General features: G+C 43.5%; 1 protein-coding gene and 1 non-coding gene across 8 annotated transcripts; one reads left to right on the top strand and one right to left on the bottom strand.

Annotated features, from left to right (window-relative positions):
• Nucleotides 1-4882: 4882 nt before the first annotated feature.
• Nucleotides 4883-4957, bottom strand: Trnas-cga (transfer RNA serine (anticodon CGA)). Its single transcript has one exon. It is a non-coding gene; the product is annotated as a tRNA-Ser (tRNA).
• Nucleotides 4958-16534: 11577 nt separating this feature from the next.
• Nucleotides 16535-122129, top strand: LOC126267392 (synaptic vesicle membrane protein VAT-1 homolog). 7 transcript variants are annotated; one of them, XM_049972583.1, is made up of 8 exons: nucleotides 16535-16690; nucleotides 111612-111666; nucleotides 113154-113228; nucleotides 114088-114279; nucleotides 114355-114565; nucleotides 115925-116182; nucleotides 119752-119996; nucleotides 120070-120517. In XM_049972583.1, the coding sequence occupies exons 2-8, from the start codon at nucleotides 111628-111630 to the stop codon at nucleotides 120343-120345; spliced, it is 1296 nt and encodes a 431-aa protein (XP_049828540.1). In that variant the 5' UTR covers nucleotides 16535-16690; nucleotides 111612-111627; the 3' UTR covers nucleotides 120346-120517. The 7 variants fall into 7 exon arrangements, with proteins under 7 accessions (XP_049828540.1, XP_049828545.1, XP_049828547.1 ...); XM_049972588.1 differs by lacking the exons at nucleotides 111612-111666; nucleotides 113154-113228; nucleotides 114088-114279; ... (2 more) ...; nucleotides 119752-119996; nucleotides 120070-120517 and adding exons at nucleotides 18116-18170; nucleotides 18792-18866; nucleotides 19685-19876; ... (2 more) ...; nucleotides 32804-33048; nucleotides 33122-33687 and having other exon boundaries at nucleotides 16562-16690; XM_049972585.1 differs by lacking the exons at nucleotides 16535-16690; nucleotides 111612-111666 and adding exons at nucleotides 65089-65251; nucleotides 66677-66731.
• Nucleotides 122130-133563: the final 11434 nt, after the last annotated feature.

Genomic DNA, 133563 nt, shown 5'->3' with positions numbered 1-133563 from the left:
GTGTCGCAATGAGAATATTCTTTATTTGAATAAAAGATCGTGTTCGATTTCTGTCTGCCGAATGATGGTATGTGATCTGTTAGCCAAATGTAGTTGTTAGTTAAACGAGGTACCTTAAAGGTAGCCATACAGCTCATATCTTCCTTCAGCGTATATTTATGAAGTTCAAGTCAGAAACTTGGGACGTAGACTGTCAAGATTAGGAAAAAATAGAAACGGCTTTTGATTCTCTATATAAAAACACATCGATGTATCAGATAATTCGAATGTGCATAGATGGGGTGGCGTACTGCCTATTGCATCTGCCTAGTGAGCAGGGGACCCGGGATCGAATCCCAGACTTGGTGCGAATTCTCATTCATCCCTTCAGTCTGCATATACACATCGTAGATGTTGGAGACTTGAACGTTTCTGGAACCATATATTTTCATTTGAGTATGGCTAATAGCTTCGTAGACCAAGTACTGTTTATTTCCCGCTTCCGGATATTTCGAGTCTACTGCAATCAGCGACTTGCTAATGGAAAGTATTTTTTCTGAGCTATTTTGTTGAAGTTGCCTGTCGCACTTTATAAATTACAGGTGTGCTGCATTTGCTTACTGGTCTATTATTTCACTGGCGGTACCCGTTCCATTACAATCTAGTGCAAGTAACAGGTTTCATATGCATAAAAATCACCTCTCCAGAAGAATGGGTTGTAGCGAAATTAGCGATACTAAGATCTACCTCTTCAGGTGACGTCACTGTGCACACCGCTCTAATAATTCTGTGGAGACTAGGGTTTTTCAGATTCCATCAAAGTATCGATGCCTACTCATATGAGTAGTAAGTATACCAGAAGTATACAGCTACCTGTGTATGGGACCTTGGGCTAAGATAAGTTTTAGCTGCTGGAAAAAATTTTACTTCGTTTGGATTTTACGTGCAAAAGAAAAAAAAGAGAGTACCACATTTTTGTGGGAGGTTTTCAAACGTGCCACTCTTATATCTCAGACTCGTACGAATCGGTTCAGACTTAGCACGAAGGTAGATAAAAGAGAGCCAAAAGGAATTTTTTTATTCAGTTATGTGTGTCTGATGTCAAGATCCGTTGGTTTAAGGTCAAGCGGAATGTAGCACGTAAAACTCCTTGCGTGAACTGAATGCGTGTAAACGGTTCAAAATAAGTCAAATAAATAAAAAGTGCATACTTAGGATAAAACTGCTATCTCGCTTTCAAAAATATAGTTTCATTAGGGTTTCACGTGCCAATGAATGGCATTTTATTATGTTTTTACTCGTGTCACCCTTGTGTTTCAAACTCGTGTGAATCGGTTCATATTTTGTAAGAAGGTAGACAAATACATGTAATTAATGGTCGTCCTCTTGTTTTGTGAAAGCTTTACCCGTTGCCACGATATAAGCAACATGACACTAAATAAACATATAACGAGTTAGTCGTCACACGAGTCAACAAAAATCTGCATCGGTTGCAAGACTATGACAATTTAATGTCAAAATTATGCTAGAGTATAAGGTTGGCAACCAGAATTAATACTGCTTCCACCAAACACACAAAAGGCAAATATGTATGGGATAGAAGTAAGGAAGTAACAGATAGGAAATAGCTATTCAACCTAACTGGCAGCTTCAAAGACATTTACATCAAAACGTCCTGATACACTCGTGCTTTTTTACGAGTTAACCCACCTCCCTCGTGCAGTGAGCCTCTTAGCTGAATGGTGTTGGCACAGCTGCATCTTCAAATTTACAGATCCACGATTCTGATACTCAGCACAAAATCCGGAAGATTCGCCAGCCATAGTAAACATGCCATGATGGCATGTGTCATATTATAAATGACATCGTGTATCATATGATTTTTCAATTTCTCCAGGCATATGAGGAAATAAATCTCATGTGGACAGCCTGCTGTGAGTGTACAATGAACACAATATTTCGGCAGTCGACGTTGTTGCCGTCATCAGGTGTGCTAATGTACTGCCAAGGGACGGTAGGCATATGCGGTATATATCAGATTTCCACCCCCCCCCCCCCTCCCCTCCCTTCCTCCCTCGGGCGCTCCACCGGCCGTTCGCGCCACGGGCAAACTCTCTGCCATCCGCGGCGTGGTTCGACCCCCGGATTGCGGCCCAGTGTATGGGTGTTCCCTCGTAGGTCCGCACCCAGGGAGGTTTGCCGTCGGCGCTTCAGAGTTTCCTCCCTCTGCCCTAGAAGGCAGTACATTCTGGGATATTTCTGGTTTAGAGCACGCTCCACCTCGCTAAAGTTTCAGGTTTCTAGAGAAATAATCTCCATTCTGTATCTTCAGAACTAAACTGTACGAATGATACTGCTATGCAAGTTGTATTGCTAAGTGGTTGATAACGAGAAGTATCGCGAAAATGGTATAATATTCTGGCAAACCATGTGAAAGTACAAGTGTTCTTGTAATCCCAGAGTCTGGAGATAGGTGTGAAACGGAAGCAAGCAAGCAGGTATGGGCCAAAAAGGCAAGGTATCCCGGCGGGATGCTGTTCCTCATCCGCCATTGTGGCATTGGGATATATCCAGTAGCTGTAGTACACTGAAAATTCCAGACACAGTTCTCTTCTGCAGGGCAGTGCTTCGAATTCTGTTTGAGTAATTGTTACGATTTTCCCGTCTTTGCTTAGACAGTGATCTCTTTCCCAACAACAAGAATTCTTTTATGATAAACGACGTTTTCCCAAGCATGCACATACGTGATGAAGGCTTTTAGCGGTGAGAACGTTTACCATTTCTGAGACTATGTAGAGAGCAGGTCCTCTTGTTTCCAGGAAGAGCATGGGGTGCTTCGGCCCAATCATCACGCATAATGCACGTGTTGTTATCCTGGACTATTTTCGTAAACTGGTCCTGTTAGGGGGAGAATTTCCTTGCAGACTAGCTTAGACATCACGAAAGCTCCTACAAAAGCGACCGTTAACTATTTCTGTGACACTTTACGATTTCCAGTGGTAGACTTGGCTCTTATTTACGTAGTCATTTGATCTCAGCACAACACTGATAGCCTTTTAGCTGTCCCTGCGATGGTGAGCCGCTATTCAAACATCTCTCCCTGGACCGCAGGTACAAAAGCTATGCATCATCGTGCTAGCCATGGTAAGCACTTACGTCACTAGACACATTTTGCATGTGGGGCTGGATCTCCTGTTAGGATCGCTGGGGGGAATGCACCCAATATTATTCTGGGAAGTATGCAACAGATCTGTAAAGCACGTCCAAGGGGGAATTGGCTGTTATTTACATAGACTTGTGAAGTATGTATAACACTTGGAGAAGTCTAATTGTGTACAGGGAAATAGACGTGACTTTCACCTGCTGGTTGTAGGTGGCAGCGGTGTCTGGCTCGCGTCCGGCTGGCCCTGCAAAGTGCACGTGCAGAATCGGCAGCATTGGCATGCACGCCTAGGAGCTCTGTAGCAAACAGTTTGTTGATACGTTGCGGTTGACGATAGTTCGAAAGCGGTTTTTATGTGCGATTAGTGTTTGTACACTGCCATATTTTCGGCTGTTAAAGCGTTGTGAGCGTGTTTGCAGAGCGTTACACATGCACCATTTTTTGACTGACAAGAGTACTGTACGGGTCTGTTGCATTAGTTTGTAAACATGTCTGCTGGCTGTGCAATGCATTATTTCGACAATTTATAATTAGTGAGTGTGTTTGCAAAGCGTTTTACAAGCGTTATTTTGTCAATTTACGAGTTGTTTGCGTAGCTGTAGACTGTGCAATGCATTATTTCGTTGATTTACGAGTAGTTTGCAAGCATGTGGGCTGTGCAATGCATTATTTCGATAGTTTACAAATAGTGAGCTTGTTTTCAGAGCATTATACATGAATAATTTTTACAATTTACAAGTTGTTTTCATGTCCGCACCTCAGTTTAACCATTATTTCGGAGATTTACAAGTTGATTGCGGGTATGTAGGCTATTTACTGTGACCCCAAGCACGTCAGGGCAAAGGTTTTGAATCCGTGTAATAAATACACTATGTGAAATCCATCCATAAACAAACTGTTCCAAAATAAATAAAGTACACTCCTTCCTCCATCCAGTACCTGGATGCAGATTGACTCCTTTTCGGTCCATTTTTCCCCACGCCACAATGGGATGACAGTGCCCTCTGGTGGCAGTACTGTGTACTACGTCAGTTGGTCTCCAGACCTCATGGTGAACACACTTGATAGAGCTACTGCATGTGACAACTCAGATTGTTTAAACAAACAATGCATGCTAGTTAAAGTAAAAGTAAATCCATTATATCCAGCATCCCAGCAGAGGCTGACTCCATTTCCCACTAATTCCAAGGAAGAGTTGGCGGTTGGATGACTTAGGTTAGTGGAGGTAGCCCAATTACCTAGCAGAAATAATGGGAGGACTGTGAGTCCTCTCGCAGTATACACTCACAATCCAATTACCACCACAAGAGGAAGAGCCCGTACATACAGACATAGTGTAAGTGGATTTTCTCGATATTTTGAACTTAATGGTAGCTGGTGTGGAGGGGTGATACACTTGTGCTTTTCGTACGAGTTAATCCACCTCCTTAGTGCAGTGAGCCTCTTAGCTGAATGGTGTTGGCACACGTGCATATTGCAATTTACAGATCCAGGATCGTGATCCCGCGCATAAACTCTGGAAGATTAGCTAGCCATAGTAAACATGCCACGATGGCATGTGTCATGTTATACATGACATCATGTATCATGTGGTTCTTCAGTTTCTCCAGGCGTATTTCATGGCGAAATAAATCTTGGGTGAACAGCCTGGTGTCAGTGAACAAAGGACACATTAGAATGAGATTTTCACTCTGCAGCGGAGTGTGCGCTGATATGAAACTTCCTGGCAGATTAAAACTGTGCGCCCGACCGAGACTCGAACTCGGGACCTTTGCCTTTCGAGGGCAAGTGCTCTACCAACTGAGCTACCGAAGCACGACTCACGTCCGGTACTCACAGCTCTACTTCTGCCAGTATCCGTCTCCTACCTTCCAAACTTTACAGAAGCTTTTCTGCGAACCTTGCAGAACTAGCACTCCTGAAAGAAAGGATATTGCGGAGACATGGCTTAGCCACAACCTGGGGGATGTTTCCAGAATGAGATTTTCACTCTGCAGCGGAGTGTGCGCTGATATGAAAATTCCTGGCAGATTAAAACTGTGTGCCCGACGGAGACTCGAACTCGGGACCTTTGCCTTTCGCGGGCAAGTGCTCTACCAACTGAGCTACCGAAGCACGACTCACGTCCGGTACTCACAGCTCTACTTCTGCCAGTATCCGTCTCCTACCTTCCAATCTTTACAGAAGCTCTTCTGCAAACCTTGCAGAACTAGCACTCCTGAAAGAATGGATATTGCGGAGACATGGCTTAGCCACAGTCTGGGGGATGTTTCCAGAATGAGATTTTCACTCTGCAGCGGAGTGTGCGCTGATATGAAACTTCCTGGCAGATTAAAACTGTGTGCCCGACCGAGACTCGAAGTCGGGACCTTTGCCTTTCGCGGGCAAGTGCTCTACCAACTTTTTTTTTTTTTTACTTTACTTTGCCTTTCGCGGGCAAGTGCTCTACCAACTTTTTTTTTCGCCTTTTTTTTTTAATTTAGGCAGTGGCGGGATCGAGTGCTCTCCCAACTTTTTTTTTCTACCAACTTTTTTTGTGTTTTGTTTTTACTATTTTTCAGTATTTTTATAATTTTTTTTGTTATTTATAAAAAAACCTCTTGAACATGAAAATAAGAGACGACGTTCTTCATAAAATAACACAATACCCTTTGAAAATGGAAAACATAAGAGGTAGCTATATTTCCGCAAAGGCCTTCTATTTTTATTCTTTTTTTTTAACATAAAGGAGTATACAGTCTCACCATCAGCAGGAAACTCTTTTTTTTAGTCTTTTTTTGTTTTTGTTTTGGGGGAGCACAGGAGAAAGAAAAACAAATAGGCTGTAGATAGAGAGCTATGTGTGAAAGGGATAAACATGTATAAGGAGAAAAAAACGTAGAAGAGGAGGAGAAAAGAGAAGTGAAATAAAATAGGAATACTTTCCGCGCCATGCTCCACTTTGGCGCGCCATCAGAACAAAATGTATTCTATCATTGACCATTGAAGGGGAACGTGGGATCGTCCAGTCTTGGTTGGCAATGTTCGTTGAGATTCCAGCTTTGAGGCGGGTTGGTGAAAATACTCTGTAAATAGTTCGCGAAAGTGGCCCGATAGTGTCGATGTCGGCGAAGGGTGTGGTGACGTACTTGGAGGCGTGTCCAGAAGTCCGCCGGATCGACGATGTCGTCCCGGAAGAGGTAGTTGACAGCCATGCCACTGATCCATGTGACGGCGTGCCACTTAGCCGGTGGAAAGTAGGTCGTGTCGGGATATATCATTATAGTAGGAGAAACATGATGTGGTGGTACTCGGAGGTAGAAAGCCACAATCTTCTGTACGAGGGTCCCGACAGCTGCTGCTGGCCCACACTCAAAACGATGTAAATCTGTATCTTCGACATTGCATTTGAGTCACAGGTGTGAGTCCACCAGTGCAATACGATGCAGTTTCTGTCTTGTAGTATACTTGCCGTTGACGAGAAGGTACCACATAGAGGTGGTGTCAGTGGTGTGATATGGTTGGTGGATCGTTTTCCAAACTGTAGGCCATGAAACCTGAGGTTGACGTTTTTCGGCGGGGCTGCGTGGTGGAGACTTTCGGAGAAGGCGGTAGATGTCGCGGGTGGTCGTCTTCCTGGTCCTGGGGAGCTCGGTGCATATGTAGCTGTACTCCAAAAAGAAACGGCCGATATGTGACATCGGAGGTGGGATGTGCGCCAAAGACGTCGGTGGGCGTCTCGAAACAGGTGCGAGCTCGGTGGTCAACATTCCAATAAAACTAGCATTTTGGCTTTTCCATAACCGGAGAATAGTATTGGTGTAAAGTGCCGTAGTCCTGGCTCTCACATTAACCAGGTCGAGGCCACCATCCCGCTTCGGTAAGGTGAGAGCTTCATACTGGACTTTGAATATGTGTCCAGAACAAATGAAATAGCCGAAAGCCGCCTGTAATCTGGCCGCCATTGTCGCAGTGATGGGCAGAATCTGCGCTATATGGGGTATACGGGTTGCCAGATGGTTATTGACGAAGGTGACTCTCTGGCACATATTCAGCGGGCGTAGAATGTGATTTTGTATGTTGGCCCGGATGCGTTGCAGCAGCGCCCGATAATTGATCGCCGAGGTGCGGCGAATGTCTCGCGTGTACACCAACCCGAGACAGCGAAGAGTGTCCACCAGTTGAAATGGGACGACGCTGTCTGCGGGAAGGCCGCGGCCGATCTTCATGGCGCATGATTTTGCCACGTTCATAGCGCTCCCTGCCCCTTCACTGTAACGGGTAATCCACTGCATCGCAGCTTGTACGTCGGCCGCTGAACGTACGACGAGGGCCAAGTCGTCCGCGTAAGCTCGGCAGCGGAACATATGATCCCGGAGTAGAATACCTGTCAAACGTCGCCGTAATCCGCAAATGAGTGGTTCCATCGCAATGGCATAAAGCACCGTCGACAAGGGGCAACCCTGCCGTACTGAGCGTTCAATCCGTATAGGTTCTGTAAGTCTGCCGTTGACGAGAAGTCTGGACGTTGCTCCACGAAGGAGCCGCATAACCACTTGCGTGAACGTCGGGGGAATTGCCATTCGGTTCATCACTGCGTTCAGGAATGCATGATTGACGCGGTCAAACGCTTGTTTGAAGTCGATGGAGATTAAAGCGCCTGGCAGCCTCGAGTGTGTTGCCACAGCGATCACATCTCGATATTCACTGAGGGCTGTCTGTATATTACGATCTCCGCCTAAAGATGTTTGTTCGTGGGAAACAATTTCTCGTAAGACAAGTTTGAGTCGCACTGCTAGAAGGCGTGTGAAAATCTTGAAGTCGGAATTGAGTAACGTGATCGGCCGATAACTGTCGAGTCGTGTTCCTCCTGCGGGTTTCGGGACTGGTACAAGTAAGCCTTCCATGAACATTGGTGGCGAGTTCGCCGCGCCGGACAAAAGTTCCCAGTACATGTCCCTCCATCGTGACATCATCAAATCTTGGAAGGTTCTGTAAAATTCGAGAGGTAAACCATCCGGGCCGGGAGATCGATTCAGAGACCCTTTAGCCACAGCGCCTTGGACGTCGTCGTTGGTCACTTCAGAAGTCAGGAGGGTAGCCGCTGCTGCGTTTAGAGTACCAAGTGTCTCCTGGGTAACCTCAGCAATGGCTTCCGCACCGGCAGGTACCTCTTGATATAAAAGTCTATAGTGCGTTGTGAATGCATCCGCAATGGTAGCTTGCGAAGTCAGCCGGCGTCCATCAGGTAAGTCTAAAGTTGTCATTAAAGCCTGTCGGCGTCGACGAACATTTTGAATAATATGATGCATAGAAGGTTCTTCACCGTTAATCCTATCTTGGCTGCGTGCTCGTACAATAGCTCCCTCTAGACGACATCTGGTCAAGGTTAAAATCTTCGCCTTAATGCGTTGAGCTTCTTTTAGACGATCCGGGGATGGAGGTTGATCCATGAGTTCACGTAGAGCGCTGTAGTAGAAATCAGTTGTATGGTGATTCCACCTGGCTTTGGCTCTGCCATAGTGTGTCAGTGTGCGTCGGATGGCCGGTTTGGCGCACAGCAACCACCACTGCAGTGTGGTCTCGTAACGCGTAATTCGTTGAACACAGGTGTGCCACGTGTCGGTGACCTGTTGTCGACATTCAGGGTCCCGCAGTAGTGCTACATTGAGTTTCCAAGGTCCTGCACTGCGCCATATAGATTGTCGACGTAGGTTCATGGTACAGATGTAGATGTCATGATCCGAGAAGGCAGACGGCCAACGTTCCGCGTCGAGGAGAACTGATTTTAGAGCGTTAGAGATGTATATTCTGTCAAGTCGGCTGGCGGAGTGGCTCGTAATGTGTGTATACCCCGGGCGGTCGCCGTGTACCACTCGCCAAGTGTCGAGGAGACGAAGGCGGCGGACGAGGAAGCGAAGTTCCGGACATGTGGTGAAATGGGGGTATTGGTCTGTGCGCTCGAGAACGCCGTTGAAATCTCCACCTACGATGAGATGATCGTATCGGCCGAGGAATAAAGGTGTGATATCTTCTGCGTAGAACTGGGAGCGATCCCTCCGTTTATCAGTGCCCGATGGGGCGTACAGATTAATGATTTTGAGTCCGTCAACTGTGATGGCCACCCCTCGCGCTGTTGGGAGGTATGCGACATCGGAAACTGCAATCCCGTCTCGGAGGAGGATGGCTGCGCCTGTGTGTTCCATAGCTGCAGGGGCGGCGTACGTCTCATATCCATAACACCCAGCCCAAGTTGCTGTCCTCAGTTCTTGTAACAGGGCGATGTCGATGTCCGCTGCTCTTAGCGTGTCACGGAGCAGTTGAAGTTTAGCGTGGGAGCCGATATTATTAGTATTGATAGTAGCTATTCGGTACGCCTGATGGGAGATTCGTGCTGCCGATAGGGTCGTAGCTGGTGAAGATTGTTGTGGTGGATGCTGGAAGTCCATAGAAGTCGCAGTAGTCGCCGTAGAAACTTCCCCCATTTTAGTGTTGGTCTAACGGAGGAACAGATCTCATTTCCGCATCAGATGGAGGTGGGAAATCCGTGTCATCCGCCCATTAAAATGTCCGACAGGTTTGGCATCGGCGAGAGGTGGCAGCGCCGGCCGAGTCGGCTCAGTTGCGTCGGTGACAACAGGCGTGCTATGTTCCATGGCTTCAGGGCGCGGGGCTTGCGCATGCTCTCTGTTGGACGGTTCACCGTCTTTTGGATGACGCATCTCCGTGGCAGAGGAGAAAGTGTTATCGTGTTCTCCGTCAGAGTGATGTGCCATCTCTTCGTCCTGCGGAGGGGGCTCAATGGTTGATTCTGATGTCTTGCGGCGTTTTTTTCGTCGTTTGGGCGACTTCTGCTTTCGGCAATGAGTTTCGGTGTCTGAGGAAGGAAGAGATTCACGTCGTTCGGGTACAAAAGCCGCGGGTGCTATGATGCGGTCGTCATTCCCCAGAACACTCTCACTGGCATCCTTGTGATCTTCTAGCGTGGGTGTGTCCGGCTGTTGGACATGTTCACGGGCGGCATCGTCGGTGTCAAGGTGCTGGGACGCCTCCGAGTGTATCGGACCAGAGAGATGCTCATGAACGGCGTCATGTGTGGGCTGGACGTGCAGTGTCGCCGCATAGGTGACTGGAAGTGTGGTCGTGGTTCTGTCGGTGTTCGTATCGTCGGGCCTTAGTTGTGTGATGCGGCGTTGCAGGCATTCATTACGGACGTGGCCTTCTTTGCCACAACCGGAACATGTTCGAGGTTGTCCGTCGTAAATGACCACCGCGCGGCAGCCGCCGATAGAAATGTACGATGGAACGTGCCGTTTGAGATCGATTCGGACTTGTCTCACACCATTAAGCACCGGATACGTCGTAAACTGTGCCCATGTCTCGGCTAAGTGGCTCTGGACTTTTCCGAACGGGCTTAGCGCCGCGATGACTTCATCTTCTTTTACCTCGAAAGGCAGTTCGAATACACGGATCGTCCGAAGGCCAAGTCCTGCATGGTCGACATCCACAGGCCCGACGTTTCCGTCGGAGTGCCGAAATTTTAGTCCATGTCGCGTCCTTTGAATAATCTCATTGCAGGCAGCGTCAGAAGTCATCTTAACATAAACGACGCTGCTAATGATCGATAGGTGTATGCCGATGAGTTCGTCACGGGGGATCTTCACGTCTTCGCGTAGGAAGCGTTCGACGGCCAGTGCTTTGGGTCGTGCGTATTCATTTGAGAAGGTGAACTTAAGAGTGTTCTTCCTGTAAGAGTTGGCCATTAGAGCGTGGTCGACTGAGAATCGCTGTGACGACGATGTAAACAAAACACTCCGCGGGCGCAGCGGCGTGGACGGCCGAGCGCGGTGCGCACTGCTGCCCTGCCGAACGCAGACTACAAAAAATCTCATTTTGTTCGCTTGTGTTCGTTTCATCTGCTCGGGGCGGACGTCGTAAGATATCCGGTAAGTTCGTAGTTGATCGATGAACTCAGTTTTTTTATTACAGAGAGAAGCTAACCCTCTGACCGAACACGCTGAGCTACCGTGCCGGCTAGACCAACTGAGCTACCGAAGCACGACTCACGTCCGGTACTCACAGCTTTACTTCTGCCAGTATCCGTCTCCTACCTTCCAAACTTTACAGAAGCTCTTCTGCGAACCTTGCAGAACTAGCACTCCTGAAAGAAAGGATATTGCGGAGACATGGCTTAGCCACAGCCTGGGGGATGTTTCCAGAATGAGATTTTCACTCTGCAGCGGAGTGTGCGCTGATATGAAACTTCCTGGCAGATTAAAACTGTGTGCCCGACCGAGACTCGAACTCGAGACCTTTGCATTTCGCGGGCAAGTGCTCTACCAACTGAGCTTCCGAAGCACGACTCACGTCCGGTACTCACAGCTTTACTTCTGCCAGTATCCGTCTCCTACCTTCCAAACTTTACAGAAGCTCTTCTGCGAAACTTGCAGAACTAGCACTCCTGAAAGAAAGGATATTGCGGAGACATGGCTTAGCCACAGCCTGGGGGATGTTTCCAGAATGAGATTTTCACTCTGCAGCGGAGTGTGCGCTGATATGAAACTTCCTGGCAGATTAAAACTGTGTGCCCGACCGAGACTCGAACTCAAGACCTTTGCCTTTCGCCAGGACGTTTCATATCAGCGCACAACTCTTCCTTGGAATTGGTGGGAAAAAGAATCAGCCTCTGCTGGGATGCTGGATATAATGGATTTACTTTTACTGTAACTAGCATGCATTGTTTGTTTAAACAATCTGAGTTGTCACATGCAGTAGCTCTATCAAGTGTGTTCACCATGAGGGTTGGAGTACAACTGACGTAGTACACAGTACTGCCACCAGAGGGCACTGTCATCCCATTGTGGCGTGGGGAAAAATGGACCGAAAAGGAGTCAATCTGAATCCAGGTACTGGATGGAGGAAGGAGTGTACTTTATTTATTTTGGAACAGTTTGTTTATGGATGGATTTCACATAGTGTATTTATTACACTGATACAAAACCTTTGCCCTGACGTGCTTGGGGTCACAGTAAATAGCCTACATACCCGCAATCAACTTGTAAATCTCCGAAATAATCGTTAAACTGAGGTGCGGACATGAAAACAACTTGTAAATTGTAAAAATTATTCATGTATAATGCTCTGAAAACAAGCTCACTATTTGTAAACTATCGAAATAATGCATTGCACAGTCTACAGATACGCAAACAACTCGTAAATTGACAAAATAACGCTTGTAAAACGCTTTGCAAAAACACTCACTAAGTATAAATTGTCGAAATAATGCATTGCACAGCCAGCAGACATGTTTACAAACTAATTCAACAGACCCGTACAGTACTCTTGTAAGTCAAAAAATGGTGCATGTGTAACGCTCTGCCAACACGCTCACAACGCTTTAACAGCCGAAAATATGGCAGTGTACAAACACTAATCGCACATAAAAACCGCTTTCGAACTATCGTCAGCCGCAACGTATCAACAAACTGTTTTCTACAGAGCTCCAAGGCGTGCATGCCAATGCTGCCGATTCTGCACATGCACTTTGCAGGGCCAGCCGGACGCGAGCCAGACACCGCTGCCACCTACAACCAGCAGGTGAAAGTCACGTCTATTTCCCTGTACACAATTAGACTTCTCCAAGTGCTATACATACTTCACAAGTCTATGTAAATAACAGCCAATTCCCCCTTGGACGTGCTTTACAGATCTGTTGCATACTTCCCAGAATAATATTGGGTGCATTCCCCCCAGCGATCCTAACAGGAGAGCCAGCCCCACATGCAAAATGTGTCTAGTGACGTAAGTGCTTACCATGGCTAGCACGATGATGCATAGCTTTTGTACCTGCGGTCCAGGGAGAGATGTTTGAATAGCGGCTCACCATCGCAGGGACAGCTAAAAGGCTGTCAGAGTTGTACTGAGATCAAATGACTACGTAAATAAGAGCCAAGTCTGTCACTGGAAATCGTAAAGTGTCACAGAAATAGTTAACGGTCGCTTTTGTAGGAACTTTCGTGATGTCTAAGCTAGTCTGCAAGGAAATTCTCCCCCTAACAGGACCAGTTTGCAAAAATAGTCCAGGATAACAACACGTGCATTATGCGTGATGATTGAGCCGAAGCATCCCATGCTCTTCCTGGAAACAAGAGGGCCTGTTCTCTACATAGTCTCAGAAATGGTAAACGTTCTCACCGCTAAAAGCCTTCATCACGTATGTGCATGCTTGGAAAACCTCGCTAATCATTAAAGAATTCTTGTTGTTTGGAAAGAGATCACTGTCTAAGCAAAGACGGGAAAATCGTAACAATTACTCAAACAGAACTCGAAGCACTGCCCTGCAGAAGATAAATGTGTCTGGAATTTTCAGTGTACTACAGCTACTGGATATATCCCAATGCCACAATGGCGGATTAGGAACAGCATCCCGCCGGGGATACCTTGCCTTTTTGGCCCATACCTGCTTGCTTGCTTGCGTTTTACACCTATCTCCAGACTCTGGGATTACAAGAACACATGTACTTTCACATGGTTTGCCAGAATATTATACCATTTTCGCGATACTTCTCGTTATCAACCACTTAGCAATACAACTTGCATAGCAGTATCATTCGTACAGTTTAGTTCTGAAGATACAGAATGGAGATTATTTCTCTAGAAACCTGAAACTTTAGCGAGGTGGAGCGTGCTCTAAAACAGAAATATCCCAGAATGTACTGCCTACTAGGGCAGAGGGAGGAAACTCTGAAGCGCCGACGGCAAACCTCCCTGGGTGCGGACCTACGAGGGAACACCCATACACTGGGCCGCAATCCGGGGGTCGAACCACGCCGCGGATGGCAGAGAGTTTGCCCGTGGCGCGAACGGCCGGTGGAGCGCCCGAGGGAGGAAGGGAGGGGAGGGGGGGTGGAAATCTGATATATACCGCACGCCTACCGTTCCTTGGCAGTACATTAGCACACCTGATGACGGCAACAACGTCGACTGCCGAAATATTGTGTCCATTGTACACTCACAGCAGGCTGTTCACATGAGATTTATTTCCTCATTTGCCTGGAGAAATTGAAGAATCACATGATACACGATGTCATTTATAACATGACACATGCCATCATGGCATGTTTACTATGGCTGGCGAATCTTCCGGATTTTGTGCTGAGTATCAGAATCGTGGATCTGTAAATTTGAAGATGCAGCTGTGCCAACACCATTCAGCTAAGAGGCTCACTGCACGATGGAGGTGGGTTAACTCGTAAAAAAGCACGAGTGTATCAGGACGTTTTGATGTAAATGTCTTTGAAGCTGCCAGTTAGGTTGAATAGCTATTTCCTATCTGCTACATCCTTACTTCTGTCCCATACATATTCGCCTTTTGTGTGTGTGATGGAAGCAGTTTTAATTCTGGTTGCCAACCTTATACTCTAGCATAATTTTGACATTAAATTGTCATAGTCTGGCAACCGATGCAGATTTTTGTTGACTCGTGTAACGACTAACTCGTTATATGTCTATTTAGTGTCATGTTGCTTATATCGTGGCAACGGGTAAAGCTTTCACAAAACAAGAGGACGACCATTAATTACATGTATTTGTCTACCTTCTTACAAAATATGAACCGATTCACACGAGTTTGAAACACAAGGGTGACGCGAGTAAAAACATAATAAAATGCCATTCATTGGCACTTGAAACCCGAATGAAACTATATTTTTCAAAGCGGGATAGCAGTTTTATCCTAAGTATGCACTTTTTATTTATTTGACTTATTTTGAACCGCTTACAAGCATTCAGTTCACGCAAGGAGTTTTACGTGCTACATTCCGCTTGACCTTAAACCAACGGATCTTGACAACACACACACATAACTGAATAAAAAAATTCCTTTTGGCTCTCTTTTATCTACCTTCGTGCTAAGTCTGAACCGATTCGTACGAGTCTGAGATATAAGAGTGGCGCGTTTCAAAACCTCCCACAAAAATGTGGTTCTCTCTTTTTTTTCTTTTGCACGTAAAATCCAAACGAAGCAAAATTTTTTCCAGCAGCTAAAACTTATCGTAGCCCAAGGTCCCATACACAGGTAGCTGTATACTTCTGGTATACTTACTACTCATATGAGTAAGCATCGATACTTTGATGGAATCTGAAAAACCCTAGTCTCCACAGAATTATTAGAGCGGTGTGCACAGTGACGTCACCTGAAGAGGTAGATCTTAGTATCGCTAACTTCGCTACAACCCATTCTTCTGGAGGGGTGATTTTTATGCATATGAAACCTGTTACTTGCACTAGATTGTAATGGAACGGGTACCGCCAGTGAAATAATAGACCAGTAAGCAAATGCAGCACACCTGTAATTTATAAAATGCGACAGGCAACTTCAACAAAATAGCTCAGAAAAAATACTTTCCCTTAGCAAGTCGCTGATTGCAGTAGACTCGAAATATCCCGAAGCGGGAAATAAACAGTACTTGGTATACGAAACTATTAGCCGTACTCAAATGAAAATATATGGTTCCAGAAACGTTCAAGTCTCCAACATCTACGATGTGTATATGCAGACTGAAGGGATGAATGAGAATTCGCACCAAGTCTGGGATTCGATCCCGGGTGCCCTGCTCACTAGGCAGATGCAATAGGCAGTACGCCACCCCATCTATGCATATTCGAATTATCTGATACATCGATGTGTTTTTATATAGAGAATCAAAAGCCTTTTCTATTTTTTCCTAATCTTGACAGTCTACGTCCCAAGTTTCTGACTTGAACTTCGTAAATATACGCTGAAGGAAGATATGAGCTGTATGGCTACCTTTAAGCTACCTCGTTTAACTAAGAACTACATTTGGCTAACAGATCACATACCATCATTCGGCAGATAGAAATCGAACAGGATCTTTTATTCAAATAAAGAATATTCTCATTGCGACACAGTTCCTATCACACAGTGCACTACACAAGTACGTAAAATTCTCTCATATGGCTTTGTATGATGCACTGTACGGTAGCAACAAAGTCTCAATACACTGTTTTAGTAAACTAAAAAGTGTTGTATTAGATCTGTGTGGCCAAAAGATGATTATTTACTGAAACTAACTAACAGCTTAATGTCGAATTCAGGGTAACGTTAATTATCAGTATCAAAACTGAGCATTATAGCCCGCCATTACTCGTAGAAATTTCACCCTATTCGGCAACCCTAAAAGCACAAACATATTCATTACAGGATTGCACATGTTATCCGTTTTTGATGATTACTGCTCTTTAAAGCAACAGATACATCCCAGTACACTCTGGAAGGTGGATGCAAAAATACAGTAAGAATTCCGTGCTCAGTCACAGCAGAATCGGTCATCTTCTACGCGACCGTTGGCAGCACATACCCGGCTGTACCCTGGGTCGCTTCCTCTGCGCTAGAGGGCAGTTGCCTTGTTTTGACAGGAAACTCAGTTTTCCGTCACATGACTGCCCGTCGTCGAATCATCGTAGCCCGGACACGCCCAGTTTGCACGATATATAAAGTTACACACGGAAACATTTTTCTGCAGTTGCGTCTTAGTGCACAGTTCCACTGTAAGTATTGTTTTCGATGTACCGTAATGTTTCGGTTTTAATACGATGGGCGCTTATGATGCAGTGTATAGGCTAGTCGTTGAAATTTTAAGGTCACTTAAGCAATTGGATTAGTGGTATTTTGGGTTGGAAGTGCGTAAAATGACCAAGTATGGCTGTGTTTTACTGTAAGCTTAATGTAGCAGTAAGAAGTTAGTGAAAGCGTTCACTCGTGGTTAATCGTAAAAGTACTCTAAAATAGTAGGCGTTGGGGTGTAACGGTAAAGGTTCAGGGTCATCATTAAAATTGTTCAGATTCTCATCATTTTTCAATTGATGCGGAGATAAATTTTTTCTGGTAAATTCTTCACATGCTACGATAGTTAAATGCAAGGGGCTGGGTTTGAGTTCAGGTTTAGCTCGCAGTGTTCTGTTAGGTAGCTTCCTGATACCATAGCTGTGTAGTGAAAGATTCCGAGATTTGGTTATCTCAGTGACGGAAAAATATCTGGTTGTATTCATATAACGGAATTTTGCCACACTATTAGCGTCATCTTTTTCCTGATAATTACCGAAGCTCAATTTCTTCTAACGGAGGAAACTATTTCTTCTCCCTAGGCTGCTTCGTTCTTTAATAGGACTAAATTGCTACGATCATGTGGACATGTTAAAGTGGTACAGAAAATCTTTACAGGATATAAAAGTCCTACGTTCGTACATCATACAAAAGGCCGAAGCATCATTGCAACTTGTGTGCTGACATGTGTTTTATAATACGATGGCAAAGAATGTTTCACAGGCACCACTTTAAAATTACTGACACTCGCAATAGCAAGTCTTGACGAAATAAGAATGACAGACGAAGAAAAGAAATGGCAGCGTTTCGCATTGCTACGCCATCGCTATCTTGTTTACGCTTAGTATTAGTGGAAAATCACATTTTACCGAAATCCTGAAACGGAGAGATGGAAAACTAGTATATAGGAATAAAGTAGGTATTTCTGTAACTGAAAGAATAACCCAGTTAACCAGATACACACTGTGTGTGACTTGTGTATTGGATCATAGTACTAAAATATAGGAAACTGTTTTAGTCACGGACGACGATCTTCAGCCACAAGTGTATTTTTTTAAAATCGTTTCGTTCATTTTCAGTTGTAGACGTACGGTTCTGGAGAGTATTTATGTACAAATACACAATGCAAACGTTCTGTGCCTTCGGCGGGTAATGCTCTGGCTATTAAGGGACTCTTCAAAGCCGGCCTTAACGGCTGTGGGTAGCTAAAATTCAACCCGCTATCAGGGACAGGGTACATGGTTCTTTCTAAAACCGTAATTGGTGGAACACACAGCATTTATGCCCACAAACCATGAGGCTGCAAAGCTCATACGCAGTATGTAATAGATTCTTCACCATTAATTACGCTGTCTGGTTTGTTTTTCTAGGTGGTTACCGGCAGCCATGGATCTGCTTCCTCTGCAGTTTACCGCGCCTAGTGTGGTAAGGCACCGTGGCTGTAACACTACAGAATGTTCTGTTTTCACTTAAAATACTATGCCAGAGAAGTTTAATATCGGTTATTTATTGATAGTATGTTTCCACAACGGAATGTTGTGGAATAATTTAGCAGCTCCACATGTCTTAAACGGCTTAACGTTGTGTAATGCTGACGTACTAGTCAAAAATCTTAATGTAGAATCTAGACCTCGTGTCTAGACAATCTAAACGGCCATTCAACTGCTGTTAAGGTGTTACATGCTTCTCGACGCGCCTGCAACACGTTTGTGTGCTACTGTCGTAGGTAGTTCACTGCTTCAAACTTTCATAATAGATTTAATGTAGAAATAGGCTACGGTGAAGATTCTGTGTTGAAGGTGACATACATTTCTGGAATGTTTATGGACCTCCGACTGCATGTTTGCACCAAATAATCACTGAGGTATACAGACGCATTTTGCGTGTTACTGTTCATCAGTGGCTGCGTAGAACATACGACCTTAATAAATGGAAGCGAAACGTCTGATAAACAAATACCGCCTTCGTTCAGTTGCAGGCGGTTCGAATTAAATAATGTATTTAAATAGTTGTTTGCAAATAGTGACGTAAGAAAAATGTTTGCAGATTCCTTCAACTGACCTCACACGTCCGGTACAGTCAGTCACACTAACAGCGCATGGCAGTATCAGCGGAATAAAGGTAAGCGAACGTATCGTATTTCATTTAAATGGTAAAATGTTTCTTCTGCCCCGTACGAGTTGATGTAATTAGGTGCCTTTCAAGAACCATAGATCCTAAATTGACTCGCAACTCGGCTTCTGAACGAGTTACTGTCTCCTTAAAACGAATATGAAAAAGCGAGAATCAGCGCTGTAGCAAAATGGTTTGTCCTCGGACGCAATACTTCAGTTGTGGCAGGGACTTACCACTCGGATAGTATACAGCTTCCCTTCTCAACGAGCTGGCATGCTGCTAACCCCAGCTTTATTCAAATGCTGCCTATTCAGACATCACTGTAGCCTCACTAACCTTCAGAATGAGAACCCTCCTGTATCGAAATGAAATTCGGGCAACAGCGTGAGTTTTCAAACTTTACAACTGCAGAGTAAGAATGAGATAGCGATAATTGTCTTTAGCGATGAATGAGCCGTGGCTTAATCTGCTTGAAGCACAAACCCAGTAACTTCCATCGCCACTTGCCCGTAATCGCCTTGTCTTCAGGCACAGTAAATTACTGTATATTGCCGAGTGTCTTCATGGAAAATGACTCCCAGGAGCTAAGCACGAAACTTTGTCCGCCCACTAAACACGGAGTAACAGTATTAACCCTTTTGCCTGCGTATTCTCTTCAGTGATTCTTCCACAAACATATTTGATGCCTCCTCATAGATGAGGTAGTACGAAGCTTGTCCACTTCTGCTAATAACCTGAATTTGGGACCTTGTTACCCTGCAAAATGTTTCAACGAATGTCCAGTCGTGACAGGCTCGAAATACAGTCGCATATTCGTGTCGCAGGTAACAGAGGCGGCACTGCAGAAAGATGTTTGCGACGACCACGTCGAGGTTGAAGTCCATTACTGCGGCCTAAACCTCACGGACCACTACTTGCGCTTGGGTATAATAAGGAACAAACTGTTCCCGGTTATCATGGGCAGCGAATGTTCCGGCATCGTGACACGTGTGGGCAGTGCAGTCACCGATCTGCAGGTAAGGCACGCTTTCTTTTTCCCATCAATGCTGTAGTTTTCGAGAGTAAAGCTAATGTTCTAATATTCTGTTACAGGAGGGCCAGAAGGTGCTGTGTCTGCAAATGCAAGGTGGTCTGTTTAGGCATGTTGTCCACGTCCAACGCAAGTACTGCTTTCCGCTGCCGGAAGATATTAGCCTAAAAGATGCCGTCAGTCTTGGTCTAAACTTCGTTGTGGCCCACTTCTGCCTGTATAAATTCGGATGCCTTGCGAAGGCGGAAAAAGTATTTATGCAGTCGGTCGCAGGTAAACTTTAATTATGTGATGCAGTTTTCACTAAGCTCATCCTCTTATACTAGTGCATACTTTTATTCCATTTTCGATAACGTAATAATGTAGAAAGTGTCACATCCGTATAGCATTTGCTATGGTGTGGCTACGTTTCGGGTTCCGCTAGATGTCAGGTGTCCACTACACACAGGAAGCGACTACACGTGTAGCAAGATCTGTGTGGCGTGGAGTAGGCGGTTCTTTAGGTTACAGTCTAGTTTCGACGACGATCAACCTAGCAATAGTGTGTGTAGTTGTGAATTGTCGCAGCTGTTTTGGAAAGCGTGTCAGAACTTTAAGCGCTGATGGCAAGCACTGAAGCTGAAATAGTTACAGGAACAGAAAGCTGGCTAAAGCTGGAGGTAAATTTTGCTGAAATTTTGAGGCGCCACAGTCGTCAGAAAGGGTGGATGAAATAAAGTAGGTGGTGGTGTTTGTCTCAGATACACAGTAGCTGAACAGTTAAAAGGAAACTGGATTCTCGTTACAAATAAGTACTCCACTCAAGCAGCTATAATTGCTGGAGACTCCAATCTGCCCTCGATTTGTTGGCGAAAATGTTCGAAGCCGGTGGTAAACGGGAACTATTTTCCGAAACCGTACTAAATGCCTTCTCTCAGAATTTCTTGGAACAATTAGTTCATTAGCCCACACGAATTGTAAACGGTTGCAAAAAACACGCTTGACCTCTTAGCCACAAATAATCCTGATCAAATAGAGAACGTCATGACGGATACAGGCATTAGTGAAGTCAAGGTCACTGTAGCGAGGCTTAAAGCCATATCAACCAAAACCACTAAAAACGCAAAATATATCCATTTAAAACGGCAGATAAAAATTCGCATGATGCCTTACAAAGAGTGACTCTAGATTCCTTCTAAGCTAGGTACATAACCGTAGCCCAGATATGGCTGAAATTCGAAGGTCTAGTATCAACAGCAATAGATATTGACATGGCATAAGTTAATAAGCGACGGGACTGTTACACCGTGGTACTGGAAACATCAGAACACTGTTGCAGAAGCAACGAAAAAAGCATACCAAATCCAGAAAAACGCAAACCCCAAGACTAGCTGAGTTTCACGGAAGCTCGAAATGCAGAGCGGGCGTCAATGCGAGATGCTTTCAATAGTTTCCACAACGAAAGTCTAGAAATATTGTAGGAAACCTAGAGATTCTGGTCATATGTAAAGTACACCAGTGGCAAAAGTCGCTACCGTCACCGCGCGATAGCGATGGAAATGTTTGGGATAATGGTGCCGCTAAAACGGAGTTAAATCGTTTCCCTAGTCTTCACGAGAGAAGATGAAGTAAATATTCCAGAACAAGTTATGTGTTGCGAAACAACTGAAATCAATTAAGGCAAGTCTTCCGGTCCAGATGGTATACCAGTCGGGTTCCTTTCTGAGTATGCAGACAGAATAGCGCCTTTCTCAGCGATCATATACAACCGCTCACTTGGCGAAAGGTCTCTTCCTGAAGACTGGAAAGTAGAACGGGTTGCACCAAAGTTCAAGAATGGAAATAAGAGTAACCCATTGAATTACAGACCCAGATCACTGACATAAATGTAATCGAACATGATGAATGACCTTGAAGAAAATCTCTTGATACATAACAAACCCGGATTCAGAAAACACCGTTCTTGTGCAGCACAACTAGTTCTTAATCCCCATGAAGTAACGACTGCTGTCGACAAGGATATCACATTGATTCCATCCATATTCCTAGATTTCCAGAATACTTTTGATACCGTTCCCCCGAGGTATTCCTGCCTGTCGTGCGAGTGTTTGAACCGTTTCGGCCTTCCATGTGATGGTCCCCCTTGGGGATTTGACCTCCATTTTTCAAAATTCTACAGAAGTAAGAGCCTTTTGGGGAAGGGATCGTACTGCCGAGCTGCACCCTCCCCACGTCAGCCAAGGAGTAGATGCCCGTCTCCTTGGGGCATCAGGACTCCCCGCAACGGTCATCCTGCTAGGTGGCCCTTGCTGAGGCTGGGTGGCACCCGTGAAGAGAGCCCCTGGTCGGAGTGGGTGGTATTGGAGCGGACGCTTTGCAGATGAAACGTCAACATGTATCAGGTCGATCTGTGGCAGTTTTTTAAAAAGAAAAGTACTGTCTCTGGTTCTGGTTCTCCTGCCCTTTCCCCTTGGCCACTCCCTGGGAGGAAGGACAGGCCCGCCGGCTTGGGGCGAAGTACTTCCCCCCACTATTTAGTCTGTTCTTGGACCGATGGGGGACGTTGGCCACCTCCAAGCCCATGTTCTTTGTCCAGCGTATCGAGGACATCTTTGGGGACATTGAGGCTCTCAGTAAAATGCGTTCGGGGTCCGTTCTTATAAAGACCACCTCCGCCACACAGTCGGCGGTATCGAGGCGTGCGACCGACTAGGGGACATGTTTCATTGGGACCTCTTGCTGCAATTTGATGAGCTCAGGGCCAACCTGGAGCGCCGAGGCGTGCATCTCGTCTGGCGATTCCAGCTCGGCCCCAACGACCGTCGCATCGACACTGGGGCCTTTATCCTCGCCTTTGAGGGGGGACGTTCTCCCAGAGAAGGTAAAGGTGATGTGCTACCGGTGCGACCTTACGTCCCTCCTCCTATGAGCTCCGTTTGGTGTTTGCACTTCGGGCACATGTCGTCACAGTGTGAGGCTGGGCCCCTTTGCGGCGATTGTGGACGTCCTCTTCGTGAGGAACATACATGCACTCCACCACCTCGGTGTGTCAATTGTCCTGGCCTCCACTCACCTAGATATTTAGACTGCCTTGCGTATCAGAAGAAGATTCAAGAATTAAAATCTTTGGACTGTCTCTCTTATTCTGAGGCCAGGACGAAGTATGACCGCCTCCATCCCGTGGCGTTGACAACTTCGTTTGCCTCAGTCATGTCCACTCCTTTCACAGTATCCTCACCCCTATCCTGCCCCCCTCCACCTCCTCAACCCATCTGGGGTCTATGCCTTCGCCTCCCAAATCCCTCGCGGCCCCTTTCCCCTCTGCTCCAGGGCCACCCTTCCTCCTCCCCCTCCGCCGCCTGAGAAGCGATCCTCTTCTCAGGCATCCATCAGGGAAACGTTCCGGACCCCAGCTTCCGAGGTCCAGCATTCCAATACAGACCCCGCACGTGAGGACACTCTTAGGGTCCGGCCCACCATCCCCATCCCCGTGCCTCGTCGGACTTCCAATAAGGCCTCCAAGAAGTCTTTATCCCCTCCCCCCCCCCCCACCCCCGGCGCGTTTCGTCTGACGCTCCGTCCGTGAGTCGCTGCTCCCGGCCGTCCTCAGTTTCGCCGGGATGCTCTGCTGCCAGGCGCTCAGCTGGCCTGTCGTCGGCGAATGATGCTGCCCCTCCTACGCAACCCAGGAATGCGGCCGCGGCTGGCCTCGAAACCTGGCCCTCAGCGGCCGTCGAGGTGGCCAGCTCTTCACCCGTTTCGTTCCCCCCCTTTTTTCTGACTAGTGATGGCTTTGTTACGTTGGAACATAAGAGGTATTCGATCTAATTGGGAGGAATAACAACTGCTCCTCCGCCTGCAGTGTCCGCTCGTCCTTGGTCTCCAGGAAACCAAGTTGTGCCCAACTGACCGTATTGCTTTTACCCACTATACCTTGGAGCAGTCTGACCTCACCCCTATGGACGGTATTCCAGCTCATGGTGGGGTCATGTTGCTCGTTCGGGACGATGTCTATTACCATCCCATCCCATTGACCACCCCACTCCAAGCAATAGCTGTCCGTATTACTCTTTCTGCCTTCACTTATTCTGTTTGTACTGTCTACACTCCATCGTCATCTGCAGTTAGTCGGGCTGACATGATGCACCTGATTGTTCAGCTTCCTCCGCCGTTTTTGTTCGGCGACTTCAGTGCCCATTATCCCCTTTGGAGCTCTCCTGCATCTTGTCAGAGAGGCTCCCTCTTGGCGGATGTCTTCAACCATCTCAATCTGGTCTGCCTGAATACTGGAGCCCCAACTTTCCTCTGACTCTACTCATACCTACTCCCACTTGGACCTCTCGATCTGTTCTACCACTCTTGCCCATCGGTTCGAGTGGTATGTCTTTCCTGACACCTATTCGAGCGACCATTTCCCCTGTGTCGTTTGTCTCCTGCACCACACCCCATCCCCACGTCCTTGGAGCTGGAACATACCGAAAGCTGGCTGGGGACTTAACTCCTCCCTCGCGACCTTTCCGGACCACGATTTTCTCAGTTGTGACAGTCAGGTCGAATACCTCACGGCTGCTACCATCAATGCTGCCAAACGTTTCATTCCTCGTTCTACCTCTTCACGTCGCGTTTCCGTCCCCTGGTGGAATGAGGCTTGTAGAGACGCTATCCGGGCTTTAAGCACCTTTCGCCGCCATCCTACGTTGGCGAATTGTATTGGATACAAACGACTCCGAGCGCAATGACGTAGTCATCAGAGACAGCAAAAAAGCTTGTTGGGCCTCTTTCACCAGCTCCTTTAACAGTTTTACTACCTCTTCTGTCGTCTGGGATGGCCTGCGCCGGTTGTCGGGCATTGAGGCCCACTCCTCGGTACCTGGCCTGACTTCAGGTAATGAGGTACTTGTTGATCCTATGGATGTCTCCAGCGCCTTCGGCCGCTTTTTCGCGGAGGTTTCAAGCTCCGCCCATTACCATCCTGCCTTCCTTCCCAGGAAAGAGACAGAAGCAGCTCGGCGACCTTCCTTCCACTCGCTGAATCTGGAAAATTGTAATGCTCCCTTTACTATGCGGGAACTCGAATGTGCCCTTGCACTGTCCCGGTCCTCTGCTACGGGGCCAGATGCCATTCACGTTCAAATGCTGATGCCTTTCTCCGGCAGGCAAGGCTTTCTTCTTCGTACCTACAATCGCGTCTGGACCGAAGGTCAAGTCCCCCATGTGTTGGCGTGACGCCGTCGTTGTTTCTATACCCAAACCCGGAAAGGATCGACACCTTCCTTCTAGTTACCGCCCCATTTCTTACAAGCTGTGTCTGTAAGGTGGAGCGCATGGTTAACGCTCGGGTAGTTAGGATTTTTGAATCTCGACGGCAACTTACCAATGTTCAATGCGGATTTCGTCCACGCCGCTCCGCTGTTGACCACCTTGTGACCTTGCCGACATTCATTACCAACTTTTTGCGATAGCGCCAAACGGTAGCCGTGTTCTTCGACTTGGAGAAGGCTTATGATACCTGTTGGAGAGGACGTATCCTCCGCACTATGCACAGGTGGAGTCTACGCGGTCGCCTGCCCCTTTTTATTGATGACTCTTTAACAGATCGAAAGTTCAAGGTACGTGTGGGTTCCGTATTATCCGACATCTTCCTCCAGGAGAAAGGAGTGCCTCAGGGCTCCGTCTTGAGCGTAGCCCTTTTTGCCATGGCGATCAATCCAATTATGGATTGCATTCCACCTAATGTCTCAGGCTCTCTTTCTGTCGATGACTTCGCGATCTACTGCAGTGCCCAGAGAACGTTCCTCCTGGGGCGCAGCCTTCAGCGTTGTCTTGACAGCCTATACTCATGGAGTGTGGCTAATGGCTTCCGGTTCTCTGAAGACAAGACAGTTTGCATAAACTTCTGGCGATATAAAGCGTTCCTTCCGCCATCCTTACATCTCGGTCCCGTTGTTCTCCCATTCGTGGAAACAACTAAGTTTCTAGGGCTCACACGGGACAGGAAACTTTGTCTCCGCACGTCTCTTACTTGGCTGCCCGTTGTACACGTTCCCTTAATGTCCTCAGAGTTCTTAGTGGTTCATCTTGGGGAGCGGATCGAACTATCCTGCTCCGCTTGTATCGGTCCATAGTCCGATCAAAGCTGGATTATGGGAGCCTCATCTGCTCGGCCATCCCTCTTACGCCGTCTCAACTCCATCCACCATCAAGGGTTACGTCTTGCGACAGGAACGTTCTACCCTAGTCCCGTCGAAACTTTATTAAGAAACTGCCGAATTACCATTGACCTACCGGCGCGGCATACTGCTTTGTTGGTATGCCTGCCGGCTGTTGTCAATGCCCGACCACCCCTCTTATCAGTCCTCCTTCGCAGATTTCTCTCGACCGTCAGTATGGGTTGTACGTGTCTGCCCTGCTGCCCCCTGGAGTCCGCTTTCGTCGCCTGCTTAGACAATTGGACTTTTCACCTCCCTACCACATTCAGAGAGGGTGAGAGCCCGACATCACCTTGGCTCCAGGCTCCGGTTCATATTCATCTCGACCTGAGCTCGCTCCCGAAGGAGAGTACTCCGGCTGCAGTGTATTGCTCATGGTTTGTCGAACTTCGTGCGCGACTTGCCAGTCACACCTTTATTTACACTGATGGTTCCAAAACTGACGATGGTGTCGGCTGTGCGGTGGTCGTCGGGGCAGTCACCTTTGAATACTGACTCCTCGACCAGTGTTCCAGCTTTACGGCAGAGCTTCTTGCTCTCCATCAGGCCGTTCAGTATGCCCGCCGCCACCGCCATTCATCGTATGTACTCTGCTCTGATTCACTCAGTGCTCTTCAGAGCCTTGGAGCTCCATATCCGGTCCATCCCTTGGTGCAACAGATCTAGCAGTCCCTCCATTCTTTTGCTGATCATGGCTCTCCTGTCAGCTTTCTGTGGGTTCCCGGCCATGTAGGAGTGCCCGGGAATGAGGCTGCTGATGCTGCAGCCAAGGCTGCAGTCCTCCTGCCTCGCCCAGCCTACCATTATATCCCGTCATCTGACATTAGTGGGGTTGCTTGTAAGAGGCTTGTCGTTGTGGTGAGATACTTGGTCATCACTTCAAGGAAACAAGCTCCGGGCCGTAAAACCGTTACCAACTGCTTGGACAACCTCCTCCCGACCCAGAGGTCCTTCTGACCAGGTTGCGGATTTACCATTGCCGGTTTGGCCACCGCTACCTGCTCTCCGGTGACCCAGCCCCTCAGTGCCTTTGTGGTCATGCGTCGACAGTGCGCCGTGTTTTATTGTCGTGTCCCCGTTTTAGTCAATCTCGTGTTGTCCTGTCTCTGCCATCTACTTTACAGGATATTTTAGCTGATGACGCTCGAGCAGCTGCTCGTGTTCTTCGTTTTATTACTTTGACTGGCTTTCTGCGTCTTTGTAAGAACTTTCTGGTGCCCCCCCCCCCTGATTCTAACTAGATTGTATGTGCTCTTGTAATTGTGACTGGGCGCTAATGATCTCAGTAGTGGAGAGCCCTTATACCCCAAACACAAACAAAAAAAAGCGACTACTAATAAAATTGCGTGCATATGGAGTATCGTCTCAGTTGTGACTGGATTCGTGATTTCCTCTCAGATCAGAGTTGGTAGTGGTAGACGGTAAAGCCAGTAGATCAGAAGTGATATCTGGCGTTCTGTAAGGTAGTGTCATAGGCCCTCTGCTGTTCCAGCTTTAAATAAATGATCTAGGTCGTAATCTGAGCAGCCCCTTCTACTTTTAGCTGATGACGCTGTAATTCACCGTCTTGTAAAATCATCAGACGGTAAACTAGAGAGAATCTGTATGGTGCGAAAAGTGACAATTGGCACTGAATAAAGAAAAGTGCGAGGTCGTCCACATGGGTACTAAGAGAAATCAGATATATTTAGGGTATACGATAAATCGCACGAATCTGTCAGTTCTACTAAATACCTAGGAATTACAATTACGAGCAACTTAAATTGGAGAGACCACGTAGATAATGTAGTGGGGAAGACGATACAGACTGCGCTTTGTTGGCAGAACACTTAGAAGATGCCAGACAGTAGACATTAAACTCGCGCATCCGCTCTGTTGGAATAATGCTGCGCAGTGTGGGGTTGGATTCACGGAGGACATACAAAAATTGCACAGAAGGGCACCCCGTTTCTTGTCATCGCGCAACAGGGGTGAATGTCATTGATAGGCGAGTTGGGGTGGGAGTCACTGCAACGAAGGCGGTTTTCTTTGCGACGAGATCTATTTGCGGACTTTCAATTACCAACAACATTTTGACAGCCACCTACATAAGGAGAAATGATCATAAAATAAGAGAAATCGGAGCTCGAGCGGAAAGATTTAGGTGTCCTGTTCACGCGCGCCATTCGAGAGGGGAGTGGTATAATAGTAGAATGAAAACGATCTGGTGAACCCTCTGCCAGGCACGAAGTGTGAATTGCAGAGTAACCGTGTGGATGTAGACACACACCTGCCGTAGCGTAACAGCAGAGCGACATTCTCGTATGACGTCGAACATAAATTAACTGGGACAAAGAGAGGATACAGGTATTCTTTTTCCGTCCTCGTTGACATCACAACAGGAAAGTGCCCTAGCTACGACGATGAAACTGCCAGGGCACAAAATACTTGTCTGTGGGAATTTGACACGTTGTCCAACCTTACGTTAGACTGCCACCGAAATTTTCATTCCATTATAACCGGTAGTGTCATAAACCTACCTCCTGTAGCCACCGAGAATGTCGGCTGTATTTTATACGGACAAAATATTCATTATCTGCAGCAGTCGTAAAGTAAAAGGACTAGAGACGGCGCACTGCAATATTTGCTCCGTCGCAACAATTAGAGCAAACAGGCTCACTTGCGTGTTGAAAACGTATAGGTCCACCAAATTACAGAAACTGAAAGAACAAGAAAAGGAATATGAAATGGAGACAGTGTTTCTGGTGTACTTATCGTTACGTGGTGAATAAAGACTACTGAAAAGTTTTGTAACTACCGTTTCAAGAGCATTTTAGAAAGTGTTAAATTTGAGATTAGGGATAACTCAGTCCTTCGGACAAGGCACAAGTACCATGTGAACACACTGCTCAGAAATTTAGTGGTGTTGTCCTCGTATAGTTATCTAGGATTTTAGCTATTAGCATCCACACACGGGTGCACGGTTACGCGAAAATTGTGGAAGAGCTTTAGTTTCTAAATTTGGGTGAGCTTGAAGTAAAAATAGGTGCACTGGATGTGGGAAACTGGTTGTAATGTGTTTAGGATTTCTGATAAATCAAATAACGTTAATGACACTGAAAATGGTCTTAGGCGCAACATGGGATTGACATTAAGCACATACACTGTTTAATGAACTAAGCGACAGGATGTGCTGAAATAAATGCCTCGAACGTCCAAAGGCAGGTATGCTGGACTCGAACTTCTCCGGTATTGCACCCAAACATCAGCTTAGCGACTTCAGTATGGAATATTCGGATGTAAATAGCAGTAATACAACTAAAATTCCTGCAACCAGCTACAAAACAAAATTGGAACCTCTGGTGCTCTTGGGACCAGGTGTGGCATACTCAGAATTTGCTGCTCAATACTTAGTTGCATTACTTTAGCTCACTGGCGCTGAATCTTCGTTAATTCGATACAAATTCCCGTCTCATTTCAGGTGGTGTCGGCACGGCACTCATCCAGCTTGCTCAGACCGTGGACGATGTGGAAGTTGTAGGGACAGCTTCAGAATCAAAGCACGAAAAGCTCCGTTCTCTTGGCGTGAAGCGGGTATTTCGTCATGACGACTATGAAACCGAAATACTGCAGAATTACCCTGAAGGTGTTGATATCGTGGTAAACACCAATGGTGGAAGCGATCTTGAGAAGTGCCTAAAAATTCTCAGACCTGTCGGGAAGTTGGTACTACTAGGTAAGTACAACAGAGAAACGTTGCAGTAACAATCGTGTTCGCTCTTACTACACTTAGCTTTTATATGACGAGTAGGGCTGTCATTATACGTTGCCTGAATATAATAGCTCACATGCCAGAATGCTTTACTCCATCTCGTGGTATGGTGCGGATCCCGTGTAGAAAAATTTATTTTCGGTATCGGTTGAATACTTCCTTACATTAGTCTCAATTTCATAAATAGGACACGTCGCTAGTCCTTATTATCGTTGAGGCCAGTGAACTGCCACTAGTATGGCGTTGGGTGTGCTGTAATAGCGATAAAGGGCTGTCGATGCAGGCAGAGAGCAGATGAAATTCCATAAATCGGGACGGAAGCTACGGGGACACTCTCCTTAGACTGGTTTGATACTATTTTAGTCTTTCCATCTCTGCGTAACGTACATCAACTATTGCCTTTCCGTATTTCTCTTAAACTGCCCCTGACTTACGAATTCCGTACCTTTCGGCTCTGTCGTAGTCGATAACTCCTTGCCTTTCCTTCTGATAAGGTGTATCCATGGACTTACATCCATGCTGTTAAATGCTTCGTGTTTCCTGTCCACTTGCCAACATTCTCAGGCAGAAACAGATTTCAAACGCCTAAAATTTTATCCCTACTTACGAAGCTCGCATAACTAGATGCACAGCTTTCACAAAACGCTTTGTCTAGGCCAGTCGGCGACTAGTACCTAGTCGGTCATGGTAAACGGGTTTTTAAACTGTAGAAAGTGCTATCAGTTTTGATCTTGGTCGGCCCAGGATGAAATAATTAAAATAAACGTTTGGTTTCAACCCATAGCCTTAGAATAAAACTTGGGTGGAAATTGAAATACCAGAATGAGTCGTTTAGTTACATCCATATTTACGTAAATGATCGTAGACCAAATATGCGAAACATGGAACGTGTCGAGTAGATGGTTTTGCTAAGGGCGCTCGTACTAGATAGGAATGGAAGTCTTACCCTTCTGAGTAGGGCACGTACCACCTTGTGAAGTAGTTCAAATGTGACAATGTTCATTCGAAAATTGGTTTGATTGCGTGTCGTACTACTTCGTCTAGAGAAGGGTGCTGTGTACTCCTCAGTACGACAGTTATAGATAGCGCCGAAAAAGGTTTAAAACAGTGTGACGACGGAAACGTAGCCTCCACGGAGCATGTGATGACTTGCCCAACTGATATTGTTCAAAGGTGGGCTGAGGCGTGATAATTTTACTAAGTTAAACCATAAAACGACTTCAGGTCGAAAGTGTGCTGGTGAATAGCCGAAGGCAACAAAAGTAGTCTGACCAGTATAGAAAGATGGTGGTCCAATGGCGGGGAAAGCAGTGTGAACCTTCGTCAGCCTGTTCTGAACTAATGAAGTACGTGACAGATGCTGCTACCGTGTCCGCTGGCATTCATTTTCCCCTACTGCAGCAATAATACCGTAGAGCCATCGTGCCCAAGATGCGGCACCCACTCCCCAATAATTGGGGAAGAGTTCTGATCCTGATTCACCAGGACGGTGCCAGTACGATGTAGTGTCCAGATCATGCCACAATCCAGGACAAGGCTCATCTACATTTGGCGTGATACGTGGATTCCTTTGCTGAAGAAAAATGCAGAAATGTTCAACTGGCAAGTGCGTTCTTCTGGCCTGATTCTCGAGGAATATATTTTAGCTCCGTTGAGATCCATATGTTTAGGCTCTTCGCAGGATCTAGGTGTTGTGTTCCACACCAAACCGAGTTCAAAGTTGATTTGCAGCAGGAAAAAACTACCTGCAAAGCTAATGTGTAGATACTAATCGCTCAATTATTAGATAGGTTGGGTTGGACTACGTAACTCACTGTAACATATTCAAGGAACACCTATATCCCGCTATCAGTATTACTGTTCGTGGCGGAGACCACTAAATTTATCGTTTGGCTGTCCTAGCCGCGAATGATGGGTGAGACACATAGCTGGTAAGCTTATGTGGACGCAACTATATAATTTTACGTTCATAATTTTCAGCGAGCGATACGCATTAGGAAGCAGTATATTGCAGCTTTTATTTCGGACATAGACATTGCTCCCAAAATTTCCCAACAAGATCTCGGCCCGAAGTGGCGCAGGACGATGGTTCAAACCCCATCCGGCCAACCTGATTGAGGTTCTCCATTTCCCTAAACCCCGTCAGGCAATGCTGTAATGCAAATCTGGGTACGTGCTGTTTCGATTCTGAAAGGAAACTTCTGGAGAAGCAAGCGATTTGGATGAAATACTAACATATTTTAGATCCATTTCTGCTTATTCAGGACTGTGATAGGGTTGAAGCGTATCCACGGCAGTAACGAGATGCACGATTGTGAGCAAAACGCGGATTTGGTTTGAAATACATCCTGTAAAATGCTGGGTGACTGACCACTCAGTGGTTCATCCAAGTGTCTGTCTACGTTTCGCAGTTCATCCTGATACGCGACTTTACCTATACTAAAAGGTACTTAGTGAAAAAATTCTTCTGTATTGTTGAGATCCAAAGGTTAGAGGAAAAATCGTACATACGAGATCAACCTCGTAAACTGGGAAACAAGTAGTAGTTTGGAGCATAAACTGGAATACTGAATAGGATTATACTCCGCAAGTTTCTTTTTCACTACTTGATCGCTAGGACCAAGCGAAATGAACTGTTGGCCTGCCCTTTATCCCTACTCTCCTTCTACGAGTATGCCGAGGATTCTTTCCGTTGCTTCGGCAGCTTGGTGGAACCAGTTATTTGTAGCCCCGTGTTTGACTTACCTGCTTGTTCTCCGGCCTGACAAGTTGCAAGCGTTCGCTGTTACTTAAAAGGTGGGCGTAGTAAGAGTGCAGGTATTCATAAACGGCCCTGATCATGTACTCCACTAGTTGCTAAACACGGTTCTCTTACCGATATTCAGTGGCTTAGAGGGGTTAGTAGTCGAATCCGTTGTATCAGCTCTTTGCCGTATGCTTTCCTAGCATACTTTATTGATGGCATTTTTTTCAGGGTCGAACAGCACAGCTACATACTCAAAATACACATCATGGGGGTTAATGCGACCTAAATGGGATGGCGGATCGCTGTCCTCTGCGGATGTAGTTAGTAAAAACTACTGCATAGCAGGAGTGAACATTGGCATGTGGTTAGACCTTCATCCGGAGGCAGTGCAGCGATCTCTAAATGAAATATTTAAGCTGTATTCCAGTGGCAAAATACAGCCCTGCATTCACGCTGTTCTGCCCTTCGAAGATGTGAGTACCCTGTGCTAAGTATTTATAAACTTCCTAGGAAAAAGTCTCCTCTGTAACATTTGGATACTTGCAGGTGGCTGAAGGCATGACGCAACTATGCAGACGTGAGAACTTGGGAAAAGTGATTCTGGAGGTCAAGCAGAAGGCAGCTGAGACACCAGCTGTGGAAGTTGAAACTGCAGTAGAGCCACAGCCAGGAGCGGTGGAGGAGGCAAAAGAAGCTGACCCAGAAGTGCAGAAGGAAGACTGCGCGCCTCCTGCGGAACCAACGGTGGTCGAACCCCCTCATGTGGAACAAGCAGAAGAGACTGTCGCAGAGGATACGACTGATGTCAGCGCGCCTTGATAAGGCGCTGCTGGGAATTTCAGGCTATATGGTGCCGTCAGTACAAATACTTCAGCTAAAATTTTATGGTTTTAATGGCTCTTCGTAAAACATTCGACAGTAGCAATTGCATATTATCCGGTGCTGTAAATTTATAAAGCCAAATGGCATTTTTAATGAAGTTAAATAATAAACAAAAATCAATCTGCGAGTCACTCAATGTGTGAAACACCCCAACCCACCGCACAAACCTCGTGTACTGAACATGACGTACAGATCTGTACCGGTTCTCCGAAGGTAAAACATGTCAAACTTTAGGCAGAGTAATTTTAACCTGTAAAGCTAGACCAGTGCGTAAACCCAGCTAAGGTACGGTGAGTGTGCAAAACAGGTAAATGGACGACACCATCCGAGTGCTGGGTACTTCATAATTTTCAGATATTGTTCGTGGTGACAGAACCATGTAAATTAACCTACTTTCCTTTGTCCAACTACATCCATTTCCGTGTCTGTTCTCCATCTTGCAGACATTTTTTCTGAGATACTGCAAGATTTTTTCAGATGACTTTCTTGGACTGTACGTTGCACATAACATTGCTTTTAAAAAGATTAGTCTTAAAAATCAAGGAGAATGCTTTACGCCTTGGCATAGCATCCTTCAACCTTTCCTGTAGAATCAAACAGGGGTGCCAAACATACGAGATTAGAGCACCGTTTTGGCAATGACACTAACAACGAGCAAGTACTTCCTGGTAGATTCCGTAAATTATGAGGACAGTTCGAGAATCTGAGCTGAAATGATTATTTTCAAGCGAAAAATATTCACCGTTACTGCTTAAAACAAGTGAAGCTCGTTCTCCCACCTCATATTCTCAATTTTTCACCTTGTTTACTTGTGTGAACAATACCTCAAGTTAAGAGGTATTAATGCGGCTTCATTAGTGTTCGTGAAGCAGTATCAGTAATGCTGTCCCAGTTATTAGTGTGTCTGGCATTTGAACTGAAGGCTCCACGTCGTATCCTATTTTTTGAGCATCTTGCTTGATCTGTTCCTCTTCCAATCATTACATTACAGTTATCTTCTACCTATTCCTCTCATGCCTTCCAGTTTCCCTAGAGAGGTAAGATTGTGTGGACGTCTACCTTGATTCCAGTGTTGCAGATTGACACCATTTTAAGATTGATACTGGCACTATCAAATTTGTACCGGCAGTACAATGCATTCAGGTTTACTTCCGCTTAATTTCACTAAAAAGCGAAGGAAAACAAAACCTCTGGAGTTGAAAAGGAAGACTACATAACGTGTAGCAACGGACTGTAGTGGCCACAAGGTTAGGCCTTAAATTAGCGTTGTGACCCTCTTTCAGAGCAGAACGATAGAGGTCGAAAGACATAATCAAAAACATCCATCGGCAGAACAGTTGACAGCTGACGTCTTTGAAGATGTAACACGTCATTTTATTCTTTTGCTAGGCCAGTCTTTCCCATAAATGTTAGCGTGTCGCATACCTCCATCTTTTAATGACACTGGTTTTGGAAGGGTTATACAGTACAACGTGCTCGAGCAAATTCACTTGGATACACTTCAGAAGTTTTTATTCTTCACGTTCATCATTTGTTGCTGTCTACCTATTCAGCTTTTTTGCATCCTTGAAATTATTTTGAGCCTTAAGGAACTACACAGAAAACGCAGACTGTCGCGTTGCCACAGCAAAGCCCCCACACCCAAAGCAAATATGTGTTAAATCTCTTCATATTATTTTGTACATGATAAACGTCATACGTCCGTTCTGAAGGCTTCGTTTCCCTCTCAGTATCAGTTTTGCAGGAAAAATTCAATGTGCAATGTGTTTGCGAAATAACTGTAGCTTCCTTTTCAAATTTATATACCTGTACGGTTTACCTTATTGGGCTGTCTCATATAAGCATTAAACATATTATACTGTTCCATGAAGATGAGATGCTAGGACAGCTTATCTGCACATGTAATACTCAACCCTAACTTTTGTTCCTCCTGTATTGTTTGAGCCACAAGTCCTTCCTCTAAGGTATTAAGAAAATAGGGTACTGTACCAACATCGTATCTGGAGTCAGAATTCGGTTATTGGTTGCAATTACACTAATAACCCGTTATCGCCACATGACTTCCGTGTCCGTCCAGGCTGCGGTGAGTAACGGCAGCGAAACCAACGAACAGTAAATGCGAGGTGTCCTGCACCGGCCGTCGCATGTGACGCGCCAACTGCCCCCACAGCCACTAACCCGGATCTCAACAAATGTCTGCAGTAACCGTGCATCGATACAGGTGATCTCGTAGCTGGTTTCAAAGGGGTGGGGTGGAACAGGTTTGTCTTGGAGCGCTGTGCGGATACGTGGTAGCGGATCGGTGCTGCTGCAAAGGAAGTCTGATACTTTGATATCAGGTGACCTAGCTGCAATTTGACAAGTCTCAAGCACAATTCTCCACTAGAATAATCAACCATTCTTAAAGTGGAAACCTCGTTACAATTTTACATCTCACCGCTTTTGAATTGTTTTCAATTACGTTCATCTTTGGCAATATTTCATACGCTTGTATGACTAAATAGGTCTGATAAAGTAATACTGCCTTGATGTCAGTGGACAGAGGCACCTGTCAATGAAAATATAAAATGGTACCTGTAAAAGCTGTTCCTGTCTCCCCAAAATGATTGTGTTAAAAAGTTACTTCCCCTGAAGAAGCAGACGGGTAGTAACGCTTATATAACAGAGAATCACAATGGCATTCATATGACTAGTTGAGTTATTTTTCTATTGAATAGATCGTAGTGCACCAATGTAACAATGGGTTTACTCGTGTAAAATTAACAATGTTTTAGCTCCTTTAAACACGATAAACAAATTGGACTCTGTACAGTTCGCTTTTTCAGTTTTTTTTTGTACAAAGTGAGTTGACAGGCAAATAACCAAACAGCCATGAAAATTGGGATTTTTATTTTAGCAACCAGTTTCGGCGATTCCGTGTGCCATCTTCAGGCCGCACATGCACCACATTTATACATCGGTTTCTGGAATTCGTGAAGTTGTATTTCAGGTGCTCTCTACGAAGAATTGTTGTAAAGTCTTCCAAGGAAGCGTTTGAAATATGAAGTCAAGGTTGCTAGAAACTGGTGCATAAATGAGGTACATATGCGGCCTGAAGATGCCACACTGAATTGCCGAAACTTGTTGATATTTTAATAAATTTTCAAATTGCGCTGCTGTCTGGCCGGCCGCGGTGCCCGAGAAATGCTACGCACTTCAGTCCGGAACCACGCGACTGCCACGATCGCAGGTTCGAATCCTGCCTCCGGCATGGATGTGCGGCCAGACGGTTTGCGAGAAATCGGACAAGAATGCGCGACGTTGTTGCGATGACAGAACCCTCGCACGATTCAAATAGACATGGGGCCCCCTCCATGAGCGAACCAACTTGGTGACCAGACGAAAAGTTCAACTGTCACCTCCGTCAACATATTAGTTATCTAGTAAGTGGATCACAGGATGCAGGTCTGTGATGTTATCCGTGCGTCTGGGTAAGACTATGCATTAACACGGTTCATCAGGTGATAGTGGACGAAACTCGAGTGAGAGTAGCAATTTGAAGAGCAGAGGGGAAGAAAAACCTCTGCGACAGTGGGATGGGTAGTAAGAGCAGTAGTGGCTTACTAGCTGCGATAGTGCATGCAAGGTTGGATTTGATAGTATGGGTATCAAGCATCATTACCGTGGCAAGCGAAGGCGATGTATCCCAGTTGCTGCAGCCGCTGCATTCCTGGAACGATCAAGATCGTTATATAGTAGTGGAAGATCGGCCATAGGTCGTCTCAATGTGTGGAGCTTGTCTGCACGCAGTGTACGGTACGGCTTCCCTGCGTGGTGCCATTTATTCGGCAGTGTGTTCCAGCTGGATAACCAGTAATGGCGTTTGATTAACGGGGGCTAACCTGTACCGTTGTTTGTGTGTGTTTGGCCATAGATGTTAGGTCCTTACAAGTGTGTCTTTTGTTCTTTTATGTTTCCATCTATGGTCGTACTCATAGTTGCACAGATTCAGAATAAACGGGTTCTGCGAATGTCTGGAGTTTTTGTATAGTCTTGTGGTGAGTTTGTGGAGTACCTCCGCGAGAGTCTCAAGTCTGTATTCCCAGTGAAGGTCCGCGATGTGTGTGCATCGTGGAGCATTGCTTATGATTTTGAGTTCTTTGTTTTGTATGAGCTGTAGACGGGCCAAGCGTGTAGGCGCAGCGTATCCCCAGGCAGGAGCTGCATACGTCATCAGGGGTCGAATAAGTGTTACGTACCTGGACCCCGACACACTACTGTTCAGTGTGCTACGCCTGTTGAGCATAGGCTAGATCTGTTCGAACCTCACGCTTGCTCGGTTGGTCATGTGTTGTAAGTGGTCTCCCCCCCCCCCCCCACCCCCCCCACCCCCCGCCCCCAAGTAATTTCTGGCACAGCCAGACACCAACGTATCTTTCTCGCGGAAACTTATTGGGCGTGCATGTAGAGTTATTGGTATGCAGTATCTGTGTCTGCGCAGTTGCTTCGGTCTTCTAGTGAACAGAACGGCTTCGCACTTGTCTACGTGTACTCTAACACGCCATTTCTCCAACCAAGTCTCGGCCAATCTGAGTGCTGTCTGTAGGCGTGACGGAATGTTTGATGGTTTCCAATCTTGCGCGAGGACGGCTGTGTCATCCGCGTAGATTGCCATCGTTGTGTTGTGTGTGGTTGGGAGATCGTTTATGTAGAGGTTAAACAGTAGGGGCCCTAGGATGCTTCCCCTGGGTACTCCCGCGTGTTTACCGTGTCGTGCAGATTGTTTTCCCTGCACGTCAGTGTTGAAACTCCTGTCTGTGGGGTATGAGTGTATTAGACGCATCAACGCGTCGGGGAATCCCGCGTCGCTCAGTTTGCGAATGAGGCCGTTGTGCCATAGACGGTCGAAAGCCTTTTCGAAGTCCAGGAACACCGCCCCTGTTGCTTCGTTTATGTGGAAGCAATATGTTATATGTTCAACGACCTGTAAGAGTTGTGTTATGGAGTGGTGATTCCTGGAGCGGAATTGCTCCGGTCTCAGGATGTCATTTGTTATGCAGTGCCTAGTGATGCGTTTGCGAATCACCTTCTCAACAATCTTACTGAGCGAGCTCAGAAGGCTGATGGGTCGTTAATTTTGTGGGAGGCTGTGGTCTTTATCCGGCTTCCTGAACATCAGGACCTTGGCCGCCTTCCAAAAGGCGGGGAAGTGTTGGTGTTTTAGTATGGCATTCGTTATGTGTGTTAGGTACTCAGTTGCTTTATCAGTGAACTTCTGGAGAACACGGTTTTGATTGCCGTCGTGGCCAGGGGCTTTCCTAGCAGCGGAGGAGACTTCGGCTCTGCTAGCAAGTCGTATGTCGTTGCGCGATGGATGGGCTAGAATGCATGTAACCTCTTGGTCAGTAGCAAGTGTGAACACTGGATCTGATGGTACCAGCTTCGGTGTGAATGACGCTGCGAGTGTGCGGGCCATTAGTTCTGCTTTCTCATCCGCTGAGTATGCAGGTCCATCAGGCCCTTGAAGCGTTGGGGCATGTATTTTCCCCCTGGTGAAGTGTCGGGCTAGTTGCCACACGCCAGGTCGCGCGGTGTCCAGCCCTTAGAGTTTTTGGTTTCACTGTTATGTTCTATGTTCTATGTGCTTGTATTTTACTGTGTATGATGCCCTGTAGCCTGTTACTGTGCCGTTTGAAGTACTGACGCCCGGTACGCTGCCATTGTCTCCTGAGGAGATTCGTCATTGAGATTAGGCCCAGGATTTTCTGGGGCAGGGCCGCACTGTGTTGTTGTGAGGTGCGATCAGGTATGGTGCCCGCCATTGCGTCCTGGACGGCGTTAGTGAGGGTTTCTACTTTCTCGTCAATTTTTGCTGTTTCGTCAATTTTTGCTGTTTCGTTAATTTCATGTATGCGTGGGATGTGGCTATCAAGAGTTTCCTCGAACCATGTCCAGTTCGCACGCCCGTAGTCCAGCATCCTGCGTTGTTGCATGTGCTGCAGTGTCTTCTCAATGTATTGTATTACAGGTTGGTGGTTTGACGGCAGATCGTTTTCAACGGCAACGTTGAGTGTCGATGTAATGCCCTTGATGAGGGCCATGTCTAACACGTCTGGCCTGTGTCCCCTCTGATAGGGAATGTGCGTTGGTTCAATCGGCGCAAGTATAATCGACTCTTCATACTTTTAACTCCATAGACATTCTTCAAGAGCCAATGAATATCTGCGATGCTATGATTTTCTGCCAAAATAGTTAGTGACAGTTCTCTGTCTGGAACACACCTCTCTTACAGACGGAGTTTTGAGGGCGGCGTATAGTGACGTCACCTATCGACACTTGACACTGAAGCGGGAACATTTCACTATGTCCTACAACATTCAGCATATTTGGACTGAAAATGGCCGAGGGGGAAAAAGTGTTGCATTCTTTATCGAAAGACAGTCGTATTTTGATCCATTGTTACTGTTCTGATTGATTCGGCTTCAGTGCTCTTTACTGACATTTATCTTTATGTAAAGTCTGCTGCGTAAATTTCTGTTCCAATGTTAACAGGCCCTGATGCTCCGAAAACAACGCGTGCCACCAGAGATGTTAACAGCTTCCTCACCACCTCCAGCTATCGAAGGAGCTGTTGATCAGTTATTCTGTAGTCAACGGGAAGCTGCTAAGATGACGAATAGTCGCGAAAAGGAGCAAATTAATTTTAAGAGCTGTCAATTACCACTGCCTCTCAGGGCGGGAGCCGCCCTGCTGTGTAAACTTTTCTGACGGAACTCTGTGGAACTCTGTGGAACTCTGTGGAACTCTGTGGAATGAAAAAGGTATGGCATATGCCGGGCTGAAATATGGCCACAGCTTCAAGCACAATAATGTGTGCTCACATAACGATGAGCTCCAAATGACTGGCGTCGGGTTATTACTGTTTTACTATCAAATCTAACATACGCTTTGATCCTCGAAGTAATTGCTTTTAATAAATACTCATTCTGTTCAGTCCAAGTCCTCAAACATGGGAGTCCAGTCACTTTTTATAGATACAGCTGTAATTCAATCCGACCTATTTCTCCTTGTCAAAATAATGCGTTTCTTCTATTTCGAATATTCAGTTTATAGTAGAGTTTTGCGATGACTACTGTACTCTTCTAGTGTTTTCGATGTCTCATTTCGTCGCCTTGATATTTCTTCCTCATTGATCTTCTATTTAATCAGCAGTACTTGAATCTCGTCGTTTCTGTCTTCTCTTCTACTTTAATAATTAAAAAATAGATCATCTTAAATACTGGTATTTTAGCACAACAGTGATGCCATAATTGCCGGCCACTTCTTCGTTTCGCCCGTTTATGCAGGCTCAGATAGCTTTCGCTGTCTCAGTATTATATTCTCCACGTTTGACATATCGACTTTACTTCAAAGAAAACTGCTTCTTTTCCGCAAAATTGTCACTGTTTTCCTCGAATGAAACGCCACGCCCCTTCCGCCTGTCATCACACTGCAACGTTTCAGATGCAACTGTTCCTTTACATTTGTCACTTTGCTCTCAACTAAAATTTACAGATTTTTTTTCTCTTCTTCTGGACCCAAATACTCTGTATTACATATAAATTACATAGACTTACACTGAACACGACATACACTCCTGGAAATTAAAATAAGAACACCGTGAATTCATTGTCCCAGGAAGGGGAAACTTTATTGACACATTCCTGGGGTCAGATACATCAGATGATCACACTGACAGAACCACAGGCACATACACAGGCAACAGAGCATGCACAATGTCGGCACTAGTACAGTGTATATCCACCTTTCGCAGCAATGCAGGCTGCTATTCTCCCATGGAGACGATCGTAGAGATGCTGGAAGTAGTCTTGTGGAACGTCTTGCCATGCCATTTCCACCTGGCGCCTCAGTTGGACCAGCGTTCGTGCTGGACGTGCACACCGCGTGAGACGACGCTTCATCCAGTCCCAAACATGCTCAATGGGGGACAGATCCGGAGATCTTGCTGGCCAGGGTAGTTGACTTACACCTTCTAGAGCACGTTGGGTGGCACGGGATACATGCGGACGTGCATTGTCCTGTTGGAACAGCAAGTTCCCTTGCCGGTCTAGGAATGGTAGAACGATGGGTTCGATGACGGTTTGGATGTACCGTCCACTATTTAGTGTCCCCTCGACGATCACCAGAGGTGTAGGGCCAGTGTAGGAGATCGCTCCCCACACCATGATGCTGGGTGTTGGCCCTGTGTGCCTCGGTCGTATGCAATCCTGATTGTGGCGCTCACCTGCACGGCGCCAAACACGCATACGACCATCATTGGCACCAAGACAGAAGCGACTCTCATCGCTGAAGACGACACGTCTCCATTCGTCCCTCCATTCACGCCAGTCGCGACACCACTGGAGGCGGGCTGCACGATGTTGGGGCGTGAGCGGAAGACGGCCTAACGGTGTGCGGGACCGTATCCCAGCTTCATGGAGACGGATGCGAAGGTCCTCGCCGATACCCCAGGAGCAATAGTGTCCCTCATTTGCTGGGAAGTGGCGGTGCGGTCCCCTACGGAACTGCGTAGGATCCTACGGTCTTGGCGTGCATCCGTGCGTCGCTGCGGTCCGGTCCCAGGTCGACGGGCACGTGCACCTTCCGCCGACCACTGGCGACAACATCGATGTACTGTGGAGATCTCACGCCCCACGTGTTGAGCAATTCGGCGGTACGTCCACCCGTCCTCCCGCATGCCCACTATACGCCCTCGCTCAAAGTCCGTCAACTGCACATACGGTTTACGTCCACGCTGTCGCGGCTTGCTACCAGTGTTAAAGACTGCGATGGAGCTCCGTATGCCACGGTAAACTGGCTGACACTGATGACGTCGGTGCACAAATGCTGCGCAGCTAGCGCCATTTGACGGCCAACACCGCGGTTCCTGGTGTGTCCGCTGTGCCGTGCGTGTGATCATTGCTTGTACAGCCCTCTCGCAGTGTCCGGAGCAAGTATGGTGGGTCTGACACACCGGTGTCAATGTGTTCTTTTTTCTATTTCCAGGAGTGTATTTAATGTGTAGAATGAATTCATTTCTATATAAAAAAAATAATGTACAAAAGCATGTTGTTAGTTTGTTAGTTTGTTAGTGGATAAATGTCCGTCACAGACATCAGATAGTGTCATCTCTCGTGCCTTCGTGCCTTCGTGCCTTCGTACCTAATCAGTCATTCAACTTCTGTAATGAATTAAATAATAATAATGGCTGATAACATACACATACACATGCCACATGGTTGCTCATCTAAAGCCAGCTACATCTATCAGTAGCTGTAAAGTAAAGAGACAGTCATTAAAAATACCATATGTGGGTGTCAGTATCTAGACGTGCCATGACACTTTCCTGCCATTCCTTAATATGCATACAAATAATTGTACTGATGTTTTAAATTCAGCTGGATAGTACATAGTGAAATATTGGTTTTCCATGGAGTATTCTGAACACTCTCCGCCATAGATAATAAATGGCTAGTATCTAACATGAACTTTCAGATTGGCAACTAATGCTGCAAAGTAGCCATTAAGCCCTCTTTGTAGCAGTGAGACAAGCCGGCAAAGCAAGTTGTGGACGGCGACTGTACAAACTGTTCCTTCCATCTCGAACGCTATGTTCGCCGCAACCAGTCCAACAGCTCAACCTGTCGCAACGGAAACCCAAGAGAATATGAGTACCGAAACACAGTGGCTAAAACAGACGAGTTTGCGGAAGCCGAAGTCGGGCAAGTTTCACAGGATCCTTTCAGCGGACTGCATCTGACAAAAAGTTGCTCTATAAACCCAACGTGACTACAGGATAACCAGGTCTAATATCCATTGAAAAGATAAACTGATTTATTGCAAAAGGGGTGTTCATGACACAATCATCTTGTTCAGTGGAACAGTAGATGAAATAGAACCATCCGCAAATGCCATGAGTAACATTCATCCCAATATCTAATTTACTGTTGAATATCACACAGAATAGGGAACCAATCTTGATCTTAGAATGAAAAGGTTGACCCAAAAAGCGTACCTTTGAAATTCATGGAAAACGCGCCACTGTAGGTGTAATTATAAATAATTCTTCGTGCCATCCAGCGCAGCACAAAATGGCTTATAGCAGATCCGTGTTAAATCCTGTACATAAAATTTCCCTCAGTTGATCTGCCAAGGTGAAAGAAACCAAATTTATCAGAACTACAGGTAAAAATAATGGCTATAAGCTACACATAATTGACCACCTACATAATAAAATTAAATATACTAAATCACCTGCAGTTAACTCACAATCAGCTGCACAAAAGGAAATGTCGACATGCATTCCCTTCCTAGGAAGTACCTCACACCACATTTCCAGTCATTTCCAAAGCACAAGAGTGTAAATAAGTTTTCACAGCAGTAACACTGTGCAACAATACATTATCCGCAGCAACAAAAACATTGGGCTAGGCCTAGAAAAATCACAAATTTACAAGATTTGTGACAACTGACAAGCTTTTGTCTTTGACAGACGCTTCGTTATAAGATACTGTGAACACATTAACGCATTTAGACTACAAATTTAAATAAATCTGCAAGAGCCACTCACATGGATGGAAAATTTTCTTAACTGTGAATTTTCGGCCTTGCAAGTTTATAGTATACAATGTGGACGCTCATTACTGACGACTTACAGATATTACGTACCACTAACAAAGGCAGGAAACGGATCTCTTAGAGTAACTAGAAACAGTTCACTTCAATACATTCTAAACTAGCAGCTGGAGGTAGCCAATAAAAAATTTCCAAATAATTTGCTTGGGCTGTTCGCAGAAATCAAACACAAATAGGGCCCTTAGTCACAACTCTGAAAAAAAAAACCCTGAAAACAATATCGCCTATTGTCTTTTAATAATAAACTTATACGTAGAATGCAAACATTTTCCTATGGTTAACGTCTTGCGCATCATCTTTCTCTTTTTACATCCTTGATCAGTAGGACATTTGTATTTTTGCTTAATGATAATCTTTGCATCGTAACCAAAACAAGTGCATAGTGACCTGGAAAACCACACGGACCACAACAAAACAAACAGTCATCTCCTGGAACGTATTGTGGAAGCAGTTAACGTGATGGTGATCAAAACCTCCATGAACCTGAAAATATTAGCCGCCTTAATATGGGCGGGTTAGCTCGAAATCGGTTATGGCACTGAAATAAAACGTTTAAAAAATATTTGTGGGTGGTTGCGTCATTCACAAAACACCCAGATGTATGTTTGCATAAGGTCTCGAGTTCGATAACCGGCCGGATCGAATATTTTCTCCACTCCGGAACTGGTGTTATCGTCGTCATCATTTCATCCTCATCAACATGAAAGTCACCTAATGTGCCGTCATCTGGAAAAAACTAGCAACTCGGCGGTCGAAATACCCCACGTGGGATATATGGGCCACCATGCCATACGATCATTTGTTTTTGCGTAGGCAGTTTCACTACAGTTCAGTTATCTTAAAGCTGGGAGCAGCAAAACTAGCAAACCAAACTCGGAGGAAATCGAGAAGAAATTGAGATTATTTTTTTAAAAAAAAAAAAAGAAATTGTAAGTTACACACGCACGACGAGGGAAGAATCGAACCTCCGACGTGAGCCACGCGAACCGCGGCAAAGCGCCCTAGACCACGCGGGTACCACACGCGTCAAGAAAGTAAGTATCTAGAAATATATATTAGTTGCAGAATAGTGCTCAAGTCCAGCATGAAAAAAGTTTCGTGTGTTTATGGGACAGCTTCAAGATAGATCGGTAGGTATCTCGCAATACAAATTCTGTAAAATGTTACTAAGAACCCATTCGGGACCTTGAGTACGTTGACATGTTTGTAAATCTGACCAATAGTTTCCGCACTCCACGAAAGTTCTGAAATAGGACAAAGACTTAGTGGCTGACAACTGCGTGGAAATGTGCGCTAAGAACCTGAAGCCATTTGGCAGTATAGAGAGAGGCAGCTCTCTAAATTTAGGGCGAACATTGAGTGGAACAGAAAAATATGGCTCGGTGGATAATAAAAAGACTTATGCCCGCTCGAGTGACAGTAGCTAGGGAAGTCCAAGGTTAACTAATAAAGTGCACAGGAAAATGCTCTCCGGCATAGTGTGTGCATCGTATCTATGCAAGTACAATTGATTTATGGACAGAAAAAGAAAAACAAAGAGGTGCATTATGTAACTGTCACAGTGCGCTACATAAATTCAGACTGGCGTTCGAATAAATGTATCAAGTACTAGGCGTTTCCCGACTGCCCAAGAACTGTAACAAACATTGTAAATAATTTGGAAGGTCATTAAAAAACTGTAGGTGTTTTTCGTGAAGACGTTGCCGGAATTAAATATGTCGCAGAAAAGAATAGTAATGTTGTTAAGGATCTCAACATATATAAATTTCTGACATACGTGGCTCGTATTATAAACACCGTCCTGAAGCATGTTCTGAGCGAACAGCATTTGGAAGACGATGTGCCACATGTATTAGTCACTCTTAACTCAGTTAGGGCTATGGTTTACCACTTAAAAAGATCTCTTTTCAAGATTCTTAAAGCAGTGTGCTTCAGCTCGTTGTAATAGTTAATCTGACATGCTTCAGTCAGTACATTCTCATACTCAGCAAGTGAAGGGTGTTTTAGGTAACGAAGGCGCCTCTGATAAGCTGTTAGATTAAGATCACTTTATAACAGGCCACCTTACGACATTTTTAAGCCATATTTGATCTAGAGGGTGACGCGGAGCAAGTCTTAAATTTAATTCTACCATGGTTTTATGCTTTAAAAGCACATTGCACTATGCGGGATAACGTAAAAGAGGAGTGTAATTTTATTTCATCTGAACCTTGTAGCAGCTCTTTTGAGGTTTGAATTTTAATATAAATGTATTTTCAGTACCTGAAACCTTTGAAGCAAATTGCCGGCGCTTTTCTAGAGTACAAAATTGATGTCATTCAGTTATATAAAATAGCAGTGTTTGTGGTACCTAACCTGTAAGTACCGCATATTAAAGAAGCTAACCGACTACGAAGAAATGAGTGTTTACCAAGCTGATCGACAGATATGTACAGGAGGTAAGTTTCTAAGGTTATGTAGCTATTATTGCAATTATGTCCTGAATAACAAGTGGTAAGATCGCAACACTATTCTGAAAGTATTAATTTGAGCTTATAATTAGTGCTCAATCACAGCAGCTTAAAGCAAATGCAAGAGATTACAAGAGACGAGATTTGAGTATTGGGCGGAAGAGTCTCCTCTCCTAGAAGATGAAGTCAGTACAAGCTTGCAAGAAAGCTGTATGAGCTACGAAAATACTCTACACTGGTGGAAAAATAACTCCCAACGGCTTTATCGGCTTTCTTGTGTGGCAGGAAAACTATTAAATATACCTGCAACGAGAGCTTCCGGCGAGAGTCTTCAGTTGTGCAGGAAATATAATTTGTGAATAACGATCACGCCTTCATGCAGAAAGACTTAACGTTCTCTTCGTAATTCACTCAAATTCTAGTCAGTACACACATTAAGAATGCAATCAGCCATAATGCCTCAGAAGTATAAACCATACACAACAAATAAGAAAACATGAGTTAAAATTTTGTGTTTAGATTCACAGATTTCTTTGTGGTACTTTATCGGACAGGATTTCTGAGGTAGAAAATTATTTGTATAACAAGATATTATCATGCAATCCATTTTCTTTTGAGATTAACCTTTTCGATTTTAATTCTCTAAAGCGACATTTATTATTCTTTATAAGCCATTTTCAATTATTTAAGTTTGATAAAATGGTGAAATATATATTAGTAGGATTTGCTTTGGTCAAAATAACTCGTGTAGTAGAACTGAAGGATATTTTACAAATATTTACTTCTGTTCTAGAAAATAAAATATTCATTAGCTATCTATTAAGGTAATAAAGAATGCAAGTTGCTTAATTAAACAATATTTTATGTGAATTTCCACATACACAACGGAGTGTAATTTCATTGCTCCGTTTGTGTATCGACGGGAGTCTCACTTTAGGGTTTCGAAGCTGAAGTCCTATCCATTACCTAAAAATCCTTATAAAAATAGCCCAAAACACTCGTATAAGGACCTAAAGCCTGAAAATAGGGCGGCAAATTAAATCAAATTATAACACAAAATTCGGATGGTATGCAGCGTAGTGTGAAGAAAGCATAATACGAACGAAAAGCTTCTTCTTTCAGGCACATATATTTTTTAGATTAACGTAGTATCAAAAACGAAATTCGTGTTTGCTAAAATGGATTTGGTGAATATGGCCACGTGGAATGAATTGAGGGAACCTTCAATACACTTCCTGGAAAAAGTAATTAAAATTGTTATAACTGGGTTCATATTTGTATGAAACACACGTAAGTTACAGGAAGTAGACTTCCAAAACCTTAGTTGGCGTAGCAATATAACAGTCATCTTTAGGTTCTTAGGTGCAGAGGCTCTCGATTTTGAGAGATAGTTCTGCTTATTACAGGAAACATATACTTGAGGTGAGCTATGATGGTTCGAACTGAGGATAGCGAGAACTAGTCGAAAGAAGGCGAAGTTGCAAATAAAGCCATTCATAGCTAAAACAAACAATCCAGAAATAATGCCGAAAAGTAAAAATAAAAAAAAAAACAGATAAAATCCACCATTTTCAGGCCTACAACGACCAAAATGTATACATAGCACTGTGGGCCTCATCTTCTGATGCACGAGTAGAAAAGAAGTATCCATCAATTTCAGAGTCCTGACGAAGGCGTGGAGAACAAACCGCTACGTAGGATAGCTCAGCGGGAAGACGGGCAGGAAAATAACACTCTTGGGTCGGGCATAGTTTGGCTTGGTTGTGCGTAAAGCACCTGATAATTCTGCTGGTATAGTGTTCCAGCTGTTCGGCCTGGCAATCAGCAAGCGTGGGAGGATTAAAAGCGGTGTATGTGCATCCCTGTACGACGCGCTGCTGCGGTACAAAAGTTGGATACGGCCGGTAAGTCGTTGGATGTTGGACTGTGCAGTTCGTACTAACGGTGTGGCGGTGATGCAGTGTGGAGTAACACAATATTGGATGTAGAAGTAGATGTTGATTTCGTAGCTGAATTAAGGTATGCTACTTGTTATTGTTTTCGTTGTAATTGACAGCAAAGATACTGTTTTTCTGATCTTGAATCTAGGTCTAATCACATTCACTGATGCGCAGGGCTGCAAAAACAGTTTCAGTGTATCAGAAAGTTTCTGTTTTGTACAGTTCAGATGAATATGCGATTGCATTTGCGAAATTCCGAATCCCAAACAAAATGAGAAGACAACCCGTCTAGTGCAATGAAAACTTTGACTGCGAATGCCAAAGGCTTGATGAAATGCGTACGAAAGAGAAATAGACACGTGAATAGACGCAGTGTGTCACGTTGGGACGGGTTTGGGAGCTGCAATGCGAAGCGTATCTCCATTGTATACAATTAACTTATTGCGAATAATGTGCAGAAATAATGACTGTCTGTTGATCAGAATTTTTGAGCTGCAGAGCACTGCCATAACTTTATTCACAGGACTTTATTTACAAATGAACAACGTAAATTTAATACATCTACGAGTCAAAAACGTAAATTTAATATGTCTATTAAAATGCAAGTGCACCTATTTATTGGCACACAAGTTTCACAGAAGAATGTTGCATCTCGCTGCATGAATTGCACCTAACTTGAAGTGCTTACAGACGTGTTGCCGGTTTAGCACAGACAGTGTCCTACTTCAAAATAGATAGAAAAGTGACTGGTCCCCTCATTAGCAAATGGTAGTTCTGTATCAGTTGCTCAGTTTATAAGAAAAAATGAAGACATATTTAAAGAAAATTAACTTTTATTCGATCCCTTCGCATCGCTGTTTAATAGAAGGTGAGTCACCAACTACCCTTAATATATGAGGGCTGTCCCTTCGTGGATACCACCACTTTTTCCTCTCATATTCCCACCTTTAACAATTCACCCACTAAAAATTCAACAGTTCATACACAGATGTATAACGCAACAGTAATATCGCCTTTTTTTCTTTGCAATCACATCCTAACATATTTTTTGGATAAACAAAAGGCGGATCTTCTGTTGCTAAATGTCTCTCAATAAAAACCTTCGTATTACCCCAAAATTTCTCATTGCAGTCACTTCGTGACGTAGCAATACGTTTGCTCACAACGCGTAGAAGAAGAGGCATGGAGATCACCTCTCAGCCCCTCTTTTGTCAGAGTCTCGCTTGGCCTCCATATTCTCACCATTCATGTATCCTCCAATCTTGGATATACGGCATTTGAATCTACGTTATTTTGACGAGTAAAGATACATCTAGCTGTCTGCAGTCAAGTCGCAGAGCCCTGCTAATTCTCTCGAAATCGCAACACACTGCCACACGCAGTATTGCATTAGTTAGAACGCTCTCTATCTAGGAGTCTGACACTGTACGTTAATGTGACCATCACGATAGTCCAAATGGCACTGATACACGCGCTTTTTATGAAATCGGTAAAATTAACAACAAAACCTGTATTTACATGTGTCTTATTGACGAATTTCTCTCCTTCTTCGATGAGGAATCTACATTGCATAGGCAACTGTGAATGTTCTAGCAACTGTTAGCCGGGATGCGTCCCCACCACTCAAATGCAGTACACGTTCTATCTACTATTCGTTAATCCCATCTAGTAATGACCCTGTACCACGCAGATATACCAGAGAGGAAGGGCAAACAAGTACGGCCTACGGCCGTCTTATTTGATTTATTTTGTATGGATTTGCTGTGTCTCGGAAGTGTTGTGGGAATATATCACAGTGTTCACCCCACCCATCCATGTGACGCAAACGGTGCTGTAATCACATTATTGCCTCCATTTCAGAGTATTTAGATGACGCGACACGTTAAACAATATCGAAATGTTACTATTAATTCCCAGAGAGAATTATGCTACAATATTTCGAAGAAACGAATCACTTTCGGCGCATTGCAAACGCCATGCAGACACCTCAAGTTTGTCTGTAACGTTTATTTTTTCTCTTTTAAAATATAGTGCGACTATACCAGCAGATGCAGCTTATATTAGTGTCTGCTAGTAAATATCCGGATACTGCCGATCAGATTGCATATCACAAGAAAGGTCCTGGAGTGTCCCATGTAATTTTCCGCTCACTGATCCAGAATTCAACAGCAGATTTAATTCTTGCTGCTGAGGTTTTCTTTGATGTAGCTTGTAAGGAAAGGCTGGTGAAACCAAGTCGTCCTTCAGTGACCGAAACAAAATTTGGTTGAATTTTGTCTGGTAGGATGCCTTCAGCTCCATGCAACATGCCTCGTTCTACAGTGACCTCATGCTTTGTTAGAGGTGACAATTCAATTTCCAAACTGCAAAGGTTTTGCGAGTTAGTGGAACTGTCTACGGAAATGATGAGTAAGCAGGATAAAATATGTGACGCTCACTTTCAGCACCACGCAGCACGAGATGAAGAAGGGAGATTTGTGGTTCGACTACCTGTGAAAGCTGACTGAAAACCCTTAGGTGAACCAAGACAAACCTCTCAGAGAATGGAGCATCTTCATATTTAAAAGGCAACCAAATTTGCAGAAGGAATATGCTTCATTAATGAATTAATATGTCGAACTGGGACACGTGGAGATCTCTAATTCTCAAGGTATTATTGGTCCAAGGTGTTACCTTCCACATCATGCTCCCTTCAAAGACTGCATCTCCACTACTAATTTGAGGGCAATATTTGATGGCTCTGCTACCACTTCTAATGTAGTATCTCTCGATGATATCCCGATGGTTGGTCCCACTGTCCAGCCAGATATATTTTCCATTATTATAAAATTTCGCTCCTTTCATATGGCTCTGTCAGCTGACATAGCAAAAATGTATCGCCAAGCGTCTCTCCATCCTGATGAGAGGAACTTCCAGAGAATTGTGTGGCGGGAATCACTGTCTGAATCGATGCAAGAATATAGACGGTGTACGCTCACTTATGGGACCGCTCCTGCTGCCTTTCTTGCTACCAGCTGTCTTCAACAGTTGGCTTTGGAAAATCAAAACAGGTTTCCAATAGCATCGCAAGCATCGATGTCTAGCTTTTATGTGGACGACTTCTTATGTGGATCAGGTACAGAACCTGAAGCTCAGGAACTTCAATTCAGCTGACTCAGCTACTTGCTTCTGGGGGTTTCCACTGAGGAAATAGTGTTCCAATAGTCACAAGGTCATGGAAAAAATTCCTGTGCAGGACAGAGAAGCGTCTTTGCCTTGTCATCTTACTGGTGAACAAGCCATAAAAACGTTAGGGATATTATAGCATCCTGCTGGTGACACATTCGAGTGCCATGTGCAGCTCAAGAGTCATCGGCTCTCAAACTTTACCCAGCGCATTGTTGAGTCTACAGTAGCATCAATCTATGACCCGCTGGGGCTTCTAGGTCCAGCAGTCATAAGACGTAAATTGTTCTTGTAGTGCTTGTGCCAACTAAGCCTTGATTGGGATGAAATACTTCCATCCAACCTCACTGCGAATGGAATGCTGTTTGTGTGCAACTGCCTTCCCTAAATGGTTTTTTAATTAACAGGAAGATTATTCCTTGCCCCCAGTATGTTAAATTATAAATTCATGGTTTTTGTGATACTTCACAGGTGGCATATGGTGCGTGTGTATACGTCAGATGTGTTTCTCCCAACAACAGTGTGTTGGTCTCATTGGCTGCAGCCAGATGTCGGGTTGTCTCTGTAAAACAACAGTCTCTTCCACGACTGAAATTGTGTGGTGCTCTGCTTCTTGCTCGTCTCATTCACAAGGTGGCCAATGTCTTAAACATCATAGATAGTGACAACACTGAAAGGGTCCTGTAGCTACGTTTCATTAGTCTGGTAGCCCACTTTTACTAGCATTTCTCTTTCTTTTCCTTGTTTCTCTTTATTCATTACTGATTGAATGAATGTGGTTTTGTGTCACGTTGCTAGATGGTGGCGTACTCTGCTGCAGAAAGTCTGCGATAGTTGCACAGATTCAGCAGCAGTTGTACAGAATAGCCACCTCTCAAACTGGTCAAGTAGGCAAAGAGGTTACAGAGGTTTGTGCTGCTTGTGAGAAATCTACCTGCGTTAAGCTGTCGGCACAGGGACCGTGTGCACGCGGGCACGCGAGTGTACTGCGAAACGTGTACCGTTTCACGAGCCATTGCAGTCACTTATCAGGCAACCGCAGTTGTATGTATGACTCACACGAATGATTTTAGGTGTATATTATAGCGGTGAATATATCGATGTTTTTCTTTAATGTTTTAGGAATTAATGTTATCAGGAATTGTGTACATGCCTCTCATCCTTGTCTTGGGAATAAATGAATTTGATCACAATTTTCTCTTTTATTCCGAGGTTACAATTTTGCACCTGAGCTACTCACCTCGTAGCTTTCCCGTTAGCACATCCAACGCGTTTCCTTACGTACAGGTCCGGTGATTAATTCTCCCTTTTATTTTAAAAATAATGCTTTTAGATTGAGTCTTATTTTCAGGTATGTTCCTGGGAGCTGATCTTATGTACCATGTCCATGCATGTTCTGTTTCATTTTAAATGTTTGTTTCTCATGAACAGTGCACGGGTAATACTATTAATAACATCGTATCAACTATTAGCGATATCACAACTTATGCACCTTTATGGTCTGTGATCAAATTAATTTATTATCCGACGCGGCCAAACCTTTGTCTAGTTGTACAGTTAGAGTCGGTGGCGACCCTAATCTTCTCACATTAATTTCACAATGAATAAGCATTTGCATATGCAACTGGTTCATTTAAATATTCGGACACAATTCCGTGCGCGGCGCTTTGTTGACTCAAAGGCTCTTCGTACCAGTTACACAGAACGCAACACGTACACGGCTGCCTTACACGATTTACTCACAGGTTCCACACTACGACTGCCAGCAGCGGCCATTTGCCTATGCTGCAGTTTAATAGAAAGAAGTAACCAAGCGAGTTGCACGGAGTCTGTGCCGACCCAATAATAACGTAATAAGCCGTAGAACGAGGTTAGTGACAACATTCACTTGTGGACGGACTCCAAAATAGTTCTCTGTTGGCTGCAGTGTAGTCCTGGTCGCTGGAAAATCTATGTTGCCAACAGAGGCCCTGAAATCCAGGAACTGAGTTCAGTTGCAAACTGGAGACATGTCAAATCAGAGGATAATGCTGCTGACGACTTATCACGTGGTATTAATGTAGCTGCTTTGAGTTCACTTGTTCTGTGGTGGTCTGGCCAATCATGGCTATCCAGCTGTGACCTCGACAACAACACCTGCACTCCACTGAGTGCAGAAGACGCGCCTGACGGAAGGTGTACACAAGTATACTTGGTATCGGTCATTAGACTTGATGATGAGTAACACACACACTCCGTGTTCAGACCACGAGCAGCCCATCGGGACCATTCGACCGCCGTGTCATCCTCAATTGAGGATGCGGATAGGAGGGCCGTGTGGTCAGCACATCGCTCTCCCAGTCGTTATGATGGTTTTCTTTGACCGGAGCCGCTACTATCCGGTCGAGTAGCTCCTCAGTTGGCATCACGAGGCTGAGTGCATCCCGAAAAATGGCAACAGCACATGGTGGCTGGATGGTCACCCATCCAAGTGCCGGCCACGCCCGACAGAGCTTAACTTCAGTGATCTCGCGGGAACCGGTGTATTCACTGCCGCTGGGCCGTGGCAGACTTGATGATGAACTGCTGTGTAAATATTCATCATTCAATAAAACGTACTAATAATACGAGGCTTCAGCAATCAGACAGGATAACTGGGGTCACTCACTCCACAGGAATGCCAAAATGCTATCAAAAGGGCATTTGGCGCAGCTCAACAAAGCTGATGTAACGGCTGAGGCAGGTAGCTTCAAGACCTCGTAGCGGATGGGCGTGTACGTCTCCCAACTAAGCCAAGGGTCACAGTTGGTGTGCTTCCTATGCACTTTACAAAGTTTATTCTAATCAACACTTATATCAGACAATTTGTCCCGTCCAGTTATTGTGAGTGGAAATAAGGGGAGGACCGGGCGGTGAGTTCTCTCACACAGTACACTCTAACTCCAACCACCATGGGAGGAAGAGAATGTCCCTACAGACATAGTGTAAGTGGACATTCTCGACATTTTGAACTTAATAGTAGCTGGTGTGGAGGAGTGAATGGTTTAAATTGTAAAGTCACAGTGTGTGTGTAAGTTGCTTAAGCATAACACAGTAGACTTGGTGGTGGGGTAGGGTGGGGGGGGGGGCCAAGCTCAGTGAGGAGCAGCGCATACGCTCATGGACGGTGTGGTTGTCAGGGCGGTGTGGTTTTTCTTGGGATGGCGCTGGAGCAGGGTTGTGTGGGGGAGGTATTGGGGCCAGGGCGAGATAGAGATTACAGCCCTTCCCTTCCTGAAAGTGGAGCGATCAAACTTAGTAGAAGCAGTGATCACACACTTCTGAGTGAATAGTAGCCTGAGCGGGAAGATACATGTAAAGTAGGTCAACAGATAGGCCTGAACCTGCACAAACATCCTTTGGCTCTTACGCTATACTGTTTTAACCCTGAATTGTACATTGCTATAAAAATTGAACAGACTGACATGTTCTGGATTGTGACATCATAGACTGTCCTCATTCCAACTCTGGAGCAGTATACAAGGATTCTACACTATTATAAATAACCCGACTTGTCTCAGTTGGACTGTAATGTCATAGGGTCAGTGCCACTGTTCCATGTCTTGGATTCTGATGGCAAAGAGTTTGTCTCAGTATGCCTTTTTCTGCATTGAGATTTTTAAATATCCGAGAGATTAATACATAGGGGAACCCTGCTTCCATAAAACACTTTAATGCAGATAGGATGTTTTTGAATTTCCCACCAAAATTGGAATTTCCGCCAATGACTAATCGATGGCGTTGTTGATGACGTAATCAATGACGTTAACGGTGTCGCAAACTGTGCCAGAATGCCACCTAACGTATCTACTAACCTGGTGAGTTAGTTGGCAGATAATACATGAAGAGCTGATGCATTATTTCTCTGTGGAGCATTCCTCGCGTTGGTATACTCTGCTGACATATATTTTGTCATTTCACTCCACAGCTCTCTTGCGGAGAAGATGACGTTCTTATGATTGGAGGTATGTGGAACATTAGTGGCACAGTCAGATAAACTCCTCGAATAAGCAGGCTGCGAATCCTATCAAACAGGAGTTCACCTCTCCATGATCGAAAGGCGGTTTGCTTATGAACTTGCCAACAAGTTTTTGAAAATGAGTCAATCCCTCTTTGCTAAGATTGGCTCTCACCACCTAGGAATCGCATCACTTCCAGATGATCAGGAGGAGTCCAAATACACTCCACTGGGTTTATCTGGGGTGCTGCATGGAAACCTTAGTGGCAAACCAAAAAAACCCGGAACCATAAGCTTATTAACAACCCAAATGTTAAAGTGCCAGGCTTTCACTGTCCTAGGGAATTGTGGCTACAACTTAACAGATATTTGTATTTTAATAATTTAAAGTACCTCTCGATGCTCCTGAAACATGAGTTCCTTCTTTTCACTCTTCCAAGAGGCGACAGGGGCGAAGTGGTATAAGACGAGATTACATTATTCAAGCAGGTCTCATCATCACTTACCTCCCCGGTTACAAATACCTGTCTCTTGATACTAGCGAATTCCATCTACAATGTGACTGTGGGGAATGGGACAGCCTCATTATTGTCATCGGCGTACTCTCCTTAAAAAGCAGCGAACATAACTCCACTATTTTGCTCCGTATCTAGGACGCCTTTACTCGTGAAGCAGTTTATGATTTCTCCAATCAAATTGAAAGGTATAGCACTAAAAAGCCCCATGCACCTTCGTTTGGCTTGTATAAAAGTTAGTCGGATTGCCACATATAATGATGCTAATCAGTCACGTCATTCAGCAGCTCTCGTTCGTTGACGTTAAATCGTTGCAAATTGACCGTCTTTCCGAAAAGCCCTTGGAGGTGCTACACTATTGCTTGTTGGTTCATCGACATTATGAACACAAATGCCTCATTCATTCCACTGTTCGCTTCCTAGAGACGTTAGGATTCAAGTAAATAGGTGACAGTATTCGATATTTTTCTTTCGGTACTGAGTACTCATAGTAACGAATCATTCTTACCATACTTGGTATGGAAAGAATAGATTTTACGCGCGTATCCTAGTGAGTGAGAATAGCAGTAAGTTGTATCCTAAATACTCATAGCAATCGTTCTATTTGGGAAACATTTCAAAAGGTGACTTTTCTGTTTAAGGATCATCATTAATAAAGAGACAAAAGAATATAAAATGTTTTACTAGGCTACGTAAAATAAGCAAATAAGAAATAGTCGTACGTAGCCAGCACCAGAATGAATAACATTCCTGTAATAAGACAGAACAAAACGTGAATATGTCCTGAGAAAGACTGAGTTATCTGGCAGCTTCTGTGACACTTAAATCAAAACATGTTGACATATTCGCGCTTGTGCGATATGATGTAATATAACGCATCGTGTCAAGCTAAGTAGCATAATACACGATGACGAAATAAATTTCGGGTGAACAGCCTAGTGTGAGTGTACAAAGGATACAATATTTCGACAATCGACCATGTTTCCATCATCAGGTGTGCTGTTGAAGACCGATGCCGTGAACACCATCGGCACACGAGATTGCAACAGCATAATAAGTCTGCAATCATGAAGCATTGCCTATCAGAACATTGCGGTATGGATTATGACAAACCAAGTTCGCTTATTACAGGAAACATATACTTGAGGTGAGCTACGATGGTTCGAACTGAGGATAGCCAGAACTAGTCGAAAGAAGGCGAAGTTTCAAATAAAGCCATTCATAGCTAAAATAAACAATCCAGAAATAATGCCGAAAAGTAAAAATAAAAAAACAGATAAAATCCACCATTTTCAGGCCTACGTATCCTAGTGAGTGAGTGATTACTTGTCTGCTGTAGAGATGGAAAGTATCAACCGACTCACAGCTTTACTAAAGCCTTTTGGATATGTCACAGGAGAAACTCCAGGAATTGATTGTTTGTTAACAGAACATATTAGTATCACGCCAGTTTCACCAATTCTCGGAAAAAGCAAGAACACTTCACAGCGAGAGCTGAAGAACAGGTATGGGTTAATTGAAATAAATGACCATGAAGCCATTGCTACTCTATTGTATCCAAAGTTTAAAAACTCTCATTATTAAGTTCCAGCAGAATGCAGACGAGGCATACAAGTTTCGAAAGTTTATTTTATGAGCAACATAGGAGACCGAGTGAACTGGAGAAAGATACCGCATCTTCTGCTGTAACAAAAGAAAACATCGACTTTTGGAAACATCATTAGCAGCTAGCGCACAGCCGCAAAAAAAGTTATATATCAAGGTGACGAAGTATTTCTTTGTCAAAACATTTAGTAGCTTTCAAATAAACTCATTTGCAGAATGGGTTGACATAAAATTTATTATTCCGTATTTGTGCAAATATGTTCAACGGTATGATCTTGTTGCAACATCTGTGTCTACAGAGTGTATGTCCCAGAAAGCTGGAGCATCTACGACTAAGAATAGCAGTAAGTTGTATCCTAAATACTCATAGCAATCGTTCTATTTGGGAAACATTTCAAAAGGTGACTTTTCTGTTTACGGATCATCATTAATAAAGAGACAAAAGAATATAAAACGTTTTACTAGGCTACGTAAAATAAGCAAATAAGAAATAGTCGTACGTACCCAGCACCAGAATGAATGACACTCCTGTAATAAGACAGAACAAAACGCGAATATGTCCTGAGCAAGACTGAGTTATCTGGCAGCTTCTGTGACACTTAAATCAAAACATGCTGACATATTCGCGCTTGTGCGATATGATGTAATATAACGCATCGTGTAAAGTCAAGTAACATAATACGCGATGACGAAATAAATTTCGGGTGAACAGCCTGGTGTGAGTGTACAAAGGATACAATATTTCGACAATCGACCATGTTTCCATCATCAGGTGTGCTGTTGAAGACCGATGCCGTGAACACCATCGGCACACGAGATTGCAACAGCATAATAAGTCTGCAATCATGAAGCATTGCCTATCAGAACTTTACGGTATGGATTATGACAAACCAAGGTCATAACACAGGCTTCGAAATATTGCGACTGTGTCAAAAAAGCAGTTATAGAGACCAGAGTAAGAAAACCTGAACTGAATCGTGACAGCGGCTATTCCCTTAACCAAACTTGGGTACCAGCCATTACCCGGATTAAGGAGCAGGTAGAAATATCCCAGAATGTACTGACTTCTAGGAAAGGGGAGGAATCTCTGAAGCGCCGACGGAAAACCTTCCTGGGATCGGACCTACGAGGGAACACCCAGACTCTGGGCTACAAGCCGGGAGTCGAACCACGTCACGGGCGGCTGAGGAACCGCCCGAGGGAGGTGGAGGAGGAACCTGATATATACCTCACGCCTGCCGTCCTTTGACAGTACATCAGCACACCTGATGATGGTAATAGGGTCGATTGCAGAAATATTGTGTCCTTTGTACACTCACACCAGGCTTTTCACCCGAGATTTATTACTTCATATGGCTGGAGAAATTGAAGAATCACATGATACACGATGTCATGTATAACAAGACACATGTCAGCATGGCATGTTTACTACGGCTGGCGAATCTTCCGGATTTTATGCACGGGATCAGGATCCTGTCTCTGTAAATTGCAAGATGCAGGTGTTTCAATACCATTCAACTAAGAGGCTCACTGCACTAAGGAGGTGGATTAACTCGTAAGAAAATCACAAGTGTATCACCACTCCACACCAGCTACCATTACGTTCAAAATGTCGAGAGAATCCCCTTACACCATGTCTGTATGCACGGGCTCTTCCTCTTGTGGTGGTAATTGGATTGTGAGTGTATATTGTGAGAGAACTCACTGTCCTCCCATTATCTCCACTACCAATATCCACACGGAATAAATTCTCTAGTGTAAGTGTTGATTGGAATAAACTTTATAACGTGCATAGGCAGCACACCAGTTGTTGCACATGACTTAGTTGGGACAGTCTGATCTGCCCAGTTTGGAAGCTGCAGCTAGATGGCACTTGGAGTAGGTTGCAGAGTCCAAACATACTTGGGCTACATCCACTAACCTACGAAAGTGATGGGAAAATAAGTAACTGGGCTACCTCCACTAACCTAAGTCATCCAACCGCCAACTCTTCCTTGGAATTGGTGGGAAAAAGAATCAGCCTCTGATGGGATGCTGGATATAATGGATTTACTTTAACTTTAACGAGCATGCATTGTTTGTTTAAACAATCTGAGTTGTCACATGCAGTAGCTCTATCAAGTGTGTTCACCATGATGTCTGGAGTCCAACTGACGTAGTACACAGTACTGCCACCACAGGGCACTGTCATCCCATTGTGGTGTGGGGAAAAATGGACCGAAAAGCAGTCAATCTGCATCCAGGTACTGGATGGAGGAAGGAGTGTACTTTATTTATTTTGGAACAGTTTGTTTATGGATGGATTTCACATAGTGTATTTATTACACTGATACAAAACCTTTACCCTGACGTGCTTGGGGTCACAGTAAATAGCCTACATACCCGCAAACAACTTGTAAATCTCCGAAATAATGGTTAAACTGAGGTGCGGACATGAAAACAACTTGTAAATTGTAAAAATAAGTCATGTATAATGCTCTGAAAACAAGCTCACTATTTGTAAACTATCGAAATAATGCATTGCACAGCCCACAGGCTTGCAAACTACTCGTAAATCAACGAAATAATGCATTGCACAGTCTACAGACACACAAACAACTCGTAAATTGACAAAATAACGCTTGTAAAACGCTTTGCAAACACACTCACTAAATATAAATTGTCGAAATAATGCATTGCACAGCCAGCAGACATGTTTACAAACTAATGCAACAGACCCGTACAGTACTCTTGTAAGTCAAAAAATAGTGCATGTGTAACGCTCTGCCAACACGCTCACAACACTTAAACAGCCGAAAATAATGCAGTGCAGAAACACTCATCACACATAGAAACCGCTTTCGAACTATCGTCAACCGCAACGTATCAACAAACTGTTTTCTACAGAGCTCCAAGGCGTGCATGCCAATGCTGCCGATTCTGCACGTGCACTTTGCAGGGCCAGCCGGACGCGAGCCAGACACCGCTGCCACCTACAACCAGCAGGTGAAAGTCACGTCTATTTCCCTGTACACAATTAGACTTCTCCAAGTGCTATACATACTTCACAAGTCAATGTAAATAACAGCCAATTCCCCCTTGGACGTGCTTTACAGATCTGTTGCATACTTCCCAGAATAATATTGGGTGCATTCCCCCCAGCGATCCTAACAGGAGAGCCAGCCCCACATGCAAAATGTGTCTAGTAACGTGAGTGCTTACCATGGCTAGCACGATAATGCATAGCTTTTGTACCTGCGGTCCAGGGAGAGATGTTTGCATAGCGGCTCACCATCGCAGGGACAGCTAAAAGGCTATCAGTGTTGTACTGACATCAAACGTCTATGTAAATAAGAGCCAAGTCTACCACTAGGAAATCGTAATGTGTCACAAAAATAGTTAACGGTCGCTTTTGTAGGAGCTTTCGTGATGTCTAAGCTAGTCTACATAGAAATTCTCGCCCTAACAGGACCAGTTTACGAAAATAGTCCAGGATAACAACACGTGCATTATGCGTGATGATTGAGTCGAAGCATCCCATGCTCTTCCTGGAAACAAGAGGGCCTGCTCTCTACATAGTCTCAGAAATGGTAAACGTTCTCACCGCTAAAAGCCTTCATCACGTATGTGCATGCTTGGGAAAACGTCGTTTATCATAAAAGAATTCTTGTTGTTTGGAAAGAGATAACTGTCTCCAGACTCTAGGATTACAAGATCACATGTACTTTCACATGATTTGCCAGAATATTATACCATTTTCGCGATACTTCTAGTTATCAACCACTTAGCAATACCACTTGCGTAGCTGTATCATTCACACAGTTTAGTTCCGAAGATACAGACTGGAGATTATTTCTCTTGAAACCTGAAACTTTAGCGAGGTGCAGCCTGCTCTAAACCAATGAGGAACTTAAAACTTACCTCGTCTGTGAATACCTGTACATAAAAACTCGAAAAAATAGAGGAAACTGATACTTCCACTCGCGAATACTGATGGCGGTGATATAACAGATTCCAAATCATCCTTATAATTTACAGACTCAACTCAGGTGTTTCTCGTATCTAGAGAATAAGCAGACGTGTCATCTACCAGTCTTTCACCTCCTAGATGCACACAACACACACCACAATCAATGTTCCCTAAAGCAAATAAGGACGGGAAATTTGCAGAAGCAGTCAACTAGAAAATTTCCATGGGAGGGAATAACGGTCCAGGGTAAACACACATCCATATTGAATCTTCTCAAATTTCCACCAAGAACACATGCGAGCCCGAAGGCCATGTAACATGATACTCGATGTCGAAATCCATCTCGGGTGAACAGCTTGGTGTGAGTGTAGAAAGGACACAATATTTTGCCAATCGACCTGGTTGCCATCATCAGGTGTGCTGATGAAGACCGATGCCATGAACACCAACGACACACGAGATTGCAACAGCCTAATAAGACTGCAATCGCCGAGCATTGCCTGTCAGAACTTCACGGCATGGATTATGACGAGACCAAGGTCCTAACACAGGCTTCGAAATATTGGGAGTGTATTATCAAAGAAGCTGTATAGATCAGAGTAAGAAAACCTGAACTGAATCGCGACAGCGGCTATTCCCTTAACCAAGCTTGGGAACCAGCCATTAACCGCATTAAGGAAAAGACAGAAATATCCCAGAATGTACTGCCTTCTAGGGCAGAGGGAGGAAACTCTGAAGCGCCGACGGCAAACCTCCCTGGGCGCGCACCTACGAGGGAACACCCAGACGCTGGGCCACAAGCCGGGAGTCGAACCACGACGCGGATGGCCGAGAGTGTGCCCGTGGCGCGAACGGCCGAGGGATCGCCAGAGGGGGGGGGGGGGGGGGGGGGGGAGGGTGAATCTGATATATACCTCACGCCTGCCGTCCCTTGGCAGTACATTAGCACACCTGATGAAGGCAACAACGTCGACTGCCGAAATATTGTGTCCATTGTACACTCACAGCAGGCTGTTCACATGAGATTTATTTCCTCATTTGCCTGGAGAAATTGAAGAATCACATGATACACGACTTCATTTATAACATGACACATGCCATCATGGCATGTTTACTACGGCTGGCGAATATTCCGGATTTTGTGCTCAATTTCTAGATCTGGATCTGTAAATTTCAAGATGTAGGTGTGCCAACACCATTCAGCTAAGAGGCTCACTGCACGATGGAGGTGGGTTAACTCGTAAAAAAGCACGAGTGTATCAGGACGTTTTGATGTAAATGTCTTTGTAGCTTCCAGTTAGGTTGACTAGCTATTTCCTATCTTTTACATCCTTACTTCTGTCCCATACATATTCGCCTTTTGTGTGTGTGATGGAAGCAGTTTTAATTCTGGTTGCCAACCTTATACTCTAGCATAATTTTGACATTAAATTGTCACAGTCTGGCAACCGATGCAGATTTTTGTTGACTCGTGTAGCGACTGTTTATATGTCTATTTAGTGTCATGTTGCTTATATCGGGGCAACGGGTAAAGCTTTCACAAAACAAGAGGACGACCATTAATTACATGTATTTGTGTATCTTCTTACAAAATATGAACCGATTCACACGAGTTTGAAACACAAGGGTGACGCGAGTAAAAACACAATAAAATTCCATTCTTTGGCATGTGAAACCCGAATGAAACTATATTTTTGAAAGCGAGATAGCAGTTTTATCCTAAGTATGCACTTTTTATTTATTTGACTTATTTTGAACCGTTTACACGCATAAAGTACACACAAGGAGTTTTATGTGCTACATTTAGCTTGACCTTAAACCAACGCATCTTGACAACAGACACACACAACTGAATAAAAAAATTCCGTTTGGCTCTGTTATCTATCTTCGTGCTTAGTCTGAACCGATTCGTACGAGTCTGGGATATAAGAGTGGCGCGTTTCAAAACCTCCCACAAAAATGTGGTTCACAATTCTTTTTTCTTTTCTTTTTCTTTTGCACGTAAAATCCAAACTAAGCAAGATCTTTTCCAGCAACTAAAACTTATCTTAGCCCAAGGTCCGAAACACCGATAGCTGTATACTTCTGGTATAGTTACTACTCATATGAGTAGGCATCGATAGTTTGATGGAATGGGAAAAACCCTAGTCTCCACAGACTTATTAAACCGGTGTGCACAGTGACGTCACCTGAAGAGGTAGTTCTTAGTACCGTTAACTTCGCTACAACCCATTCTTCTGGAGAGATGATTTTTATGCATATGAGACCCGTTATTTGCATTATATTATAATCGAACGGGTACCACCAGTGAAATAATAGACCAGTAAGCAAATGCAGCACACCTGTAATTTATAAAGTGCGACAGGCAACTTCAACGAAATAGCTCAGAAAAAACACGTTCCATTAGCAAGTCGCTGGTTGCAGTAGACTCGAAATATCCCGAAGCGGGAAATAAACAGTACTTGGTCTACGAAACTATTAGCCGTACTCAAATGAAAATATATGGTTCCAGAAACGTTCAAGTCTCCAACATCTACGATGTGTATATGCAGACTGAAGGGATGAATGAAAATTTGCACCAAGTCTGGGATTCGAACCCGAGTCCCCTGCTCACTAGGCAGATGCAATAGGCAGTACGCCACCCTATCTATGCATATTCGAATTATCTGATACATCGATGTGTTTTTATATAGAGAATCAAAAGCCGTTTTTATTTTTTCCTAATCTTGACAGTCTACGTCCCATGTTTCTCACTTGAACTTCGTAAATATCCGCTGAAGGAAGTTATGAGCTGTATGGCTACCTTTAAGCTACCTCGTTTAACTAACAACTTTCTTTTGGCTAACAGATCACATACCATCATTCGGCAGATAGAAATCGAACAGGATCTTTTATTCAAATAAAGAATATTCTCATTGAGACATAGTTCCTAACACACAATGCACTACACAAGTACGTAAAATTTTCTCATATAGCTTACTATGATCCTCTGGACGGTAGCAACAAAGTCTCAATACACTGTTTTCGTAAACTAAAGAGTGTTGTATGAGATCTGTGAAACTAACTAACAGCTTAATGTCGAATTCATGTTAACGTTAATTATCAGTATCAAAACTGAGCATTATAGCCCGCCATTACTCGTAGAAATTTCACCCTATTCTGCAATCCTAAAAGCACAAACATATTCATTACAGGATTGCACATGTTATCCGTTTTTGATGATTACTGCTCTTTAAAGCAACAGATACATCCCAGTACACTCTGGAAGGTGGATGCAAAAATACAGTAAGAATTCCGTGCTCAGTCACAGCGGAATCGGTCATCTTCTACGCGACCGTTGGCAGCACATACCCGGCTGTACCCTGGGTCGCTTCCTCTGCGCTAGAGGGCAGTTGCCTTGTTTTGACAGGAAACTCAGTTTTCCGTCACATGACTGCCCGTCGTCGAATCATCGTAGCCCGGACACGCCCAGTTTGCACGATATATAAAGGTACACACGGAAACATTTTTCTGCAGTTGCGTCTTAGTGCACAGTTCCACTGTAAGTATTGTTTTCGATGTACCGTAATGTTTTGGTTTTAATACGATGGGCGCTTATGATGCAGTGTATAGGCTAGTCGTTGAAATTTTAAGGTCACTTAAGCAATTGGATTAGTGGTATTTTGGGTTGGAAGTGCGTAAAATGACCAAGTATGGCTGTGTTTTACTGTAAGCTTAATGTAGCAGTAAGAAGAAGTTAAAGCGTTCACTCGTGGTTAATCGTAAAAGTACTCTAAAATAGTAGGCGTTGGGGTGTAACGGTAAAGGTTCAGGGTCATCATTAAAATTGTTCAGATTCTCATCATTTTTCAATCGATGCGAAGATATATTTTTTCTGATAAATTCTTCACATGCTACGATAGTTAAATGCAAGGGGCTGGGTTTGAGTTCAGGTTCAGCTCGCAGTGTTCTGTTAGGTAGCTTCCTGATACCATAGCTGTGTAGTGAAAGATTCCGAAATTTGGTTATCTCAGTGACGGAAAAATATCTGGTTGTATTCATATAACGGAATTTTGCCACACTATTAGCGGAATCTTTTTCCTGATAATTACCGAAGCTAAATTTCTTCTAACGGAGGAAACTATTTCTTCTCCCTAGGCTCTTTCGTTCTTTAATAGGGCTAAATTGCTACGATCATGTGGCCATGTTAAAGTGGTACAGAAAATCTTTATAGGATATAAAAGTCCTACGTTCGTACATCATACAAAAGGCCGAAGCATCATTGCAAATTGTGTGCTGACATGTGTTTTATAATACGAAGGCCAAGAATGTTTCACAGGCACCACTTTAAAATTACTGACACTCGCAATAGCAAGTCTTGACGAAATAAGAATGACAAACGAAGAAAAGAAATGGCAGCGGTTCGCATTGCTACGCCATCGCTATCTTGTTCACGCTTAGTATTAGTGGAAAATCACATTTTTACCGAAATCCTGAAACGCAGAGATGGAAAACTAGTATATAGGAATAAAGTAGGTATTTCTGTAACTGAAAGAATAACCTAGTTAACCAGATACACACTGTGTGCGACTTGTGTATTGGATCATAGTACTAAAATATAGGAAACTGTTTTAGTCACGGACGACGATCTTCAGCCACAAGTGTATTTTTTTAAAATCGTTTCGTTCATTTTCAGTTGTAGACGTACGGTTCTGGAGAGTATTTATGTACAAATACACAATGCAAACGTTCTGTGCCTTCGGCGGGTAATGCTCTGGCTATTAAGGGACTCTTCAAAGCCGGCCTTAACGGCTGTGGGTAGCTAAAATTCAACCCGCTATCGGGGACAGGGTACATGGTTCTTTCTAAAACCGTAATTGGTGGAACACACAGCATTTATGCCCACAAACCATGAGGCTGCAAAGCTCATACGCAGTATGTAATAGATTCTTCACTATTAATTACGCTGCCTGGTTTGTTTTTCTAGGTGGTTACCGGCAACCATGGATCTACTTGCTCTGCAGTTTACCGCGCCTAGTGTGGTAAGGCATATTGAATGTAACAATACAGAATATTTAATTTTCACTTAAAATACTATGCCAGAGAAGTTTAATATCGATTATTTATTGGTGGTGTTTAGTTGCTTCCGCAACATTCCGTCGTGGATAATTTAATGTAGCATCTCCACATGTCTTCGATATCTTGACGTTGTGTAATGCCGATATACTACCCAAAAATCATTGTGTAGAATCTAGAGTTCGTATCTAGACAACCTACAGGGCTATTTAACTGCTGTTCAAAAGTTCAGGTGTTAAAGGCTTCAAGAGCCGCCTGCAACGCGTTGTTGGTGTGGTACTGTCGTAGGTAGTTCACTGCTTCATACAAACTTTCATAATAGATTTAATGTAGAAATAGGCTACGGTGAAGATTCTGTGTTGAAGGTGACATACATTTCTGGAATGTTTATGGACCTCCGACTTCAGGTTTGCACCAAATAATCACTAAGCTATACCGACGCATTTTGAGTTTTATTTTTCATCAGTGGCTGTGTAGAACATACCTCAATAAATGGAAGCGAATCATCTGATGGAACAAATACCGCCTTCGTTCAGTTGCAGGCGGTTCGAATAAAATGTATTTAAATAGTTGATTGCGAATAGTGATGTAAGAAAAATGTTTGCAGATTCCTTCAACTGACCTCACGCGTCCGGTACAGTCAGTCACACTAACAGCGCATGGCAGTATCAGCAGAATAAAGGTAAGCCAACGTATCGTATTTCATTTAAATGGTAAAATGTTTCTTCTGCCCCGTACGAGTTGATGTAATTAGGTGCCTTTCAAGAACCATAGATCCTAAATTGACTCGCAACTCGGCTTCTGAACGAGTTACTGTCTCCTTAAAACGAATAGGAAAAAGCGTGAATCAGCGCTGTAGCAAAATGGTTTGTCCTCGGACGCAATACTTCCATTGTGGCAGGGACTTACCACTCGGATAGTATACAGCTTCCCTTCTCAACGAGCTGGCATGCTGCTAACCCCAGCTTTATTCAAATGTTGCCTATTCAGACATCACTGTAGCCTCACTAACCTTCAGAATGAGAACCCTCCTGTATCGAAATGAAATTCGGGCAACAGCGTGAGTTTTCAAACTTTACAACTGCAGAGTAAGAATGAGATAGCGATAATTGTCTTTAGCGATGAATGAGCCGTGGCTTAATCTGCTTGAAGCACAAACCCAGTAACTTCCATCGCCACTTGCCCGTAATCGCCTTGTCTTCAGGCACAGTAAATTACTGTATATTGCCGAGTGTCTTCATGGAAAATGACTCCCAGGAGCTAAGCACGAAACTTTGTCCGCCCACTAAACACGGAGTAACAGTATTATCCCTTTTGCCTGCGTATTCTCTTGAGTGATTCTTCCACAAACATATTTGATGCCTCTTCATAGATGAGGTAGTACGAAGCTTGTTCACTTCTGCTAATAACCTGAATTTGAGACCTTGTTAACATGAAAATGTTTCAACGAATGTCCAATCGTGACAGGCTCGAAATACAGTCGCATATTCGTGTCGTAGGTAACAGAGGCGGCACTGCATAAAGATGTTTGCGACGACCACGTCGAGGTTGAAGTCCATTACTGCGGCCTAAACCTCACGGACCACTACTTGCGCTTGGGTATAATAAGGAACAGACTGTTCCCGGTTATCATGGGCAGCGAATGTTCCGGCATCGTGACACGTGTGGGCAGTGCAGTCACCGATCTGCAGGTAAGGCACGCTTTCTTTTTCCCAGCTAAGCTGTAGTTTTCGAGAGTAAAGCTAATGCTCTAATATTCTGTTGCAGGCGGGCCAGAAAGTGCTGTGTCTGCAAATGCAAGGTGGTCTGTTCAGGCATGTTGTCCACGTCCAACGCAAGTACTGCTTTCCGCTGCCGGAAGATATTAGCCTAAAAGATGCCGTCAGTCTTGGTCTAAACTTCGTTGTGGCCCACTTCTGCCTGTATAAATTCGGATGCCTTGCGAACGCGGAAAAAGTATTTATGCAGTCGGTCGCAGGTAAACTTTAATTATGTGATGCAGTTTTCACTAGGCTCATTCTCGTATACTAGTGCATACTTTTATTCCATTTTCGATAACGTAATAATGTAGCAAGTGTCACATCCGTATAGCATTTGCTATGGTGTGGCTACGTTTCGGGTTCCGCTAGATGTCAGGTGTCCACTACACACAGGAAGCGACTACACGTGTAGCAAGATCTGTGTGGCGTGGAGTAGGCGGTTCTTTAGGTTACAGTCTAGTTTCGACGACGATCAACCTAGCAATAGTGTGTGTGTAGTTGTGAATTGTCGCAGCTGTTTTGGAAAGCGTGTCAGAACTTTAAGCGCTGATGGCAAGCACTGAAGCTGAAATAGTCACAGGAACAGAAAGCTGGCTAAAGCTGGAGGTAAATTTTGCTGAAATTTTGAGGCGCCAACAGTCGTCAGAAAGGGTGGATGAAATAAAGTAGGTGGTGGTGTTTGTCTCTTGGTATTAAGTATTTCCTGCGAATTACTGTGGGTAGAGGCTGTCCTCAACAGCCGTACCAAAATAATTGGCTCCGTCTACCGACCCCCCCCCCCCCCCCCCCAGCTCAGATACACAGTAGCTGAACAGTTAAAAGGAAACTGGAATCTCGTTACAAATAAGTACTCCACTCAAGCAGCTATAATTGCTGGAGACTCCAATCTGCCCTCGATTTGTTGGCGAAAATGTTCGAAGCCGGTGGTAGACGGGAACTATTTTCCGAAACCGTACTAAATACTTTCTCTCAGAATTACTTGGAACAATTAGTTCATTGGCCCACACGAATTGTAAACGGTTGCAAAGACACGCTTGACCTCTTAGCCACAGATAATTCTAATGAAATAGGGAACGTCATGACGGATACAGGGATTAGTGAAGTCAAGGTCACTGTAGCGAGGCTTAAAACCATATCAACCAAAACCACTAAAAAACGCAAAATATATCCATTTAAAACAGCAGATAAAAATTCGCTTGATATCTTACTAAGAGTGACTCTAGATTCCTTCTAATCTAGGTACATAACCGTAGCCCAGATACGGCTGAAATTCGAAGATCCAGTATCAACAGCAATAGATATTGACATGGCATAAGTTAATAAGCGACGGGACTGTTACACCGTGGTACTGAAAACATCAGAACACTGTTGCAGAAGCAACGAAAAAAGCATACCAAATCCAGAAAAACGCAAATCCCCAAGACTAGCTGAGTTTCACGGAAGCTTGAAATGCAGAGCGGGCGTCAATTCGAGATGCTTTCAACAGTTTCTACAACGAAAGTCTCGAAATATTGTAGGAAACCTAGAGATTCTGGTCATATGTAAAGTACACCAGTGGCAAAAGTCGCTACCGTCACCGCGCGATAGCGATGGAAATGTTTGGGATAATGGTGCCGCTAAAACGGAGTTAAATCGTTTCCCTAGTCTTCACGAGAGAAGATGAAGTAAATATTCCAGAACAAGTTATGTGTTGCGAAACAACTGAAATCAATTAAGGCAAGTCTTCCGGTCCAGATGGTATACCAGTCGGGTTCCTTTCTGAGTATGCAGACAGAATAGCGCCTTTCTCAGCGATCATATACAACCGCTCACTTGGCGAAAGGTCTCTTCCTGAAGACTGGAAAGTAGAACGGGTTACACCAAAGTTCAAGAATGGAAATAAGAGTAACCCATTGAATTACAGACCCAGATCACTGACATAAATGTACTCGAACATGATGAATGACCTTGAAGAAAATCTCTAGATACATAACAAACCCGGATTCTGAAAATACCGTTCTTGTGCAGCACAACTAGTTCTTAATCCCCATGAAGTAATGACTGCTGTCCACAAGGTATCTCAAATCGATTTCATACTAGGAGAACTTTTGATACCGTTCCCCACAAGAGACTATTAATAAAATTGCATGCATATGAAGTATGGTCTCAGTTGTGACTGGATTCGTGATTTCCTGTCGGGCCACAGTACGTAGTGATAGACGGTAAATAGAGTAGAACAGAAGTGATATCTGGCGTTCCGCAAGGAAGTGTCATAGGCCCTGTGGTGGTCTTGATTTACATAAATGGTGGTAACTTCAGCAGCCCCTTATACTCTTAGCAAATGACGCTGTAATTTACCGCCTAGTAAAATCATCAGACGATCAGTTCCAATTAAAAAAAATAGAATCTTTGTATGGTGCGAAAAGTGACAATTAGCCCTAAACATGAGTTCGAGGTCATCCACATGGGTATTAAAAGAAATCGTATAGAGCATTAGATAAATAGCACGAATCTAAGGGCTGTCAATTGACTAAATTCCTAGGAAATACAATTACGAGCAACTTCAATTGGAGAGACCACGTAGATAATGTAGTGGGGAAGGCTATACAGACTGCGCTTTGTTGGCAGAACACTTAGAAGATGCAAGAAACAGCATAGATTAAACTTGTCCGACCGCCCTGTGTTGGGATAATGCTGCGCGGTATGGGATCCTTAAAGGGGTTCAATTGACTGACATCAAAACGGTGCACAGAAGGGCAGTCCGTTTCGTGTTATCGCGCAAGAAGGATGAGTGTCATTGATTAGTGAGTTGGGGTGGCAGTCACAACAAGGAAGGCGGTTTTTTTTTTTTGCGACGAGATCCGTCTACGAAATTTCAGTTACCAACTTTCTCTTCCGAATGCGAAAATATTTTGACATCCATCAATGTAGGGAGAAATGATCATAAGAGAAATCAGAGCTAGAGCGAACCCTCTGCCAGGCACTTTATTGTGAATTCCAGAGTAACCGTGTGGATGTAGACAAACGCCTGTCGTATCGAACAATAGGACGAGACATTGACGTATGACGTCGAACATAAATTAACTGGGACAAAGAGGGATCCAGGTATTCTTTTTGCGTTCTCGTTAACATCACAACGGAAAACTGGACTAACGACCACGATGAAACTGCCAGGACCCAAAATACAACTTCTATGTGGGAACTTGACACGTTGTCCAACCTTACGTTAGACTGCCACCGAAATTTTCATTCCATCATAACCGGTAGTGTCATAAACCTACCTCCTGTAGCCACCGAGAATGTCGGATATATTTTATACGGACAAAATATTCATTATCTGCAGCAGTCGTAAAGTAAAAGGACTAGAGACGGCGCACTGCAATATTTGCTCGGTCGCATCAATTCGAGCAAACGGGCTGGTAATGCGAAAATGTTAACCAGTTCACTTACGTGTTGAAAACGTATAGGTCCACCAAATTACAGAAACTGAAAGAACAAGAAAAGGAATATGAAATGGAGACAGTGTTTCTGGTGTACTTATCGTTACGTGGTGAATCAAGACTACTGAAAAGTTTTGTAACTACCGTTTCAAGAGCATTTTAGAAAGTGTTAAATTTGAGATTAGGGATAACTCAGTCCTTCGGACAAGGCACAAGTACCATGTGAACACACTGCTCAGAAATTTAGTGCTGTTGTCCTCGTATAGTTGTCTAGGATTTTAGCTACTAGCATCCACACATTGGTGCACGGTTACGCGAAAATTGTGGAAGAGCTTTGGTTTCTAAATTTGGGTGAGATTGAAGTAAAAATAGGTGCACTGGATGTGGGAATCTGGTTGTAATGTGTTTAGGATTTCTGATAAATCAAATAACGTTAATGACACTGAAAATGGTCTTAGACGCAACATGGGATTGACATTAAGCACATACTGTTTAATGGACTAAGGGACAGGATGTGCTGAAATAAATGCCTCGAAAGTCAAAAGGCAGGTATGCTGGACTCGCACTCGTCCGGAATTGCACCCACACATCAGCTTAACGACTTCAGTATGGAATATTCCGATGTAAATAGCAGTAATACAACTAAAATTGCTGCAACCAGCTACAAAACAAAATTAGAACCTCTGGTGCTCTTGGGACCAGGTGTGGCATACTCAGAATTTGCTGCTCAATACTTAGTTGCATTACTTTAGCTCACTGGCGCTGAATCTTCGTTAATTCGATACAAATTCCCGTCTCATTTCAGGTGGTGTCGGCACGGCACTCATCCAGCTTGCTCAGACCGTGGACGATGTGGAAGTTGTAGGGACAGCTTCAGAATCAAAGCACGAAAAGCTCCGTTCTCTTGGCGTGAAGCGGGTATTTCGTCATGACAACTATGAAACCGAAATACTGCAAAATTACCCTGAAGGTGTTGATATCGTGGTAAACACCAATGGTGGAAGCGATCTTGAGAAGTGCCTAAAAATTCTCAGACCTGTCGGGAAGTTGGTACTACTAGGTAAGTACAACAGAGAAACGGTGCAGTAACAATCGTGTTCGCTCTTACTACACTTAGCTTTTCTATGACGAGTAGGGCTGTCATTATACCTTGCCTGAATATAATAGCTCACATGCCAGAATGCTTTACTCCATCTCGTGGTATGGTGCGGATCCCGTGTAGAAAAATTTATTTTCGGTATCGGTTGAATACTTCCTTAGATTAGTCTCAATTTCTAAAATAGGACACGTCGCTAGTCGTTATCGTTGAGAGGCCAGTGAACTGCCACTGGTATGGCGTTGGGTGTGCTGTAATAGCGCTAAAGAGCTGTCGATGCAGCCAGAGAGCAGCTGAAATTCCATAAATCGGGACGGAAGCTACGGGGACACATTCTCCTTCGACTGGTTTGATGCTATTTTAGTTTTCCCATCTCTGCGTAACGTACATCTATTGCCCTTTCGTATTTCTCTTAAACTGCTCCTGACTTATAAATTCTGTTCCTTTCGGCTCTGTCGTAGCTGATAACTCTTCGCCTTTCCTTCTGATAAGGGGTATCCATGGACTTGCATCTATGCTTCTCGTTTCCTACCCACTTGCCAACATTCTCAAGAAGAAACGGATTTCAAACGCCTAAAATTTTTCCCCCGTTTAAGAAACTTTCGTAAATAGATCCACAGCCTTTCACAAAAGGCTTTGTCTGTGCCAATCGGAGACTAATCAGTCACAATGATAAGGGGTTTCTAAACTGTAGAAAGTGCTACCAAATTCGATCTTAGTCCGTCCAGGATGAAATAATTAACGTATTTTTACAACCCATCGAATTAAAATAAAACTTCTGTGAAAATTGAAATACCAGAAAGTGGTTTAGTTGCATCCATTCGGACGCGTCTATATTTATATAAATAAATCTTAGACTAAGTATGGGAACAAGGAAACATGTCAAATATGATTTTGTTAAGGGTCCTCAAACTAAATAGGAATGGAAGTCTTATCCTACTGGGGATGGCATGTACTACCTTGTGAAATAGTTCTAATGTCATAACGTTGTTTTGGAAAATGGTTTGTGATAGCGTGACGTAGCAACTCGTGAGGAAAGGGCGCTGTGTACTCTTCAGGATGAAAGCTACAGGTAGCGCTGAAAAAGCTTTAACAGTGCGACGACGGTAAAGTAGCCTCAACGGGGCATGTGATGACATGCCTCATACTCAGACGTGGCTGAAGCGGGATGCCTTCACTAAGTTAGACCATAAAACGACTACAGGCCGAAGGCAACAAGAGTAGTCTGACCAGTGTAGAAAGATGGTGGTCCAATTGCGTTGGAGAGCAGTGTTGACTTCCTTCAGCCTGTTCTCAATTCGTAGAGTACGTGATAGATGCTGCTACCATATCCGCTGGCACCCCTGCAGGTCCGGGGTAAGAACAGGCCCGATGTATTCCTGCCTGTCTTAAGAGGCGCCTTAAAGGAGTCCCTCGCTCTCAAGGGGGTAGTTTGGCCTGCGTCCGGAGACGGACGGTTCAACGACTTTCCTTTGTGGTCATTTTGGTTTTTCGCTTACTATGGCTTCTTCCTTGGTTTCCTTTCTTTGTCCTTCTCCCGCTCACTGTTTTCCTTGCCTTCTTGTCCACCGTGTGGTCTCCACCTCGGCGTTTGAGGCAGTCTGTCCTTTCTTTCTTTCTCACCCTTTGTTTTCCTATTTTTCCTTCCTCCCTATGCTTGCATGAAGGCCAGCCCAAGCGTTCGCACGCGTAGCCGGTTACGGGGTAAAGCGTAATTCCCCGCTCAGGTGTTACCTGAGGTGTAAACATTAACCTAAGGCGGGAGCGCCCTCTGAGAGGGTACTCCCAAGGAACGAGCACGCCATCAGAGACTCTGGCAATTGTGGAGGATTCATCCGCAATGGATTTCTCTTCTCTCTAGACTTCTGCCTAAACACGGAAACTAGACCAGCCACCAGTCAAAGTACTACCGCCTGCCCCAAAGTTCGTCGTAGTTCCTCGATCTGAGGACGGAAAGGATTTTTCATCTGTCAACCCTTTGGTTATAAAGAAGGGCGTAGATGCCATAGTCGGACCTGTCACATCTTGTACCAGGATGCGTAACAGTGCTCCTGTTGGATACTAAGAGGTCCTTCGGGCCACACTCCTGTACACGTTCCCTTTTCTGGGTGGAGGCTCACAGCCTGTTGAATTCGTCGCGTAGTGTGGTATCTACTCGATCACTCGACGGATTGACTGCCGAGGGCTTTCTCCTCGCTGAGCAGGGTGTGACGGCTGTCCGTAGGGTCATGGGAAAAGTACACAATGACCTACCGACTGGGACACTTTTCTGGACCTTTGATAGTGTTCAGCTGCTGTCCCACATCAAAGCGGGCTGCCAGGTTACTTCTGTTCGCCCCTATGACCCGACACCTACGCACTGCTGTTGGTTTCAGCGTTTTAACCACGCCCACCTGTCTTGGTCTAATGCGGCTAAATGCATTACTTTTGGCAGGGACGCCCATGAGGGTGACTGCCAATCTGTCTCCTCCTTGCGTCAACTGTCAGGGTGACCATACAGAGTCCTCTCACGACTGCCACATCTAAAAGACGAACGCTGTACACAGGGAATTCGGGTCAAAGACAGTGTCCACCTCGGCTGCTCGCAAGCTTTCTGCTAGTAGAAAGCGCACGCTGCTCCCAGCAGGTAAGTACAGTTCCGTCCTCGCCTCTCCTCGGCCGGCGTACCAGGGAGGTATCGACGGACGCTTGCAATCTGACCTTTAGCGCTATGGTGGTCCGTTCGGCTATTGCAAAGATCGCCAGGTCAGCGTCTCCTCTTCCTCCCGTCACCTTCATCAGCTTCTGCCAAGACTCCTACCCAGAAGTCAGATGCACGGGCCTTTAAGAAGGAACCGTCTCGTGAGGACTTCTTACGTACCCTGAACTCCCAGCCATCGACCAGTGCTTGGACTAAACGACCTTCCAAGAAGGCTCATGGGAAGAAAAGTTATCCTTCTCCGCCACGGTGAGCTTCTTCTCCTGCGACACCCAGCGTATTGCGGCCCTAGGCCGTCATCAGTTTCGCCTGGCCGCACTGGTGGTAGCCGAACATATGGCCGTTCACCGGCGGGGGAAGCTCCCCCTCCAGACCAGCTTAACATGATGGCCGACGAACCTATTAAAAAAATGGACGATGGCTCTCCGCCTATTGATGGAGGCAGCAGTGCTCGCAGGAAGCCAGGCCCTCAGCGGCCTTCGAGGCGATCCCTTCTTACCTTTTTCTTTTGACGATGGCACTTCTCCATTGGAATATTCGCGGCATTCGCCCCATCAGAGAGAACGTAAAGTTGCTGCTACGCTTGCACTGTCAGCTCGTAGTAGCTCTCCAGGAAACGAAGCTACGCCCATGCGATCGTATTGACTTGGCACACTATGCATCTGTGCGTTTTGACCTACCCCCTGTGGCAGGTATTCCGGCTCATGGAGGGGTTCTGTTGCTGGTCCAGGAAGGTATTTACTACGATCGCATCACATTGCACACAGATTTGCAGGCAGTTGCCGTCCGAATTACTCTCCCCCACTTTCACATTCCCATTTGTACGGTTTACATTCCATCGTCATCTGCCGTTACTAGGGCAGACATGATGCATGTGGTCAATTGCTGATGGTACGCCACATTTTAACATCCTGCCCGAATTTTAATACACAGCGCATTGATCTTGGCCTGCCATGTACTCTGGATGACATTTTAGCGGATGATCCAGGAGCAGCTGCTCGCGTTCTTAGTTTTATCTACTTGACAAACCTGTCCAAGGACATTCGATTACGGTGTTTTCTTTTAATCCCTTGCCTGTTAGTGTGCCATTTAGTGTTGTCCTTTTTAGTTGCTGTTCTAATATTGTGCCTCGCAGTGCATTCATAATTTAGTCTGGTCGCTAATGACCACTGTAACTGTGTGCCCTAAAATCACAAGAAATCTTCGGACTCGTACGTTGAAAGCGTACGATGTTCCTTAAAAGCTGGGTGTAGTAAGAGTGCAGGTATTCACAAACGGCCCTTACCCTGTACTCCTTGTAGCTGAACCCAGTTCTCCTACACAAATATTTAGTGGCTTATAAGGGTTGGTAGTCGGATCCGTTGTATCAGCTGTTTGCCGTATGCTTTTCTAGCATAATTTGTTAATGACACTTTTTCAGGGTCGAACAGCACAGCTACATACTCAAAATATACATCATGGGGCTTAATGCGACCTAAATGGGATAGCGGTTCGGTGTCCTCTGCGGATGTAGTTAGTAAAAACTACTGCATAGCAGGTGTGAACATTGGCATGTGGTTAGACCTTCATCCGGAGGCAGTGCAGCGATATCTAAATGAAATATTTAAGCTGTATTCCAGTGGCAAAATACAGCCCTGTATTCACGCTGTTCTGCCCTTCGAAGATGTGAGTACCCTGTGCTAAGTATTTATAAACTTCCTAGGAAAAGTCTCCTCTGTAACATTTGGATACTTGCAGGTGGCTGAAGGCATGACGCAACTATGCAGACGTGAGAACTTGGGAAAAGTGATTCTGGAGGTCAAGCAGAAGGCAGCTGAGACACCAGCTGTGGAAGTTGAAACTGCAGTAGAGCCACAGCCAGGAGCGGTGGAGGAGGCAAAAGAAGCTGACCCAGAAGTGCAGAAGGAAGACTGCGCGCCTCCTGCGGAACCAACGGTGGTCGAACCCCCTCACGTGGAACAAGCAGAAGAGACTGCCGCAGAGGATACGACTGATGTCAGCGCGCCTTGATAAGGCGCTGCTGGGAATTTCAGGCTATATGGTGCCGTCAGTACAAATACTTCAGCTAAAATTTTATGGTTTTAATGGCTCTTCGTAAAACGTTCGACAGTAGCAATTGCATATTATCCGGTGCTGTAAATTTATAAAGCCAAATGGTATTTTAATGAAGTTAAATAATAAACAAAAATTGAGCAGCTAGTTACTCATTCAATGTGTGAAACACCCCACCCCTCCTCACAAACCTCGTGTACTGAACATGACGTACAGATCTGTACCGGTTCTCCGAAGGTAAAACATGTCAAACTTTAGGCAAGGTAATTTTAACCTGGAAAGCTAGACCAGTGTGTAAACGCAGCTAAGTTACCTTGAGTGTGCAAAACAGGTAAATGGATGACACCATCCGAGTGCTGGGTACTTCAGAATTTTCAGATCTTGTTCGTGGTGATAGAACCATGTAGATTATCCCATTTCCCTTTGTCCAACTACATCCATTTCCGCGTCTGTTCCCCATCTTGCAGACATTTTTTTTCTGAGATACTGTAAGATTTTTCAGATTACTTTCTTGGTGGACTGTACGTTGCACCTGACAAATTTTAAAGAATCTGTTACTTTAAAAGAATAGTTAAATCTTCAATAATTAATAGGAAAGCTTTACGCCTTCCTATAGCATCCTTCAACGTTTCCTGTAGAATCATAAGTGTCAAACATTACGAGAATAGAGCACCGTTTTGGCAATGACACTAACGAGAAAGTAGGAGTATTCTGCAACGTCATTACTCAAAATTTTTGGCCACGCAGCCTATATTTTTAAGCTTATTGGAGTGGCACCGACTTTCTGGTCGATTAATTACATTATGAGTACAATTTGAGAATCTTACCCGAAACGCTTATTTTTAAGCGAAAAATATTCACCGTTAGTGCTTTAAAGAAGTAAACGTAATTTTCCTACCTCATATTCTCAATTTTTTCGCCTTGTTTGTTTTTGTAAACAATACCTCAAGCTGAGATGTGTAAAGGCTCTTGCGGCTTTATTCGTGTTCATATACACTTCTGGAAATGGAAAAAAGAACACATTGACACCGGTGTGTCAGACCCACCATACTTGCTCCGGACACTGCGAGAGGGCTGTACAAGCAATGATCACACGCACGGCACAGCGGACACACCAGGAACCGTGGTGTTGGCCGTCGAAAGGCGCTAGCTGCGCAGCATTTGTGCACCGCCGTCGTCAGTGTCAGCCAGTTTGCCGTGGCATACGGAGCTCCATCGCAGTCTTTAACACTGGTAGCATGCCGCGACAGCGTGGGCGTAAACCGTATGTGCAGTTGACGGACTTTGAGCGAGGGCGTATAGTGGGCATGCGGGAGGCCGGGTGGACGTACCGCCGAATTGCTGAACACGTGGGGCGTGAGGTCTCAACAGTACGTAGATGTTGTCGCCAGTGGTCGGCGGAAGGTGTAGGTGCCCGTCGACCTGGGACCGGACCGCAGCGACGCACGGATGCACGCCAAGACCGTAGAATCCCACGCAGTGCCGTAGGGGAGCGCACCGCCACTTCCCAGCAAATTAGGGACACTGTTGTTCCTGGGGTATCGGCGAGGACCATTCGCAACCGTCTCCATGGAGCTGGGCTACGGTCCCGCACACCGTTAGGCCGTCTTCCGCTCACGCCCCAACATCGTGCAGCCCGCCTCCAGTGGTGTCGCGACTGGCGTGAATGGAGGGACGAATGGAGACGTGTCGTCCTCAGCGATGAGAGTCGCTTCTGTCTTGGTGCCAATGATGGTCGGATCCGTGTTTGGCGCCGTGCAGGTGAGCGCCACAATCAGGACTGCATACGACCGAGGCACACAGGGCCAACACCCGGCATCATGGTATGGGGAGCCATCTCCTACACTGGCCGTACACCTCTGGTGATCGTCGAGGGGACACTGAATAGTGCACGGCACATCCAAACCGTCATCGAACCTATCGTTCTACCATTCCTAGACCGGCAAGGGAACTTGCTGTTCCAACAGGACAATGCACGTCCGCATGTATCCCGTGCCACCCAACGTGCTCTAGAAGGTGTAAGTCAACCACCCTGGCCAGCAAGATCTCCGGATCTGTCCCCCATTGAGCATGTTTGGGACTGGATGAAGCGTCGTCTCACGCGGTCTGCACGTCCAGCACGAACGCTGGTCCAACTGAGGCGCCAGGTGGAAATGGTATGGCAAGCCGTTCCACAGGACTACATCCAGCATCTCTACGATCGTCTCCATGGGAGAATAGCAGCCTGCATTGCTGCGAAAAGTGGATATACACTGTACTAGTGCCGACATTGTGCATGCTCTGTTGCCTGTGTCTATGTTCCTGTGGTTCTGTCAGTGTGATCATGTGATGTATCTGACCCCAGGAATGTGTCAATAAAGTTTCCCCTTCCTGGGACAATGAATTCATGGTGTTCTAATTTCAATTTCCAGGAGTGTAGTATTATCAGTAACGCTGTCCCCCTTTTTCTTACTGTATGTAAGACATTTGAACTAAAGGCTCTCTGTCGTATCATGCTCTTGAGCATCTTCATTCATCTGTTGTATGTTACTCTTCTAATCATTCGACATTCCAGTTAACGCCCTACCTCTTTCTCCCATTCCCTCCACTTGCCCCAGATAAATAAGAAATATGGTGAGCATCTGCCTTGATTATAATGTTGCAGACTCACCATTTTTAGCGGGATACTGGCATTATGAAATTCGTATTAAGTTAGCCCGATGCTTGAGTAAAAGATATTCAGGTTTATTTCCACTCGATTTCAATAGAAATCGAGGAAAAACAAAACCTCTGGAGTTGGAAAAGCAAGACTACACAACGTGTAGCAATGGACTGTAGTGGTCACAAGGGGTTGGGGCTTAAATTAGCGTCGTGACGCTCTTTGTGAGCAGAAAGATAGAAGTCGAAAGGCAGTCAAAATGTCCACAGGCTAGATCAGTTGACAGCTGAAGTCTCTTTGAAGATGTAACACGTCATTTTATTCTCTTTCGCTAGGCAGTCTTGCACATAAATGTTAGCATGCCGTACATCTCCTTTACCTTTTAATGACACTGGTTTTGGAAGGGATACACAGTACAACGTGCCCGACCAAATTCATTTTGATATATTTCAGAAGATTTTGTTCTTCACGTTCATCATTCGTTACTGTTTACCTATTCACTTTTTACATCCTCAAAATTATTTTGAGCCATAAGGAACTTCACAACACGTAGACTACCGCGTGGCCACTGCAAAGCCCCACATCTGAAGCACATCTTTGTTAACTTTCTCACTATTACTTTGTACATTATAAACCTCACACATCCGTTCTGAAGGCTTCGTTTCCCTTTGCTTTCAGTATTTCTACAGGAAATTTTCAATTTGCGATATGTTTCCGAAATAACTGTAATTTCCTTTTCAAATTTATATACCTGCACGGTTAAATTTATTGGGCTGTCTCATATAAGCATTCAAAATATTGCCCTGTTCCATCAAGATGAGATGCTAGGGCAGCTTATCTTCACGTGTAATACCTCAAACCAACATTCGTTCCGCCCATGTTGTATGAGCCACAAGTCCTTCCTCCAGGGTATTAAGAAAATTGGATATTGTACCAACCTTGTATCTGCAGTCAGCACTCGGTTATTATTGCAATTCCGCTAATAATCAGTTATCGCCACATGACTTCCGTACCCGTCCAGGCTGCGGCGAGTAACTGCAGCGAAACCAGCAGACAGTACCTGCAGTGTCCTGCACCAGCCGTCGCATGTGACGCGCGAACTGCCCCCACAGCCACTAACCCGGATCTCAGCAAATGTCTGCAGTAACAGTGCATCGATACAGGTGATCTTGTAGCTCGTTACAAAGGGATGGAACAGGCTGCCGAGTCTTGGAGCGCTGTGCGGATACTTGGTAGCGAATCTGTGCTGCTGTAGAGGAAGTCTGATATTTTGATATCATGTGACCTAGCTGCACTTTAACAAGTCTCAAGTACAATTCTCCACTGGAATAATGAACCATTCTGAACGTGGTAACTTGGTTACAATGTTACACTTCAACGCTTTTGAATTGTCTTTACATTTACGTTCATGTATGTTAATATTTAATACGCTTGTATGACTAAGTCCGATGAAATAATAGTGCCTTCATATCAGTGGACAGAGACAACTGTCAATGAAAATACGAAATGGTATCTCTAAAAGCTGCTTCTGTTTCCTATCAATGATTTTGTTAAACATACTTCCACTGAAGCAACACACGGGTGGTAACGCTTATATAACATAATCACAATGGCATTTGTGTTACTATTTAGATAAATTATTCTTGTTGGCTACACGGTGGTGTCACAATGGTATTTCTTGAGTGAAATTAAGAATGTTTAGCTCCTTCAAACACGTTTATCATATTGGACTCTGTACAGTAGGTTTTTTAGTTCTTTTGTACAAAGTGATTTAGCAGGGAAATAACCAAACAGGCATGAAAATTGAGATTTTTTATTGTCGCAACCTGTTTCGGCGATTCCGTGCGCCATCTCCAGGCCGCATACGCTTCACATTTATACATCAGTTATGGAAGGCGTGAGGTTGTATTTAAGGTGCTGCCTACGAAGAATTGTCAAGTCTTCAAAGTAAGCACTTGGAAAAATGAAGTCGCGGTCGCTAGAAACTGGTGAATATGCGGCCTGAAGTTGGTAGGCTGAATTGCCGAAACTGGTGTGATCTTAAAATAACTTTTAAAATTGCGCTGTTGTTTGGCCGGGCGCGGTGCCCGAGAGGTTCTAGGAGCTTCTTTCCGGACCCACGTGACTGCTGCGATCGCAGGTTCGAATCTTGCCTCGAGCATTGATGTGTGTGATGTCCTTAGGTTAGTTAGGTTTAAGTAGCTCTAAGTTCTAGGGGACTGATGACCTCAGAAGATAAGTCCCATAGTGCACAGAGCCATTTGAATATCAGACAGAAGAGGGTATCAATCTTGATCTTAGAATAAAAACGTTGAACCAAAAAGCATACCTTTGAAATTCATAGAAAACGCACCAATGTAGATGTAATTATAAGTAACTCTTCATGCCACCCAACACAGCGCAAGATGGCTTATAGCACATCCCTGTTGAAATCTGTACCTAACATTCCGCTCAGTTGATCTGCCAAGATGAAAGAAGTCAATGTTATCAGAACTGTAGGTAAAAATAACGGCTATAAGCTACACACAATTGACCACCTACATAATGAAATCAAATGTACTTAATCAGCTGCAGTAAATTTACAATCAGCTGCACAAAAGGAACTGTCTGCATGCATTCCCTTCCTAGGAACTACCTCACACCAAATTGCCAATCTTTTCCAAAGCACAAGAGTTTTCACAGCAATAGCACTGTGCAACAATACATTATCCGCAGCAACAAAACCACCAGCCTAGGCCTAGAACACTCAGGAATTGTCAAGATTTGTGACAACTGGCCAGCTTTTCTTTGGCAGACGCTTTATTATAAGATACCTTGAAAACATTAACGGATTTAGACTAAACATTTAAATAAATCTGCAGTAGCAACTCACATGGATGGAAAATTTTGACTGTGACATTTCCGACCTTGAAAGTCCATATTTTACAATTTGGACACACATTAATGAAGACTTACAGATATTACGTACGACTAACAAAGGCAGGAAACAGATCTCATAGAGTAACTAGAAAAAGTTCACTTCAATACATTGTAAACGAGCAGCTGGAGGTAGCCAATAAAAAATTTCCAAATAATTTGCTTGGGCTGTTCGCAGAAATCAAACATAAATAGGGCCCTTTGTCGCAACTCTGAAAAAAAAAAAAAAAAAAACCTGAAAACAATATCGCCTATTGTCTTTTAATAATAAACTTATACGTAGAATGCTAACATTTTCCTATGGTTAACGTCTTGCGCATCTTCTTTCCTCTTTTTACTTCCTTGTTCAGTAGATTTCTATTTGTGCTTAATGATAATCTTTGCATTGTAACTGAAACAAGTGTATAGTGACCTGAAAAACTACTACAAAACAAACCGCCATCTACTGGAACGTAGTGTGAAAGCAGATGACATGCTGGTGATCAAAATCTCCATGTACCTGAAAATATTAGCCGTCTGAAGATGGGCGCATTAGCCCGAAATCGGTTATGGCTCTAAAATAAAGGGTTTAAAAAAAATTTGTGGGTGGTTGCGTCATTCACCCCACACCCAGATGCATGTTTGCATTACGGCTCGGGTTCGATAACCGGTCGGATCGAAGATTTTCTCCACTCGAAGACTGATGTTCTTCATTTCATCCTCATCGACATAAGTCACCCAATGTGCCGTCATCCAGGTGGGGTGTCTCAGCCACCATGCCATACGATCATTTGTTTGCATGGGCAATTTCACTACAGCTCAGTTATCTTAAAGGTGGGAGCAACTAAACGAACAAACTAAACTCGAGGGAAATCTAGGAGATATTGAGATGTTTTGTTAATTTGTGGTAATTTCCTATGGGACCAAACTGCTGAGGTTATTAGTCCCTGGACTTGCACACTACTTAATTTACACACACACACACCCACCCATCCACACCATGCCAGAGAGAAGACTCGAACCTCCGACGAGAGATCCGCACGAACGATGACAAAGCGCCCCCGACCACGCGGCTAATGAACGCGGCAAGAAATTAAGTATTTAGAAATATATATTACACGCAGAATAGAGCTCAAGTCCAGCTTTAGAAAAGTTTCGTGTGTTTATGATACAGCTTCAGATAAATCGGTAAGTGTTTCGCAATGCAAATTGTGTAAAAAGTTACTAAGAACTAATTCAGGACCTAGAGTAGGTTGACATGTTTGTAAAACTAACCAACAGTTGCCCAACTCGATAAATGTTTTGAAGGAGGACAAAGACTTAGTGGCTGACAACGGTGTGGAAATGTGCGCCAAGAACTTGAAGCCATTTGGTAGTATAGAGAGAGGCAGCTCTCTAAATTTAGGGAAAACATTTAGTGGAATAGGAAAAATATGGCCCAGTGGATATTACAGGACTTATACCCGCTCGAGTGACAGTAGCTAGGGAAGTCCAACGTTAGTTAATAAAGTGCATAGGAAAATGCATCTTATCTATGCAAGTATAATTGATTTATGGACAGAAAAATACAAAGAGGTACATTTGTACCTGTGACAGTGCGCTACATAAATTCAGACTGGCGTTCGAATAACTGTATTAATATACTAGGCGTTTCCCGACTGCCCAAAAGCTGGAGCAAACTTTCTAAAGAATTTGGAAGGTCATTAAGAAACTGTAGGTGTTTTTCGTGTAGACGTTGCTGGAATTAAGTTTGTCGCAGAAAAGGATAGTAATATTGTTAAGGCTCTCAACATATATATGTTACATACGTGGCTCATATAGTGAAGACCGTTCTGAAATATGTTCTAAACGAACAGCATTTGGAAGACGATGTGCCACATGTATTAGTTACTCTTAACTGTTAGTGCAGTGGTTTCCCAATTAAAAAGATACCTTTTCAAGATTCTTAAGGCAATGTGTTTCAGCTCGTTGGAATAGTTAATCTGACATGCTTCTGTTAGTACATTCTCATATTAAGTAAGTGAATTGTGTTTTAGGTAACGAAGGCGTCTCTGATAAACTGTTAGATTAAGACCATGTTATAACCGGCCACCTTACAACATTTCGTAAGCCATTTTAGAAAGCCATATTTGATGTAGAGGGTGACGCGGCGTCACTCTTACATTTAATTCTACCACGGTTTTATGCTATAAAAGGACATTGTACTATGCAGGGTAACGTAAAAGAGTGTAATTTTATTTCATCTGAATAATGTAGTACCCTTTCTGACGTTTGAGTTTTGATATAAATGTATTTTCAGTACCTGAAACCTTTGAAGCAAATTGACGGTCCTTTTCTAGAGTATAAAATGGATGTCATTACGTTATATAAAATTGCAATGTTTGTGGAACCCAACCCGTAAGTATCGCATATTAAGAAAGCTAACCGACTATGAAAAGACGTGTTTACGAAGCAGATCGACAGATATGTTCTAGAGGTAAATTTCTAAGGTTATGTAGGTATTATTGTATTTATGTGCCGGATAGCAAGTGGTAAGATCGCAACACCATTCAGATAATATTAACTTGAGCATATATTTAGTGCCCAATCACAGCAGCCTAAAGCAAATGCAGGAGATTACAAGAAGACGAGATTTGAATATTGGACGAAAGATCCTCCTCTCTTCGAAGATGAAGTCAGTACATACTTACAAGAAAGTTATATGAGCAACGAAAATACTCTACACTGGTGGAAAAATAGCTCCCAACGGCTTCCTGGGATTTCTTGTGTGGCAGGAAAAATATTAAATATACCTGCAACGAGAGCTTTAAGCGAGAGTCTTCAGTTGTGCAGAAAATATAATTTGTGAACAACGATCACCCCTTCATGCGGAAAGACTTAACGTTTTCTCCGTACTCCAATCAAATTCTAGTCAGTACACACATTATGAATACAGTCAGCTATAATGCATCAGAATTATAAACCATAAACAATAAATGAGAAAATATGAGGCAAAATTTTGTGTTTAAGTCTCCAGTTTTCTTTAAGGTGCTTTATCAGAGAGGATTTATGAGGTAGAGAATTATTTGAATTACAAGATATCATGCCATCCATTTTGTTTAGAGATTAAACTTTTCTATTTTAATTCTCTCGAACGATATTTATTATTCTTTATAAGCCATTTTCAATTATTTGACTTTGGTAAATTGGTGAAATATATTTTAGGATTATTTGCTGCGGCTAAAATAACTCGTATAGTAGAACTGAAGGATATTTTGTAAATATTTCATCTGTTCGAGAAAATAAAATATTCATTAGCTATCTATTAAGGCAATACAGAATGCAAGTTGCTTAAATAAACAATATTTTATGTGAATTTCCACATACATAACGGAGTGTAATTTCATTGCTGCGTTTGTGTATGAATGGGAGACTCACTTTAGGGTTCGGAAACTGAAGTCCTATCCATTGCCTAAAAATACTTATAAAAATAGTCTAAAACACTCGTATAAGGACCTAAAGCCTGGAAAATGGGGCGGAAAATTAAACCAAACTGTTATACAAAATCTGGTAGTATGCAACGTAGTGTGAAGAAAGCTTCTTCTTTCAGACATGTATTTTTTAGATTAACGTAGTAACAAAAACGATCGTGTTCGCTAAAGTTAATTTGGTGAATATGGCCACGTAGAATGCATTGAGGGAACCTTCAGTACATGTCCTGGAAAAGTAATTAAAACTGGTATAACTGGGTTCGTATTTGGGTGATAAACACAAAGGTTACAGGAAGTAGACTTCCAAAACCTTACGTTAGTTGGCGTGGCAACATAACAGTCATCTTTAGGTTCTAAGGTGCAGAGGATCTCGATTTTGAGAGATAGTTCTGCTTATTACAGGAAACATATACTTGAGGTGATCTATGATGGTTCGAACTGAGAATAGCCAGAACTAGCTGAAAGAAGGCGAAGTGGCAAATAAAGCCACTCATAGCTAAAATAAATAATCCAGAAATAATGTCGAAAAGAAAAAAAAAGAAAAGATAAAATCCACCATTTTCTGGCCTACAACGTCCAAAATGTATACATATCACCGTGGCTCTCATCTTGTGATACACTAGTGGAAAAGGACTATCCATCAATTTCCGGGTCCTAATTATAACTCTACAATGAAGGCGTGCAGAACAAGCTGCTACGTAGGGTAGCACAGCGGAAAGACGGGCAGGAAAACACGACTCCTCTGCCTTGCTTGGGTCGGGCATAGGATTGGCTTTGTTGTGAGTAAAGCACCCTGTAAATCTGCTGGTAATGTGCTACAGCTGTTCGGTCTGGCTATCGGCAAGCATGGGAGGATTGAAAACGGTATACGTGCGTTTCTGTACGATCCACTGCTGCGGTACAAAAGCTGGATGCGGCGGTTCACACCGGCCGGTAAGTCGCTGGATGCTATAGCTGAGATTTCCTGGCAGAGAAAAACGCATCGACGCGAGCTACGGTAAGCGACTGTGCAGTTAATAATAAGGGTGTGGCGGTGATGCAGTGTGGAGTAACACAGTATTGGATGTTACCGAGAAGTATATGTTGACTTTGTAGCTGAATAAAGGTATGCTACTGGTTATTATTTTCGTTTTAATTGACAGCAAATCTACTGTTTTTCTGTTCTTGAATCTAGGTGCAATCTCGTTCGCTGATGCGCAGGGCTGCAAAACAGTTTCAATGTATCAGAAAGTTTCTGTTTTGTACAGTTTAGAGGAATATGCGATTACTCTTGCGAAATTCCGAATCCCAAACAAAACGAGAAGCCAACCCGTCTAGTGCGAAGAAAACTTTGACGGCGAATGCCTAAGGCTTGATGAAATGTATACGAAAGAGAAATAGACACGTGAATAGACGCTGTGTGTCATGTTGGGGCGGGTTTGGTAGCAGCAATGCGAAGCATATCTCCATCGTATACAATCAACTTATTGAGAATAATGTGCAGAAATAATGGCTGTCTGTTGGACAAAATTTTTGAGCTGCAGAGCAATGTCGTAACTTTATTCACAGAACATTATCTAAGAGTCAACAACGTAAATTTAATATACCTATTAAAATGCAAGTGCATCCATTTATTGGCACACAAATCTCACAGAAGAATGTTGTTTCTCGCTGCATGAATTGCACCTAACTTGAAGAGCCTCAGCCGTGTTGCCGGTTTAGCACAGTGTCCTACTTCAAAATAGATAGAAAAGTGACTGGTCCCCTCATTAGCAACTGGTAGTTCTAAATCAGTTGCTCAGTTTATAAGAAAAAATGAAGACATATTTAAACAAAATTAAATTTTATTTCCCCTTCAGGAGACACCGCCTTAACGAAACAATGTCCGTGTGGGCGAGGGGGTTCGTGTGATCCAACGAAGTGGAGGGCTATTCCGGCGGTGGTGTAACTACCAGCAGGGCCTCCCAAGCCGGACAGGTCTCCGTAGAGGATCCAGACAAAGTGTGTCACACAACGTCCCATCTAGTGTCCTGTCCTACCCTGTCCTATGCTATTCTGTTCTGTCCCACCCTATACACTCCATTTCCTTTGCCTCCTTGTGACTGTGTGGCAGCAGAGACAGTCGCCTAATGTGGACAGCGGAAGATCCTTGGAAACCAGGACAACGTTGAGGCACGTAGGCCTTACTGCGAAGGGATGGATAGCGTTCTGCAGTCGTGGTGAAGACAAGCTGTCTAAGAGGTAAGGCCCTGAAGTGAAACCTTGGCAGATGTCCAGACCATGAGGTGGCAGCCCACCAGGACACTCGGGGGCTGTGGGCTGATAACCAGCACCACCAAAAAACACATATCACAGAAACTAAAAGGAGAAACAGCCAGATCTTAAGGATATGACCTGTGGCCTGAAAAGGAAGACCTGTATTGGATTATGGAATGTGAGGACGTTGAGAGAGGCAGGGGGGCTAAGACAGGTCGAAAAGGAGATGGAGAACTATCGACTAGATATATTAGGACTAAGTGAAATAAGGTGGCCAGAATCTGGGGAATTCCAAACACAAAATGGTTGCTGTATGCGAGTCAGACAGGCGAGGACGCGATGCATAGGAATGGTGTAGGGCTCTTACTATCTAAAAGCAGCAAGAAGAGCTTACTGGAGTGGAAAACAGTCTCAGAACGGATAATAACCATACGCTTTAAAACAAATGTGCGATATGTCACTGTAATTCAATGCTACGAACCTACCGAAATAGATAAAGGAGAATTAAAAGATGCATTTTACGAAGAGGTTCCCTCAGACTTCAAGAAGAATATAATAATCTCAATCCCAAATAAATCAGGTGTTGACAGAAGTGAAAATTACTGGACTATCAGTTTAATAAGTCACAGCTGCAAAATACTAACGCGAATTCTTTACAGACGAATGGAAAAACTGGTAGTAGCCGACCTCGGGGAAGATCAGTATGGATTTCTTAGAAATGTTTGAACACGAGAGACAATACTGACCTTACGACTTATCTTAGAAGAAAGATTAAGAAAAGGCAAACCTACGTTTCTAGCATTTGTAGACTTGGAGAAAGCTTTTGACAATGTTGATTGGAATACTCTCTTTCAAATTCTGAAGGTGGCAGGGGTAAAATACAGTGAGCGAAAGGGTGTTTACAATTTGTACAGAAACCAGATGGCAGTTATAAGAGTCGAGGGACATGAAAGGGAAGCAGTGGCTGGGAATGGATTCAGACAGAGTTGTAGTCTCTCCCCGATGTTATTCAATCTATATATTGAGCAAGCAGTAAACGAAACAAACAAAAAACTGGAAAAGGATTTAAAATCCATGGAGAAAAAAAAAACTTTGAGGTTCGACGATGATATTTTCATTCTGTCAGAGACAGCAAAAGACTTGGAAGAGCAGTTGAACGGAATGGACAATGTCTTGAAAGGAGGACATAAGATGAACATCAACAAAAGCAAAACGAGGATAATGGAATGTAGTCGAATTAAGTCGGGTGATGCTGAGGGAATTAGATTAGGAAATGAGACTCTTAACGTAGTAAAGAAGTTTTGCTATTTGGGAGCAAAATAACTGATGAGGTCGAAGTAGAGAGGCTATAAAATGTAGACTGGCAATGGCAAGGAAAGCGTTTCTGAAGAAGAGAAATTTGTTAACATCGAGTATTGATCTAAGTGTCAGGAAGTCGTTTCTGAAAGTATTCGTATGGACTGTAGCCATGTATGGAAGTGAAGCGTGGACGATAAATGGCTTAGACAAGAACACAATAGAAGCTTTCGAAATGTGGTGCTACAGAAGAATTCTGAAAATGAGATGAGTAGATCACATAACTAATGAGGAGGTATTGAATAGAATTGGGGAGAAGAGGAGCTTGTGGCACAACTTGACTAGAAGAAGGGATCGGTTGGTAGGACTTGTTCTGAGGCATCAAGGGATCACCAATTTAGTACTGGAGGGCAATGTGGAGGGTAAAAATCGTAGAGAGAGACCAAGAGATGAATACACTAAACAGATTCAGAAGGATGTAGGATGCAGTAGGTACTGGGAGATGAAGAAGCTTGCACAGGATGGAGTAGCATGTAGAGCTGCATCAAACCAGTCTCAGGACTGAAGACCACAACAACAACAACAACAACAACAACAACAACGGAGTCCTTAGACAAACAAATTCTAGGGACATCAAAATTTTAATGGGTGACTTGAACACAAAAGTTGCTTCAGAAAATGAATGGCTTGAATATATCATAGGCGTGCATGGCGTGGGGATCAGAAATGTAAATGGTGAACTGTTGATATGCACTTGCACTAAACATGAACTAGTCATTGGAGGCACATTGTTTCCACATCGTAACTGCCAAAAGATGACATGGGTTTCTCCAGACAACGTTACCTAAAATCAAATAGACCTCATAGTCATAAGCCGCAAGTTCCAACACTCTCTGTTAGATGTCAGGAATAGAAGAGGAGCAGACGTTGGAAGTGACCACCACCTAGTTTTGACGAAATTCAGACTGTAGATAATGGCAAATAGGACCAAGCTAAATCACAGGTGCAAGAAAATAGGTGTGGCAAAGTTAAAAGACCAACAGAGCAAAGAAACATTTGCCCTTGAACTACAAAACAGATTCCAGGTCCTCTCTGAAGAAAACTTTACGGAATAGGGAATTGAAACATGTTGGCAAAAACTCAAAGGCAGTTATTTAGATGTGGGAGAAAAAATCTTAGGATTTAAGGCACATCAAAGGAAGGAATGGATCTCCGATGCTACATTGAATGAAATCAGCCACAGGAAAGAACTAAAACTTAAGTTAAATTTTTGTAAGACAAGAGCCCAGATGAGCGAAGCGCATAAAGAATACACGGAGGCGAACAAAAAAATGAAAATATGGCTACGTCGATATAAAAGGAAATGGATAGATGAGCAAGCAAAATTAGCAGAGAAGGCAGCAAGACAAGGAAATATGAAAGAGCTCTACAATATTACCAAACGGTTGTCAATGAAGAACTTCAGACATGAAGGACCAGTTAAGAACAAGGATGGGGTGATGTTTACAACTCAACAGGCACAGTTACAGAGATGGGAGGAGCACTTAAAAGAACTGTTAAATTGTGAAGAAAACCAAGAGGAAGAGGTTAGAGATGTTCCAGTGGAAGTCGAAGAAGATCAAGATATAAATTTGCAGTGCCCCACAATGAACGAAATTAGTATTGCCTTGAAAACACTAAAAATGCAAAGGCTCCAGGCCTAGACAACATAGCACCGGAGCTCTTAAAAGCCGATATTGAAAGTACTGTTAAAGTGCTACATCCTTTGCTGAAGCATATTTGGATTGAAGAGAAATCTCCAAAGGAGTGGAAAAATGGTTTGGTGGTAAAGCTCCTAAAAAAGGGAAATTTGTCAGACTGTAACAACTGGCGTGGTATTAGATTGTTGTCAGTGCCCAGTAAGGTCCTCACCAGAATTATTTTAAACAGAGTTAAAGAATTCCTTGAAAAGGAACTTCTTTAGTAACAGGCCGGTTTTAGGGCACAACACAGTTGCGTTGATCTTATTAACACTCTTAGGGTCATTTTAGAGCAAAGCAAAGAATTCCAAACAACCACGTACCTGACATTCATTGATTATCAAAAGGCCTTCGATTCTGTGAAACGTAAAGTGCTCTGACAGGTGTTGCGGAAGTATTGCATACCACAGAAGATCTTAAACGTCATAAAAGATCTAATATAATGGCTACAGATGTTGAGTACACCACAGTGGAAATATGACAGAGCCCATAAAAGTAACAACTGGAGTCCGGCAGGGTTGCATTTTATCACCAACACTTTTTCTACTTATTCTAGGCTCTGTCACGAGAAGAGTCACAGCAGGCAGGAGACGAGGAATCCAGTGGGGGATCCATGAACGTCTGGAGGATTTGAATTTTGCAGACGACATAGTTTTATTAGCTCAAAGGCTGACTGATATTCAAGCTAAATTAAACTTTCTGAAAGAAGAAGCAGATACTGCTGGCCTCAAGGTAAATACAGGCAAAACAAAGGAAATGAGAGTAAATTCAGGGGACGTGGGGGTGCCACTGTTAATGGGTGAGCAACAGATGGAGACTGTCGACTTATTCCTGTATCTGGGTAGTATAGTGACGGATGGAGACTGTCCACTCATTCCTGTATCTGGGTAGTATAGTGACGGAAGATGGAGGAGCTGGAGATGACGTAAAGAACCGCATTAAAAAGGCAAATGCTGCCTTCATACAATTGTGTCCAATATGGAAAAATAGAAATATCATGTACAAAACAAAAACCTGATCTCTTCACACTGTAGTTTAATAGGAGGTGAGTCACCAACCACCCTTAATAAATGAGGGCTGCTCCTTGGTGGATGACATGACTTTTCCTCGCATATTCCAGCCTTTAACAATTCACCCACTAAAAATTCAACAGCTCATACACAGATGTACAACGCAACAGTAATATCGCCCGTTTCTTCTTTCCAATCACACCCTATGATATTTTTTGGATAAACAAAAGGCGGACCTTCTGTTGCTGAATGTCTATCGATAAAAACCTTCGTATTACCCCAAAACTTGTCATTGCAGTCACTTCGTGACGTAGCAATACGTTTGCTCACAACGCTTAGAAGAAGAGGCATGGAGATCACCTCTCAGCCCCTCTTTTGTCAGAGTCTCGCTTGGCCTCCATATTCCCACCATTCACGTATCTTAAATCTTGGATATATGGCATTTGAATCTACGTTATTTTGACGAGTAAGGATACATCTAGATGTCCGCAGCCAAGTCTCAGAGCCCTGCTAATTCTCTCGAAACCGCATCACACTGCCGCAGCACTATTCCATTAGTTAGAAGGCTCTCTCTCTAGGAGTGTCACACTGTATATGTGATCATCACGATAGTCCAAATAGCACTGAAATGTGCAATTCTTACAAAATCGGTCATGGAATAAAATCCTGTGCAGGACAGAGAAACGACTTTGCCTTCTCATCTTACTGGTGAACAAGCCATAAAAACGTTAGGGATATTATGGCACCCTGGCGCTGACACATTCCAGTGCCATGTGCAGCTCGAGTAATCGGCTCTCAAACTTTACCCAGCGCATTGTCGAGTCTACAGTAGCATCAATCTATGGGGCTTAGAGGTCCAGCAGTCATAAGACGTAAATTGTTTTTGTAGCCCTTGTGCCAACTAAGCCTTGATTGGGATGAAATTCTTCCACCCAAACTCACTAATGAATGGAATTCTGTTTGTGTGCAACTGCCTTCCCTAAATGACATTTTGATTAACAGGAATATCATTCCCTGTCCCCAGTATGTTAAATTAGAAATTCATGGTTTTTGTGATACTTCACAGTTGGCATATGGTGCATGTGTATACGTCAGATGTGTTCTCCCCAATAACAGTGTGTTGGTCTCATTGGCTGCAGCCAAATCTCTGGCTGCCCCTGTAAAGCAACAGTCTCTTCCACGACTGGAATTGTGTGGTGCTCTGCTTTTTGCTTGTGTCATTCACAAGGTGGACAATGTCTTAAACATCACAGATAGTGGCATCACTGAAAGGGTCCTGTAGCCACCTTTCATTAGTCCAGCAGCCCACATTTACTAGCATTTCTCTTTCTTTTCCTTGTTTCTCTTTTTTCATTACTCATTGAATGAATGTGGTTGTGTGTCACGTTGCTAGATGGTGGAGTACTCTGCTGCAGAAAGTCTGCGATAGTTGCACAGATTGAGCAGCAGTTGTACAGAATAGCCACCTCCAATAGTGGTCAAGTAGGCAAAGAGGTTAAAGAGGTTTGTGCTACTTGTGAGAAATCTACCTGCGTTAAGCTGTCGGCACACGGACCGTGTATCCGAATGTTGGGCGTTGAGCGTTGAGCATACCGAGTTTCTGACGTCATAGCGTGGAATAGCACGTTCGGGAGTCTTTCTGAACGAGAAGAGCAATTTCTAACATGTCAGATATTCTGAACATGTGTCTGAGCGATGACCAATGACATGGCACAACGCCACCTACGTCACACGCACGCCATCTCCCTTCAGCACAAAGTTGTGAGGTGTGATATTGGCATTCATTTCAAGCCTATACGTATATATGCTATTTCTGAGCACCAGCAAATTGAGAATCATTGGAAAACCCATTGTTGACTGTGTAATCCGTTGCAATAAACTAATGAGAAACATCCTATTCCTGGCAAAAGAATTATTTGTTGTTGTTGTGGTCTTCAATCCTGAGACTGGTTTGATGCAGCTCCCCATGCTACTCTATCCTATGCAAGCTTCTTCATCTCCCACTTCTTGCTGCAACCTACATCCTACTGTATCTGGTTAGTGTAGTCATCTCTTGGTCTCCCTCTACGGTTTTTACCCTCCGTGCTGCCATCCAATACTAATTTGGTAATTCCTTGATGCCTCAGAATATGTCCTACCAACAGATCCCATCTACTGGTCAAGTTGTGCCACAAACTTCTCTTCTCCCCAATTCTATTCAGTACTTCCTCATTAGTTACGTGATCTACCCATCCAATCTTCAGCATTCTTCTGTAGCATCAGATTTCGAAAGCTTCTATTCTCGTCTTGTCCAAACTATTTATCGTCCATGTTTCACTTCCATACATGGCTACACTCCACACAAATACTTTCAGAAATGACTTCCTGACACATAAATCTATACTCGATGTTAACAAATTTCTCTTCTTCAGAAACGCATTTCTTGCCATTGCCAGTCTACATTTTATATCCTCTCTACTTCGACCATCATCAGTTATTTTGCTCCCCAAATAACAAAACTCCTTTACTACTTTAAGTGTCTCATTTCCTAATCTAATTCCCTTAGCATCACTCGACTTAATTCGACTACATTCCATTATCCTCGTTTTGCTTTTGTTGATGTTCATCTTATATCCTCCTTTCAAGACACTATCCATTCCGTTCAACTGCTCTTCCAAGTTCTTTGCTGTCTCTGACAGAATTACAATGTCATCGGCGAACCTCAAAGTTTTTATTTCTTCTCCGAATTTTTCTTTTGTTTCTTTCACTGCTTGCTCAATATATAGATTGAATAACATCGGGGAGAGGCTACAACCCTGTCTCAATCCCTTCCCAACCACGGCTTCCCTTTCATGTCCCTCGACTCTTATAAATGCCATCTGGTTTCTGTAAAAATTGTATATAGACTTTCGCTCCCTGTATTTTACCCCTGCCACCTTCAGAATTTGAAAGAGAGTATTCCAGTCAACATTGTCAAAAGCTTTCTCTAAATCTGCAAATGCTAGAAACGTAGGTTTACCTTTCCTTAATCTTTGTTCTAAAATAAGTCGTAGGGTCAGTAATTCCTCACGTGTTCCAACATTTCTACGAAATCCAAACTGATCTTCCCCGAGGTCGGCTTCTATCAGTTTTTCCATTCGTCTGTAAAGAATTCGCGTTAGTATTTTGCAGCTGTGACTTATTAAACCGATAGTTCGGTAATATTCACATTTGTCAACACCTGCTTTCTTTGGGATTGGAATTATTATATTCTTCTTGAAGTCTGAGGGTATCTCGCCTGTCTCATACGTCTTGCTCACCAGATGGTAGAGTTTTGTCAGGACTGGCTCTCCCAAGGCTGTCAATAGTTCCAATGGAATGTTGTCTACTCGTGGGGCCTTGTTTCGTCTGAGTTCTTTCAATGCTCTGTCAAACTCTTCACGCAGTATCGTATCTCCCATTTCATCTTCATCTACATCCTCTTCCATTTCCATAATATTGTCCTCATGTACATCGTTCTTGTATAGAACCTCTATATACTCCCTCCACCTTTCTGCTTTCCCTTCTTTGCTTAGAACTGGGTTTCCATCTGAGCTCTTGATGTTCATACAGGAGGTTCTCTTATCTTCAAAGGTCTCTTTAATTTTCCTGTAGGCAGTATCTATTTACCCCTAGTGAGATAAGCCTCTACATCCTTACATTTGTCCTCTAGCATGCCTGCTTAGCTATTTTGCACTTCCTGTCGATCTCATTTTTGAGATGTCTGTATTCCTTTTTGCCTGCTTCATTTACTGCATTTTTATATTTTTTCCTTTCATCAGTTAAATTCAATATTTCTTCTGTTGCCCAAGGATTTCTACTAGCCCTCTTCTTTTTACCTACTTGATCCTCTGCTGCCTTCACTGCTTCATCCCTCAAAGCTATCCATTCTTCTTCTACTGTACTTCTTTCCCCCATTCCTGTCAATTGCTTCCTTATGCTCTCTCAGAAACTCTGTACAACCTCTGATTCTTTTAGTTTATCCAGGTCCCATCTCTTTAAATTCCCACCTTTTTGCAGTTTCTTCAGTTTTAATCTACAGGCCATAACCAATCGGTTGTGGTCAGAGTCCGCATCTGCCCCTGATATGTCTTACAATTTAAAACCTGGTTCCTAAATCTCTGTCTTAGCATTATATAATCTATCTGAAACCTGTCAGTATCTGCAGGCTTCTTCCATGTATACAGCCTTCTTTTATGATTCTTAAACCAAGTGTTAGCTATGAATAAGTTTTGCTCTGTGCAAAATTATACCAGGCGGCTTCCTCTTTCATTTCTTACCCCCAATCCACATTCACCTACTACGTTTCCTTCTCTCCCTTTTCCTATTACCGAATTCCAGTCACCCATCACTATTAAATCTTCACTATCTGAATAATTTCTTTTATTTCATGATACATTTCTTCAATGTCTTCGTCATCTGCAGAGCTAGTTATCATATAAACTTGTACTACGGTAGTAGGTGTGGGCTTCGTATCTATCTTGGCCACAATAATGGGTTCACTATGCTGTTTGTAGTAGCTTACCTGCATTCCTATTTTCCTATTCATTATTAAACCTACTCCTGCATTACCCCTATTTGATTTTGTGTTTATAACCCTGTATTCACCTGACCAGAAGTCTTGTTCCTCCCGCCACCGAACTTCACTAATTCCCATTATATCTAACTTTATCCTATCCATTTCCCATTTTAAATTTTCTAACCTACCTGCCCGATTAAGGGATCTGACATTCCACGCTCCGATCCGTAGAACGCCAGTTTTCTTTCTCCTGATAACGACATCCTCTTGAGTAGTCCCCGCCCGGAGATCCGAATGGGGGACTATTTTACCTCCGGAATATTTTACCCAAGAGGACGCCATCATCAATTAATCATACAGTAAAGCTACATGCCCTCGGGAAAAATTACGGCCGTAGTTTCCCCTTGCTTTCAGCCGTTTGCAGTACCAGCACAGCAAGGCCGTTTTGGTTACTCTTACAAGGCCAGATCAGTCAATCATCCAGACTGTTGCCCTTGCAATTACTGAAAAGGCTGCTGCCCCTCTTCAGGAACCACGCGTTTGTCTGGCCTCTCAACAGATACCCCTCCGTTGTGGTTGCACCTACGGTACGGCTATCTGTATCGCTGAGGCACGCAAGCCTCCCCACCAACGGCAAGGTCCATGGTTCATGAGGGAGGCAAAAGAATTATTTAACTTGCGTATTATGAGAGTATGCTATTTGAAGGCAGCAATACACTGAGGATGCAACCAAAACGCCTTGTTCTTAGTACAATTTGTTATAATTAAATTTCAATTAGTAACATAGCTACGGTTAACGCTTTTAAGGAAGTGCTAAGATTGGTAGGAGCCTAGAAATGGCAATAACCTATAAAATGTTAGCGTAGGGTAGTCAGTATCATCATCAAGTAGTGAAATTTTTATTGTTGGGCGGGGGTTCGCGACTCACCAGTACATAGTTTTTTTGCTAACAATTTCGTTTTTATTAGGTTCTGTTACATAATTATTAATTTCATGTAAGTATAAACTATAATTTTTTATGTTATGTAAATATTAGTTCATCTTTCTTTCGGTGTTCGATTGGCTTGATCTATAGGACACCTTGCGCTACTTGTGTAAAGCTATATTGCTCCATTTTCTTTTACGCTTCGTAATTCACGTGTTGCTAAGATTCTGCTATTGGGCAGGAACAGTGATCAAGTAAGACTGACCTAGGGATTTTACTAAAATGTGGGAATGATGAAATAATGTTTATCTTATGTGAAGAAGTATTGCAAATTTGTATCGCGCTGTTTGTAATGGAACTTTTATGAGCCTGTGTCCCTATTGATTGGAAATTTTACTTTCCTTTTCGTGGACAGTGGAGGAAATGTGCGTTTTAATAGAGCTAACGTGGGAATTTTACGCGAGCCAGTTTAGTAAACAGTGTGATTTACGAACAAGGAATTTCCCGAAGCTGCCGCCGGAGTGCGTTACGATCGCGTGTACCACGTTGGGGTCCATGACCGTATGCACATTATAGTTTGTTGGGCTACAATCATCACTAACTGCCCGATCTCATGTGTGTTTTAAAGAATGTTAACTGTTCGTGATTGGGTGATGTGATATTGTTGCAATAGGTCCACGATACCTAGAAACTGCGTCTCCACAAACCACGCGGGCACGTGGGTGTACTGCGAAACGTGTACCGTTTCACGAGCCATTGCAGTCACTTATCAGGCAACCGCAGTTGTATGTATGGCTCACACGAATGATTTTAGGTGTTAATTATAGCGGTGAATATATCGATGCTTTTCTTTAATGTTTTAGGAATTAAAGTTATCAGGAATTGCGTACATGCCTCACATCTATGTCTTGGGAATAAATGAATTTGTTCACAATTTCTTCTTGTATTCCGAGGTTACGTCTTTGCACCTAAGCAACTCACCTCGTAGCTCTCCCGTTAGCACATCCAACACGTTTCCTTACGTAGAGTTCCGGTGACTACTTCCCCCTCTTTTTTTAACACATATGCTACTAGATTAAGTCTTATTTTCAGGTGTGTTCCTGGGAGCTGATCTTATGTACCATCTTCATGCACGTTCTATTTCATTTTAAATGTTTGATTCTCATGAATAGTGCACGTGTAATATTATTAATTACATCGCATCCCCTATGAGCGATATCACAACGTATGCACTTTTATGAGTTTTTGGTCTGTGATCAAATTAATTTATTTTCTGACTCGGCCAAAACTTTGTCTAGTTGTACGGTTAGAGCCCCATCTTCCCACATTAATTTCACAATCAATAAACATTTCCATTTGCAACTGTTTCATTTAAATATTTGGACACAATTCCGAGCGCGGCGCTTTGTTGACTCAAAGGCGCTTCGTACCAGTTACACAGAACGCAACAAGTACACGGCTGCCTTACACGATTTACTCACTGGTTCCACACTACGACTGCCAGCAGCGGCCATTTGCCTATGCTGCAGTTTGATAGAAAGAAGTAACCAAGCGAGTTGCACGGAGCCTGTGCCGACCCAATAATAACGTAATAAGCCGTAGAACGAGGTTAGTGACAGCATTCATTTGTGGACGGACTCCAAAATAGTTCCCTGTTGGCTGCAGTGTAGTCCTGGTCGCTGGAAAATCTTTGTTGCCAACAGAGGCCCTGAAATCCAGGAAGTGAGTTGAGTTGCAAACTGGAGACATGTCAAATCAGAGGATAATCCTGCTGATGACTTATCACGTGGTATTAATGTAGCTGCTTTGAGTTCACTTGTTCTGTGGTGGTCTGGTCAATCATGGCTATCCACTTGTGACCTCGACAACAACATCTGCACTCCACTGAGTGTAGAAGACGCGCCTGACGGAAGGTGTACACAAGTATACTTGGTGTCGGTCATTAGACTTGATGATGAGTAACACACATACTCCGTCTTCAGGCCACGAGCAGCCCGTCGGGATCATCCGACCGCCGTGTCATCCTCAATTGAGGATGCGGATAGGAGGGCCGTGTGGTCAGCACACCGCTCTCCCGGTTATTATGATGGTTTTCTTTGACCGGAGCCGCTATTATTCGGTCGAGTAGCTCCTCAGTTGTCATCACGAGTCTGAGTGCACCCCGAAAAATGGCAACAGCACATGGCGGCTGGATGGTCACCCATCCAAGTCCCGGCCACGCCCGGCAGCGCTTAACTTCGGTGATCTCACGGGAACTGGTGTATCCACTGCGGCAGGGATGTGGAAGACTTGATGATGAACTGCTGTGTAAGTATTCATCATTCAATAACACTTACAGAGTTTTGGCCTATGCACAGAGGTTTGCTAATAATACTAGTCTTCAGCAATCAGACAGCATAACTGGGGTCACTCACTCCACAGGAATGCCAATATGCTAACAAAAGGGCATTTGGCGCAGCTCAACGAAGCTGTTGTAACGGCTGAGGCAGGTAGCTTCAAGACCTCGTAGCGGATGGGCGTGTACGTCTCCCAACTAAGCCAAGGGCCCAGTTGGTGCGCTTCCTATGCACTTTACAAAGTTTATTCTAATCAACACTTATATCAGACAATTTGTCCCGTCCAGTTATTGTGAATGGAAATAAGGGGAGGACCGGGCGGTGAGTTCTCTCACACTGTACACTCTAACTCCAACCACCATGGGAGGAAGAGAATGTCCCTATAGACATAGTGTAAGTGGACATTCTCGACATTTTGAACTTAATGGTAGCTGGTGTGGAGGAGTGAATGGTTTAAATTGTATTGTCATAGTGTGTGTGTAAGTTGATTAAGCATAACACAGTAGACTTGTGGGGAGGGGGGAGGAGGGGACAACGCCAAGCTCAGTGAGGAGCAGCGCATACGCTCATGGACGGTGTGGTTGTCAGGGCGGTGTGGTTTTTCTTGGGATGGCGCTGGTGCAGGGGTGTGTGGGGGCGGTATTGGGGCCAGGGCGAGATAGAGATTACAGCCCTTCCCTTCCTGAAAGTGGAGCGATCAAGCTTAGTAGAAGCAGTGATCACACACTTCTGAGTGAATAGTAGCCTGAGCGGGAAGATACATGTAAAGTAGGTCAACAGATAGGCCGGAACCTCCATAAACATCCTTTGGCTCTTACGCTATACTGTCTTAACCCTGAATTGTACACTGCTTTAAAAATTGAACAGACTGACATGTGCTCGATTGTGACATCATAGGCTGTCCTCATTCCAACTCTGGACCAGTATACAAGGATTCTACACTATTATAAATAACCCGACTTGTCTCAGTTGGACTGTAATGTCATAGGGTCATTGCCACTGTTCCATGTCTTGGATTCTGATGGCAAAGAGTTTGTCTCAGTATGCCTTTTTCCGCATTGGGATTTTTAAATATCCCATAGATTAATACATAGGGGAAACCTGCTTCCATAAAACACTTTAATGCAGATAGGATGTTTTTGAATTTCCCACCAAAATTGGAATTTCCGCCAATGACTAATCGACGGCGTTGTTGATGACGTAATCAATGACGTTAACGGTGTCGCAAACTGTTCCAGAATGCCACCTAACGTATCTACTAACCTGGTGAGTTAGCTGGCAGATAATACATGAAGAGCTGATGCATTATTTCTCTGTGGAGCATTCCTCGCGTTGGTATACTCTGCTGACATATATTTTGTCATTTCACTCCACAGCTCTCTTGCGGAGAAGATGACGTTCTTATGATTGATCGGTCTGCCGCTGTGGTTGCCCCGGTTGCTGCCCGCAGTGGAGCTGAGCCCTCGCCTGTGGTTGATTGGGAGGTCGTTCCAAGGCATGGCAGGCAGCGAAAGGCGTCCCCGGAAGCTGACCAGAAAGCCTCCCCGGTGCGTCTGACAAACCGGTTTCAGGCACTGTCTCTGGCTGAGCCAGATGCAGCTGCCTGCCCTGTTTCAGAGGATCATTCTCAGCCTTCAAGGTCCGGGCAATCGCAGAGGTTGGGCTTACTGGTAGTTGGGAGCTCCAATGTTAGGCGCGTAATGGGGCCCCTTAGGGATATGGCGGCTAAGGAGGGGAAGAAATCCAGTGTGCACTCCGTGTGCATTCCGGGAGGAGTCATTCCTGATGTGGAAAGGGTCCTTCCGGATGCCATGAAGAGCACAGGGTGCAGCCAGCTGCAGGTGGTGGCACATGTCGGCACTAATGACGTGTGTCGCTTTGGATCTGAGGAAATTCTCTCTGGATTCCAGCGGCTATCTGATTTGGTGAAGGCTGCCGGTCTTGCTTACGAGATGAAGGCAGAGCTCACCATCTGCAGCATCGTTGACAGAACCGACTGCGGACCTTTGGTGCAGAGCCGGGTGGAGGGTCTGAATCAGAGGCTCAGACGGTTTTGCGACCGTATTGGCTGTAGATTCCTTGACTTGCGCCATAGGGTGGTGGGGTTTCGGGTTCCGCTGAATAGGTCAGGAGTTCACTACACTCAGCTGGCGGCTACACGGGTAGCGGAGGCTGTGTGGCGTGGACTGGGCGGTTTTTTAGGTTAGAAGGCCTCGGGAAAGTGCGGGATGGGCTGCAATGTCAAAGGGTGCTTGGCAATTACAGGACGTGCTTGGATCAAGGAACAGTCGGAATTAGTTGTAAACTGTTGTAGTTGCGCTGGAAAAGTCCCTGAGCTTCAAGCGCTAATAGAAAGCACAGAAGCGGATATCGTTATAGGTACAGAAAGCTGGCTAAAGCCTGAAATAAGTTCTGCAGAAATTTTTACGAAGTCTCAGACGGTGTTCAGGAAAGATAGATTAGGCAGAATTGGTGGTGGAGTGTTGGTGTCTGTCAGTAGTGGTTTATCTTGTAGTGAAGTCGAAGTAGATACTCTGTGCGAATTGGTGTGGGTGGAGGTTATACTTAACAGCCGAATTAAGTTAATAATTGGCTCCTTCTACCGACCCCCAGACTCCGATGATACAGTTGCGGAACAGTTCAGAGAAAGTTTGAGTCTCGTAACAAATAAATACCCCACTCATACGGTTATAGTTGGTGGGGACTTCAACCTACCCTCGGTATGTTGGCAAAAATACTTGTTCAAAACCGGTGGTAGGCACAAAACGTCTTCCGAGATTGTCCTAAATGCATTCTCCGAAAATTATTAAGAGCAGTTAGTCCACGAACCCACGCGAATTGTAAATGGTTGCGAAAACACACTTGACCTCTTGGCCACAAACAATCCAGAGCTGATAGAGAGCATCCTGACTGATACAGGGATTAGTGATCACAAGGTCATTGTAGCTAGGCTCAATACCATTTCTTCCAAATCCATCAGAAACAAACGCAAAATAATTTTATTTAAAAAAGCGGATAAAGTACCACTAGAAGCCTTCCTAAAAGACAATTTCCATTCCTTCCGAACTGACTATGCGAATGTAGACGAGATGTGGCTCAAATTCAAAGATATAGTAGCAACAGCAATTGAGATATTCATACCTCATAAATTGGTAAGAGATGGAACGGATCCCCCTTGGTACACAAAAAAGGTCCGAACGCTGTTGCAGAGGCAACGGAAAAAGCATGCGAAGTTCAGAAGAACGCGAAATCCTGAAGATGGGCTAAAATTTACAGACGCGCGAAATTTGGCACGTACTTCGATGCGAGATGCCTTTAATAGGTTCCACAACGAAACATTGTCTCGAAATTTGGTAGAAAATCCGAAGAAATTCTGGTCGTATGTAAAGTACACAAGCGGCAAGACGCAGTGAATACCTTCGCTGCGCAGTGCCGATGGTACTGTTATCGACGACTGCGCCGCTAAAGCGGAGTTATTGAACGCAGTTTTCCGAAATTCCTTCACCAGGGAAGACGAATGGAATATTCCAGAATTTGAAACACGAACATCTGCTAGCATGAGTTTCTTAGAAGTAGATACCTTAGGGGTTGCGAAGCAACTCAAATCGCTTGATACGGGCAAGTCTTCAGGTCCAGATTGTATACCGATTAGGTTCCTTTCAGATTACGCTGATACTATAGCTCCCTACTTAGCACTCATATACAACCGCTCGCTCACCGATAGATCTGTACCTACAGATTGGAAAATTGCGCAGGTCGCACCAGTGTTCAAGAAGGGTAGTAGGAGTAATCCATTTAACTACAGACCTATATCATTGACGTCGGTTTGCAGTAGGGTTTTGGAGCATATACTGTATTCAAACATTATGAATCACCTCGAAGGGAACGATCTATTGACACGTAATCAGCATGGCTTCAGAAAACATCGCTCTTGTGCAACGCAGCTAGCTCTTTATTCGCACGAAGTAATGGCCGCTATCGACAGGGGATCTCAAGTTGATTCCGTATTTCTAGATTTCCGGAAAGCTTTTGACACCGTTCCTCACAAGCGACTTCTAATCAAGCTGCGGAGCTATGGGGTATCGTCTCAGTTGTGCGACTGGATTCGTGATTTCCTGTCAGGAAGGTCGCAGTTCGTAGTAATAGACGGCAAATCATCGAGTAAAACTGAAGTGATATCAGGTGTTCCCCAGGGAAGCGTCCTGGGACCTCTACTGTTCCTGATCTATATAAATGACCTGGGTGACAATCTGAGCAGTTCTCTTAGGTTGTTCGCAGATGATGCTGTAATTTACCGTCTAGTAAGGTCATCCGAAGACCAGTATCAGCTGCAAAGCGATTTAGAAAAGATTGCTGTATGGTGTGTCAGGTGGCAGTTGACGCTAAATAACGAAAAGTGTGAGATGATCCACATGAGTTCCAAAAGAAATCCGTTGGAATTCGATTACTCGATAAATAGTACAATTCTCAAGGCTGTCAATTCAACTAAGTACCTGGGTGTTAAAATTACAAACAACTTCAGTTGGAAGGACCACATAGATAATATTGTCGGGAAGGCGAGCCAAAGGTTGCGTTTCATTGGCAGGACACTTAGAAGATGCAACAAGTCCACTAAAGAGACAGCTTACACTACACTCGTTCGTCCTCTGTTAGAATATTGCTGCGCGGTGTGGGATCCTTACCAGGTGGGATTGACGGAGGACATCGAGAGGGTGCAAAGAAGGGCAGCTCGTTTTGTATTATCGCGTTATAGGGGAGAGAGTGTGGCAGATATGATACACGAGTTGGGATGGAAGTCATTACAGCATAGACGTTTTTCGTCGCGGCGAGACCTTTTTACGAAATTTCAGTCACCAACTTTCTCTTCCGAATGCGAAAATATTTTGTTGAGCCCAACCTACATAGGTAGGAATGATCATCAAAATAAAATAAGAGAAATCAGAGCTCGAACAGAAACGTTTAGGTGTTCGTTTTTCCCGCTCGCTGTTCGGGAGTGGAATAGTAGAGAGATAGTATGATTGTGGTTCGATGAACCCTCTGCCAAGCACTTAAATCTGAATTGCAGAGTAGTCATGTAGATGTAGATGTAGATTGGAGGTATGTGGAACATTAGTGGCACAGTCAGATAAACTCCTCGAATAAGCAGGCTGCGAATCCTATCAAACAGGAGTTCACCTCTCCATCATCGAAAGGCGGTTTGCTTATGAACTTGCCATCAAGTTTTTGAAAATGAGTCAATCCCTCTTTGCTAAGATTGGCTCTCACCACCTAGGAATCGCATCACTTCCAGATGATCAGGAGGATTCCAAATACACTCCACTGGGTTTATCTGGGGTGCTGCATGGAAACCTTAGTGGCAAACCAAAAAAAACCCGGAACCACGAGCTTATTAAAAACCGAAATGTTCAAGTGCCAGGTTTCCACCGTCTTAGGGAGTTGTGGCTACAACTTAACAGATATTTGTATTTTAATAATTTAAAGTACCTCTCGATGTTCCTGAAAAATGAGTTCATTCTTTTCACTCTTCCAAGAGACGACAGGGGCGAAGTGGTATAAGACGATATTACGTTATTGAAGCAGGTCTCGTCATCACTTACCTCCCCGGTTACAAATACCTGTCTCTTGATACTAGCGAAGCCCGTCGAGAATGTGACTGAGGTAAATGGGACAGCCTCATTATTGTCATCGGCCTAATCTCCTTAATAAGCAGCGAACGTAACTCCACTATTTTGCTCCGTATCTAGGACGCCTTTATTCGAGAAGCAGTTTATGATTTCTCCAGTCAAATTGAAAGGTACAGCACTAAAAAGCCCTGTGCACCTTCGTTTGGCTTGTATAAAAGTTAGTCGGATTGCCACATATAATGATGCTAATCAGTCACGTCATTCAGCAGCTCTCGTTCGTTGACGTTAAATCGTTGCAAATTGACCGTCTTTCCGAAAAGCCCTTGGAGGTGCTACACTATTGCTTGTTGGTTCTTCGACATTATGAACACAAATGCCTCATTCATTCCACTGATCGCTTCCTAGAGACGTTAGGATTCAAGTAAATAGGTGACAGTATTCGATATTTTTCTTTCGGTACCGAGTACTCATAGTAACGAATCATTCTTACCGTACTTGGTATGGAAAGAGAAGTACTTGCACCGAATAGATTTTACGCGCGTATCCTAGTGAGTGAGTGATTACTTGTCTGCTGTAGAGATGGAAAGTATCAACCGACTCACAGCTTTACTAAAGTCTTTTGGATATGTCACAGGAGAAACGCCAGGAATTGATTGTTAGTTAACAGAACATAATAGTATCACATCAGTTTCACCAGTTATCTAAGAAAGCAAGAACGCTTGACTGTGAGAGCTGAAGAATAGGTATAGGTTAATTGAGTTAAATAACCATTCAGCCATTGTTACTCTATTGGATCCAAAGTTTAAAAAATCTCATTTTCAAGACCCGGCAGCTTGCGGGCGAGGCATCCAAATTTCTAAAGTATGGTTTATGAGCAACAAAGCAGACCAAGTGAATTGGAGGAAGATAGTGCTTCGTCTGCTGTATCACAAGAATACGACTTCGACTTTCGGAAATATCATGAGCAGCTAGCGCACAGCATCAAAAGAAGCTGTTCATCAAGGTGACGAAGTATTTCTTTGCCAAAAAATTTAGTATCTTTCAGACGCAGCCCATGCGAAGAATGGATAGACATGAAATTCATTATTTCGTGTTTCTGCAAATATGTTCATCACTATCATCTTGGCGTTGCAACATCTGTGTCTACACAGTGTATGTCCCCGAAAGCTGGAATAACTATGACTAAGAATAGGAGTAAATTGCATCTTACATATTCATTGTAATCGTTCTTTTTGAGAAACATTCCAAAAGGTAACCCTTCTGTATAAGGATCATCATTAATAAAGAAATGAAAGTATGTAATGTGTTTTACTAGACCACATAAAATAAGCAAATATGTAAAATGTCATATGTACTCAGCACCAGAATTAACAACGCTCCTGCCATAACACAAAACAAAAGGCGAATAGATTCCGGGGACACGACTGAGTTATCTGGCAGCTTCAGTGACATTTAAATCAAAATACGTTGACATATTAGCGCTTGTGTAATAGGGTGTAATATAACGCATCGTGTGTAGTCATGTAACATGATGCTCGATGACGAAATAAATCTCGGGTGAACAGCCTGGTGTGAGTGTAGAAAGGACACAATATTTCGACAATGGACGTTGTTGTCATCATCAGGTGTGCTGATGAAGACCGATGCCGTGAACACCTACGGCACACGAGATTGAAACAGCCTAATAAGTCTGCCATCGCCGAGCATTACCTGTCAAATCTTCAGGGCATGGATTATTAACGGTTTACACACATTCAGTTCACGCAAGGAGTTTTAGCTCGACCTTAAACCAACGCATCTTGACAACAGACACACATAACTGAATAAAAAAATTCCGGTTGGCTCTTCTTTTATCTACCTTCGTGCTAAGTCTGAACCGATTCGTACGAGTTTGAAATATAGGAGTGGCGCGCTTCAAAAGTTCCCACAAAAATGTGGTTTTCTCTTTTTTTTCTTTTTGTACATAAAATCCAAACGAAGGAAGATTTTTTTCCAGAGGCTGAAACTTATCTTAGTCCAAGGTCCGATACACCGGTACTCGTATGAGTACAAGCGCAAGACGACTTTACTACTCATATGAGCAGGCATCGATAGTTTGATGGAATGGGAAAAACCCTAGTCTCCACAGACTTATTAAAGCGGTGTGCACAGTGACGTCACCTGAAGAGGTAGATCTTAGTATCGCTAACTTCGCTACAACCCATTCTTCTGGAGAGATGATTTTTATGCATATGAAACCTGTTACTTGCACTAAATTGTAATGGAACGGGTACCGCCAGTGAAATAATAGACCAGTAAGCAAATGCAGCACACCTGTAATTTATAAAGTGCGACAGGCAATTTCAACAAAATAGCTTAGAAAAAATATGTTCGAACAGCAAGTCGCTGATCGCAGTAGACTCGAAATATCCCGAAGCGGGAAATAAGCAGTACTTTACTCTAATTTGGTTCACGAAACTATTAACCGTACTCAAATGAAAATATATGTTTTCAGAAAACTTCAAGTCTCCAACACCTACGATGTGTAGGCCGAAATGCTAACTGAAGGGATGAATGCAAATTTGTACCAAGGCTGGGATTCGAACCGGAGACTCCTGCTCACTAGGCAGATGCAGTAAGCACTAAGTCGCCCTATCTTTGCATCTTCGAATTATCTGAAGCATCTGTAAGCCACATCGATGTGTCTTTATACAGAGAATCATACGTCGTTTCAATTTTTTCCTAATCTTGCCACTCTACGTGCCAAGTATCTGACTTTATCTTCCTAAAAACACGCTGAAGGAAGATATAAGCTGTATGGCTACCTTTAATCTACCTAGTTTAACTGACAACTTCATTTGCCTAACAGATCACATACCATCATTCGGCAGATAGAAATCGAACGGGGTCTTTTATTCAAATAAAGAATATTCTCATTGAGACACAGTTCCTAACACACAGTGCACTACACAAGTACGTAAAATTCTCTCATACAGCTTAGTATGATGCACTGTACGATAGCAACAAAGTCTCAATAAACTGTTTTAGTAAACTAAAAAGTGTTGTTTTAGATCCTAGTGGCCAAAAGAAGACTATTTACTGAAACTAACATCTTAATGTCTAATTCAGGTTAACATTTATTATCGCTATCAAAACTGTGAAATATAACCTGCCATTTCTTGTAGAACTTTCTCCTTATGATTAGTAAATTTCTAAACGTAGTGCTTCCTTTAAATTCTACAATCGAAAAAGCAGAAACATATTCATTACAGGATTGCACATGTTATCCATTTTTTATGATGACTGCTCTTTAAAGCAACTGATACATCCCAGTACACAATCGAAGGTGGATGCAAAAATACGGTAGGAATTCCGTGATCAATCACATCTGAATTGGTGCATCTTCTACACGGCCGTTTACAGCACATACCCGGCTGTACCCTGGGTCGCTTCCTCTGCGCTAGAGGGCAGTTGCCTTGTTTTGACAGGAAACTCAGTTTTCCGTCACATGACTGCCCGTCGTCGAATCATCGTAGCCCGGACACCCCCAGTATGCACGATATATAAAGGCACACACGGAAACATTTTTCTGCAGTTGCGTCTTTGTGCACAGTTCCACTGTAAGTACTGTTTCCGACGTTACGTAATTTATTAGTTTTATTGCGATTGATTCTTATGATAGAGTGTATAGACCAGTCCTTGAAATGTTAAGGTGACTTAAAAAACTGGACTAGTGGTATTTTGATTTGGAAGTGCGTAAAATGACAAAGTATGGCTTTATTTTACTCTAATCTTAAGAAAAAGTTACGGAAAGCGTACACTTGTTATAAGTGAAAATCCTCGAAAATAGTAATAGGCGTTGAGGTGTAACGCTAAATGTTAGGGGGTCATCAGTCAAATTGCTCAGCCTTTTGAAACCGTGCTACTACGATGTTGAAATACAGTGTTAAGATTCTCATATCATTAATTTTCTTTAAATGACGCGTCGATATATTTTTTTCTGGTAAATTCTTCACGTGCTAAGATAGTTAAATGCAAGAGGCTGGGTTTGAGTTCAGGTTCAGCTCGCAGTGTTCTGTTAGGCAGCTTTATGAAACCATAGCTGTGCAGTGAAAAATTCAGTGATGTGATGATATCCGTGGTGGAAATATAAAAACTGGTTATATTCATATCTGGTAAAAGAATTTCGCTTCATTTTCCTGACAGTTAACGAACCTCAAAGTCTTCTAAAGGACAAAACTTTCTTCTCCCTAGACTGCTTTATACTTTAATTGGACTACATTGCTACGATCGTGTGGTCATTTTAAAGTGGCACAGAACAATCTTTAGACATAACATAAAATATCTTACACTAGTACATCATACAAAAGCCCAATGCATCATTGCAGTAAGCGTGCTGCTATGATGATGCATCTAATAATATAAAGACAACGAATGGTTTCACAGGCAACACTTTAAAAATTCAAGACTCGCATTGGCAAGTCTTGACGAAATAAGACTGACAAACGAATAAAACAGCCTTGAGTGGAAGATGAAATGGCTTTGTTTCGCATTGAGACATGATCTCTATCTTGTTTACGCTTGGTATTAGTAGAAATTGACATTTTACCAAAAGCCTGAAACGCAGAGATGGAAAACTAGTACATAGGAAAGAATAACCTAGTTACCGAGATACCCACTGTGTTTGACTTGTGTATTGGACCATGATAGTAAAATGTAGGAAACTGTTCCTTAGTCACACAGGACAATCACTTTCAGCCACCAATCGTGATTAATAAGGAAATGCAAGATGCATTTCAGCCTTCGGCTCATCTTCTGGTGCTTTAACAGTCCGTGTGAGCTTTACATCACTTCGTTTCTTTTTAGTTGTAGACGTATGGTTCTGAAGAATATTTATGTACAAATACACAATTCAAACGTCGTGTGCGTTCGGCGGCTAATGCTCTTGCTATTAAGGGACTACTCAAAACCCGTCTTCACGGCTTTGGACGGCTAAAATTCAACCCACGTCTTGGGACAGAGTCCATGGTACATATCTAAAACCGTAATTGGTGGAACACACAGCATTTATGCCCACAAACCATGAGGCTGCAAAGCTCATACGCAGTATGTAATAGATTCTTCACCATTAATTACGCTGTCTGGTTTGTTTTTCTAGGTGGTTACCGGCAGCCATGGATATGCTTCCTCTGCAGTTTACCGCGCCTAGTGTGGTAAGGCATCGTGAATGTAAAAATACAGAATATTTAATTTTCACTTAAAATACTATGCCAGAGAAGTTTAATATCGGTTATTTATTGATGGTATTTGTTTCCGCAACGGAACGTTGTGGAATAATTTAGCAGCTCCACATGTCTTAAACGGCTTAACGTTGTGTAATGCTGACGTACTAGTCAAAAATCTTAGTGTAGAATCTAGACCTCGTGTCTAGACAACCTACAGGGCCATTTAACTGCTGTTCAGGTGATACATGCTTCTCGAGCCGCCTGCAAAACGTTGTTCGTGTGGTACTGTCGTAGGTAGTACGTAGTTTCGTACAAACTTTAATAATAGATGTAATGAAGAAATACGTTAAGGTTAAGGTTCTGTGTTGAAGCTGACTTGTTGTTGTCTTCAGTCCTGAGATTGATTTGATGCAGCTCTCCATCCTACTCTATCCTATGCAACCTTCATCTCCCACTTCCTGCTGCAACCTACATCCTACTGAATCTGGTTAGTGTAGTCATCTCTTGGTCTCCATCTACGGTTTTTACCCTCCGTGCTGCCCTCCAATACTAATTTGGTAATTCCTTGATGCCTCAGAATATGTCCTACCAACAGATCCCATCTACTGGTCAAGTTGTGCCACAAACTTCTCTTCTCCCCAATCCTATTCAGTACTTCCTCATTAGTTATGTGATCTACCCATCCAATCTTCAGCATTCTTCTGTAGCACCACATTTCGAAAGCTTCTATTCTCTTCTTGTCCAAACTATTTATCGTCCATGCTTCACTTCCATACATGGCTACACTCCATACAAATACTTTCAGAAACGACTTCCTGACCATTAAATCTATACTCGATGTTAACAAATTTCTCTTCTTCAGAAACGCTTTCCTTGCCATTGCCAGTCTACATTTTATATCCTCTCTACTTCGACCATCATCAGGTATTTTGCTCCCCAAATAGCAAAACTACTTTACTACTTTAAGTGTCTCATTTCCTAATCTAATTCCCTCAGCATCACCCGACTTAATTCGACTACATACCATTATTTTCTTTTTTGCTTTTGTTGATGTTCATCTTACATCCTCCTTTCAAGACACGGTCCATTCCGTTCAACTGCTCTTCAAAGTCATTTGCCGTCGGTGACAGAATTGCAATGTCATCGGCGAACCTCAAAGTTTTTACTTCTCCATGAATTTTAAGACCTACTCCAAATGCAGCTTTACTGAAGCTGACTTATATTTCTTAAATGTTTGTTTATGGACCTCAGTCTTTAGGTTCGGACCGAATAATCAGTATTAGCTTTGCCGACGCATTTTGCGTTTTATTGTTAATTAGTGGCTGTGTAGAACATAAACGACCTCTCATTTCATAATAAATGGAGGCGAAACGTCTGGTAGAATAAATACCGCCTTCATTCAGTTGCAGGCGGTTCGAATATAAAAATAATGTATTTAAATTGTTTGCAAATACTGGTATAAGAAATGTTTGCAGATTCGTTCAACTGACCTAACACGTCCGGTATCGTCAGTCACACTAACAGCGCATGGCAGCATCAGCAGAATAAAGGTAAACCAAAGTACCGTATTTCCTTTAAATGCTAAAATGTTTCTACTACTACATAAGAGTTCACGTAGTTAGCTGTCTTTCGAGAACCGTAGATACTAAATGGACTCGCTTCTCTGCGACTTATTGTCGCCTTACAACGAATAAGAATAAAGCTTAAACCGGCACCGGAGCAAAATAGTCCGTGAGACAAAATACTTACGTTGTGGCATAACACCCAACATGTTGTATTGGGAATAAATCTTATTTTTTACAGGGAGTTACCACTCAGATAGGATACAACTTCCCTTCTCAAGAAGCTGCCGTGCTGTTTGCCCCAGTTTTATTCAAATGGTCTCTTCACACCTCATGACTGTAGCTTCTCACTCTCTCTCTCTCATTGAAAATGAGAAACCTCCTGCATCGAAATGAATTGCGGGCAGGTGTAAATTTTCTAACATTTACAACTGTAGTGTAAAAAAATTGAGATAGCGATACTTCTTTGCTGCTACGATGAATGAACCGTACCTTAATCGGCTTAAAGCACAAACCCAATAATTTCCATCGCCGCTGGTCAATAATCTCCCTGCAGACAGGCACAGTAAATTACTAAATGTTGCCGAGTGTCTTCGTAGAAAATGACTCCCAGGAGCTAAGCACGAAACTTTGTCCGCCCACTAAACACGGAGTAACAGTATAAACCCTTTTGCCTGCCTATTCTCTTGAGTGATTCTTCCACAAACATATTTGATGCCTCCTCATAGATGAGGTAGTACGAAGCTTGTCCACTTCTTCTAATAACCTGAATTTGAGACCTTCTTAACCTGCAAACGAATGTCCAATCGTGATAGGCTCGAAATACAGTCGCATATTCGTGTTGCAGGTAACAGAGGCGGCACTGCAGAAAGACGTTTGCGACGACCACGTCGAGGTTGAAGTCCATTACTGCGGCCTAAACCTCACGGACCACTACTTGCGCTTGGGTATAATAAGGAACAGACTGTTCCCGGTTATCATGGGCAGCGAATGTTCCGGCATCGTGACACGTGTGGGCAGTGCAGTCACCGATCTGCAGGTAAGACAGGGTTTCTTTTCCCAGCAATGCTGTAGTTTTCGAGAGAAAAGCTAATGTTCTAATATTCTGTTGCAGGCGGGCCAGAAAGTGCTGTGTCTGCAAATGCAAGGTGGTCTGTTTAGGCATGTTGTCCACGTCCAACGCAAGTACTGCTTTCCGCTGCCAGAAGATATTGGCCTAAAAGATGCCGTCAGTCTTGGTCTAAACTTCGTTGTGGCCCACTTCTGCCTGTATGAATTCGGATGCCTTGCTAACGCGGAAAAAGTATTTATGCAGTCGGTCGCAGGTAAACATTAATTCCGTGATGAAATTTTTCACTACGCCCATTCTCGTATACTAGAGCAAATTTAATTTTCGATGACGTAATCATAAGGTGGCAACCGTACTACTTTCATATAGCATTTGCGGTGATGTCGCTGCGTTTGATCGTACTCACCTACCGTAGCGTAACTGTGGAACGTCTTCGTCTCGTACGACGTCGAGCATAAATTAACTGAGACAGATAGGGGATTCAGGTATTCTTTTTCTTTCTCGTTGACATCACAGTAGAAAACGTGACCAGCGATCGTGCTGACACTGCCAGGACACAAAGTAAAATTGTCTGACTTTGACACGTTGTCAAACATTACGCTCGCCTGCCACCGAAATTTTCATCAGACATTGCAGCTGTAACTTAAACACAAAATATTTATGCAGTGCAGCAGTCATTCATCAGAATGACTCAAGATGTAGCAGTTGTAACAATTAGCGGAAACAGACTGGTAACGCGAAAATTTTAATCAGAGTTACGTGTTGGGAAGGTATAGGTCCGCCTGACAAATTATGAAAATTGAACTTACGTAGACCCTTGAAAAAAGAATAGAAATAGCAAATGGAGACCGTGTATATGGTGTAATGATAGTTGTGGTAAATTAGATTCAAACTATTGAAATTAGTTCTGTAAGACGTTTTAAGGGAAAATATTTTAAGAGCTAAATTTAGCATTAGGTTTAAGTCCAAGCTGGAAAAATACCCTGTAAGATAATTGTTCAAAAATTTGGTGCGGTTGACTTCGAATAATTGACGATTTTAAATCACTAATTAGCACCCACCCATGCGCACAGTATGAAGCAAAAATTTGTATGAGCTTTTTTAAGTATTCATGAGGACATGTTAACGGTATACTACGATAACATACAACTAGGTACACGGGATGCAGGCGACTGCGCTAATGTGGTACGTAGAATCTGTAATAGTTAATATAACTTTAATGGTGTTTAGAAATGGTCTCAAACGTTGCCGACAACATAGACATTAAAGTTCATCACAAGAACTTCAATGGACTGAGCGACCTGGTGAACTGAAATGTTTTACTTTAAAATAAAAAAGCTGATATGCAGGACTCTTAATTGTACAGCATTACATTAACATCAGTTTCGCTATTTCAGTATGGAATATTTGTATGTAAATCGCATTAAATACAAATAAAAAATCCTACAACCAGCTGCAAAACTGAATTACAAGCTCTGGTATTAGCTATTGTGGCCAGGTCTGGCAAACTCAGAATCTGTTGCTTAATACTTACTTGCATTCCTTTAGCAAAATGGCGCTGAAGTCAGGTTTCAGTATCTTCGTTACTTCGATATAAATTCCTACCTCATTTCAGGTGGTGTCGGCACGGCACTCATCCAGCTTGCTCATACCATGGACAATGTAGAAGTTGTAGGAACAGCTTCTGAATCAAAGCACGAAAAGCTCCGTTCCCTTGGCGTAAAGCGGGTATTCCGTCATGATGAAAACTATGAAAATGAAATATTGCAAGATTACCCTGAAGGTGTTGATATAGTGGTAAACACGAATGGTGGAAGCGATCTTGAGAAGTGCTTAAAAATTCTCCAGCCTGTCGGAAAGTTGGTACTGCTAGGTAAGTACAACAGAGAAACGTTGCAGTAACAATCGTGTTGCCTCTTGATTGCAGTAACAATCGTGTTGCCTCTTGATTGCAGTAACAATCGTGTTGCCTCTTGATTGCAGTAACAATCGTGTTGCCTCTTGATTGCAGTAACAATCGTGTTGCCTCTTGATTGCAGTAACAATCGTGTTGCCTCTTGATTGCAGTAACAATCGTGTTGCCTCTTGATTGCAGTAACAATCGTGTTGCCTCTTGATTGCAGTAACAATCGTGTTGCCTCTTGATTGCAGTAACAATCGTGTTGCCTCTTGATTGCAGTAACAATCGTGTTGCCTCTTGATTGCAGTAACAATCGTGTTGCCTCTTGATTGCAGTAACAATCGTGTTGCCTCTTGATTGCAGTAACAATCGTGTTGCCTCTTGATTGCAGTAACAATCGTGTTGCCTCTTGATTGCAGTAACAATCGTGTTGCCTCTTGATACTTCTAGAAGCTATTCTATGAACAGTAGTGCTGCCATAAGACTGAAAATTAAAGTCAGTATGCTTTTGTGAATATAATAGTTCTCGTGCCAGAACGCTTTCCTTAGACTCCTGATGTGTAGATTCGCTGAAAAAAAAATAGTATATACAGTATCGGCTAAATACTTTCTTGAATTAGTCTTGATCTCATAAATAATACACGTTAAAAGTCATAATCTTCGAGAGACAAGTGAACTGTCATCGGTATGACACATCGCGTAACGTAGGCAGTGCTGTGATAATGATGAAGGGCTATCAATACAGGCAAAGAGCAGCTGAAATTCCATAACTTAGGACGTAATATAAGGGGACATAGTTTCTCTTTAGACTAGTTTCATTCTATCATTCTCTCCATGTCTGCATAGCCTACGTCAAATGTCAGCATTATAGCCTTGAGATGCCCCTAATTTTAATTCCGTTACTTTGGGCGCCAGGTGAACTATCTTAGATACCGTAGTCGATACCTCCTTAACATTAGCTTCCTACTGGTAAGGGTTTATGCAGCCGACTAGTTCTCATCTAAGGTTTCAGTTGCTCTATCTCTTGTCCCCTTAATTATCAACGTTCTTACATTCCAAACGCATAAAATTTCTACTTTCTCAATTTACGAAGCTGTTTCATTTCCATTCTAACATCTAGGCAACACGGAGTTCCTAAACGGTACAGTTATACAAAAGTTGATTTTAAATGTATTAATATTCCTTTCATAAACATGACGTATCCGTCCAGGACGAAATAAAATTATGGTACTGTTACAAGCCAGCGTTTTAGAATGACTGAACTTTCGTGAAAATTGCACGACCAGTGAGTTGTTAAATTACATCCACTCGGATATGTCAATATTTATATAAAAGATCCACAGACTAAATCTGCGACAAAGGAAACTTGTCTAATACAGATGATTCAGTTAAGGACCATGACACTACATAGGATTTGAAATCCTGTACTGCTGAACAGGTCACATCAACTTTTAAAATAGTGTGAATGTTCATTAAGAAATTCATCTGTGATAACGTGGCCTACCAACTCGTGTAGAAAATGCTGTGAACTCTTATGACACTTGTATTTAGGGCAAAAGAGCTTCAAAAGTGTAACGGTGGTAACGTAACCTCAACGGATCATGTGATGACATGGAACACTCTGATATTGTTCAGGCGTCAGCAAAAGCAACAGATGTTCGCTAATATCCCTACAAAATTGTAGGTCGAAATTATAATAGAGAATTTGAAGTCAAAGGTAACAACGGCGTAGTCCAACCAGTGTAGAAAAACGGTCCATTAAGGGTGGAAAGCTGTGTTAACCTTACTCAAGCTGTTATAAATAAGTACGTGATGTTGCTATTATCGCCGGCGGCATTCGTTTCAGCTTAATGCAGCAATAATTTCCTGGAGCCACTATGCAGCAAATGTGGCTCCCCTCCCCCAAATTGGGAAAGAGTTCTGGCGTGACACGTAGAGCCTTTTGTGTAGAAAAACTTGTTTCACTAGCAAGTTCGTCCCTCTGGCCTGATTCTCGAAGAATATATTCTGGCTCTGTTCAGATCCATCTGTTTGTAGGATCTGTTGTAACTTGAGTTCAAAGTTACTGTACAGCTGATAAAAACCCACTATTACGGAGACAAAATTAGCGAATAGATATCATTCGATGGTTAAATAAGTTGATCAACTACGTGACTCAGCGGAATGGCATATTACAGAAACATCTGCAGTATATTTTGCTAGCCGTCTTACCGCGTGTGGCTGAGAGTACTAAATTTACAACGTTGCTGTCCTAGGCGCGAATGATTCGTGGGCAGAAAGATTGTAAGTCCGTGTGAACTCCTACGTAATTTTAGTGTCGTGCAAGATATACATAGAAGGTAGTTTACTGGTTAACTACTCTAAGAACGTTCGCCCTCTGAATCTAGACAGTAAGCGTCTAGCAGCGTCTGCCACGGAAATTGAGAATCTGATGCTTTTTCACATGATCCTGCACAAAAAATAAAAATGCTCTGTCCTGTTATTTCTTCTACCAGTCGTATCACGTACGGGTCAGACTGGTCTAACTAGGGCTTTGTGACCTTCTGAACTCCGCAACCCTTTCACGAAGTACTCGTTAATCCTTAGAGTACCGGTGGTTTCCGCCTGTGAACTTTTTATTAAATACCTGTGCCTTGAGAGTAACAGCTGATGCTGTTGACACATCTAGAGATAAGAGGTACTTTTATGAACGTAGTGCATCGTAGCAGTCACTCCCAGAGTTCAAAGCTCCAAACGGCGCAAAGATTTTGCTATGTGAGTAAGATCCTGTCTTTTTTTTTACAATGATCATACTGATACTCCCTTTTAGTGTATCATGCAGTTATGATAAAACATGAAACAGATTTTAGATCCATTTTAGCTTATTCAGGATTATGATCAATTTAAAGCATCATGTTCATGGCCGCAATGAGATGTGGAATTGTCTAGGCAAAATGCAAATTGGCCTTGAAATACATGAAGCAAAATACTGGGTCACTGACAAATAGCAGTGGTTAACACGAATGTTTACGTTCGACAATTTCTCCTTGTATGTGATGTTACTGATTACAAAAGTTAATTTGTGAAAAAATTTTCTGTATTGTTGGGACTCAAACGCTTACAGAAAATAATGGTACTAAAGATACAGCTTTAAAATCAATTGGGAAAGGTAAAATAATTTGGAGCATGAAATGAAATCTTAGTCTATACTCGACAGGTTCTCAGAACTGGAAGATAACACCAAACAAAAAGAATAACTGTTGGTCTTTTCATCCGTAGTGTTACCTCATACACAATTGTTTCAGTTAAACTAGTTCCGTAGCCCCGTGTCAATGTCCTGCTTGATCTCCTTCCTGATAAATTGATAGCGTACAATGTTTCTTAAAAATTAGGTATATTTAGGCTGCAAGCATTCATTAACGGCCCTGGTAACTGTAGCTACTTATTACTCAGTACGGTTCTCTTGTAGAAATAGTGCATCAAACGTGTTAGTAGTTAAACCCGTTGTATCCGCTGTTTGCTGTATGCTTCTCTAGCATAATTTATTAATGACTTCTTTTCAGGGTCGAACAGCACAGTTACATACTCAAAATATACATCATGGGGGTTAATGCGACCTAAATGGGATAGCGGATCGTTGTCCTCTGCGGATGTAGTTAGTAAAAACTACTGCATAGCTGGAGTGAACATTGGCATATGGTTAGACCTTCATCCGGAGGCAGTGCAGCGATCTCTAAATGAAATATTTAAGCTGTATTCCAGTACCAGAATACAGCCCTGTGTTCACGCTGTTCTGCCCTTTGAAAAAGTGAGTACTCTGTGCTAAGTATTTATAAACTTCCTAGGAAAAAGTCTCCTCTGTAACATTTGGATACTTGCAGGTGGCTGAAGGCATGACGCAACTATGCAGACGTGAGAACTTCGGAAAAGTGATTCTGGAGGTCAAGCAGAAGGCAGCTGAGACACCAGCTGTGGAAATTCAAACTGCGGTAGAGCCACAGCCAGGAGCAGTGGAGGACCCAAAAGAAAAAGCTGACCCAGAAGTGCAGAAGGAAGACTCCCTGCCTCCTGCGGAACCAACGGTGGTCGAACCCCCTCATCTGGAACAAGCAGAAGAGACTGTCGCAGAGGATACGACTGATGTCAGCGCGCCTTGATAAGGCGCAGCTGGAGATATCAACCTATATGATGTTGTCAGTACAAATAAACAAGCTTAAGTTTTTACGTTTTAATAGCTCTTGGTGCTAAAGCAGCAATTGCAAGTTATCCGGTGCTGTAAATTTATAAAGCCAAATGTCATTTTTAATGATATTTAATAATAAAAAAAATGAGCAGAAGTTACTAATTCTATGCGTGAAACACCCCACCCCACCCAACATCGCATGTAGAGAACCTGACGTTCAGATCTGTACCGTTTCTCCGAAAGTAATACATGTATAACGTTTGGCAATATAATTTTAACCTGTAAAGCTAGTCCAGTGTATAAACTCAGGTGAGCTACCACTTCGTGGTGACAGAACCTCGTAGGGAGTCCTGCTTCCCTTTCTCCAACTAGATCCATTTCCCTGCCTGTACTCAATCTTCTAGACAGTCTGCCATACAGCAAGATTTTTCAGATTACTTTCTTTGTGGACTGTAGGTTGCATATGTTAAACTATATCCGTTGCTCAAACAGGAAATAGTTCAGTCTCCCAAATTAATGGGAATGCTTTATTCCTTGTCAGAGTTGCTCCATCTTTCTTCTACGATACAGGGGTGTCAAAACATTTCATGAGAATAGAGCACCGTTGTGGTAATTGACTAGTCAAATTGTTAGCAGTATTTACTTCTGAAACGTCGTTACTCACAGTAATTTCAGGCCGCGCAGCCGATAACTGTAAGCTCATTGGTATGGCATATACTTCGTGGTGCAAACAGATTTTCTCAGAGTAGTCTAAGTATCGTAGCTAAAATGAATTCTTTTTCAAGCGAAACATGTTCGTCACTGTCTAAAACAAGTAACTCCCTTCTTCCTATCCCATATGCTCGATCTGTTTCCGCCTTCTCTTGTATTTCTGTACAAACTCTCAAGCTGAGAGCTATTAAGTCTCTGGCTACTTTATTAGTGTTCATAAAGTAGTATCAGTAATGTAATCCCACTTTTTTGCGGTGTCTGTTTTTAACTGAAGGCTCTCCGTCGTAGCGTGGTCTTGAGCATATTCCTTAAACTTTTGTATGATCCTAGTCATTCGACATTACAATTATCTTGTACCCCTTTCTCCAGTTTCCCTAAATAAGATTGTGTGGACATCTACCTTGATTCCAGTGTTGCAGACTCACCCGTTTCTAAGATGGATACTGGCATTATCAAATTCGTACCGTCAGTACAAGGCATTCAGGTTAACTTCCGCTTAATTTCAGTACAAATGGAGGGGGAAAAGACCTCTGGAGTTCAAAAGTAAGACTACATAACGCGTAACAACGGACTGAAGTAGCCACACGAGGTTAGGCCTTAAGTTAGCGTCGCGACGATCTTGCAGAGCAGAACGTTAGAGGTCGAAGGACGTGCTCTAAAACGTCCATCGGCTAGAACAGTTGACAGCTGAAGTGTCTTTAAAGGTGCCTCACTCCTTAGTCTCTTGCTAGGATAGTCTCTTCCATAAATGTTAGCATGCCACACATTCTTTCTCTTTTAATGTCACTGGTTTTTCGACGTGTTATTTAGTAGAACGTGCCCAACCCAGTCCACTTCCTGATGTACTACAGCTTTTATTATGTAGGTTACTTAATTATTTTGTCTACTTATTCAATTTTTTTACATACTTTAAGTTAGTGAGCCATAAGCAGCTATAACACGTGGACTGCCGCGTGGCCACAGCAAAGCCCCATACGTAAAGCAAATCTTTCCTAAATCCGGATTTCAACATGTCTGCAGCAACCTTGCATCGATACAGACGATTTTACACAAAAATTGTACAAACAACGATGTGCTGTTTTCTTTTCTCCCTCGCACACCGTTTTAACGGAAGACGAAATTTATTTTTATGGCTCGTAGCCTTAGGATTAGAATACTACTAGGGAGTCTGAAACTACAGCAACTTAGTAATCTTACCCGATTACAGATTAAAACAGTGCGAAATATTGTCTTTGAAGCTACTATCCTCACAGACACAGCAGCAGGAGAGTTCTCTCATACCCTGTATACCAGTTATCCGAACCAGTTTACCCATTTATTTTAACCCCTTTGACTACGAACGGGACATACGTATTCCACAATAGGTTATCAGAGAACCAGTTGGGATCTGCTGTATGTTGTTGCTAGTGTCAGTGTCCCACTGACAAAGGGGAGCCTACTAACAGTTAGCAAAATTTGTGTAATTATAGATTGAACTTGTAGGTTGTGCTGGTCTCAAGTTTCGTTGTTAACCTTTTTTACCCTATTGTCACTTCAAATTAGTTTGCACCTACAAATAGACAATCCAGTTACCTAATCCACAAAGCGGGCTGCGCCCGGTCCTTCCTGACACATCAATGACCTGTAACCACGAATTGACGTTTGGCACATCACAAACGAATCCCACACTGAGCACCTGTAATGTGAGCTACTAATTTGGAAAGATGCTGACTACTGATGTGTTTCTGTTTTCAGTATGTCTTCTAGGTTTTGCGCAGTCGTCTTCAGAAACCTGGAGGTACTTACGAATAATCCCGTATTTCTATCCCCTACGCCCCGAACCCCTTCGATAACGAAACAGCGTGAAATATTATTTTTATATTGTTAGGTCTGACTGAGACATTAATTAAAATAACCATGCATTAATGTTTTTGAAATAAAATTGGTAATCAAAGTGCAACCCCTATGTTCGACCTATTTTGTATCTGTATCGATATTTCTATGTCAGTTTGCAGTGTTGCTTATGTAGAGAGTTGTATCTTTCATGGAGGTTCTTTGACTATGTATGCATGTTTCAGTTATGCGAAACTTTTGAACAATGTTGTTTAAATTATGCTTGTGGATTTAAATAACTAATGGAATAAATGTTATGTAATACACTGTAAATGACTTGGTCCATAGTTAGGGAACATTGTGTTGAATGTAAAAGATGTGGGGAAGCTCCGGAGCTACGGAAGTAGTCTGGCGGAGTGGAAAAGGTATGGTTGGCGCACAAGTGGCAACTCGTCCTTTGTGACGGGTAAGGAGTCTGGGCTGAGCAGTGCTGCGGTTAACACCTCGCTAACAGTAGCGGATCATAGTGGCTCATATTCGTGGAGTTTTGCGGCCAGAAGAGCTTAAGGGCAGTATTTATGGTTCTCGGATGCTGCATTTGGTGATACCATATTCACGGCATGGTTTTTGGCCCTAGAAATATAATCCCGGCTCCAAGGAGATATGTTAACAGCGCGAGGCCAACAGTGCTACTATGAATGCATCGCCACCAGGTTAACAGCCACTACAAATTATACCACCAGTACCACCAGCCTTCCACTAAATAGTTATTATTTGGCACTCTGTAAATCGACCAGGTATTTGTGAAATTTGAATGATTTTAATAATAATAATAATTATGGCGTTGCTAAAAATTCTATCTTACAACCGTGATTATCACAATTCACATACCTGGACAGTAATCCTATCATAGTGAATTTAATTCCGAGTGTCCTACTTTATTATGAGAAACTGGATGAATTTGAATTTAATGCTGTGTTGTTATTTGCACAGCCAATTATATTTTTGAGTAGGTCAAAAGACTGCTTATCAAAGCAGTTTTGCTATTTAAAGAGTTATGGTTTGTTGAGCTTTATTTAATTAACAATTGGTGCAAAGAATACTTACCATTTCTCATATATACTGGTATAGTTTTGTTAACGAGCATGGTTCTTCAAACCATGAAAGTTTAACGCTCCTCATGTACTAGGCTAGTTAGTTAATGAAGCAATGCAAAGGCTCGTTCAGAGCCAGTGTAGTTAGATTTGCAATCTGTTTAGTTGCTTCAATCCGACTTTAAGAAAGTCTGTCCATTAAAATTGCTATACCACGAAGATGTCGTGCTACAGACGCGAAATTTTACCGACAGGAAGAAGATGCTGTGATATGCAAATGATTAGCTTTTCAGAGATTTCACACAACGTTGGTGCTGGTGGCGACATATACAACGTGCTGACACGAGGAAAGTTTCCAACCGATTTCTCATACGCAAACAGCAGTTGACCGGCGTTGCCTGCTGAAACATTGTTGTGATGCCTCGTGTAAGAAGGAGAAATGCGTACCATCACGTTTCCGACTTTGATAAAGGTCGGATTGTGACCTATCGCGATTGCGGTTTACCGTATCGTGATATTGCTGCTCTCGTTGGTCGAGATCCAATGACTGTTAGCAGAATATGGAATCGGTGGGTTCAGGAGGGTAATACGGAACGCCGTGCTGGATCCCAACGGCCTCGTATCACTAGCAGTCGAGATGACAGGCATCTTATCCGTATGCCTGAAACGGATCGTGCAGCCACGTCTCGATCCCTGAGTCAACAGACGGAGACGTTTGCAAGACAATAACCATCTGCACGAACAGTTCGTCGACGTCTGTAGCACCATGGACTATCAGCTCGTAGACCATGGCTGCGGATACCCTTGACGCTGCATCACAGAAAGGAGCGCCTGCGATCGTGTACTCAACGACGAACCTGGGTGCACGAATGGCAAAATGTCATTTTTTCGGATGAATCCAGGTTCTGTTTACAGCATCATGATGGTCGCATCAGTGTTTGGCGGCATCGCGGTGAATGCACATTGGAAGCGTGTATTCGTCATCGCCATACTGGCGTATCACCCGGCGTGATGGTATGGGGTGCCTTTGGTTACACCTCTTGTTCGCATTGACGGCAATTTGAACAGTGAACGTTACATTTCAGATGTGTTACTACCCGTGGCTCTACCCTTCATTCGATCTCTTCCAAACCCTACATTTCAGCAGGATAATGCACGACCGCATGTTGCAGGTCCTGTACGAACCTTTCTGGATACAGAAAATGTTCGACTCCTTCCCTGGCCAGCACATTCTCCAGGTCTCTCACCAACTGAAAACGTCTGGTCAGTAGTGGGTCACTACTGTTGATGAACTGTGGTATCGTGTTGAAGCTGCATGTGCAGCTGTACCTGTACATGCCATCCAAGCTCTGTCTGACTCAGTTCCCAGGCGTATTCATCCGAAAAAATGACGTTTTGCCATTCGTGCACCCAGGTTCGTCGTTGAGTACACCACCGCAGGCGCTCCTGCCTGTGATGCAGCGTCAAGGGTAACCGCAGTCATGGTCTCCGAGCTAATAGTCCATGCTGCTGCAAACGTCGTCGAACTGTGGCTGTTCTGAGTACTGATTTCTCCGGATCTATGCACCCAAATTGCGTGAAAATGTAATCACATGTCAGTTCTAGTTTAATGTATTTGTCCAATGATTGCCTGTTTATCATCTGCATTTCTTCTTGGTGTAGCAATTTTAATAGCCAGAAGTGTATTTACTGTGTTATTTATTCGAATGCAAATTGGTTAATGCACAGGTATAGAGACCCTGTACTAAGCAATGAAGTAACAGAATATGATCATTAGTAGACCTCTGATTTAAATTCAGAAGCATTTCAAGCTTTTCCTTATTCAGAATTGCTACTAGTTTAATGTGTGACGGTAATTGGTTTTATAAACTTTTGCACCTAGTTCATTTGAGGTACGTGTTGTTGAGAGTTATATGTTGCTGTTTACTATCATATTGGCCATTTGTTTATCTGACTTACTAGTTAGTAGCACATTTATCAGCGAGGTTAGGTTACTGTGTTGTAGTGTGAATAGATATAAGGAAAGAGTTTTGTGTACGTGTCAAGGAAGGTTATTTTAGCCTTACCACTATCTTATGCTTTATCATTTTGCTTGTCTCATGAATGCCTAATTAGGCTGGCGACCGGTTATAATATGTAATGTTACAAATTGCTTTTGTGCTGGGAAAACGACTGTTCCTGACCTTTTTACTGTTAGTTATACTCTGCTGGAGGGTTTCGGAAACGAATCCCAATTTGATTGTTCTGTTTCCATTAGGTTATCTCATAGCCACGACTAACAAAAATTCCTCGTAGAGGTATAACGTTAGCATCGATTGCCCTTGAAGGTGATCGGTGGTAACGTTACAAAATGGTTAAGCGCCTTCGGTTCCCAGTCACAGTTTCGTTGGCTCCAGTGATAGGGGCCTGCCGGGGTGGCCGAGTGGTTCTAGGCGCTGTAGTCTGGAACCGCGCGACCGCTACGGTTGCAGGTTCGAATCCTGCCTCGGGCATCGATGTGTGTGATGTCCTTAGATTAGTTAGGTTTAAGTAGTTCTAAGTTCTAGCGGACTGATGATCTCAGAAGTTAAGTCCCGTAGTGCTCAGAGCCATTTGTACCATTTCTAGTGATAGGGGGAAGAGGTGGTATGCAGAGAGGGGTGTGGAATAGACGTAGAGAAGATCAGTAGGAGATGTGCAGAAAGAGGATGGAGGGGGAGGTGGTGGAGGTAGGTGGTGGAGGTAGGGGGAGGAGGAGGAGATGAACAGAGAGACGGAGAAAATCAGATCAGTACGTACATCCAATCCTTAGACATATTTTGCAATTCTGAAGCGTTACCAGGTTTATAATACTTACAAGTACCAAGAATGAACAATAATATTGGAAAACCAAGAACGAAGTGCTTGAATTAAAAAGGATATAAAATGGGAACGTAGTCTAAAGAAAGGTTCAAATCGGGATTAAAATTCAAGACCAAAGGATATCAGTGATAAGATTCGCTGGGACAGTGCTATTCTCAGTGAAATGAGATGATCGTGCGGCATTTTCTTCTGGGGGGACACCATCTTGAGTTGTTCGGCCACCACTTAGGCGACTTGCGTGTCGATGTTGATGAGGACGACCCAGAACCCTGTCCCAGAGAGGGTAAAATATACAGGGTATCCGATAGTCAAACACGAGTCCCCTTCACGGCGGCCGAGAGCGTTAACCGCGCAGCAACGGAGGTGGACAAAAAACTTGAGGCCGACACTCGTAGCAACAGTAAAGAGGAAATGCGTTTATATTCCCTCCCATCAGCCAACGTGCCCAGTGCCATCTTGGACTGCAAGCCTTACAGAGGCCCTGTTGAGTGCAGTGATCACGTTAATTAGTACAGAATATGGATTGCATAAAAAACTTTTGCTAAGAACAGTGAGCTCATGAAAAAATAGTTAACTGCCAGACCGGTATTCAAACATGTAGCCCATTTTCGGTGGCATCAGATGTGGAGGACAAAAAAATAAAATGTATAAATATCGACGTCTATAACATAAGAACATTTCATGTATATTAGAGCAGAAATGCATAGTTCGGAACACGACGTGGCATGGACTCGACTAATGTCTGAGCTAGTGCTGGAGGGAACTGACACCATCAATCCTGCAGCGCTGTCCATAAATACGTAAGAGTGCGATGGTGGAGATCTCTTCTGAACAGCACTTAGCAAGGCATCCAAGATATGATCAAGAATGTTCATGTCTGGGGAGTTGGGTGGCCGGTGGAAGTGTTTAAAATCAGACGAGTGTTTCTGGAGCCACTGTGTAGCAATTCTGGACGCCTGTGCTGCTGGAATTGCCCAAGTCCGTCGGAATGTACAATGGACATGAATGGATGCAGGTGATAAGACATGATGCTTATGTACTTGTCACCTGTCAGAGTCGTATCTATACGTACCAGGGGCCCATCACTCACCTTGCACATGCCTCACACCATTACAGAGTCTCCAACAGCTTGAAAAATCCGCTTCTGACATGCAGGGTCGATGGATTTATGAGCTCGTTTCCATACCCGTACACGTCCATCCGCTCGATACAATTTGAAACGAGACTCGTCCGACAAGGCAACATGTTTCCAGTCATCAACAGTCCAGTGTCGGTGTTGACGGGTCCAGGCGTGGCGTAAAGCATTGTGGAATGAAGTCATCAAGGGTACACTAGTGGGTCTTCGGCTCGGAAAGCCCATATCGATGATGTCCCGTTGAATGGTACGCACGCTGCTTGTTGATGGCCCAGGATTGAAATCTGCAGCAATTTGCGGAAGGATGGCACTTCCGTCACTTTGAAAGATTCTCTTCAGTCGTCGTTGATCCCGTCTTCCAGGATCATTTTCCAGCCGTAGTGATGTCGGAGATTTGATGTTTTGCCGGGTTCCTGAAATTCACGGTACACTCGTGAAATGATTATATGCGAAAATCCTCTCTTCATCGCTGCCTCGGAGACGCTGCGTCCCATAGCTCTTGCGCTGACTATAACACCACGTTAAAACTCACTTAAATCTTGATAACCTGCCATTAAAGCAGCAGTAAATCTAACAACTACGCCAGACACTTGCCTTGTGTGGGCATTGCCGACCGCAGTGCTGTATTCTGCCTGTTTACATATCTCTGTATTTGAATACGCTTGCCTATATCAGTTTCTTTGGAGCTTCAGTGTAGTTATGATGTTAAAATTGATGTGGATCGGGCCGGCCGGTGTGGCCGAGGGTTCCAGGCGCTTCAGTATGGAACCGCGCGACCGCTACGGTCGCAGGTTCGAATCCTGCCTCGGACGTGGATGCGTGTGATGTCCTTAGGTTGGTTAGGTTTAAGTAGTTCTAAGTTCTAGGGGACTGATGACCTGAGATGTCAAGTCCCATAGTGCTCAGAGCCATTTGAACCATTTTCTTTTATGTGGATCCAGAAAACACAGAGACCCTTACATATTTAAAATCCATCTCTAACATCATCTCTCTGATTACAATAGCTTCCATCATCCATCTTACCTCTGTGGTACATGGGTTGTCGTGTGTACATTTCGTAGCAGTCAGACACTAAACGGCAACACTTCTTCATCATATTTGGCACTACTGTCACGGGATGAAAACATGGAACTTGTGCGCAGAGAGTCTTAATATATAAATCGTCTCTTGTTACGATTGAAATCACGTCTAGATACATTTTTGATGTACAGTCTCTGTGTATATTAAATAATGCGCTTCGTGAAACAGTATATAAAGGTAGAATATTTGAAGTACACAAGAACAGAATATGTAAAGATCTAAAACTGTGGCAAACAATACTCCGGGTAAGAATGTCATTTTGCAACAAAATCTGTGTCTGCCATATAACGAGGTTGTCAACTTGTGCCTAGATCTTACGGTGAACCAACTTACACTGATGGAAAAAGAATCGCAACACAAAGACCATGTCCTACGTCAGTGACAGAAGCGAGGAACAGCGAGCGACTTCTGGCTACGTGGCATTCCAGCGACAATCAGCAGCATCGGGCGAAAAGCTTTAGTGTCCAGCGTGCGAGCGACCATGTCGTACTACAAGATGGCTGCTTAGAGTCAACCAGCTATTTCTATAAAATAGCATCCCTAACCTGTAGAATACTGTAGCTCGAGAGTAAGGCTACAGAATTTGGTTTGCTTAAGATAATAACCCCCCCCGATGAACCATGGACCTTGCCGTTGGTGGGGAGGCTTGCGTGCCTCAGCGATACAGATGGCCGTACCGTAGGTGCAACCACAACGGAGGGGTATCTGTTGAGAGGCCAGACAAACGTGTGGTTCCTGAAGAGGGGCAGCAGCCTTTTCAGTAGTTGCAGGGGCAACAGTCTGGATGATTGACTGATCTGGCCTTGCAACATTAACCAAAACGGCCTTGCTGTGCTGGTACTGCGAACGGCTGAAAGCAAGGGGAAACTACAGCCGTAATTTTTCCCGAGGACATGCAGCTTTACTGTATGAATAAATGATGATGGCATCCTCTTGGGTAAAATATTCCGGAGGTAAAATAGTCCCCCATTCGGATCTCCGGGCGGGGACTACTCAGGAGGATGTCGTTATCAGGAGAAAGAAAACTGACGTTCTACGGATCGGAGCGTGGAATGTCAGATCCCTTAATCGGGCAGGTAGGTTAGAAAATTTAAAAAGGGAAATGGATAGGTTAAAGTTAGATATAGTGGGAATTAGTGAAGTTCGGTGGCAGGAGGAACAAGACTTCTGGTCAGGTGACTACAGGGTTATAAACACAAAATCAAATAGGGGTAATGCAGGAGTAGGTTTAATAATGAACAGGAAAATAGGAATGCGGGTAAGCTACTACAAACAGCATAGTGAACGCATTATTGTGGCCAAGATAGATACGAAGCCCACACCTACTACAGTAGTACAAGTTTATATGCCAACTAGCTCTGCAGATGATGAAGAAATTGAAGAAATGTACGATGAAATAAAAGAAATTATTCAGATAGTGAAGGGAGACGAAAATATAATAGTAATGGGTGACTGGAATTCGAGTGTAGGAAAAGGGAGAGAAGGAAACATAGTAGGTGAATATGGATTGGGGCTAAGAAATGAAAGAGGAAGCCGCCTAGTAGAATTTTGCACAGAGCACAACTTAATCATAGCTAACACTTGGTTTAAGAATCATGAAAGAAGGTTGTATACGTGGAAGAACCCTGGAGATACTAAAAGGTATCAGATAGATTATATAATGGTAAGACAGAGATTTAGGAACCAGGTTTTAAGTTGTAAGACATTTCCAGGGGCAGATGTGGACTCTGACCACAATCTATTGCTTATGACCTGTAGATTAAAACTGAAGAAACTGCAAAAATGTGGGAAATTAAAGAGATGGGACCTGGATAAACTGAAAGAACCAGAGGTTGTACAGAGTTTCAGAGAGAGCATAAGGGAACAATTGACAGGAATAGGGGAAAGAAATACAGTAGAAGAAGAATGGGTAGCTCTGAGGGATGTAGTAGTGAAGGTAGCAGAGGATAAAGTAGGTACAAAGACGAGGGCTGCTAGAAATCCTTGGGTAACTGAAGAAATATTGAATTTAATTGATGAAAGGAGAAAATATAAAAATGCAGTAAATGAAGCAGGCAAAAAGGAATACAAACGTCTCAAAAATGAGATCGACAGGAAGTGCAAAATGGCTAAACAGGGATGGCTAGAGGACAAATGTAAAGATGTAGAAGCTTATCTCACTAGGGGTAAGATAGATACTGCCTACAGGAAAATTAAAGAGACCTTTGGAGAGAAGAGAACCACGTCTATGAATATCAAGAGCTCAGATGGAAACCCAGTTTTAAGCAAAGAAGGGAAGGCAGAAAGGTGGAAGGAGTATATAGAAGGTTTATACAAGGGCGATGTACTTGAGGACAATATTATGGAAATGGAAGAGGATGTAGATGAAGACGAAATGGGAGATACGATACTGCGTGAAGAGTTTGACAGAGCACTGAAAGACCTGAGTCGAAACAAGGCCCCCGGAGTAGACAACATTCCATTAGAACTACTGACGGCCTTGGGACAACCAGTCCTGACAAAACTCTACCAGCTGGTGAGCAAGATGTATGAGACAGGCGAAATACCCTCAGACTTCAAGAAGAATATAATAATTCCAATCCCAAAGAAAGCAGGTGCTGACAGATGTGAAAATTACCGAACTATCAATTTAATAAGCCACGGATGCAAAATACTAACGCGAATTCTTTACAGACGAATGGAAAAACTGGTAGATGCAGACCTCGGGGAGGATCAGTTTGGATTCCGTCGAAATGTTGGAACACGTGAGGCAATACTGACCTTACGACTTATCTTAGAGGAAAGATTGAGAAAGGGCAAACCTACGTTTCTAGCATTTGTAGACTTAGAGAAAGCTTTTGACAATGTTGACTGGAATACTCTCTTTCAAATTCTGAAGGTAGCAGGGGTAAAATACAGGGAGCGAAAGGCTATTTACAATTTGTACAGAAACCAGATGGCAGTTATAAGGGTCGAGGGACAAGAAAGGGAAGCAGTGGTTGGGAAGGGAGTGAGACAGGGCTGTAGCCTCTCCCCGATGTTATTCAATCTGTATATTGAGCAAGCAGTAAAGGAAACAAAAGAAAAATTTGGAGTAGGTATTAAAATTCATGGAGACGAAGTAAAAACTTTGAGGTTCGCCGATGACATTGTAATTCTGTCAGAGACAGCAAAGGACTTGGAAGAGCAGTTGAACGGAATGGACAGTGTCTTGAAAGGAGGATATAAGATGAACATTAACAAAAGCAAAACGAGGATAATGGAATGTAGTCAAATTAAATCGGGTGATGCTGAGGGAATTAGATTAGGAAATGAGACACTTAAAGTAGTAAAGGAGTTTGTCTATTTAGGAAGTAAAATAACTGATGATGGTCGAAGTAGAGAGGATATAAAATGTAGACTGGCAATGGCAAGGAAAGCGTTTCTGAAGAAGAGAAATTTGTTAACATCGAATATAGATTTATGTATCAGGAAGTCCTTTCTGAAAGTATTTGTTTGGAGTGTAGCCATGTATGGAAGTGAAACATGGACGATAACTAGTTTGGACAAGAAGAGAATAGAAGCTTTCGAAATGTGGTGCTACAGAAGAATACTGAAGATAAGGTGGATAGATCACGTAACTAATGAGGAGGTATTGAATAGGATTGGGGAGAAGAGAAGTTTGTGGCACAACTTGACTAGAAGAAGGGATCGGTTGGTAGGACATGTTTTGAGGCATCAAGGGATCACAAATTTAGCATTGGAGGGCAGCGTGGAGGGTAAAAATCGTAGAGGGAGACCGAGAGATCAGTACACTAAGCAGATTCAGAAGGATGTAGGTTGCAGTAGGTACTGGGAGATGAAGCAGCTTGCACAGGATAGAGTAGCATGGAAAGCTGCATCAAACCAGTCTCAGGACTGAAGACAACAACAACAACAACATAAGATAATAAAGCGAAAAGAAAATGCGTTGCATGAAATTTATAAAGGGGGGATTCTCCATGAAGAATTTCATAAATATCATCAATTACGAAGGTCACCAGAAAAATTCTTCGAATACACATGAATGAGCAGAGGAGCATTCGACTATCTCATTAATAAATTAAATACGAATACATTTTTACATGATCAAGAACTTCTAACAGCCAATAAATGTGGAGGAATGACTGCTACATGACTAACTATGCTAAATACAAACATAAGTAAACAGACTGGTACCACAGAACCAAAGCAAGCTGTGGTGTTGCGGTAGCGTACACAGTTCGTGGTTGGGTGTTGGGAAGAGGTCGTAGGTTCGATTCCGAGATTTTTCTGACTCAGTAACAATCTGTATACTAAGTTTTATGCATACTGTTTACACTGCATCGCTAAGTATATTTTTAAGGTCTTGCCAAAGAACTTGATCGTCACACCTATCCCAGTATATCACACACATTTAATTCGTAATAAATTACAATGAACCATGAAATTTTACAGATATTTCATGTTGTGAACGTAATTCATCAGCAGTCAATGTTAAAGCCAAGCGTTTCAATTACTCTAAATAGTCTGTAAAAGCAAA

Source organism: Schistocerca gregaria, chromosome 4 (genome assembly GCF_023897955.1).
Source record: "Schistocerca gregaria isolate iqSchGreg1 chromosome 4, iqSchGreg1.2, whole genome shotgun sequence".
NCBI lineage: Eukaryota > Metazoa > Arthropoda > Insecta > Orthoptera > Acrididae > Schistocerca > Schistocerca gregaria.
Note: the sequence above shows the minus strand (reverse complement) of the source record. Positions and strands in the feature narration are given on the sequence as shown.

Bases quoted from the DNA above. Each gene is read 5' to 3' on its own strand.
- LOC126267392 (XM_049972587.1), top strand. From the start codon at position 111,628: ATGGATATGCTTCCTCTGCAGTTTACCGCGCCTAGTGTG. The intron at 114,280-114,354 runs GTAAGACAGGGT...ATTCTGTTGCAG, and splicing joins GTGCAGTCACCGATCTGCAG to GCGGGCCAGAAAGTGCTGTG. The intron at 119,997-120,069 runs GTGAGTACTCTG...GGATACTTGCAG, and splicing joins CTGTTCTGCCCTTTGAAAAA to GTGGCTGAAGGCATGACGCA.